Below are 144,179 nucleotides of genomic sequence, written 5' to 3' on the forward strand. Positions count from 1 at the left end.
TACTTTACAGCAGAGTGACATCCGATTACCCACTTTTTTATTTTTAATCTTTAGTTATAAAAGTTGAAAATTTTATACATTTTGAACTATTTAATAATTTGTAAATTATCAATTTGATAAATTTCGTCAACAATAGAACTTTAAATGATTATAAAAATGTGCATATGTATTTAAAATATTTTTTTTATCTAATAAAAAAAATTGTGACTGGATTTTTAATTTAATTCAAATATTATTGTAACAATATATTAAGAACCATATATTACATTTCAAGCTTTTTTACCCAACAAATAAAATTTTATTGACATTCATAGAAAATAAACTAATAAAATTGGAAACTGAAAATGTCCGTAAACAGCTAAAAACAAATCAAAATATTTTTATTGTGTATAGAAAATGCGAATATAATCAACCAGTGAAAATGTCATGAATATACGGTCATTTTTTGAGTGTTACACAAAAAACCAATTTGTCAAAAACCATTTTTGCTTAAAAATTCCCGTTTTTCTTAATTTTTATGTTTTTGAAACCTATAGTGAATTTTAAATTTTGACCTTCCGAATGCTTTAATTAGATTCACTTTCTCATCAAACATTATACTGTTGAAGAAAATCGAAGCAGCTTCATTGCCCCAAACGGTGATCACGGATACAAAAAAAAAATGAATAAAAAAAACAAAACGCATTGTAAAATGATTATATATTCATTATTCCGCTCAGAATCTAAAAGTACCTAAAAATGCAAAATTAAAATCATTAGAACCTAATCCAACATTTGTGTTAAAGAAACTATGTCTTATTGTCTTACAGTAAGCTAAAATGAATGCATCCATCTACAAATTCACATCTTTACTTATACTTATCTGTGTACAACGCATACTTATGGTTTTTTTTATTTATTTTATTTCGCGAAATATCGCTATATAAATATTGTTAGAACTAAAAACGTTGCGGCTAATATTATAGGAGCTGAGTTGGAAGTTTAAGCTTATATAATTAGGTAATATTGAAGGACACGTGATCGTGATCTCAATGACCAATTTGAGCACGGTTTTCTCGTTTTTCAGTCACAATTTTTCGCCAAAGTGGAGGGTCACTAGGGACCGTCATCACATTCATCAATTTCTGCCAAAATAAATTGAAATATTATTTTAGATATTTTTTGAAGTGTCTTTAAATCCATTATAATATACGCGCCTCACCACTCGTAGTCGCCTCGTATAGTCTCTGCATACATCAATATATTATCATAATATCAAGTAATATAATTGTAGGTACCTGCCAGTGTATTTCTTAAAGCTATTATCTGGGTTAATATTTGTTACACAGCGTAACTATGTAGGTAGGTACTGTAAAATATATAGTTCTGTAAAAGTTAAAAGATCCTAAGTCTTAAAATTATTCTTTGATTTATTATGAATATTATAAATAGATACAATATAAATATTGGATACCTACTTCCTGACCTACTGGCACTAATTCTGAACTGGCAAACATTGTACCTATTGCCTGAAAACAATTTTTTTGTGATTATTTCCAATCAAATTTAATATGTGAATAGGTTCACAATCGAACCTATTCGATATATTACATTAAATATTACAAACATCACTCTATAGTTTAGGGGTGAAATAAATTAAATTATATTAGTTACATAAAAAGTACAAAAATGTAAAAACATTGTTAATGATAATTACATATTTTACTTAATGAAAATGAAATGTTGCTAACAAACTCAAATCTATTTAATTTCCCATGAATGTATTCATCATTTCTTATTTGTCTTAATTTATTAATATTTAATTCATTCTGCACATTTGAAATTTATACAGACCACAATATTGGCCTGTACCTATTAAAATTCACATGAAATTACCTTTCTTGTAAATGAAGCAGTTGTTTCAACCCATAACTTAGGGGTAAAGTACTTAAGAACATACAGTTGAATAAACAATAAATATTGTGAATACGCTTCAACGCGAAATGCGATTATCAGATGGGCACTCTGGCATGTTGGGAAATAAACAGTTGAAATTATATTACATGATAGGATATAGAAACTATACGAAGTGTGGTGAGGCACGTATTCGTAATCATTTCGATTTGATGGATTTAGGTCAGTGGAGTAATTTAGGGCGGTGGTTGGGGTGGAAAGCTGTTCAACCCATTGTCTGATTTTAAAAGCAGGTACCTGGTTGTTTCCATTTAACAATTATTATTTATTGGTGAAAAAATACGGTAACTGGTAAAAATATGTCCAAAAAATATTTTTGGTCAAAATATCTCCGAAAATATTATATCTCCTATACAAAATACCTATTTAATTATAATAATGATAATATATTATATCACAGTCGTCATTAGACAATATTTCAAAAATATTAGAAATTTCAAATGCTAAATTGATCATCAGGCGGCGAGCCGTCGTATTGCTAGCGTATAGGTTCCTTATCGTTAAATTACACGGCGATTAAGAAAACAAAGACCCAAGCTACGTTTAATCTTTATTTTTTTTTTTTTTTTTATTATTTATTATTAAGCCACAACAACAAAGATTATTGGCTGATGTTAAATTGTACATATAAAGATAAAAAGGAGGGATACAATTAGTTATACAATTCAAGTTTGGGGCGTGCAGGCGTATTTAGATTAGGTTATATAATTTAGTTAATTTCAAAAAAGTAAGTATCTTATGGATGTTGTCCGGATCAGGGCCGAGAGCTTCGTAGAGATTATCCGCTAGTTTGAGGTTGACTCTGGCGTCGTTGTGTTCTCGACAGAAGCATATGATGTGTTTGACTGAAGGTGTTTCGCCGCAAGAGAGACAAGGTTCGGGATTCGCTTTGGACATTAGGTGTTTGTGGGTTAACCATGTGTGACCAATTCTAAGTCTGTTAAGGATTACTTCTTGACGCCTGGAAAGTGGAATGGTAGGCCATGGGAGAATGCTGGGTTTGATTTCGTTTAATTTAGTACGTAGGGTTGACCAGGTGTGTTGCCAATTTTTAAGAATGTAATCAGCAATGGAGTGGTTTGCGTCTTGTAGTGTGTGTGAGCCGATGATTAGAGAATGAGGAGATGAGATGGACTGTTTGGCATATGTATCTGCTAGCTCATTTCCAGGAATGCCGATGTGACTAGGAATCCATATCATGGAGATGGCCTGTGCGTTGGTTTGAAGATAGGATATCTGGTTCTGAATTTTTTGTGATATGCTGTTGGGTTGGAAGTGATTTTTGATGCTTGTGAGTGTGCGAAGGGAGTCGCTTAGTATGATGGATTTGTTTATTGAGTCTTGTTTTATAATATCTAGTGCATGGGAGATAGCCAGGGCCCCAGATTGAACAAAAGTCAGGGAGCTTGATCATTCGTCTGGTTTCACAAAATGTAACTGCAGCGCTTACGCCGGCATCTGTTTTGGAGAAGACAATATGGTCCTGGTATCCTGTTTAATCTTTATTACACATAGGGTACAACGATAATATACAAATTATAAGAAAAGTTATAAACGACGACTGCAGTGTGTAAAAAGCAGAAGTGAAGTGGCCTACATCAATAATGCCTCTACAATTTATTTCCAGTCAAAAAAAAACAAAAACTTATTGTCAAGTAACGGCTACCTTAATTTTTTTTATAAAAAAGGTGTGAATAAATGTATTTGTAGTTGTAGTGAGTACCAAAAATACAAATGCACCTCATGTTATACAACTAGTCAAGATGAGACTGGTACATTATAAGTTTTTTTTGATATTTTATTAGAATTATTTTTAACATTATTATTTAAGGAGAAATAATAAAAGAAGCGGTTCATACACATGCGTCAGATATTTGCAAAGTCTCAGTTAAAGAGGTTATAACAAATATAAAAACAAAAGCAAAAATAACTGAATTATCTACCAGAAATTTGATAAGTCAAGCCGTGGAAACACTTCCTATACTTATATACATATAAGTGGTCAAACTAACATGGATTCAATTTCTAAAACCATTCGAAAAATAAGGACCATCGAACAAAAACCACCAGCTAATCAAATAAGGGATATACATCGGCATTTGAATATGAATTTCCAACATTAAAGGCATTTTTTTTTTCATTTGCAACAATGTGAGTGGCGTAAAATACAAACCAGTGGTTTACAAAAGTTGTGGTAATGATGGTGGTAATGATGTTAAATTTGCTCTTCAGTACGAACGTTTTAGCATTTATTCAAATAGTCGATTTCAGATATTTGTAGATTTGACATATTTTTTTGGAAAATGAAGAGCTTTTATCTCCAACTGTAAGCTACTTTGAAGATACCTGGATTGGCCAACCAAATCGTAAAAATCAGAGACGTTCACCACAATTTTTTGATGTTTGTAGGTATTTGGAACGATTACGATTCGTCACTCGAAAATCAACCACGAACAAATAATGCAGTTTAGGGTTGGCACCATGCATTCAACGGTGCACTGGGAGCTAATTATGTTTCCATATGGAAATTTATAACATTTTTAAAAAAGGAATAATCGTTACAAGCGGTATAAAATTAATGCAAGTACCTATTTAAAAAATAATACATAATATAATATTATAATTCATAATTAATTTACTTATTTGTAGGTTAAAATGGAACAGTGTCTGTCAGGTGAAAGCAATCCAAAAAGAAGAAAAAAATATAATGCCCACGATGAACGATTACTAACAATAGTTAATCAGTATGACAATAAAAACGTCTTGAAGTCTTTAACACAGGTTAGTTGTAACTTAAAACGATTTTATTTATTTTTATTTAATATTTTACCGGCTTCGATATTTATTTATTTATCAACTCAAATTGTTTACTTTATTGAATAATTATTAGTTTTTTTTATAGAGCTCTGAACAGGTTAGTTGCAACTTAAACGATTATATTCATTGATTTTATAACTAAATGACTTCCTACTTATGAGAGATTTTTTTAAAGTATTTTCAATAATGTAATTATTATAAAATATCAGTACAAAGATACTATCAGTACAATTATAAATTGATGTTAAATTAATTCAAATCACTCGAAAAAGTATTTGTGAATGTAATTTGTGATAAGTCTTGTAATTTTAATGTAGTATTTCTAAAATATTTGTTACTCATTTGCCCCACCAACGGGTAAATTGAAATAAATTTATATATATTAAATTTAATTATTATAATAATATGTAGACTCTAGTAAAATAAAATGCACAAGGAGAGCCTCATTTTCATAATTTATAATAATTTTTGTTAATATATTTGTAATAATTTGATTCATTTTAAAAATATTAGCATGAATAGGTAAAAATTATGGGCGTCACCGTTTTTGGCCAAAATGTACCGTTCCCTTTTCGGCCAAAACTTACCGTTCCCTTTTCGGCCAAAACATACTGTTCCTTTTATAATTATAACAACTGAACTCAACAATTTTTATATTTAATTAAATATGATTGAAATCAAAAATGTGATTTTTTGATAAACATTCTTACCTAAAATTGAGTGAAAAAATAATAAAATAAAACAATTGGCAATAAAATGGCAACAAACATATTATTAACTTAGTCAAATAAACTAACAATTCATTTTTATTTAAAAAATGTTACTATTTTTATTACCTTTACTCTTCGATGTAAGTTTAATTTCAGCATAATTGGTTATATTTTACTATCATAATTATTATTATATACCTATTCTTATTACCTATATGTGTTATTAAGACTATATCAATTTTTATTCGATTAATGTAAGTAATAACATTGATTATATATACTAATATAAATATATAATATAATCAATTGTTATAATAATATGTTATAACAGTTTATTGCCAATTGTTTTATTTATTATTTTTTTCAGTTTTTTTTACAGTTATAGGTAATAATGTTAAAAAAAATCACTTTTTTGGATACAATCGTATTTAATTAAATATAAAAATTGTTAAGTTCAGTTGTTATAATTGTAAATTTTAAAGAAAACTGTAGGTACTGGCTGAAAAGGGAACGGTAAGTTTTGGCCGAAAAGGGAAGGGTACATTTTGACCGAAAAGGGGGCTGCCCAAACGTATAGATTCAAATTTAATTTTAATTTATGTATTTCTAATAGTATGGTCAATATATAAAATAGTCGAAACTATCTTCGACAGGGGCCAACGCGGTGAACCACTGACCCCAACAATGTTATCGCCGTTCTTGTTTATTAAATAGTTAAATTATACAAATTAACCATATGCCTAATTTTAGTTCGTACTCTGAGGGGCCAGAATAAATTGCCAATATTTTTCTTAATAATTGGGAAAAATAATAAAACAAATATGGATAAATTATCCAGTTGTTGATCAAATCGACTGTCTTATTTTGTTGTAATTTAAAAACGATTAACCCAAATAAATGATCATCAAATTGTATATTTATATTTTATATAGGTACGTGGTGAAATTGTCGAAGTATATATCAATGGTCGTCAATTTATTAATTATAATGTCCATAGTTTAATACACATTCCACTTACCATTTTTCGCATATTTCTGTAGATCTTTAGACAGTTAAGGTTCATTTAAAAATGAAAAATATCTCCAAATCCTAAAAAAATCTATGAAGTGTTGTAGATACCCACTTTCAGAAAATAAAATAACCGTATATGGAGGAGAAGAACTAATTTCAGATACGACTGACGGTGAAGATAATATTATAGATAAACGCAAATATTTCAAATTTTAGGACGATTAGTGCGTTATATTAGATTAGTATTGCAATAATTAAAAATATATATAAATCAAATTTGAAATAAATTCGAAAATTGATAATATTATAGTATAATTATGTGCGGTAAAAATGTGAACCGATTTATTTAAAAAACCAATGCCCAGTAGACAAGTTGGAATTTATTTGATTAATAGTAATCACTAATCATATTATATCAAGTCTTTATGAGGTGGTTACTGTGAAGTAAGTTTTTCTCTCAGATTCTTAATAATTAAGCTGTTGTTATTTTATTCCGTCACAATGTTTTATATAGTTTGTAGTTATACAATGTTTTATACTATGTTCAAATATTTAATTGTATTTAAATATGAATTATTGTATTTGTATGTAAATCATTTTTAGTTGTATTTTTAAGAGGGCTTGAAACCACAACACATTTTTTCTGATTTTGATTTCTGTTCAAAAGCAACAAATATATTTTTATTTGAAAATCCACGCCCTAAATTGCTGATAATGATTTATGATTTTAATAGTATTATTTCCACAACAAATAGTAAAAATAAAATGTTTAAATAAATATATTTACCTATAGGTAACATACAAATACATATTAGCTAACAAATGTACATGTCACTATAATTTTAATTTAGCAATGGTACTAATCAGTATAAATGGCCACAACCAATGACCATTGGGTCTGATGCATGGAACTTGCATAGGTTACATTTAAACATATTATTCTGATAATCTTTGCCATCATTTTCTTCATTACCTGTGTTCTTTTTGGAAGCCATCGCGTTCTAAAATGTTCAAAACAGACACTTAATATAGAAATTTGATAATAATAAAACAACAGGCCAAAGTAATATCTCATGGTAATTGGCGTACACAACATTGTCAACATTATAACACTATGGTTTCGATTATTTTCTATATTAACCTAAACCACTAATGCGTACATTATGTACCACATAATCAACAAAGAATGATAATTACGAGTTACGCAGTGCCGCAACAACCGGGGGTGCTAGGGGTGCAAAGAACCCCCGGGCCCCGTTAAATCATAATAATGGGTCCCGGGGCTAGTGGCCGAACTATTCGGAAGTTTTTTCTTTTAAAATATTTATTTGTTATTTAAAAATAGAAGGTTATCATATATTATTAATTAATGCCTAGTGACTAGTCGCGGGCTGAGAATGAAAAGGTTCATTTTTTTTTCAAAAATCGTTTTTTTGCATACATTTGTTTCATTTTTAACTGTGCATCTTTTTGTCCAAAAACGGTGTTTTTACATACAATACTTAGTGAGATACAGAAAATGAAAAGGTTCTATGTCATGAAAAATTACTGAATCGTGATTATAGTTGTAGTTCGGTAGAACTTTTTTATTCTGATAAGTTTACGTAAGTATGAAAAGGTTCTATCGTCATATTATTGAATGTTGGTTTTTATTAAAAGGTATTATCAATTATACAATAAAAACAATAAAAACAAAAATTACAATAATATCGTACAATATTTTGTGAAAGTAGGCATAATATAGACTTAATAATATTATTTTATTACTGAAAATTGAATTTAAAAACTATTTAGTATGTTATAAATTTCAATTGCTACCAATTTATATTTATAATTTTGTTTTAATGTTTTTTAAGACGTGTCAACGATGATGTGATAATGTGATATTACTTATTATAGTTATAGTATTAGTGGGGATATACATTATAATGCAGTCTCAATCTGCAATATAATTAAAATAATAAAATTAGGTAGGTAAATTAAGCAATTTAATTATTTACTCGCTCAAATTTTTAATAATTGTTTTCGAATAAACATTAAAATAATGTAAAAACAAATTTCATTATAAATATTGATGTTGCATGTTTCAGTAACTCTGATAAAAAGTAAAAATATTGTATGGAATTACAAAAAAAGAAAAAAGTTTTATGTATATCATTTCATTAAGTTAGAAGAATGAAAAGGTTCTATACACAGAACTTTTTATTCTTACACACTTTTTTTTCCAGTTTTTTGGGTTTTATAAAATGTGTGGATGTCTTATACTTAATATTAACAATGTATCTGACAATAATTGTATTTATTTATTCATTAAAATTATGGTTATATTCATAAGATAACCTGAAAAAAATATTGGGTTACGACGGCCTCATAATGAATAATATATATTATAATGTGATACATTAATAGACACCTCTAAATAGCGAATGTTTTTTTTTAGGCAACAAACTACAGTTTCTATAAGCTGAACCTTCTGAATAGCAGACAACATTTAAATGATCGATAGTGATCAGTGTTACATAGGTTTCCTTATATATTATGGGACAGGTAATGAAAGTTTCAAAGCCACTTAAAAAAAACATAAACTAAATGTTATCAAAACCATTACGGGACTGGCATTAAAAAAACATTTAGTTTATGGCGTCTAAGGTTATCGATGGAATGTTTGTTTTGGATTGTAATTGAAATATTTCAGAAAACCATTAAGAGGACGCTACACAGACATTTGTTGTCTCCGTCTTACAAGTGCATAACATAGCAAATTGTACGCTCAGCATATTACGTTTAGCCCCGTTGTCTTAAAAATTAGAGTGAATTGACTTCTTATAAAATGTAAAGGTAAGATTATTATCTATGGAATTTCATAGGCTTTATGTTATGTTTTAATATTAAAGTTATTTATGAGTATTTTAAGATGTACAAACGATTTAAAAGTATAGTGTTTCGACAACATAGTTGTTGTCAAGCACTAAAAAAAAGTTTAAACCACTTCATTCCAAGATGCTTTACTAAACGCAATAAGAAACCACCCGTTTTACTTTCAAATACCACCTGAAGTTGAAGATCCTGATAAATCATTTTTACTTTCATTTTTACGCCGCCCTAGTGTGATAAACGGCGAATATTCCGCAGTGTGGCCCGAATACGGATACATCAAGTAGGTATTTTACCAAAAAATTACAATTTAAAAACTGTTTTGGACTTTGTTAAAAGTATAACATTATGTCATTATCTATTAACACGTTGAGTGCCACGGTGTTTATGATGGGTGTATAGTGAGTTTCCGCGCCAAAACTAAGTCGCGCCGCCGACGATCGACTACGTGTCGACATCGGTTCCCCGCGCCCGTTAATTAAAATTGTTATTTAAAATTCAAAATTCAAATATCATTAAAATCATTGTTTTCAGTGTACATGTATATTATACTAAAATGGTTATTTTTTATAAGGGTCGTCGGTAATTTATTGCCACTCAAATTTTTTTTTAAATTTAAAAAAAAAATTATTAAATGCAATAAATACCGAATTTACATATAAAACAAAATTGTTTACGTATAACTATCATTATTAAAGAAAAAAAACAGATTTTAAAATTTTGGTAAATAAAATGAATCATTAATATATTAAATTAATAATAATAATAATAAATAAAATCCCATACTAAAAAACCATTGTTATATAATTAGAGAGGTCATTTTCAATTTTCTCAATAGTTATTTAATGCCATACGGGAAAAACCACCGACAAATTACGAAAAACCGCTAAAATGGGATTTTAATCTCTAACGATTTGTTAATCACCATAGAAACGAATAAAACATTATAATATTATAGTATTAATTCAACTTACATGATATCAAATGATATACCTAATAAATAATAACAATTTAAAATATCCAGACTGACAAACCGTCTCCGCTCAGAATAGTTTTTCTTATAGAATGATATTATTTCATTGAATTCAAGTTTAATACAATCCATTTTACATTGTCCCACTTGTAACCTTCTGTACAGCAGAGCGACATCCGCACTTACTTGCTTTTTTTTTTGACGTTCGATTGTCCTAACAGCTACCTACGTAGCAATGATGCATATTATTTAATTTTTAAGATAAATTAATGGACATAGCCGATTTCTGTCAAAAGTAGGTATACCTACCTTTTCCTTTTCCTTTTCCGACCAAACCATAAGATGCATAATTTGACGATGTCTTGCAATTTTTAAAATTTAAAGGTGAGCATTAGTATAATCATTGATTATAAATATTATACTATTACATAGGTATTTGATTATAAATAATAGTATTTATAATCAATGGTATAATGTATTGATATTAATATTATGTAATATTTTGATTAAAAACGTTTTACCTTTTTTTATAACATAATATAAATAATTTTTTTTCGACGCATTATAATAGATATAAATATTTTGATATTGTATTTTAATTTTTCTTAGATACCTACTAACATTTTTTTTACGTCCAATTATCCCAACTGCCAAACAACTACGCAGCAATGTTGTAGTTGTATGCCTGTATGTTACCCATTCATAATTTAATTTACTGAGTAACTAAATTAATAATTGAAATCTCAGTTGATACCTTATTTTGGACGCACTCGGGAATCTCCCATGTAAAAGTATGTTTGGTAAAAATTGTGTGCAAGTCTTAGTCAAGGTGAAGGTCTTAGTGAGGTCCAAACTCAGACATTATATTTTTTTAATCAATATCTACAACACCGGTCATCGTAGTCAATAACTTTTTAAAACTATGAGTATTTTATAGCTTATAATATTATATTAATATCTATACCAACCATACGGCTGTTGTTTACTTGCATCAGTCCACCCCACCGCCATCCACCCGTATTTTTTTCAAGTCACATATCCGATGACGATTGTATTATTATTATCCTCTTATATTGTCAAAAATAGATGATCAGCTATTGGATTTATTTTGGCTGAAGCTTCTTTAGTTCTTTCAAAGTTACATGATGCTGTTGGGGTATATTTGGAATCCTTATCTTAGTTATTAGTAAAGATAGGAATAGATGTAATTTAAGTTTTAGATTTTGATATTTAAGTACTAATTATTCTTAAATAATTTTAAATCCAAAATAGGCAAAAGATGGTTTTGATTCATTACGTTATTTTCAAAGTTCGAAGAACGGTTTATTTTGTGATGTTCTATGTGTTAAAAGTTTGAAAAACCTATTAGCTTATTACGTTCTTCGTGTAATTGTTCAAAGAACTTAATAGGTTATAACGTTTTTCTTGTAATTGTTTAAAGAACTTAATAAGTTATAACGTTTTTCTAGTAATTCTTTAAAGAACTTAATAGGTTATAACGTTTTTCTAGAAATTGTTCAAAGAACTTTGAAGTTTGAAGAACCTATTAGCTTATAACGTTCTTCGTGAAATTGTTCAAAGAACTTAATAGGTTATAACGTTTTTCTTGTAATTGTTTAAAGAACTTAATAAGTTATAACGTTTTTCTAGTAATTATTTAAAGAACTTAATAGGTTATAACGTTTTTCTAGAAATTGTTCAAAGAACTTTGAAGTTTGAAGAACCTATTAGCTTATTACGTTCTTCGTGAAATTGTTCAAAGAACTTAATAGGTTATGACGCTCCTCATGTCAATTCTTTAAAGAACTTTTAAGATTATAACGTTTTTCGTGAAAAAGTTCAGTAAACTTAATAGCTTATAATGTTATTTCTTTTGAAGGACCAATAAACTAAATTAAATAATTGGTTTCGTTCCATTATATTTTGGTTTATATGAACAACAATAATGTTCTTTAACCGTTTTTTTTGCGTTCCGTTTGGGAACCCTGTTATTGAACATTTCATTAAATGCCCCATTTAACATTTTATTCGTAACCCATCTACGAGAGAGTATGTATTTTTATTTATACCTACACATTTATACCTATACATTGGTATAATTTGTCTACTTGTGTTAAAGTCTTAGCAACCTCAAAGACGACTACCTCGCCACACTACGCCCACAAGGAAATCATTGCGTAACCAAACTAAAAAAAAATTTTTTTTAAACCAATGTTAGCGAAATGTACCTATTATCGTGATTATCACTGTTTAAAAGTATGCTAGTATTTTTATAGCTTATAATTTTAATATGGCTGTTCTGATGTAGGTAGGTGCACATTGTGCGTCCAAGTCCACCCTCTCCGCCACCTGTATTTTTTCTATTTTTCCGTAGTCTTAGACTCACCACCGATTACTCCACGATTACACCACGTATTAATGTAAATACAATTCATAAAATGCCCATTTAACATTTAACTCGTAACGCATACACGAGAGAGCAGTCAGCAGGTAGGTATTCATGTTTATACAGCAGTCAACTGCAGCAGTATAGGTATACTCTTTTCAATCGTGACTCACGGACGCGTATACGTCAAACGTAAGCTCGTTTTTATTTATTTTGTTGTTGTGCATATATATATAATTATTATTTTTTTTTTTACTCAGTCCACGCACCTAAATTTAATTAACGCGATGTTCATTTCACATAATAATAATTATATTTGACCCTAATACGAGCCCGTTGTATAGGTACAAAATATTATGTACACGTCCGACACGAAACTATGTATTAGCTTAATGATACTTATTCGTCTGACACCGCAGCGACGACCCTTACGCCGAGTATGAAATATTGCCTGGTGGGGGCAGTTTTCGGTTGCTTGCACGCGCCCACACATGTCATAATAATGATAATAGTAATAATATATGCTCACCGTGACGGTTACCACTCTCGGGCGAGCGAGTTGCCACGATCAGTATTGGATTACGTTCGTAAATTAAAAACAAACATTTTTGATAACGGTAAAAGTTTAATGTAATATAATAATAATAATGATAATAATAATAATAATAATAATAATAACCTTAGTATATGTAAATATTATTATGTTTAATTAAATGGCATGAAAACAATTAAATTTTTTTTTCTGTATACTTACGCGGCGCCTGGAACCGCAACGTGGTATACCTACTACAGGTATTATAATAATATTATAATAACGTTTGACATGGCTATAAATCTACTAAAGGACAGAATTCACATTATATCTATATTATTATAGTAACTGGTTATAATAATAATTAATAATAATGAAGATGAAATAAAAATACATATATAGGTACTTGTAAAAATAGGCAATATTATAAGTCGACATACGTTCATCAATAATAATAACTAAAATACAGATTTTTACAATGGTTTAGTTTTAATATAACTGGATAAAAAAATAATAAAAATTATAACATTAAAAAGAAAAATAGTTTTTTTTAAGTCCTAACAGCTAAGTTAAAAAAAAACACTTATTGCTAATCACATTTTGTTAAATTTGATTTTGAATAAGATTAAAAACTATATATGTATAAAACAAAAATAATAATAACAAATAAAAAATACGTTTTATTTAATCAGGAAAAACGAGATTTTGATTGTTTTATTACAATAAAATTATGTATATACGCATAGTCAATGTACTATATTATTATAATTATTCTAAGAGTCGACGAAAAACAAACCAAATGCAGTTAGGTATATTATGTACAATTAAATTAAGTAGTAATCCAAGTGAAATTTATTATCATTGTCGAAGCCGAGAATTTGATCATAGTGTTAATGTACAACTGACGTGTAAATGATTGTTATTTACTATGTGCTGCGAATAATTTATTTAAGTGGCTGAACTATGTCCATCTAATAACAGTGACGCAAGTTAGGTACTTACGCGCCAAAGGTAATCGAAAGACTTGAACTGCTCTTGCAATTTCATACAAATTTGTTTAGGGTGAATTTAAAAGTATTGCAAAACGAATTTGGACACTGGATAGACTACCAATAAAATATAGACATACGTGTTAAAATAAAATAACTTTTTGGACATTTTGGTAACGGCAAATTGCAAAATCAAAATTTCAGTAAGTTTTTACAACGCAATGGAAAATAGGTAAGTACTTCGGTACGCGAGTGTACATTCACTGATACTTAGCCGAATGTCTGCTTAGAGGGAAAAAAAGCAAAACTATAATGTTATTTCCAAGGAACTCGTAAATATACTGACACGATCGTTTAAGATTTTAAATGCGGTTTTCATTTCGAAACATTTCTCGTTGTTTGCTTGGAAAATTGATATAATAGTATTGGCGAATAATTGAGATAATCATTATATTATATGCTTGCGTGTCAGTGTGTGGCGTGTGCAATAGGTACATACATAATAATATTATTCATTTACTGCGTTCGATATAGTGCGAATCATCGCCGACCCGAACACATATTATTATCGTACAATCGTTATGCTGTAGTACGATATTATAAGAGCTATATATTAAATGCGATACGCCTAAAACTATCATTATACGTCTATGTACCAGGGGTGTGCTCAGGGGAAAAGGGAAGTCATGGAACCTCACCGCCTCCATTAATCAGTAACTGATGGGTAAAATGATGTAAATTACCAATTTTTAGACAAACTGTAAAGACACTATCCCTTTACAACATAAATGTGACGCTTGCACAGTGCCACCTCCCAATTATATTATATAATACAATAATGTATCCCCCCCTCTCCCCTATTGAATATTCCTGAGCACACCTCTGCTGTGTACGGTAATTTTATCGTGGTATATATAGGTATCGTAGGTGAAATACGAAGGAGAAAAAAAATTTCACCGAAGAGATCCAAAATCATCAGTGCGGGGTCTTACAATAGGGTGGCACCCCGGGTAACTCGGTTATAGTCAATGTTCAAAAGGAATAACGGAAAAAATCTCTATAAGCAACGTATAATAATATATAATATATAAAATATAGCTCTACGCTGCGGCAAGACAGAATTAGGCTTTCCGCAAGGCCGTATCCAGAAATTTTTTCGGAGGGGGGGGGGGTCCAAAACATGTGTATATTGTAATTTTATTGAATTTTAGGTTTTAATATTTGGTTGAAAATAAGACATATTGGAGACATTTTTTTGGGGAGGATTCCTCCCCCTATCAATAATCAATTCTTACATTTTTGGAGAAAAAAAATACCTATTATTACATCCAAATGGAAATCAATGTTAAAATTTTAAATGTTTATAAAATATGTTTTCTGTGCTGCGTTGTAATGTTTTCGGTCCAGATATCTACCAATGATGTTAATCTTGGGCCTAAGACATGTCAGAATTCGAAATTTAGTCGGTGTGGATAAAAACCGTTGGATTGAACGTTATTAATCGAATGGATTATGAATATACATGGGAACGAGATGGTGTGAGATTTTTATGACAAAAAATAAGAAACCGTCAAAGTCACAGGAATCAACACGAGTCTGGAGACGTCAAGGCAATATTGAACACGCGAATGTGACTGATAATAATAATATGCAACCGCGCGAGATTCGAAATGGTTTTTCGAGAACACGACAGACGGTATATAAAAAGGACACAGTGTTGCGCGAAATCATAACATTTAGTTGACGTTAATCCGGCGACGAGATCATCTGATGGTTTGTATATTATTATATACAGAGCGGTTAAAGAGAGTATACACCGTTTGGCGACGACGGTTTTTTTTTCAATCTAAAAACCGATTAGGTCTCGCTCACTGCGGAGCGTGTGAGGCATAAACCTCGTAAAACAGTTGAGGTTGGGCTCGTGGTTTTGGTAGAGGAACACCACGAAGTGTGAGTGAAACAATACAATTAAACGATTTTTGAAATATGTTATACATAAAATGTATATATACATCATAAAGTGTATTGTGTTGAGAGTGGTTTTCTTGGTTATGCGTAAGCTAATGTTTGTCGACGCGAAAAATAATTTTCTAGTTAAACATTGTTACGGACGATTTGTGATCGACAGCTTACCGATCGTCAGTATCGAAACACTGACGTTTTCCGAAAAGCCATCACGCGAGGAAAGTATACGACTTACGACGAGGGTGTCGGTTGAAGGGCGGAACGAGGAAATCCGCCACATTAGTGCTGAACTCTAAAAACGTTACTGTCCAAATCATGCAATAAAAAATCGACAAAAAAAAACGACGATCGGTGTACGTTTTCGGTTCGTCGACACGTGTCGAAGGAAACGAAATTCGGTGCGGAAAAGAACGTGCGCGGTAAGGAGATGGGTTTTCCCTCGACGAGACACCACGGACGCCGCCTGACCCTTACACAAATCTCAAAGACTTTGGACACGGACCCGTCCATGACTTTAGACTGTTATTATAAATTATCATAGACGTCGTCGTACGCGATAGTATAATAATAATATAATATATTGCAGCCGACGACACACGCGCGTCCGGATCGTATTTACATATAATCGCGGCTGTGACGTTTGAACACGTTCTACAATTATTATTATTATTATTATTATATTTAATATCATACTCACACTGGGTACTTATAATGCACTGTTTACGAGTGGGCACCGTCGTCGGACCGCCATAGACCAGCCGAGCAATAAAAGAATGATGGAAAAAAAAATGTACAAGTTCATTATGACGGTATAATAATATTATTATTATTACCACCTACGTGTAAGTAATAATACTACCTACTCTATCATACCATATTATAATACTACTACTGCTAAGTAAGAAAAGAAAGAAAAAATATAATATAATATAATAATATGTAAAACATAATAATTATTTGTATTATATAATACAATCGTTACGGCTATTATAATGTATACGCACGCGTTGTACAGGTTAGGTTATAATGGAAATTAATTATTGTTGCATGGCACGATAACGAGGAAAATCAAAAAAACGTGCGATACTACACTGGTTTTATAATACAATAGTCGTGGTAAACATAAATGTTTTTCTGTTGTCGGTAATATTTGCAAAAAAATCGATGCGCAGTTGTTTCCGATTTCAAATACGTCCGCTAGACGTTGTGTCGTTTCATGTGCAGCGACAGGTGGTCGGACCGGGAGAACGCGCGGTCGCACAGCCGGCACTTGAACGGCCGGTCGCCGGTATGCTTGCGGAAGTGCCGGGTCAGCTCGTCGGACCGAGCGAACTTCCAACCGCAACCATTCCAATAGCACTGGTACGGTTTTTCACCTGTGTGCGTGCGCAAGTGCGCCTTGAGGTGCGAGCTCTTGGTGTACGTCTTTCCGCATCCCGGGTGACCACACGAGTGGTTGGCCGACGTCTTTTTGGCGCGTTGCGGCCGCCGGTCACCGACGCCTCCCGTCCGCCTCGATGATCGTTGGCTGCCTGTGGTCGCCTTTGTGGCCACCGTCGCAACCATTTTCACATCGTCTTCGGGCGGCGACGACGGAGGCGTCATCATGGCCGCAGTGTAAGCCGCGGACACGGCGGCCGCGTTCGCTGCTGCAGTCACCGCCGTGGCCGTTTGTTTGTGTGGACGGTTGACGACGTTGGCCGCGTTGGTCATTGACAATAGCGTCGGTTTCACTATCGTCGTCGTCGTCGTCGTGACGGCCATCAGCTGGTGCGCCAAGAACGTCGATTCCGCGATCGCGTTTCCGCCGTCGCTGTCGTCCGGTGGGCTGGCCGGCGGAGATATCTGTTGCTGATGTTGTTGCTGTTGCTGCTGTTGGAGTAGCAGTTGTAGCTGTAGTTGTTGCTGCTGTAGCTGAAGGAGGTGTTGGTTGTGTTGCTGCTGGTGCTGATGCTGGTGCTGTTGCTGTTGCTGGACATCCATCAGTTGACCGGTGTCGCCGCCGGGTCCGGGTGAGTATATGTACATCACTCCGTTGTAATCGGCAGGATTGTAATCGGTCAACCTACGAACAACAACGTCACGGTATTATTGATAATTTTTTAACTTTTCTAACAAAATGGGAAAGGCTCAGGTAATAGGTATAATATGATAGTAAATAAAGTAACACAATATCAGTGGGGAGTTATTATTATGGTGCCTAACTAACTATTTTAATATTTTTCAAAAAAAATGTATACCTAATAAAAAAATCCATATTATAAAACAAATTAAATAAAGTAAAAACGTTAGCTCGTGACACACAAAACCATTAGATATCAAATGTGTGATGATTATATTGATTAATATAGGTATACTACTAAAGTTCTAATCACGACTTTTATAATAGTTTTGAACTAATATTTACACGGGATTTTTGTCTTGAAATATTTTTCTGGGGATATTGTGTGAGTCGTAATTCGTGACCGCCATACATGCAGGGTCCATGGTCAAAACCATAGCGAGCGGACACGATTGTCGACAATATTATATTATACAATGAATAATAATAGAATATAGGTACCGTACAAGTGCGGAATAGTAGTGATTGATTATAATATTACTTATTATTATAAAATGTTTATCGGCGTGTAAACGAATTACAATAACTTTCTAATAACAATATAATGTAATAATATCATGTTGAAGAACACAATATAATAATAATACATCGAGACGCAAAACGATTGTACATTGTTTGTATAGCGCACACGACAGTTATTCTGTTATTATAAGTTCCACGACTTATCGAAAAGCGTACCAATAGGTATATAACGTCGATATCATCGCATTTTCCGATTTGCATGCCGATGACGTGCCTATGTATTATACTTATAATATTGTGGTCACTGGTCTCTGATTATTATAAACTATCGTTGTGCGATTATTATGCACCTTTATACTTCTCGACACGTTTCGTCGTAAGTACATTGTGCAGTGCAACGCCGCGGCGGTTATATTATGCAAGCGCGTAGCAAGCTTCATTTGCTTATACATATACCAACACGATAATATTATTTAACTTGAACAACGATAGCTGCAGTTATCTAATTATTGCATTACTGTAGGTAGGTAGGTGCCTGTAATATATTATACGGCGCGTTCGCGAATTGGTTTTCACTTTGTCATATTCGGTGGCTGCGCCTCTGAGCGTAATGAAATAAGATATCACACGCCGAGTACCGACGTCGTACATAATATATTGTTCAATAAATTACATAGGTCGCTCGCGAGTAGCAGCTTTCGTTTTTCGCTCTCCGTCGCGTGAAAACAACCATCGAAACCCGATTTTGCAGCCACTATATCGTATTTCGCGCTGCAAACAGGGGCACGAAATCTAGGAATGACAGAAAAAAGGGGCACATAAAACGCGTGCGCTTGTCTTACAACTATTGAACTACCCACATTCAATAAATAAATTAATAAATGGTTTTCAAAACTGATAAATGTGTAAACATTGCGTTTAATGAAATGCGTGCATTACACCTTATATATATCGAGGAAGGTGTCTTAGAAATAAACAATAGAATAGTACACAAAGAAAGGGGCTGCAGTCAATGGTCAGTCCCTAGCTACGGATAAGTTTGGTTTCAGTGAAATCACTAATTTCTTTATTTGTTATTAGAAAAGAAAATGTTAATATTTTCAAAAATTGTATTTTGAAACGAAGTTTTTATACCTATGTAAGTCATAACTCATAATATATTGAAATATATTAGATATCGAGTTCCTTTATTTTTAGTGTCAAGTGCATCTGCAATCATTGTACTTGCTTGGATCTAGACCTACAGTACAGTACCTAAGTATTATAGGCCGTGTGATAAAATCACGAAAGCAATAATATTACGCATCAATCACAGCTGCAAGTACCTACCTAACTATAAGGATTCAAACAGACATATTGCATTTCCTTGTTATTAATTGCATTTTTTTACGATTACAAGCCAATAAGCAGAGAATTTAATATTCTGACGGCTAACGATAAGAATAGTGATAATATATTTATTATCTTAATACCTCAATTGTTTGTTTATAATATAGGTACCTATGTTAATATAATTGTACATTTGTTATAATGTCACTATAAACAGTATAAAGTGGTTAACGTTACAAATAAATTCAACAAACTATGTAATAGTATGATATATTACAACATTACTTATATTGCCTAAGCCTATAACATTTACGGTATACCTACCACCACTTATAAACAAATACTCGTCGGTAAGAAATTATAAATTATCTGTTAACATTTTTTTTTTTTTTAAAGCCCACCATGCTAAGATAAAACCCCTGTGCTACTTGTTATTACTTATTCTTTTATTGTGTCTGGTACCTATAAGGTTTATATAATAAAAATTCCTAAATGCTAAATATTGAGCCACTGAGAAAGTGTAACGATTAAGTCTCAGTTTTCTGTAACTTGTACAGTTTTTTTTTTAAATTTACAAAATGCGTTAAAAATTAAGAATCAAAATGGTCAGGTCATTAATTTCTTTATAAATTAGTTTTGCAGACTTTTATAAAATGTTCTTTTTTATTCAACAATGACCATTGATACCATAATAACATGCGTAACCGGGCACCGAACGCAATCAAATACATATAATCTTTCTACTTAACATATAATATACGATAATTATATAGAAACCGGTTACAATAATATATTATTATATATTCTTAAAAAACTGAAATCTGTCAGTGTATTTAGATCGCAATGTGTACATAATGTTTATTAATATAATCGAAAGCGCTTCCGCACCAACCTTAGTTTTTTCAAAATTAAAACAATACTGTGCATACAATTTCTGCAATTCTCAATAACTAATACGCACAGAGAGTTTAGGAATCTCATAGCGGAAAAATAAACCAATGAATAATTTTAAAGTATAATTTTAATATTTTTTTAGACTTAAATACCTATATACCATATTATTATATGATGTATGATATCATAACATTATTACACTGGAATAATTTTTGTTGATTATAATATATTGCGTTAAAATAATAATAATACTTAATACATTTTATTTTTTTAACACTACTCAAGCAGCAACTTATCCCCTTATATTAATATCATGTCGTTATGTTATTTGGAAGTGACTAAAATACTATTGCCGCAAACAGGTTTTTGGTCATTTAGGGCAACACGGATTTGTAATTAGTTTGGTACCTACCTATCGTCCGTATGATATTATATAGTTTAGAATCGCGCCGAAGGTTAAAATGGAATAGTAGCAAATTAATATTACAACTGATGATGTTTTAATATTACATTTAATGACGTTCGTCCATCTCTCTGTATCTCTCTCTCTCATTTTATACGGACACATTATAACACTATATATTATTTCAAATGTATTAATATTCGGCGTTATTATATTTCTTATTCGCATTAAAATTTTAAACACATTAAGAATAGTACCACGCGACATATTATATAAGAATATGAAGTATGCATTTACCATTTTTGGTCATGTGACATCATAAATCATGTACAATATAATGTTTTCATTTTTTATCGTAATAATATATGGATCTATAAGCGACATAGGTCGTATTCAAATGATCGTAAATAATAAATACTTAGAATGTGAAATTGTTAATAGCTACATATTTAAATATACATAATATACGGGGTGATTTATTTAACATAAGGCACTCATTATTTCAGAAAACATCAACATTATTCAAAACATTTCTTCAAGATACTTTGTTAAGTCGTTACAAAATAAAATGTTTTGGAAAAAAAAATTATATTTTTGATTGTTATCACTTTTAAGTAGCTTACTCTTTTACATTTCAATTTCATATTCCTAAGTGGAATTTTTTTTGTAGAATTAAAATCAAATTTTAAACAAGCAGTATATTAGTTATAACTTTCTAAGCATTTAAAGTTTAGATAAGCGGAGTAGTGGATCAAAATGTTGAGGGGTATCTTGTACCACTCATCTTAACTTTAAATACTTACAACCGCTCGTACAAAATTCTATTTTTAAATATCAAAGTACTCCAAAAATTTATGAAAATTAAAAAACACATTATTTTTATACAAATTTGATTTTTAACGTTATAAAATTAAGTAAAATAGTTATTTTTAATAACGTTAATAATTTTGGAAATTATGAGTGTCTTACGTTAAATGGATCACCCGGTAGGTATATTTATAAAAAAAAGACAATTTATCGATTATAGACAGTATTATATTATTCTTTCTATACGCGTAATATACTTACGAGTTATTATTTAACCTTGATTTATAATCAAAATGTTTCAATTAATAATTGAAAACTGTTATGGTTGTTATTTCGTTTTTTTTTCAAGTTAAAACGTTTGAAAATAAAAAAAAAACAAATTCAAAATCATTTTAGATGAGTTTTGAATGAAACGGTGTATATAACCTTCAAAGTTTAAAAAATAACGAACAGCATAAATAATTCATGTAAGTACCTACCTATACACCTACAAAATATATTGTACAGCCACTCTGTACCTATATGTATGTTCGAATGTACACAAACATATTGTTATAAAACTATAAGTATATATGTACTACCTAAAAAACAACAAGACAGGGTCGAATGATTGTTTGAGAGTAAAAACTCGAATGTGCATTTCGTTGGTCAAACATGACAATTTTTTTTTTCCCTCTGTTAGAAAGCGACTTTGAATTCGATTGACGAGGTTCGCACGGACGTCCAAACCCACTTACCCACAAAACATAATATATAACATAAGAGTATATAGCTCAGAGTAGGCACTCTCAAGGGGGACACTTTAAATCTTTGACATAACTTGATAACTACAATATATAACGTTTTAACTTTCATTTCAAAAAGGAATAACAAAAAATTAAAATTAACTTTCTAATTCAATCTTCAGTCGATCAATAATTGGTCGCTGTTGATAAAAGATTACAATCCATATTATATATAAAATTATAATAATAGTTAAATAGTATAGACTATACTCAAAACACGCGTACCTAGGTAGGTATAATATAATATAATATATTTATAATTTATATTCATATTTAAAATCGGTTTAAAAATTCTTCTCGAATGTACGGAACAATTCAAAAGGAAAAGGGAGACGCGATTCTAAAATTCGAGACGATCCTTCCTATTTGGGGGGGGGGGGGGGGTGTTTTGTAGCGCTATAATAACTATACAACTAATGCTACAGGACCGTATAAACATCTGTGCCAGATCGCAAGACACAATGATATACAATGCACACGTGTTTCGTATTCAATTTTGCTTTTCCTGCGTAGGTCCGCCACCGACCGAATGAGTACTGTGTACGATTTTAATCAGACATTATTAGATATATAATATTATTTATTATGCATTAGGTATACGAGTCGGATTCGATTAGACGATTTGCCGAGTCATTCGAAACGCCATTACTCCGGAGTGGGCCTCGAGTTGCACAAACGTATAATAATATAATAATAGCAATAGTCATAGTAACACATATTCGTATCCGTCGAAATGTATATCATAGACACACGCGCACATACACCTATTGGCTATTATATTATATTATTATTACATGCGGATACCCATATAAATATCTAATATAATACTCGATCGAGTGATACGGTTTCAACCGGTTCGGTTGTGTGACGCAACGCGACAATGATATAATAATAAGAACAACTCAATAAAAATGTGTCCTGGTCGTGACGACAATGTATGTATAAAATATAATCTGTTGCTGCTGTGGTGCGGTTTAACGCGAGATCGTAATAATAATACCATTGTGTCTGCAGCTCAAAGTTTCAAATAATAATTGTATATAATTACGATAAGTAGTACAATATGGCGGTTGGTGTACCAGGTACCTAACTCGTATCTAGGCGAAAATAGTTATTATCTCGATACTATATTTTTTTTCTCCGTAAATAATATAGAATAGGCCATCGGCCTTCCTAGCCATTGCCAAATAAAAAAAAGGTATTGTATATTAGCGCGACAAAGGCGCGCATTCACAGCTACGTCGTGTTGTGTCGATCAAATCGTATTGTGATTGGACATTATTTTTTTGGTATCTAGCCGAGATGGCGAGATTCATAGCTACGTCCTGTGCCGTGTCGAGTCGATCAAAACGTATTGTGATACTTTTTTGGTATCGTGCAATAACCAAGTTGCAACCGAGTATACCAAGAATTCACTAAGTACGGCTCAACTTTTAAACCAATATGGTAACCAGTTGTAACCGTATAGTAACCACGCACTTGCACGACACGACACACGGCGATACTGTGAATGCGCCTATAAGGCGAATGGTTACCTAATGGCTATTATTGGTAACGGTGGTATTCATGGGGTATTTACCAAAACTTCGGGAACGCTACCCGATGGGTATATATACTATCCGTTTTATATTATCTATGTTATTTCCACGCGCAAGTCCGTCCGCACGGATGCCAACTGCTCTGAATACTTCCAGATCTCCCCAGTGAATTTGTAATTTGTGTGTGTAAGCGCCATAGATATATCCAGCAACTAGATAGCCGTCTCCTTCTTGTCATCGAAGTCAGCCGCCATTTACAAAGCAGGCAATGTTTACAAAATAATATTATCACAGTACATATTATTATGTACATAAATAAATGTAAACATTGCCTGCTTTATAAATGGCGGCCGATTTCAACATTAGTCACAACTGTAGTATAAAGACGGCTGTCTAGTTGTTGTATATATCTATGGTAAGCGCACAGCGCAGCGCAGGGTTGTACCTAACACACAAAATAACGTTCGAAGTTGTTATATCGATGATAAATTATATCAAAGAAAACAAAATTGTATACGTAATCAAAAATATTATATAATTTACAATAATATATACTTGACCGTTGGCCGTTGCAGTTACATATATACTTATAAGTTATAACTTATATAGGTACAATATATAATACGCGTAATTCGTTGATCATAGGTGGTAATCGCTTAATCGTTTTGTTTTATGAAACATACGAAATGTATGTGTGAAACAATCAGGAACAATGCAGTTGGTACATTCACCACAAATACAGATTAAATTTAAAGGTAAACGAGAAGGAAAACATAATATATGTAATTAGTACTGTACAGTGAATTAAGTTGTGTATAATAAAATATTTAAGTGTAGTAGGTAAGTGATTTTCAACATACATAATATAATGTGTGGCGGCGGCGGCGGTGCAAAATGCAAAAGCGCATGTAATAATACTAAACAGCATAAACTGGAGTATTATAGGTATTGTCGGTTTGTTCCAAGGTTCAACAAAATTTGTATGTTGTGCACGATGCAGAGAGAACAATATATACAATTTTAACATTTGTATAAAATTGAATATTAATAGGTATAGTATATATAATTTAGCATCGATGTAATTTTATTTTGTTGAAACTAAAATGGAAATTCATTTTTAATTAACTTAAATATTTACTATTGTGTTCTGTTGCGGTCGTCATTTCAAAACTATGGTCAACCGTAGGTATTAATAAAAAGAAACACCACTAACAAATTGGCAATGAAAAACAAACTGAAATGATAAAAAATAAATTCGATACGAATTCACGTCGACGCTACTGTACGTAGTCCCCCTCTGGCCCTCTCACCGTCCGGGACACTTGACAGGGTGGACAGATGAACCACCGCTCACATCTTTTTTTAAATTTCGCGCTACTTACTGAGACAACAAGCTGAATCATAACATGCATTATCACTCCATAAACTCACCTCAAAAACCGAAATTATATTCTAGTTTTTCAGTGGCGTAAGCGTATAGTAATTATAAAATGAATTCAAAAATGTTGGTTAATTTAATTTAATTTAATTTGAAAAATCAATTTTTAAAACTTAGTGAACTATAGTGAAACAGGTAAGATATTATAAGTGACCTTGAATTTCCAATCTTAATATAAAATCTTAAAGACCATCGTTGTGATATAAAGTTATGTAGGTAGGTGTGTACAATTTTTGAGATTTTAAACGAATCATAGTGAACTGTAATAAATTTATAATAATATAAAGAAAATTGCTGCAAAATACACCTGCTTACGGTCTTAGAACTTAATCTCACATGTGATTTTGTTCAATAGACAAACAGAGACATTACATTAAAAAGAATTCTATCGATGTTCACAAATTTCCCTTTTTACTTTATTCCTAAATATATTTATCGCTAAAAATACTATGCTTATAGTCTTATTATTACCAGCTGTAATAATTCCTCCATTAATATAAAGCTTTATATGTATATTTTTAATATCATATTCCGAAACCAAATATAATTCGGAGTATTTCGATATATACTATTCAAATTTTATATGAGTATTTAATAAGTTATAGCTTATGTAAGTATGGGCGGAGTAGCAGACCAGCATTTTGGGAGGTACCACTTTGCCATTCCACTCAGCATGTCAGCAGAACATTAAAATACTTATAAAGAGCTCATAAACTATAGGTACTTGTTCAAAATTCAATTTTTATTCATTGAAGTACTCTAAAAAATATTCTGCTTTAAAATAAAAACGGTATGTTTTCATTCAAAAAATTAGAAAACTTAAAAATGTATAACGATAGAAATATATGTGAACGTTTTTGAAATGATGAGTGTTCTTCGATAAATGAATCACCAAGCATGTGGACATGGGTTTCCATTATAAATCTCAGTGTTATCATTATACGGTTATGTAAAACCGGAACAATCGTGCAGGTAAAAAACTACGTCTGAATAATATAATATACGTTTACATTACGAACGTAATTTTTTAATATGGATACGCGACAACACTATACAGACACGTCGCGGTCAATATATAAATAGTAATATATGCGCACACTTGTACACGTATTCGCATGTGCTTAAACGACGTCAGTCGACTACAATAACAAATAAAATAAAAAAAATCTGTTCTAGAAAACTCGTCGACGCGTAGTCGTTGACCGTCGTCCTGCAAAAGCGAAATTTCCGACTCGAACCGACGTTTTCTGCAATATGTCTACACAATATCTTCAATTAGAGAGGGAGTAAGGGACTTGGCGAGATTGTCATTGGGAGTAATGCAATTTTTTTCACCAGTTTGCACATCGTCAAAAACTTTTCTTGCATGTCAAGCCATGATATGATGTTATATACAAGAGATCTCTTACACTAGATGTTTGCGAATTTGCTAATCAAACATAATATGTTACGATAGATTTATCAAATACTATGGTAGCAGGTACATTAAAATAATTCCTAAGTACCTATATATTAAATAACGGTTTGTTCTGAATATTTTTTTTTTATTCCGTACTTGTATTTATAAAAACTTTACTCTTCCCAGAATTTGGTGCTGATTGCTGCATAATATGCGAGTGTGATGTCGGACGAACTTAACAACAAACAATAGAAAATGACGAGAGTGTAAAATATATATTGTTAGCGCGGTCTATGTCCTTATGAATTATGTAAGTATGAAAACTGATAATCATCAGATTTGTAATCGACGTTTATGTATTTGTTGTGATTTCTGAAATAATCAACATAAAACAATCGATTATTTATTTTTCTGAAATAGGTACATACAGTTAAAGTCGTTTTAACATTAAATTGTTCTGAATCAAATTGAACCACAACAAAACAGCTTTTCTGTAAAATGCATTAGTTAATTTATAAAATACTTCTGTCCTGTTCATTTATATACATGTAATCCTATATTATACACATTCCTTATTTAACTATTCGTACGCGGATTTTGTGTTTTTTTTCGCAATAAGTAAATAGGTACCTAATATATATGTACCTACACATAATATGTTTAAAGTAGAAATATATTCACTTAGCCGGTATAGGTGTATATATAATATATTATATACATAACATATATTATGTGAGTCGTGTGAATAATACGAGTCGTATAATATTTATTTCGCAACGCACGCGATTCGTATATATAATATTATAATAATATATATCGTGTACGATATTCGATTTAATTAATTTTTCCTAACACCTCTCCCCCGGCAATGGTTGTCGACGTCTAATGTCAAGGTCGGTAGGAACAAAATAAATAAATAAATAAATAAAAAATGATCTAGATCCTTATAGAACCTGTGCTACCGACAGCGGCGGCGATCTATGCGGCGTGATATTATTATGAATTTATAACATTATATTATTACGATTATTATTATTATTATTATTATTATTATTATTATTATTGTTGTTGTTGTTGTTGTTGTTACGAACTGGCGTCGGAGGATAATATATTTTATTATCATATATTATATGGTTTAACTCATATTATTCGCTGCAATATGTCAGTATATATCCTGTTGGCAAACTAAATACCTATAGGTACAACGTACCTTACTCTGTATTTACAAGCAAAAAAAAAAATTTGAAAAAAATCGAAACAGTCGTGCTCTTTAAATTTTAATAATACGGATATTTTCTTTAGCGAACAAAGAAAACCGCTGTATTTCATGTAATAATATAGTGATTTCAACGACTTGTGCGACGCAAATACCGCGAGATCGGTTAAATCATAATAATATTAACATTTATGATATCGTCTCTTACGACCATTGACATGCACGTTTTATATAATAATAATAATAATATTATCTCACCTAAGTCCTAACGCTATTTACATATCTATAATATAAGAGATAAGTATAAGAACTTATGACTTATGGCACAGAAATTAATAACAATTTACTATGACTAAAATAATATAGATAATACATTTGTTATTATAAAATTTATTTAGATAATATTTGCTTAAGCTGTCATATATAATGCGACAGTATTTTAACGCCAAATCAAGACTACACACATGCATCAGTAAATTAAGACGGTCTTCTTAAACCAATTTTGGTCCATAATGCTTAGAGAATTGCAAAAATCTTCCACGACAAAACGCTCGACAATAACAACACTGTTTTAGTCACGAATGCAACGACTAAATTTATGATAAACAATTTTGGAGAATCTCCCTGCTGAATAGAAACCGACTTCGCACAATGTGGAAAATATAAATAAATAAAAACCAAATAATGATTGTTTCGATATTTTAGCGTGCCGAATGACGAACTCTTAGTAAGAACATTATTAAAACAAACGTAATAATAATAATATTTGCTCGCGTGTCGCATGTCATCCGTTCGATAGCAAACAGCATAAACACAAACACAAAACATTATCTGCATAATATTATAGACACAGGTACATTCGTACGTTAATTAAAATGTTATTTCGACGACTGGTTTTCCGAAATCCATGCTGCGGGTGTATATTATTTTGTTATACGCGCGTGTGACGACGATGTTTTAAAATAATTACCATTTTTATTTTCAGTATCGCCCCGGGACTACGTGACGTGGGTACCCCATGAAAATTGATTTGAGATAATATAATAGCTCCACAGTCATCGAACGTCATATACATACCATACTACCGTTCCCGGTACAGCACTAACCACAATCAGTGGTATAAAGATAAGGGATGGCCTAAGTGGCTACTGGCCCCCAAATTTAAAAATTTAAATATTGAAGTTTAAATTACACAGTTTGAGGTAAGTATGTTAGTATAAATTTATATTGCTCATTAAAAAAAAAAAACATATTTCTAATAACCATTCTAAAAAAGTTCAAGTTGACTGTTTGTTCACCCAAAGTTTGAACAAGTTCAGTATTATAAATAACGCACCCTGCAGTAACCTGTGCTAGTGCACAATCTGTTTGAAGTTCCGTGATCCATGATTATTTATTAGCTATAAATTATAATAGAAATTCAAAATAATATGTTTATCAAAAACTAAACTTTGATGAATTGGTCGGTGAGTAGAATAAATTAAAGAAAAAAAAATTATTTTACAATTGTTTTCAATGTACTTTTTTTATAAATGTTATATTGATCTTCCTTGACACGTTTTGTACCAATGCCTAACCAATTGACTTTTCGACATAATTTAATGTTTCAGCCTAAAATAGTGCAGGGTTATCTTTTATTTATCGATACATTTTTATGCTACGGGCCACTGAAACCCTAGTTACGCCACTGCGGTCACAATATACATGTAATAATAATGTGTATAATATGATTATTTCTATCACGACGTTTCCTAGGCAAACGGCGGACCGAACCGTGCTGCAGCGGACACTCGTAGGAGAGTTAAAAGAGAAAAAAATGTTTTCACCGGAGGTCGTTTGTTTGTTTATATTTTTATTTATGATAGGTAGGTACCTATCCACCCCGGAATATACGTATATTATTATACACGATATGTATATTATACGCGGATACGATTTATAGCGTATACCTATATTATACATTACTTATATTGGTACGCTACCGGCCGGTCCCTGACACTTGCGTTTATAATAATATTATATATATTATGTAGACCACCACCTCCACCGCCAGCCCGTCCACCGTCGGTCTAATATATTATTCCCGCTCGTAGTGTACACACATTATAATAATATGCCTCCATATAATATATTGTATACATAATATATTAATACGCGTTATTATAATGTATAGATCGTTGAAATTTCACTGCTGATGGCGCGACCCCGTACACCGCGGGATAATGTGGCGCGCATACATATGTATGGACTGTGGACGTATAGTTTTACATAATATTATAATATTATGCCTCATAATAATAATTATAAAACGCATGCCATTAAAAAGGAATCGCGTATTACGACCGACGATTATTATAATAACGATCGATCGATCGACCGACCGACCGATATTATCTCACTGCAGCAGCAGCCGCGAAACCGGTAGCCGCGGTGCATTTTATCGGATAAGAGCAGATTTATTCATGATGTCAGGTGTGTTTGAGTTTGTGTGTGTGTAGGCACCGGATTGCAGGTAAATAGCGCTATCTCGGTGTCGCATCGTCCAATTGCGAACAACTGCGCTGTGGCTGCCAATAACCGTATAATATTATTATATAAATTAGACAGCTCGGCGACGGACGGACGACGTGTAAATATAGGTATACCTATATTATTATACCTACCTATATTTTATACGCGTATATTGAATTTCAGTGGCGTCATTTGTCATATATACACATTACACACGTTTGCGCCGTCGCGGTGTCTGGTGTTTATATTATCATAGGTTTGACAATATTCACAATCCTCTCCGGTCTGCGAGTTTTTATAATTTTTAGCGTTCTCCGGTTTTGCATCACGCGTAGTATAATGCCACCAGCGGATGTGCAAATTCCAGGATTTGCCACGGATATACACGTACATGGTCCTGATTTACGTTTAAAGTACTAAATATACCCATAATAGTGAACGACATATTTGGACACGAGTACCCGAACATTATTCATAAGCTTTTTTTTGTTTTTATCTCTGTTTAAATATTTATAATAATCTATAAAGTTATGGTGATTGTTATAAAAGTATAAATATGGAAAAAAAGGTATAGGTAGGTAATTAAAAAAGATCCCGACGAAAACAGAACATTTCTTGTATGTGGTATCTTAACCACGCATAGTCACGCAACAATGAGATTTTACTTCAAACTTCAATTGCACTTCAGACCAACCAGTCGGTGTAGTCGTGTAGTTAAAGAAATTTTGACCAATAGTGGAAAAAAATAGAATTGTATATTTTATTTTTTTTTAATATCAAACTATTTAGACGATTTAGTATAATAATAATAATGTACGAAATATGGAATTAATGTTTATATTACAACGTTACAATGTTGGATTAGGAAAAAATTAATTTTTAATCGACTAACACCTACGTTTTTATGCTCAAGTGCAGTTCCTATATAGGTGCTAAATACAGTTCGACATCATCCCTTGGAAGACAATATCACTGTTGCCACTCTATTGAGGCGTTTGAAAACCATCGCATTTTCTCATATCACCAATTTTTTCGCAGGAATAACCCCAGGAGTGACACTTAACCTGTCAGTCAGAAAAATTAATTTGCAAACAATTTGAACATTTTTGAAGAAATTGTTTTGCACAGCTGGTGGTCAAACTTTTGAACTGTTTCCCGTCGTAATCGATTATTAGAATAGAATAATAATAAATAATAACACGAATATAATATAGTAACAGCCTTAATAACATCAGCGCCGTCGTCAGGTTCACTGTTCAGAGATAAATTATTATATTATACAATCGCGAATAATATTCCATTAGTCCTGCGACCGCTCGCCCACGCACCTATATACATATAATAACCTCATCGTACACGCGCGTGGGACCCCGTCCATAGTCCACCGGCTGTGGCAGTTTGTTAGCGACGTCCGCCGCCGCACCTTGCCCACTCGACACGCCTCGAGAAACATATTATAGCGCTTAGAAAAAACGAGGTATCAAATATTATTATTATTTGTAATGTACAATATGTGACCGTTTTCGGATTTCCACATCGCCGCCACCTCCACCGCTACCGTAAATCTCTTCTGAGTAAAAAATATTGTAATCGCACAACAGATCGTATATCTATTTTCCGGTGAATATGTTTGACGATGACAATGTTTTATACAATCAGCAGGAGTGACTGAGAGAGAGAGAGAGAGAGAGAGAGAGAGAGGTTAATTTTCACGCATTAGAAATATTGTATCAAAATTATAAGAACTCGTATAATATGGTCGAACCTATATGGTATATATGGATTCTGTACTCTGACATTGCACTTAGTTCTGTAACCTTAAAAAGCGTGTGTTGTGTTTTATATAATGAAAACTCAAAGGGTGTTTTTAACATTGTACATAGCACAGTCACAGTATATCACGATGAGTAAGCTTATTATCGTTTCTACTGGCAAGAACCGATCAAGTAAAAAAAAGTTTTCGAAGACGGTCCCAGAAAAATAATGCGATGAACATCTCATATAGGTAGTTAGTGTTTTCCGTATGAAAATAAGTACGTACCATAATATATTATTATTTATTATATTATATTGTGTACACCGAAAGTACATTTAAATTATGTCATAATAATATATTACAGATAGGTAGGTAAACCCTATAATATACGTCTTGAAAACTAATAGGTATTACGATTAAAAACATTGGTAGATAAATTCTCATCAGTGCCTATATATTATATAAAGTAATGGACAACCATTATTTGTGTTCGAGTTCAGTGTTCTAGTGTTCATACTTAGTGACTGGTGTACCTACACTTTGTAGGAGCTTATTCAAAAATATATATAGGTATATGCATTCCATCGAACAAAATAAAAGAAATTGTCAACTATGTCGGAAAGAGTACAATATTATGTACGTCGTTAAGTATGTTAACTGAGGGGGAAGTACATTGTGAAAGCAGTATCACACTAGCTAGTATAGTGGTGCAGGCTCGATTAGAAAAAACATGTTGACCAAACCTGCAAGATCTTACAATATAACGATAAATATAATCTAGATTCTAGATACATAATATTATGTCTTTTTTTCATTTGGATTTATCAACTCTGTGTGTTACAGGCAGCATGACTGTTGTTTTCTTAAACGAGTGTTTTAATAATAATAATGTAATTTTATTAGGTACCTACTAAAGGTACTTTCTCAAGCATGCCTAAAGGTCTAGAGAACCAACATACGTGGAGTACTTAATCATTATTTCCTTATCACTTATACCTTTTAAAATACTAATGTCGTTTCCACGCTCGTGCCCCTACTCTACATTTATATTTTTTTTAATTATTTGTCTCCATCAATCACCGATAAGCTACAATTAAGTATAAATTAGTAGATGTTCAGGACAATTTATTCAATTTAAGTAACCTAGTCGAGTCTCAGTTATATTTATCTCGATCAACTAAATTCTAATTACTTATAATATTATCCATACGCCTATATAAGTATATAAGCTGTAGACGAGTTTTCACTTTTTAATGGTTTTAATATTATAATTTCTTTATAATAGGTTATTTATTATCATGAGTACCTGCTGTAGTACGACTTGTCCACGGCGTAGGTCGTCATCGTGGCGTCCGGAGGTACGGGGTCGTTGGTGCCGCTGTGCTGGTCGGCCACATAGTTGATCAACATGTCCAGGTCGATGAATTCTTCGGTCCCGTAGACTACAGAGTCCTGCGGTGGATGCTGGTGCTGATGGTGCTGCGCGTCGTCGAGAGGATGGTTGCCGACGTCGGGTGCCATCGGGTCGTATCGCCTGTGGCTGTCCATTGACGGGGCCAACCCGAGGACAGTGCCTGAACCGCACATGTAAACCGGCGATGCCTGTGGGCCCGTCGGGTTGCCCAGCCAGGAGATGGTATCCTGCCACACTTGCCAGTCATCCTGCGAAAAGAAAAATCGAACGGAAATCAGTTGGGTGACGGGTTGCGAGGTCGCACACTTAATATAATATGGGTAAGTTATCCTAGGAATGAAAAAATTGAGAGAGACATACCCTATGGATATAGGACACAAAATATACACTTATATGCGGATAAATTAAATACTCTACAAATTCGACGAGCCAAGGGGCGCCGATTCCATAATTGTTGGAATCGCGTACCTAATGGTTTTAATATCGACCTTAATATGACTTAAGCATTTCTCTTATTAAATTATAATAATGAATAAACGTACATATATGTCATGCTATATTGCTATTCATAACTATCCTGAGGACCTGAGATATAAAATTATTGATCAAGACCTCAATTCATGTAATCATGTATCTGATATAAGTGATTATAAACGACACAAATTGATCACCAAATATATACTTAGTTTAAGTAGTTACTTAGTTAAAGCATATGTACAGGTTTTTTTTTATAATACATACATAACATAATATAACATACATCACACAACATGGTTTTTATGATGCATCATTTCCATCACCGTCAATCGTTTTTTTTAACTTACGAATTTTAGTGAGCTCACATTTTATGCGTATTTTTATTTATAAGTTAAAATACTATTGTGAATACAACCCGAAAATAACTCACTGCACGATTTGAATATATTATATATTATTATGCGTAGGAGTACCAACACAGCACACATCAAGCACAATAATATAATAGATGGGTGTCTGAAATTATGCATAAACGATTAGGATTTTGGCACATTCGTGGTGTGAAAGTTTGTTTTTTCTTTCGAAATAATATAGTTCGTTTAGACATTTTGTTCGAATCTGTGCATGATAACTTATTATAATACGTATTATATGTTGGACAGTGTGTCTTTACACTCGCGAACGCTGGCCCTGAATATAAATCGTACTAGTATGAAATATTTTAAAGAAATTATTGTTTATTAAAATAGAGTCGAAACTAGTTATTACAGATATTCAATTTAGTACTACTAACCCGATCCGAAATTATTAGCATAATTGGCGAACAATGTATTAAATATAGTAAATCGCGACTGTGTGGGTAATAAGTATAATATTTTAAAAACGCGACGGGAAACCTCGGTTTAAATCTATATAATTTTATACTGTAAATACTATTGGTAGATACGTGCTGTAATTCTGTAGGTGCCCATTTATTGTTTTAGTTTTCAAACGTATACCTATACAGGAAATTCGTGTCAATTATCATTATACACGCTGCACTGTTACAGTATAGCAGTTAAAATACATTACATGGTTTGTAATAGTTATGAAATAAAATATAACTTATTAAGTGTCGAGAAATATTCGACGTATACCAATACGGGAATCATGTTTGATTGTGCTGCTCATAAATGGATAGCGAAACGCATTAACTAATTGAATAATTTATAGTCAAACATCAAATTAAAATATTTTATTCTGCCGACAATTTAATTACCTACTTGTTTTATTAATATTTCAGTCAATTTTCAATATACATGGCTAATATACTCTGCGTATAGTATAAAATATATATATTATAAATTTAATTTAAACGATATTATACTCTTTTCAATAAATGTCTAATGAAATCATAAGAAATCGTTAATATTTGTGTTTAAGATAACATTTTTGTGACCTGTTTGATACCTATACTATCTATTGATGGTTAATACTTCAGCAGTAATTAACAAGACTAAGGGTAAGGACTTCATGTCTTGAAACCCCTTACAATATGTACCGATGGCCCATGTATTATGCAATATAATAAAAACATAAAATATTAGCATTGAAAATGTATTATTCATCTTTACCTATTAAATTATATTAAACATTTAAACGGCAGTTTTTATTATCAACCATTTATTATGAATATTTTATTTATTTTAAACTATATACTGGCCACTCGTTTATTACGCCGACGATACAGACGGGAAATATAATGTATCTACATGCATAGAAAACGTGAAACTTTCATAAGCGTCATGTATAAAAACAAGGGTCCCCGTACCAATTTAACTAAAACTTAAGAGTTAAGGGAACTAGGGATCCGTGGCTAAGTGGCTTAATGCTAGTTGGGAACCACTGCTATAGTTTAGGTACCTACGTCTATTAGTCCTTATAATATTAGGTATCTATAATATAATGATAGAATGGGTCTTATGGGTGTTTGCCCCCTCTGTTCGTATAATAGCGTACAGATATTTTTATATTTTTATGCGTGTGTACCTACCGCAAACGTGGTCGGTTTGACGTCGAATTCCGCCGACAGCGGATCGAGATTAAAAGTCGATAGAGGTATACGATGGCAATGTTTTTTTCGGCCGTTGACCAGCATCCGACCACCGTTTTATTAATAATTTTATTTTTCAAATACGATATACCGTGCGAGTTCGTTTGATTCATGTTATTGATTCGTGAAATTCATGAGATTTGAATACACGGTAACTAACGCGTTTAAAAACGGATAAGATCGCGACGTCTGATGTTTGAAATTATAATTTTGTTATCTACCTATAACAAGGGGTTATTATGTTTGCGTTTAGATGATTGGATATTATTTCGTGTATGTTATATATAATTCGTATACGCCACGCTCGTCTTACTGCCACACACCGTGCAAAATACGTTTAGGTATAAATGTATAATTATATATCTTTATTATTAGGTATAATATGATTTAAATGGCCAATTAATAATTATCCGATTCGCATAGCTGACCGACGAATTCCAAACTAATTATGACACGAACTAATAACAGCAACTATTTTCCTCCACCGCTGTACGATATAATAAAAATAATACTACTTATTAGGTACCTATATTATATAACCTATTAAGTCCTATATACCAAGTAAATGTGCAGTTTATTCCTACACAGTGGTGCACTGGCGCTATGAATAAAACAAAACTAGGACACTATCGCCATTTTCTCGGCGATATTTTTTAGCGACATTTTCTCTTAAAATCTATAAATGTTCCAAATACCTCAGCATGTTGCCGACCATTTCAAATAAAGTGAATTATGATGTTTTAGTGAACATATTGATTGGTATCTATTTGGCCCTCTATATATCTGGCAAAGACATCTTTTAACAAGTAAATAATTGGGTAATTATTTATTGCATTTGCTCTGCACCTACATGTTTTCCTATACCTATTGTTTAATATTTTAATATATATTATAAATGTACATACACTTCATAATTCTATTCATGGGAACAATATCGATTTTCGTATTTGAGGAACTAGGAAATTGCACTTTTGTGAATCTATTAAATGTACGAGAAGAAATTCTTATTTACCAGATAAAATAATAATTATAAATTGGGACGAACATCGTGATGTCACGTTTAACGAAATACGTTATGAGTAATGTGATCAAATCGAACCGCAATTAATGCATAGCTATAAGTAATTAGTGAATCTAGATAAAAATATATTGAATCAAAATATCTATATTCTTCTTAATTTGTAGGATAATAAACCAATGGGTAAGACAAAAATATATTTCATTATAATGTCAATTAATATATTATAATAATTGTAATATATTTTATAATAACTCCAAATAAATAAGACGAACTGAGTTTAAATTAATAAAAACTTTTTCAATCCACTACTGCAATAGTCACCGATAAACTAATAGACAATTGTTATAAATTAGTAATTATTAATTACAATCAATACGCATCGCTTCTACATGGATCATGGATATTAGATAATATTAATTAATAACAGTATATCAACGTAAAGCATAAAGACATTGATAAAATTGTCGTCTCAAACAGACTTATTACATCTAGTACGGCATAATAGTTTCAAATATCAACCCCGTAAGCGTAAACCACAAATAACCAAACATATTATATTGTTCATCCCTTGAACATTTTAAACACCTAAAATATTATTGTATTAATTAATTATTTTATTAAAAATGACACGCAATATATTATTATTTATTATATACTTTATTATTATTTCAAATATATAATTTATTTATAATTATTGGCTCTTGAGCAATAATTAATAAATGCAATAACGTAATTACTTTTACATTAGATTGGAATGTATAATAAAATCGTTATTCTTTTTTAAACAGACTATTTTCTATTTCATTTAATTCTGATTTTTGTCCTATCCGTTGGGATTATTATTCATAGGATATTTTCAACCTTGCGTTGTATTTATTTGGATATTTTTCCCCAATTCTGTAATAAGTAGGTATTACATTATACTTGGCCATGATTATTATAGGTGTTGAAATAAAAATAATAATTTACTTTTCTCTACATTTTCCCCCTAAGTCCAGATTATTACCCACCTCGGATGACTTTGTACTACTTTGACAGGATTTTTATCTGGTCACTTTAGTTTAAACTGTAATAATAGATGGAACAGTTTTGAATTACAAATTGTATTTTTATATTTATGTATATTAATAACCATTGATAATAATCGTTAAGGTTACAGTCATACACTAGATCATATAGCATTGAGTCACAACAATTATAATACAATTTGCAATGTTTTTATTGAACTGTAATGCACATAAATTACAACAACTTATAAATTCAAAGAAAATATATGGACGCATGTATAAAATATGTGTTCCCTATGTAAGTACCTACTGTTTTATAATATTCGTATAATTATTTGCTTTGCGAAGACTTGTTTTGAGGCACATACTTGATTTCATAATAATATAAATGTTTTCTCCTTCCTATTTTATCTATCATATTATATGATCAAAAATATTAGATAATAAAATGGTGGCCCACAAAAAAAAAGATAATTTTAAATGAGCTCACTAGTTAATTTTTGAGTTAGAACAAATGTATTTTCATGTTTTACTGGCCAATTACATGCCATTTGAAGAAACCACCTAGCCCCCTCCCTCTCAAATTGTACAACACGGATACCTACAATGTGCAGAGGGTGAATGACGCATTCTTGCCTCGGGCGATCTGCTCGAAAACACACTCAAGCGTATTCATATATAAATAGACTTGCTGCAGCGAGTAACCAATTGAAAATGTACATGTATTCGGCTATAAAAATATGCAAATATCATTGTTTTATTATAAAAATATAAAGGAAAGGCGTATTTATGGAGGGAATGGCACAAGGGGGTCATGGAGTTATTAAATTTAGTCTATTTTATATATTACTAGCTGATCCCATGCACTTTGTTGCCCGTAAAAAATGGCAACTATAAAACAAATTATGATTGTTCAAATCCTTTTATGTGTAACTTGCTGCTGATCTATATATTAAGATCGGTTGTAATCAAGTATTTCCTGGTTATGGTTTAGAACAATATAGGTCATGACAACACATTTTTTTGGAACAAAAGTGTGTCAATAAAAAAAGTCTTGTAGAACGGCATTTAACATTCCGCCGTTGTCATTGAAAATATTATCGTAATATTGCTGGAGATTAAAGAATATTTTTCCCAATTTTTAAGCATAATGCAGTGTAAGAAAAATAATTGCAATGTTTATAAACATAGCCACATTGGTAACTATTATGTTATACTATCAAAAACATGTATGTTATTAAACAAATTGTACATTTTTAAACAGTGATTAATGATTATGACTATATATATTTGGGTTTTTTGTGCCCCTGAAGCAGTGGCATATTAGTGGGGAAGGGGTCACTGGATTAGGGTCATAGTGAAATTTCAGGTTCAACTAAGACATATGTCGTGCATATGCCTTAATTATAACCGCCTGGTCCCTAAAAAAATGTAATTGGCCTACAGTGTAAATACTTCCTATATACGCCACTGCCATACTGTCCATTTGTGATTTGAACGCGATATCGGCCGACCGAGACGGCGAGCCGATGCTATGCACAGAAAATGAAATCGGCTCTAGGACTTGGTTTTTTTTTTTTGTTATTGATAAATGATAATAAATAATAATATACCTAGATAATGCTATGATTATGATGCCTATAAATTATTATGTGTCTAATACGCAAACGGTGTGTCGGATAAAAAGAAAGCTCACACAACTGCAGTCACAATTATTGTTGTTATTATTATTATGATTATCGTGATTCGTTATTGCAGTCGGTGAAAATGACAGATCATGACATAACAACTGCGCGGAACGGCTGTCGACCCACATGGACCAGTTAGGTATGACGATCGACGTTTCATTGATTTCGCGCATTACCTTATAATATTCGTATTATTATTATCAATATTACCCGTGTTTTGTTGGCGCAAAACGACTTATGTAGACGCGTGCAAAGCCGCAAAGTTAAACCCGATCACCTGCGCTAACGAGTAATAACATTATATTATTATTGTTGTTACAGTGGTCGTGACAAATACCGATCAATTTTTTGTTATGTGTAAGTCCTGGTAATAACTAGTTATAATCGAATAACGTTTGAACCACGACGGCTTCATAAAACATAGTAATCCAGATACACTCTTCGCGTAGATTACGTGTTTATATAATATTACGAAGCCGATAAAACGGTTTGAAACTTAAGTTCCGTAAGAAATCGTGTTTACACGCAAACAGCTTAAATCGACTTAGTAGGCCTATCAAATACACTTTTGATGCCCAATGGCTAATTGACATTGTTTTAAATTTATTTATACAATTTCGATTGATTATACATAAATAAAACAATATAAATGTATTCATTTCTTAGATAGTCATGAATTATAACGAAAATACATTACAGCTATAACAGGATTGCACTGTGAATTTCAATAAAACATTTTTGATAATGTATGAAACAAACATACATATTATATTGTACAAATTACGTAACAAATAAATAACTATTATCAGTGACTTTGCCGTGTAATAAAAATTTAAAAAACGTATTCAATATCAGTTATCGTTTGTAACCCGTGTTTGTGTTTTATTTTTAAACCGGTTCGAAATAATTAAAACGATTTGAAATCTTTGTAATCATTTATAGGTACAACCTAGTAGAAAAGTTATGATTTTCAAACCGATTAGACATGACCATACTATTTGGAAACGTTTATTTGAAATCAAACCGTTTGGTTTGTTTTGCATACAAATTTCATGTTTAGTACGAAACCTCTGAAAACGATTAAAAATGTCCAGTTGTCTGGGCGTCTATGTTTCAAGCAAATATTATAACACTACCAGAAAAGCGCTGTCGATAAATTATATAAGTGAAAAAAACATAAATATAATATGACTCCCGCCGAGAGAACTGCGGGATATGCGTCGTATTAGTGTACCTGGTACTTATTACAAGTATTAAAACAGCATTTTGGCTCTATGTGATAGATCTGATTTGAGTTTACTTCCATACGAAAAATTCATTTTTACAGGGTTTATTATGCTTTACAATTTGTTTACAGTTTTAGAGGTATGTTAGAAAATCGTTTGTGGGTATAAGATTGTTAAGAAAGTTACATATTGCCACTTGCCAGGGCCGCATTAACTTTGGCGCAAAAGAAGCGTTTGCTCCAGGTGGCCAAATTTAAACTACTATATAAAAATAATAATAACTATAACTTCTTTAACTGATTCTACTTATCAAAAAAAAAATTAGATGTTACAATAATTATTATTTATAAATAATTTTTTTTCTCAATAGTTTGATTACCTATACCTATTAAGACATTTTTAAAAATAATTTATAAATGGAAATCATTTAAATTATATTTTCTCATGCGGTCTTAAAATAAGTTACATTACTATATTTTTTTGGGGGGCTATGGTTGGGGGAGGGGGAGGGGAAAGAAAGGACCGATAACAATTGTGTAGTGGCATTTGCGGCTAAATATTTTTGATTAGAAGATCTACCTATGCAGCCCGTCTAGAATTTTGACTTTAGATGCGTCCAACATTACTGGTACGCTGTGCAATGGATCGAACGGATTCCACCGATTATCGACTCCCACGATGAATCGAAAACGAAACGCATTAGTAAAATGTCATCGATTCCAAGACGAAACTATGCCATGGGCATTATTATTATTATTATATGTCTCGTGTCTTTGCCATTGCGATCATTGCGCGCGAATCCCATCACCGTGAGTTTGTTGTGATCGTGCAGGAATGTTTGTAGTTATACGTACAATAACATAATATTATGGAAGATGTATAGGTGTGATAACGAATATTGTTGTACCTAAGTGTTCGCGATTTCCCAGAAAACGATGAAAATTACTACGGACTTGCCCATTTTTGGACAAGCCGGGTACAACACGTATTGTTTTTCGTGTTATTTAGAATCGGTATATATATTTGTCTTTCCTGGTACAATCGATACACTTATTGGTTCAAGAATATTGGCGTTTTGAAAGTCATTATATTCATAGTAATAATATTGTAAGAACCGAAGTGAAAAGGAATATTTTCATGACGTGGTTTCTATATGCGCGTATACTAATATAATATACTATATTAGGATCGGATTTGAACGGGTAAAAAATTATCCAGTAGACAATTTATCGAATTATTTTTTTAATTATTAAAATATTTTATTGAGTTTTTTTTATTTGGTTTATTATATAAAAGCTACAATACATCTGAACTCTTATTATTATTCAGGTTAAACAAATTGTTCATGCATTAGAGAAAGGATATTATTGCGCATAATTGTAAATCCTATTTAAATAATTTGGAAATAATTGTTTAAATTTATGTCGTTGGATATATTATTATAAAGGTTTGTCATTATTTATGAGTTTGCAATTTAGAACAATATGAGTAAGAATTTAAATAAATTAAAGTTTTTATTCATATATTACTGCAATAATAACACTCACACGATTTTATCGTTGTTCGATTCTATACTTACTATTCATTTATTATTTCTTTCATAAATCGTGGTTTGACCCAATTTAAATATATCTTCGAATAATCGTTTTTTTTTTAATGTCTATTTACTTATACATTTTAATCGAGACATGGCTTTTATAGTAACTACCAATGAGCATCGCAGACGAATGCACACAACGTTTAATTATTTTGTATTGATTTTATCCCCATCGAAATCCTATATACAATAAGTACTTTCAAAAAAAAATGTTTCGTTCAAAAACATACGTCTTGCAAGCTCGACACAACAAACACCCGAGAAATAGATATACGACACGATGGTATTTATCGTATCTATTATTAATCATTATTATTATTATCGTCATAATATCTCGTCTCGTCTCGGACCTATCTACCGTTTATAATGACCGCCGTCTGTACGACTACCTGTGAGTATACGTCGCTTATAAGAATAATATCATCGCGTCTGGTAGAGCGTTAAATACCGCAGACTACGCGACATTTTATCGAGAGACTTGCAGAAGGTCTGTCTGATGGCATTTTAATTTGTCTGTGTTGTCGTAAAAAAAACAGTGTTCGAGGAATTACAAAATGACAAACAAACGAGTTTGGATCTATAACATTTTCAGTGAGCCGTGGGCAATAAACGACCATCGACAACACATCAGTATTAATTATTATAATGTAGTCCAATTGGCAATAATAAATATCCGTATTTCATACACGATTATCATTGAACAAACTTCGATTAAGAAAAAAACTATATATTGGTACCTAATTGAAATAAAATCGAGTGCATAAGTTAATTTCTTGTAGCTTAATTTGAGCGTTTTATAAATACGGTAATTGATTGAGATATTTCTAATAATTCTAACGCGATATAAATGTATTATTTTATTTTAAAATTAGTCAAAATCGATATTGTTATTTACTACCAAAGGTTTGAAAATGTAGTGAATATTTCACATAACGTTTTGCTGACGAGAATTACTAAACACATTGAGTGTAATTCCACAAAACTATTTTATGATGATATGTCTCTGAATTCAAATTTAATTTGGTTTTAATGGATTTCAATAAAAACATTATTGTCGATTTATACATTAATTATTTTTAATTGTTGTAGAAATACCTACTATACCTATACCTACGTATGTGGTATGTGATGCTTTTTGTCGCGGTACGAATTTCGATAATTTTCTCGCGACCTATATACCAAAATGCCCGTACCGTGGACATATTTTTCACTCGACTCGGGTTGGATGTATTTTCGCGGACCCTCGCGAATTTATGCGTCGTCGGCCGCAAACTACGGCCGGCACCCACCCGCGGACCATTGGGTTGGTTTACTTAAAAAGTAAAAACTGTATACATCGATAGAAAACGTGACGGAATTCGTACGGCGGCTGCAACACAAAGAATTCGCGTGCATATAGGTACACACATAATATTATTACACCAGCTATTATAGGTACAGTCGTGGTCGTCTATATAGTAAATAATAATAATAATATATAACTACACCCGCGGAACACGATCTGAGCACCGACCGCCGCACGCGCCGCTCCGTTTCCGGAAGTGTGCCTACATACCTGTACATAATGATATACAGCGCGTTCGCTTTGTCTTTAGCCCAGGTTCTGCATATTATGCAAACGTTTATATTATTTTTAAATTTTCGTTTTTGTTTTCGTTCAGTGCTACGACTCGATAAAACTGTGTTCATCAAATGTTCGAAAAATATTATTTTAGGTTCGCGGTTTTTTAATTTTGTATTTTGAAACCGTTGCTGCGGGATTACACTTCGAATATTGAACCGATAATGGTCAAAGCACGTAATACGAATTTATAATGCGCTAAAAAATGCTCGTAGTTTAAATTATAAAATGAAAATTATGTTTTTTTCTAAAAGCGAATAAGATAATTAGTTTCTGTCAATAACGCTATTGGAATAGGCATGAGGAATTGACATGGATCAAATCAGAATATTTAAATAAAATATTGTGCACTTGAACCGTCAAATATGTCAAATAATTTAAAACAAATTTTGATCGAACTTCATTCATTCTGCAAAAGTAATGTAATATGTTATCGTTATCTTTACATGTAGATGATATTATGCTCAACTGTTATTAGTTTTGAATAGGCATTCCGCTTTTAGTATGAGTGCGAAATAAAATGAATACCCACAGCTATACAGTTCGAAAACGGCTGCGTTTATAATAAAATATAGCTCTACGAAACGGCCGAACGAAATTTACCGGAAATCGTCACGGACATCGGCGCTGACCAATATTTGAAAAGACAATCGCTCTGTACACGCGCGTAATGGGTATCGTCGATACATATTATAGACGACCGCAGCAGAATAATATGCGCGGCACCCTCGGGTTATAAACGACGGCGGTGGTACACGGTCATTTCTATAAAGTCAATATTATATATACCTCTGATAAAGTCAATATATATATGTATAGAGTATATTATAGACAAAAGAGACCGGCCCGAGAGCTTACTCCTTATAAAAAGACGTCGTACCTGCATGTGTTGACTCGGTCTTACTAAAATGCAAGCAACATTTCGTTAGAAATACTCATAATTCGCTTAAAAATGTAAATATTGTAAAAACCGACGATATAAAACCCAGATAATGTCCTTACTCGTGTAAACGATTTCAAGACAACTTTTTTTTACAACACTGAACAAATTCTACATACACGTTTAAAAAATATATTTCTCAAAAAATGCTCTGAAACTTAACTGTATTCAAGCCTAGAGCTTTATAATACAACTTTGTTAACTGTTAATATTTTAAAAAAGTACAGTCAAAGTATTTAAACCATTCGGTGAAACACTCACATTTTCTTCTGGACGAGATTAGTCTGTTAAGTTTTCGTTTTTATTTTTATTATGTGACTTGCACTGCCACATAACTCTTTGCTATACAATTTCGTTTTCCTTTACCGCGCCCATTATTACCCCGCACTCAGTTACATTTTCAACAACAACGCCACCAAAACAGGTCACAGGGCACATGGAATTTATCAGATCGTTATCAGGCTTATTATGTTATATATTACATATTATTGGCTATAGCAATGTTTGTTTTACATTTTTATCATCAGAATATACAATAATATACAATAATCATCTTCATGGTATTAAGTTGATTATAAGCTAAACACTACAGTAAAAATTGTACACCTACACTACGGCCAATATATTATTCACATTGTAATACTATGACGTTTCAGAAGTTCCGGTCGAATGCTCATTTATTAGACTTTAAATGTTCACAACACGCCACTGATATTAATATTATATTACTATATGAAAACAGCGTATCATTGGCACCGATCGCTACTGCAGTGTATCTGAAGGTATATAATGTTATATTATTTACACCGATAAATGCATATTATATTAGTTAATACATTTACAAATTCCAACATTAAAATACATAGTGTAGCAGCGGCGGCGGCGTTCGAGTGGTAAATTATTGCGGCGGCCACGACCCCTGCATAGTTGACGCCGGCAGTGGTGTCAAGGGCGATTCCGGCGGTGGCAGTGTATTATAAAACACAATAATATAACAAAATATGTGGCGTTTAACCCGCGCAATATAGGTAATTATTATTATCATTTCGCGTGCTGATCTATTATATTATTCATAATAATAATATATATTATACACTATACATATCATGATATATACACAACACGTGCGCGCACAGACACATGTCTCGGACATTGTAGAGTATACCTGCACATATATATTATGTATATTATATAACATTATAGTTGTGCATACGTGTATAGCGTGCTCGCCCACTTTTTCTTCTTCAATAATGTAGCTGTTTAAAATCTAATTTTGTAATTTTTAAGTATACTCCAAGACCATAATTTAAGTCTTCACCTTTTTGTTACATAACTTAAGGAGATACAAACTTATGTTTATCAAATGACAAGTGACAACTTCCCTTTTCTACTGTAAATTATTTAACCTATAACTTTTTTGAAAATGTTAACGTTTTAAATTTTAAAATCATAATTCGAAAGAGTATAGAAGTTTCGAGTTGTTTAACTTTGTAAACGAAGGATATTAGGTCCATGATAATAGAATTAGAAGATAAGAGGTCTATGATGGTTATTTGAAAATTTTAGTCATATTAGGTATAACATCTATCAATATTTATCATTTATAAAAATGATTCAAATATAATAAATACTTTATCTGATAGGTATTAAATATAGTTTGTAATTTTGTAAAACCATTTTACATATTTTACTTATCCTATCTTATCTTATTAAAAAAAATATATCCACTAAATAATTTACAGTAAAAAATGGGGGTTTTGATTTGAAAAACAGAATTTTTCATCGCCACAGAACACTTCTTAGGTAGACAAGTAATAGATACAACAAGAATCAAGAATTTGGAAAAATAGTAATTTCCAAAATTTAGAATTCAAATAAATTCATTATTGCATGAAAAACGGAAGCGAGCATCACACTGTAGATAAATCGTTAAGTCAAGTGGACACTGTACAAAATAATATAACATGGAATATAAGATATATCTACAATCTACCCGTGTTCGGGTATTGGCGGTTATTATTATTATTATTATGTTATTATCGCGTCCGCCGCCGCAACAAGGTGATCTGGTTCGCGAAATATTCCGCGCGTGTACTCGCGGATATAATATATAAGTATTATTATAGATACTACATCTGTGTAATATTATTGTAATCAGCGTTTCCCTCTATGACACACCGCACCAGAAAACATCATTCACGTGCATATTATAATGAGAGGGGTGAGACCCGTTTGAACGAATTAAATAAGAAATAAAATTAATAAATACGATTTCGATCGCCCGCGTAAACGTGCACCAAAAGATAAAAAAAACCTCATATATCATTATACAATCACGAAGACGGTGCATATTATTTGTTCTCAAATACATTATAGTGACCATGCTCCAAGTCAAAGTCACCGATTGGTGAAAAATATGTAAATCCTAACTGTAAAACTATTATTTCTGACATATAAATACGCACCATAGGAAAATCTGTAGGGTAAATTGGACTAACTAAGTTAGGTTATTGAGCGTGTGTTAATTGTGAGCGTTTAGTTAGAGGTTGTAGCCTGTAGGTTTAAGGTGGTGTTTAGTTACACACGCTCAATTTCGGTACACCGGTAAGCTAACACATGATGGAATGAGTCGAAACATTTACGGATTTCCGTGAAATTAAATTAAGATACATTTGGGACCGGTGTAAAACAATTTTAGGGGCCTATTACAATGATCAAAATATTGGTAACCCATAATTAAATATATTTCAGTCATACAAAATGTATTTTTAAATATTTTTTAAAAACAAAAAATATTGTACAATAGAAGGAATTTAATGATTTTTAACAATTTATTTTATTTTTATACAAAAAAACTTTTATTTTAACAAACAATTTTTTTCTTGTTTTTTCGGAAGCAATCTTCAACTTACAATTTTGTTGGTATCAATTATTTAAGTACTTCGAAAATATCACAAAAACCGTTAAATTAGTAGTCAAACTTACCTGTGAAGTACTCAAATGTAAAACCGTTTGCGTTCGAATTGGACAACTCGAATATTTTCGTTCAAATTCGGGCTGTAAAAATATCCTTTGACTTCCCGTGAAACTTTGACTAAGATAAATCATGGGTTTCATTATTGTTTACATACAAAACGTTTCTCTGCTTTAACCCCCTTGGCCCCCTATATATAGTGGCTGCATAAAATAATTGGACCATCAAACGGGCCGCAGTTTAATGTGCGCATTTTTATCGAGTGGTCCAGACGTGCTTTGCCCTTATACAGATCACTATAGACGAGGCTAATACGTTATTAATTTAACTCTTCCCCATCTCGTTAATAATGCATAGGTTCTGCCGGATTTCTCGTTATACTTAGTGCTTTAAAAATATTTTATTCACAACAGGGCTATTTTTATTTTTTCGCTAGAAATTTGCCTCTTAATTATTTAATTTTGAATTCTAATTGTTTTTTTTACGTCAAAATATTCAATTTAAAATTTTTATATTAGGAATACGATTTATATTTAAAACTTAATATGTATTTTAAACTACTCTGAAAAAATATGATAGAAGTCCTTATGATAAAAGATTTATTATTACGGCGGCCTATTAAAAATGTTAATGTTTTTAAAAGTTTGTCACCTATTATTTATAAATATGAAATTAGTTATTCATATATAGAATAAAATAAAACTGTACTTACACCGATTGTTAATTAATATTGATGTTTTAGATTCTGAGCGGAGTGATGAATGTATTGATTTCACAACGATGTGTGTTTTTTATTTTAATTTATGTCTGTTATCAGAATATAACTAGATTTTGAAAAAAAAAACAATTACATTTTTTGTGTACCTGTATAAAAAATAAATATAGGCACTTAAATGAAATTGCCAGTACACCATACAATTTTCAAAAGATTTTATTCTTTTTGAGCTATTTGTAGGCGTAAGAAAATTTCAAATTTAATTAGTTTTTGTTTAGTTATTGTCAATAAAAAATTGTTGGTCAAAAAACTTGAAAATTGAATACAAAGTTCCTCGTAAGTTGTTAGTGGAAATTAAAAAAACAATTTTAGAAGTTTGTGGTGTCAAGTAAGACCAACAATAATTAAACGGTTAACGAGACCAATTTATTAAAATTATTGTTCGGAAATTTAAATACAGTTTGATAAACTCGTCCATTTGTGCATACAGCAATTATGCAATTTGTAACTTAAAACCGGTTTTCTCTCTCTCTAATTTCCACTTGAATGCGAAATGCCACAGTTTTGTTGAGTATACCTCTAACTATATTTACATCTAATTATTATCACGTGGTCCTTGAGCGGTTGAAACCAATAATTGAATATGTAGATCAAAACCGCCGTTTTGGTCGATTCAATTTTTTTCCTCTTATTGTTATTTATAGACGTGCATTTAATAAAATCATAACCAAAAAATGTGAAATGACCGTCGATTTATTTTTGTTAAAATACTAGGTATGTCGGGTAAAATTATAGACGTTGAATAAAGAAATCAATCCATTAATTATAACCTGGTGATTCTAGATCCACACCACAGCCACTTTGAACTGTTGAAAATTCAACCAAGTGAAATTTATATATTGAAAAGTAAAAATAGTAAAACACGTAAATCGATTAGGTAAATATTTTTAAGAGCACAATGTTGTTCTTTCGTTCTTGGTATTCTAAATTTGAAAACAAAACTTAAAAATCATTATTTTTTCTAAAAAATTATTGTATCGTGGTTAGTTATATCTGACTCATTATATTTTATTATTTACATTAGGTTTATAAATTGTTATACAATAATATAAATAGAATATAAATCAATTTTGTGTAATTGTGCGTTTAAAAGTTATTATACTAATACACAACATATAATTATGAATTTATTATTCGTTGGGAAAATATTTTGACCGAGACCCAAAACGATTACCTACGTTAGGTACAGAAAAGTTTATAAAAACCCAAAGTTCCTGATAGATTTGAGTAATTTATATAACTCTCTAAAATGTAATTCAACCAATAATGCAAAGTTTTTAATTTTTTATTCGTGTAATTAATCAGTTCTAACTGTAGGTACATAGATTTACTGTCCTTTTTTAATGTACCTAATAGTAAAATTAGTACAGGATACTAAGAGGATACCAATTCATTCAAAAGATCGTGAATACATTAACACTAAAATCAGTGGTACAGAAATTATAAACAGAGATTTTTTTTTCTCGTAAATTTGAACAGTAGGTACATATTATTATAGGTTTTAAATTGAACACGATTGCAGGACGTGTATAACACTGGTAATTTTTTTTATTTTTCCAATAGTTTTCCAAAAGATTTCGAAAATCCAACGGAAGTGAAAAGCGGTCAAGTCTTGCGACCCACCTGCAGATATCAATTACCAAGCACGATTTGATCCTGTGGTTACTGCAGAAAGGTCACTACGGAAAACGCAGTACACTATCAAACAATGTGCACTCCCCAATAACGAACACCTGAAAAAAGTATTTTCCTGGGCGAGGTGAAAAAGTGGAAGGATGAGCGAAGACAAAAATTACACAGCCACAGAGCCGTATAGGTGAACAAAGCCTCTGTTCGTATCGTTTCCGGCCGTAAAATCCAATTTCGCATTGTTCACTGCGCGAGCGGTTAATTGAACGAGCGCAGAGAGATTCGACGTACCTAATATCGTATATATAAGTATCTGTCGCAAGATTGTCGTCTCGGGTTCCTTAGAACAATATATCGTAATATTTAAACGGCAACACTATTATTATAATCGTTATTATTACAAGGTATTGTATTATGTTATATATACATATGACGGGAGGGCCCGGCTGCAGTGTAATATGTGTGCCTTATATTCGTTGTCGGGCGATTTATAAATGAAAAATATCCGGACGGTAAATAAAAAATTAAATTTTATAACAAAACCGAAACTCGTCGCGTACCCATATGATGTGTATACCACTAACCGCCTTACATATACCTATACCTAATCCGTATGCGTGTATCGCCGATCTACCGCGCGGGGGATAAGAATAACGGACGTCCTTTGTACCAGCAGAGCGTGAAACGAGGTTAAAAAGTTTCGTCCACGGTCGAACGATCGGTGTGCATATTATATTGAGCAACTGCACCGGCGTGGTGTTCGGAGTCGTATAATATGTATAATATATAATAATATTATATGGGTGCGTCGTCCGTTTCACCGGCACATATAATAATAATAATAATAATATATAGGCACGTTACAACAATTAACGTGCCTGTTATACAGGTATATACGAGTAGGTACGTCGATGTTGTTGTTTATGATTATGTTAGTTTTATGTATCTGACGGCAAATCCTAATTGATTTGTTAAAATGATCGGTTAGATGGTCCTGAATTCACTTTTTTTCAATTTATATACTATATGATAACAACTCAGTAGCTATTGTTTATAATATCTTATCTCGAATCTCGATATTATCTTTTTGGATATTATGGCCATTTTGTTTTTTTTAAGACTGTCGCCTTTTTTCTGTGATCTGCAATTGTACGCTTACCTATGCGACAACCTAAAATTCTTTAAAAATATCTACGAATCGAATCATTTTTAGACGTGTGGAATAAACATTTGTTAGAGGAACCAATTTGGAAGTTTACGTGGTATAATATACAACTGGCCATATGATATCACGTTTTTTTTTAAGTAAGGCTACCAATTAGGATAATAAAAAACGAATATAGGGACCATAAAAATATCGAATTGAAATAGGAAATCGTGTCATCGTTGTTAACATAATATTGTATAGGTACGCTATACATAACCTAGGTATATATAAATTATAATATAACACGTTCCGTCTTGTCAAACAGGGGCTTTGTGCAATTGTTTCGCACACATTTGGTATACGAAATCAATCCGTTTCATGAAAGATGTATGCAGGCTTAAAATATAAAATAAACGTAATTATTACGATACTTCAGGATTTCTCTCTTAAATATTGTATACGTTTTTGATACGAATATTACAATAATGACTATAATATATTGCAAACAAAATAAATATTTCTACTCGAGACCCCAAGAATCATCTTATTACAGTAAACCTGTGTGTGTGTGTGTGTGTGTGTGTGGAGGGGGGGGGGGGGGTTGTAGACAGTAATAAGGGTACCGAGTTACGGACACCTCCAAATGACGGCCGTTTTTTTTTGGGTCAAACTTTTTTTTACGTACAATTTATAAAAACCATCGTTGTGTAAGCTATGAATATTTTTTTCTAATAATTATCAGTAATTATTTTATATGTAATATTTATAGTAAAATATGTTGTAAGGATTAAAAATGTGTGTAGTTTATTTGTCAATATTTTAGGTTATAAAAAATTGTATGATCCTGTCTATAATTCAATAGTTTTATGATTTAAAACCAAAAATCTACCTGAAAGGTCACAAAGTCAATTTCGATACGATTTCAAATTCTAAGCTATAAGTTGTAACAATGACGTGTATTGTGTGAAAACACTTTTTATAGTAGAAAAACTGCTATGACCTTCCACTTCGAAGATTTTTTTATGGTAGTAAATAATTGCATCTAGTGGGTACTTTGAGAGGTCGAAAGTGTTTTCCATACTTTTTTAATAATCGGTAAGAACTAAAAAAAAAAAATTATAACTAAGCGATTTATATACACATTTATTGTAAAAATAAAAGTAAACAGAAATATTAAAATGATTTATATTCCCAATATAATAACATATTAGGTACATTTAAAAATGTTTTTTTTATTTATTTAATTCAGTATGTAAATCATTAATATCAATCAGTATAACATATATACTAGGTATAATTTATCGGCAAACCCGAAAAATCATGGCCATGCAATTATAATATAGTCACATTAAATTAGTTATAAACTTATAAATCATAATGATCATAGTAATAATAATACGCGTAATCACATATTGTCATTTGTCATCGGTTGAAGTCTGTATATTCAGAAATCGAAATTTAAAACAATTACGCTAGATGATAATAACAAAAAAAATTGATAGGTACGCGCGCATGTCATATTAAATATAATTTACCAATACCATAGCTATTATTATGATACAATAAATTATAATATATATTATACCGATATTTTTAGCTCAAGGATATATTTTTATATATCGTTATAATCTACTTCATTACAAATGATTAACACGATAAAGTATATTTCAATACTTCAATAAAAATCTTGAAGCTTCGGCTGCTTTGGCAATTTATTTTGCAGCGTTTAACGTATTTTACAAAACCACTTTATTTATTATTTTATAATGTGTACAGGAAAATAATTAACATATAAACCGTATTGTTTATTTTTACACGGTAAATTACAGTGTAATTACCCCAAGCAAACGACAGCTAATTTTGTATCAACAATTTAATATATTCGTGGTGGTAATCGACAAAAATGACCGACGGAAAATTTTTATTGATTATAAAAAGAATTGTCCAATTACAATAATTTTATTGCATTTTATACGTTATTAAAAAAAAAATTTTTTTTTACAATCAAATCAACTACGAAAATGCACAAATAACTTATTAAAATAATTACTATTGCTGCGGGCGTAAATAGGAGTCAGATAACTAAGATCACTCGATTTGATATTGTATAAGTTATGTAATTATTTCTGTCAAATTATTATATTATGCACCAAAATAATAATTAATAGAGTACAATATTTATAATACCTATACAACAATCGTACATTTACCTACCGCCCGCAATTGATGGATCGTTCGAGTATGAGATACCTCGATCACAAATTACATATATCTATCATTATTTATTAGGTACCTACCATCAATAGTGTTCGAACTTCGAAAGTAGTGTGCGTCATAAAGTTTAGACGTTGAGTCCTAAAATTAAGTCTCATAAAAATCATTTATCGTTTAGTCTTTCTTTTTATAAAAAGTATTTGTGAAAGGTACGAAATATATCCTATATAAAAGTAATTTGTTACAAAAATGTTTCTTACCGATATTTATTATGATAATAATTACGATGACGTATGCACTGATAGCTTAGGTTAAACAAAAATATACAAATTTAAAAAAATAACATAAAATAAAAAATGTTCTCTAATTACCTATATATATTTTATATATTATGTTCTTTTCTTATATATATTATTATTATCATCATCACGTTTTCATGTTTGGACATGTGATCGTCAAAACTAATGGATTTATATTATAAATAATCAAAAAAAAATATTGAGTGAAAACAATTCTATACCTACTTACAAGATGAACCGTTCGTGTGGGTCATTAAATAACAATCAAAATGTTTTACCTACCTATACCTGCTGTACCTACTGTACCTATACCTACTGTATTAAGTATATTATCGAAATGGAATAAGAACACATATTATTATACTTGATATATTTTTAGTGGTTAATATGTATAACCCATGGTAATATCAAAAATTGTATAAGAAACGATGACTTTTATAAGAAACGACTTTTAAACTCACGACCCAGAACCATAACATTATAATAATTACATTGTAAAAACGGAAACCGATTTCGGTCGGTCCACACACTCCACAGTGTTAGGTGTTAAGTACCTTATATTATATAAAGACTGACGATTGTTTGATTAGAAAAATCCCATTTCTATAAGGGACCTTCACGACTACGTGTTGACAACAATATTACGGTTCGACGAATCGTGTCCGAAGCGTCTTTACCCTAGGTCGAGCTGTACGCACGTCTAGACTCGCGGACGGCGATCGGACGCGTCTCGATCGAAAACTCTTTAGGTACCTACTCGACAATTAAAGAAAAAATGTGTGTCGCGTCGGACAATATTATATAGAAGTCTCGCGCGTTTGCATTAGTCTGCTTTAAAGAAGTCATCGCTAATTGGCCATGTGAAAAAAAAAAACGTAAACAAAAACAACGATTATTTTTTATTTTTCTCCAACGACAAAATCCTGCCCACACCGCACTGTCTTATATACGCACCGCATCCGACCACGACCTTGATACCAATATGGTCTAATACACTAGACGCTATCGCGAGCTTGTAACCATGCAACGGTATACATTACACGCACACGCACATACTCGCGTTTTCAAATTGAATACAAATCTGCCAATACACGGGGTTAGTAGAGGAGGTATTTTTTTTATTTTTTTTTATTATCCTTCTTCTGGATTTGTTGTTTTTTTTTTAATTTTTGCTAATCCTGTTCCGCGTGCGACCGTGCGTCGGAGAAAAATAATAACAACACTGACAGCGCAGAAGATTGCGTGTGACCAAAAACCGAGTAAAATTACAGAGGCGAAAGAAACAAAAAACTAGTTTCGTTTTACACTCCATCAAAATACACTCGGTCGTCGGTATACCTGCCTACCACACTCTGCATAATATCGATTACGCGAATTGATAATATTTTACAGCGCAGCGCAAGCCCTTCGGCTGCTCAACGTCTCAATCGAATATGCGTTACATATATTTTGTATTATAATAATAATATTATGTTCGTGTAGTATAGCGACTTGCTAAGAGTGTGTGTGTGTGGTAGGAACATTTTTCGAAGACTATCAAAAGCACCAAAATTTTTCCGGTCGTTTTCACTTTCTTATCTAATTCTCTGCGTCTTATAATATGAAAACGCCAATAAAGTTTATTACAAAGGTTGGGACCATAAAATCTGTCGGAAAATATGTTAACACAATAAACAAGCGTAGTATAAAAATAATAAATTATTCCGTTCCGATCAAAGTTCGACGGCTTGGTATGGATTTTTCCACCATGTTCTGATAGTATTAAAGATACCTGCAGACAGAGATACGCGTCTATAACAGGAAACAGATTGGCGGCATACTTGCGAATACCAGCGAAAGATGCCAATAAATATTCGACGATAAATGATCGACGATTATAATAGATACCTAATGTTCTCCGATTCCCTTCATGGTCGTTCGGCGATCGGTTACCTATCTATACCGAGAGGGTTAATACAATAAAGACAGGTCCGATATTGGTACGCGGTTTTTTTTCTCCGTGACATTGAGCCTTCCAAATTTGTCATCGTGTATTATGGATATTATGCTTTGAAAACATTTTTAAGCATTCGCTGGAGATTCGTTGCACGTTCCCAATAAGTAATAGTACCTATTTATTATATATAGTAGTATAATATAGGAGGTATTTAATTATTGTCTTATAAATCGTGTTTACTTTTAAAGTAATTAAATCGAGTTTTCAAGGGGAATTAAATTGAAGCGGGTATACGCTCTGTGCAGAAATAACATAAATTACAAATGTGATTAAATTTTTTTTATACGTTGATTTAATTTAAGTATAATAGACATTATATCTGTAGGTACCTACCTCGTATAATGTAGTTAGTACATATAAGCATTATATAATACTGCAGAAATAGTGACATTGTTAAACGAGTAAAATGCGTGCACCGCAGTAATATAGTTACAATGGTCGCACAGACAGTAGAAATTCCCCCATTCCGGGTGTCGGGCCCCATCATCAGGTGGTGGATGTGTTATTTTATGTGACTTTGTAGAACATAGCAATGTTTTTAGCTTAACACTTATATTCGTAGCACAAAGTTTGAATTATGTTACAATGAGTTCAATGTTGACACTTTTATCTTGCATTTTCATGTATATATTTTGACATTTATGATTTTTAGATAATTTTTTCATTTTTATCGCATTGTGCGATATTTTGTTTTAACAAATTATGTTTGATTAACTTTTATTTTACACATGATTTATGAATTGTTTTGTTTTTACACTGATTGTATAACTAATATGTATTAAGCTCCTACCTAAAATAAAGTAATTTAATTATTTGAGGTTTTTAAGGTGCAGTTTTTTACAGTCAGGATTATTATATTAATTTCAAAATTAATCTCATGTTATTCTAAAATCTCTTATCATGGGTCTTCCGTGGTTTTTCCTATCACTAAGAAAAAATAAGTATTAAAGTACTGAATTAATCTAGAAACAACGTTTTCAATATGGAGGCGAGTTTCGAGATGAGAGAAAGCCTATAAAAAGTCCCGAGTCTCTAGATCTTAAAGTTATTAATGGTTTTTACGTACTGGTTAAGGGTTGAAACTTATCATAAAAATTAAAAAATTCATACAAATGGCGTACAAACGAGTGAAGAGTGGGTATGATACATTTCAGAGACGTCTTACCAGCCCACCAGCCCTCTTTATTTTATTTATGACTTCGGTGACCGTACCACGGTCATACAAATGCATACAAATTGATGACTAAAGGTCACGGGTTACATATTATCTTGAAAAACCTTCAAAATTCCATATGGGGTAGACCAGTGAGACGTACGTTGATTTTTCAATGCCGGAAGACGCGATCGCAGGAAGAATAAACCAAACGCAAGACATGTATTATACGTTCCAAGCCTTAGGCGCTTATAGCTATTGAGATTTAAAAACAAAAATCATACTACATAATTGGTATTGGCGTAAGGATACTGCAGTATATAGAGAGGGTAATGTAGAAGCTGTATAGCTAGCGTACACGTACATATTATGTAGTTATCGACGGCTATAGACTTAAATCAAAATCTACACATACACAAACGATTTGACAGAACGTAAGCGATTCAGGACGTAGCTATAACATTATGATTAGATATCAACACTGACGAGATGCGCGTAGTGGATAGGGTATAGCAAACATCGCGGAGGTGGGGAAAAAATGAGTTAAAAAATTAGGAGAAACGGTCACGGTGCAGAATAATATCGTTCGACACGATTGGTATTACGGCGGCGGCGGCGGCGGCGAGTTCGTTTAAAACAGGCGAATAAAAAATAATAATAATAACGATAAAATACCAAAACAAAGAGAGCGAAAAAGACCGCTGTAAATATCGCAGTAGCCGTAACTGGTGTGTAATATTATTATTACCATTATTATAGGTCTGCCCGTCGACGAGCGATAAAAAATAATTAACTCGCGTAAGTACACGTCCGCCGCCGTGTGTGCTACCGATCGGACGAGACATGAGCCGACTATAAATCAATCTTGACGGACACCGGCCGGCAGCGATCGGCGTTGATTCTCAAACACAGAAATCGTTTACGAATTTTATTATTACAATTTTTTAATAGTTTGACTGGCAAAATAATTCCGACTCGAAAACCGCTAGCCATAGGGCTTTGGGGCACATGGACCTACCTACTGTTATATGTGATGGGCACAAGACTAAATCGCCAATCGATAAATAATGATAATATACAACACCGTAAACCGGTGTACCGAAACTCATGGAGTGCGCGGTAGAACTGTGGAACGCTCGTTCAAAATAAATAAGACACAGAACAAATGTTGACAATTTTTTGTATTTTTTTAATATTAGTTGTCCATCTTGTATAGCAATAAAACCAGCGCAACCTCGTATCAATAACTTATTATTATAGCGATATAGTATCTTTAAAAATAAAATTTTTAAAGTCGCGTACGAAATATTTAAATATTTTCACGCCGTTGAAAATGTCGCTATTGAGTTAGGTCCTACTTCTTTCTAGTGTAATTTAGTAGTAATCGCATTACATAGGTACGCTTATTGTATACGTTGTGTAGGTTATGCGTATAACTTATAAATAATAATAATAATAAAAAAAATTGGTTAAAATTAGAATCTTGTTTTTTTTTTTTTTATTAAAAATATTTTTAATTACAATCCATACAACATCTGAACAAAAAGTAATTTTGATTTGAGATATTATTTACATAGCGAGACTTACAGATAAGGGAGGGCTCCCAGTAGTGCCACCCGGTAGAATCTTGTAAAAACTAAATATTTTATTTTATCGAATGCGACAAGTGCATGCACGTGTCGAATACGCGGGCGGTGACGGGTCTTTCGCAAAGCTAATTGTTTGATACTCACACAACAGCAGTACGCGACCACTTGTTAAAATAATTGCCTATCGAATACTCCTTAGAAAATTCGCGCTCCCAATCTTCTTAATAGGACGTCACACCCGCATAACGTGTTGCTCCGTCAAGCAAACGATAGCATTGGGAATTCGTGTTCAGCAGTATGTGGTACTTATGTGTTATTTATTTTAATAAAGTGCGAATTCGCTTATCATCAAATTTAAAGATAAGAATAATATGATCTAAGCCATCTCGGAGGATTTTTATAGTCACTTAAAATTTAAAGAGAGTACCAATTATAATTGTTAAGTTGAAGCATAACGACGGTAACATTCCAGATAACAAATATACAGCGCTGGCAAGAAACGAACTTTCGTACCCAGGACCCATGAGTTCCTTATAAGGGAGCCAAATCGCACCAGAAATCGTTCTCTTTAGATCAGTTTTAACGGTGTTCAGCGACAGCTCAACCGTACTCGAATTGTTTTTATTTTCATTACATACAAGTAAAAGTTGATAACATACAAAATAAAATATTTAGACCACTCTTCCCCCCCACAAAAAATTTGAAAATACGCCACTGCAGGTAACAATTTATTTAATACATATTTTTTCTTTGTATACTAAATCCATCTACATAATATTCAATAATAATTTATCTTTTTATTTTTAATGAAACTATTACTGCTAAAATACCTAAACATAATTCATAAAGAGTAAAACGTTTCAGAGTATAATAATTTTGAAACGTCATAAGTCGCTTTAAAATTTAAATATAAACAAGATCCTACAATGCTGCACCTACCCTAGATAATAATATATTCTCGCCTTTGAATTTCACAATGGATCAACTCTGTATTAAAATTAACGACACAGAATGGCTTCTACTGAAGACAAAACTGTTATGCTTTATCGTCAGACATCAGACGGAGACAACACATGCAGGTTTGTAATAATTATATATCGTAGTATAGCAAATTTAAATATTAATATTATACAATCTCATATCTTGCTTAAAAAATAAAATATCATAAAAATCTGACGAGAAAACACGACAATGTTTTTGCCTTCGAGTTTCATGATAATAGTTTCACTCTAATATTAAATCTAACACAGAATTGGAACTGCGGAACGTAATATTTTGGTATATGTTATGCGTTAGTAAGACAGAGACGACACGGCATGCGGGTACGACACGATCTTAAAAAAAACATCGAGTTGGAACGGGCAAGACGCGTCTGTAAAGGTAGGTATAATATATTATCGATGGTTGCTGCCGTGCGCGGATGTCTGTCACTAGCAATATAATTTGATACGACGCCTAAGGGCAAATCGCATACAATTATAATATTAATATTAACATGTATACGTGAAATTTGCGTTCAAACGACGATCGGCGTATGTTATATGTATCCTTTTGCATACTTATGCAGTACAATATGTAAAACGTGCGCATAATATATACACGAATGAGACGTTTTGAATGCGATTAATAGTGGCCAACAAACGAGTTTTGATTTTAACAACAATCATATTAATGTAGACGCGATTTCATTTCGAGAAAAACGTCGTCCCGTGAACGATCATTTTTCTATTGGTAAGTACCCACGAACAGTACCTATCCGCCCTCGCCGCGTCGATGCGTGGATGTAGGTGCCAATGACAGGCAGTTAATATACAGGGTAATTCACCAAACATGCATAGTCTATTGCACCACTCTAATTTTGCTTTTAATAATTAATCTATCCAAATTCTGATTTTTGAAATTTCTAAATATAATTACTCGAATTCTTCATTTTTTTTTTGTATTGCCTATATAGGGTGTCCTGTTTTTAAAATGAGAACCCCCTTTTTTTACAGTAAGTTATTTAGTGGATATATTTTTGAAAATCTTAATGTAAGGTACCTAATTCAATATTTGAACGAGTTTCTCAGTTATTAAAATGTTAATACTAAAGATAATATTCCTTAAAAATATAAAATAGATGTAAATATGTAATACTGGATCTAATATTTAGTATGCTTGGACCATTTTCACAAATTATTAATGTTCATAAATTAATACATTAATCACTAAAATGTTCGAATCGCCATAGGGGCTATATCTTCCCAACCCATAAGCTTGGACCTATTATCCTTATAGTACACAAAGTTAAATGATGACTCACAAAATACCCGTAATAATTTTGATTTCGATAATACGTCAACATTTTCAGAAAAATTATTTTCTTTTTTGAAAAATCGAAGTTTTTATTTTCACGGAACACTTCTATTAGATATGTAGTAAATAAATCTCAAGAATTTACAAATAAATGGTATTTTTTAAAAATTCCAAAAATCTAATATTGAATTATTGAAAAAAAGTGATCATGCCCAGTGAAACACCCAATATAACTGAAACGCACAGCAGTCTTTATTATTTTTATTATTATTATTATTATTATTATTGTTTGGTCGTACGTGATATGTGGAGTCATACCATTAACGTAAATACCATTAAAACGTCACAATCGTCGAACACACGCCTGCACAGTGCACATATATTATGTATCTAATGCGTATAGGTGTAGATACGCGATCGTGGGAAATCAGTAGAAATAATCCGAGTAAAAAATTGTTCCTCTGGTATAAACGTCCGGACAAAGAATGTCCGAAAACGTGATAGACACGGTACAATCGAATCGATTATAATAATAATATATTAAATTATTTTATTTGTTTGATCTGATATTTATTGACGTAATAATATAATTTTTCATGTGGCTACTTAAAATCTATATGTTGTACCTATTCACGTAAACGTGGCTCAAAACATAATCAAGATAAATGCTTTGTTGGTCACAATACAAAATATTATCGAATAAATTTGCGGCAGTCAGCATTGTTCATTCAAAATTGGTTTTTGTAAATAACTATACAATCTGCGTATGTTTAGATTTTTTCCCTGAGTTTGGACGAGTCCCAATCATGTATGGGTGGTATTTATAAATATGAATGATAGTTGAAAATAAAAAACAAATGTTTAAACGGTTTACAGGAGGCAAATTAAGTGATAAACTAAGTTAATTTCGAAGTCTAGTATGCACAAACAAAAAACGTTTCCAAAGTCCTAAAATATTAACTAAATAATTAATGGCTATCACAAATTATCAAGTTTGTATTGGGTGCTTTTTATCAACCAGCATAAAAAAATAGGTAATTATTAAGATTTTCAAGAAGACAAATTCGAGACATCAGAGTCATGGGCACATTTTGGAGAAAGCTTGGGTGTGTTCGTATCCACAGTTTTTAAATTATCATTCTCATGATGTATACCACTTGTGGTTAATTAGTTTTTATTTTATATAAATAAATCAATACATACAGTATACAAGGTCATTATTAAATGTGTGAATAGTAAAGGGAGGGGAAGTGGGGGGTGAAGTTAATCATCAATGTTTACAAGACTAGCTGAACAAAAGGGCTACACATTTTTGTATTGAAATTATATGGTCAGAGTCCTATATAATACGAGTCAATATACCTAGGTACGTCCGATAAATATAAATTTATTCTTGAAAATCTTGGAGCTACTTCTAGTAAGCCACTTCCGGATTATGATGATAGAAACCGTCATTGTCCAGGTAACGATACGAATCGTTCGACTACGCGAATCTCTGGTCAAAGGTTCACGAGAGCAAATTATGACGTATAAAATCATCGGCTTTTCACACTGATATCGGCCAAGGGAGATAAAACCGTCGAAGGGGATGAAGGGGTTGAGAGAATAACCGACCGACCATTGTCCGATGTTTATAAATACAATAATATACCTAAAGTTAAATTTAATTTATCACTAATGTTAGTTTACGTTTTTCTACATATTTACAACTCTTATCTTTATACATATTTATAAATATATAGCACATTATTGGCGCAATCTGCATATTTCTAGGACAACATATTATCTAACTACCTTGTGGTAAACTCGAACTGAGTCTCGAAGTTACGTTTTGGACTTGCAACGATAATATTGTTGTTATTGTCTATTGGTAATCAATTTACACATAAGTTTCTTTTCCATTACGGTTTCGTCATACGAAACGCGGCGATGGCGCTAATAATATTGTCGTAATATAAATGTTATCGTGAGCCGATAAATCATAACTATACCGGTATTGTGACCGAAATGGCAATAACTAATAACATTTCATACGCAGAGATATAATTTTCCACATGCACAATTTGCATATAAACATTAAAATAACTATAGGTACAAGTACACATAAAAAAATGGAATATATGTATGAATTATTATATGTTTCACTAATAATTATTATATTTATAAGTTAACATCTGTACATAGGTGCACTCGAGACATCGGTAGGGTTAATTGAACATTTTAATATCGTTGATATTGTTATAATATTGCATTTCTATTATCAATTTTTTTTTCTCCTCTTGCACACATTATAATTGCTAGGTGCCACTAATTATAATTGTTAGTGGACCCCACTTCACGGACCACGGCAATATGTCTTTATGCACAATCAATAAAAACAACTATGAAGCAATATATAATATTTATATATTATTATGCGCATACAACAAAGGGCGGTAGGTTTTAATAATAAGGAAATCCGCCCCTCTCCGTGACCTTGAGCCTGTTATAATGCGTGGTGATTGTACGGTAAAACGTGACAATAAAAACTCGTATGTTCTTTAAATACTTATGTTTTTTTTCCATCAAGTTTGACATTTAAAAAATTAAAAATAAGCCATTATTCAACTGTGAAACGTGATTGTTGAGTGCCGGCGAATATCGCGGGATTAATCAACGGATTTGAGCTCCAATCATACCACCCCGCAGTATACCTTCGATACAATGGAATATTTGTGTTCGACGTGTGTCCTTTATAAATTGCTCTGTAAATTACCATTATCGGTGACATACCCAAGATCACACACAGAGTGTTAATTCGTTTTTACCAACACTTATAATAATATTGTTGCGCACAACTAATTAATGCACAACGCGGAAATCGATTATTATATTTTAGCCTTTAGGTATAACCTAACCTATATTTAGTACTCCTGTGTGTGACGAAATTATTCAAATGTATAACAATTATTCTGAATATAATAATATAAATAGCAATGATTATTTTACATTTGTACAGGCTAAATCATCAAAAATATGTCGACATTATTCAAAGACAATTTCACGCGTCTTAGAACATTCATTTTCTGTGTTTTGAAAAATACATTAATTTTAATGATTAAATAATATACTTACCAACTATTAGTTAGAGAGCACTCGAATATTCAAGATACCATTTATTAAATTTAGACCAACGACCAAATTTGGAAATGTAGTTATTAAAACAAGTTTGAAACTTACATTCCAAATCGGAAATTTAAGGTGTCAAATATTTTAGTCTAATCTTACTTCTTTAATTTAAAACAAATTAATTACGTTTTAATAACAATATACAAATATAGCATTTCCAATGGTTTTGATTTAAAATTTGGTTACGGTTAAACATAGCCTCATTTTTAAAAATATATTGATTCAATTAGCTAACTAGATTACAACGTAAAATTTAAAAAACGCACACTATTTAACCGGCACATTAACTGGTAGTTTAAATTATCTAATTATCTACCAGTTAAAACTGAAATGGAAAAACCGGACCATAATCATTGAAATACCATACAAATAATAATAAATAATCATGGAAGTATACATTGAAGTTAATAAAGTAATTGATATGTTTGTATTGTATTATAATATAATAACATTAGTATTATATTTAAATATAAAATGTAATGTAGCGGTACATGTGACATACTATTATAAATTACATAAAAATTGCGTACTGTCTAATAAGCATAAATATTAAGTTTTTGCCATTAAAACTAATAACTGTATCGAGTTTAATAATTTATTTAACTTTCATTATTTTTAATTTAATATTGTGTAGGTTAATATTTGTAAGGCCTCCCACAAAAAAAAATGTATCATAATATGTACCTACGTCCTACTGATCACGAGCAAACATTTCAGTCCTACCTAACTCATACTCATGTTCTGTATACGGAATAATTTAACCTCTATACTCTGGTAACAGGAAGAATTTCAGTTACCTAGCATAAACGTCAGTATACCTACACTTATTTTAAAGTTAGGTTTGGCAAGTATGAAATATTTTGGTAATTTATGATAGTGGACCGGAAATATGTTTCTCTCTACAAATCATTAATAATAATTTGAAATAAATTGGAACGTTTCATTTACAGTATAGGCGCAGTAGCGACGATATTAGAAGTACCTATTACAGCCGCATATTAACATACCACCATCACAATAATATTATACGGATCGTTGAAAAGTTTTTAAGCACTTAAAAAAGAAAGAATTATTACACCAGACGTCATTATCATCGTATACGGTGTATACAGAGTTTAAATACGATTGTGCCGATTTGCGTTTGCAAGACGAGTGTCAAACACTCATCATTCATCACTCCCTCGACACCTATCATACAGTGTATATTATGTACACCGATAGTATACAATTTTTAACTAGGTGTATCTATACGAATCGTGTTTACAGTAGGTAACTGTTTCATACGAGCAAAGTGAAATTTTCAAGTGCAATTTTATCGCATAAGATATCGAGTAACATTGTGTCAATATATGAACTGTCTGCAGTTCGCATATACAAATGTTATGTCAAAACGAAAGTCAAGCGGAGTCATATGTCACTATAAATTATCGTGCGCACGTGTATGTACTATGCACGACCGTTTAAATATATATGTGAGTATAAAACCATTTCCTAGAAATCCTCAAGGCTCGAGCTTAGCGGTAACGCGGTGCATATAAGCTTACAGTAATACATTAATCAAATTTGATTATTTAAATCGTATCTACAATAGGCTAATATGATAAAGTTAATAAAAATCGATAACAATAAAATTATAATTTAAAAAAAATCATATTATATATAACAGGTGTACCTATAATACATTATTAATACGTTTAAATCTACATAATATCATGTATAACGACTTTGTAACTCTTGATTGTGCACACATCTCCCGAATAATGAATTCCACCGCAGTGGATGGATTCTTCTTTCATACATTCCATTTACTACCCGTAGCTAATTTATAATTTATACTTATTGTAAAAAAACATATTTATAGATTGTATAGTAAATATTAAAGTTATTTTGAAATAAAAAAAAAATGTGTGTAACAGGTTAAAAGTTTAAATAAAACTGCAGTGATGATCGATTACACCGTTAATTAAATTAATTTCAAATCGGAAAATGGGCAGGTATAGGATAGGCTAATAATTACTTCATTAACTTGTATTGGTATACTCGCGGTTAGGAGTATTTACCAAATTCAGTCAATCTTTTCTCAATATCATAATATAGACATCTTGAAAAGCTGTCTAAAAAATCAGTAATGAATTTTTTGTAGTCTTCACTCTTCTATTACTAATCACGTTGCTTGTTATGCGATCTGTAAACCGCGGTCAGACCGCAGGCGGTTCAGGACGAGGAGGAAACCGACGACGACGAATCGACAACGGACGGCGCGGTTTCCAAGTGTCCTGCCGATGGGCGAGTCGAAGGAGAAAGAGTGGTCTGAGTAACAGTGCCCGCGGAGGAGACGGAAGGATAGCAAGCAGTTGGGGGGGGGGGGGGGGGGGGGGGTCAGGAAAGATATGCAGACGGTTAATGCGGTAGCAACAGCCGGATGATGAGGAGAAAGAGGAGCTGCAGGAGCTGCAGGATATTATCCGAAAATCTCAGCACGTCGAAGTGTTCTAGGCGCACCACGTTTTATTTTTCTTAACTCGTGTCGATATCTAAAATAAGTATCGAAAAGCGCTTGTTCGATATCACGCATTCACGCCCGGCTCTGCGGGTATTATATTATATAACATAACATATGGAAAAATAACTAAATCGTGCGTAGTTCCCACGCCGGCAACAGGTGCGTATAATTTACCGAAGTATATGTTATGTTAATAATATTATTTCGTCCGTGCGCGTTTCATTTTAGCGAGCGAGACACAGTCCGAGGCGTAAACGGTTTCAAAAAAAAAATAATAAAAACTTTCCAAGACGCGAGTGGTGCGCCGACGTTGCGTTGCCGATTATATTCGTAATTAAATAATTAATGCACGTGACACCGCCGCACGGGTGGCCTGCGGCGGCTGCGCGTATTATCCAATTAGAAAACGGCGAGATCGACGGAATTGTAACGAAACCGTTGCGCAACACGAAAAAAGTTGATATATAATAATAATAATTATTATTATATATTATATTGTGTGTCCGCGACACGCGTTTACTCGACGTCGTGGCGGCGGCGGTGGTCAAGCCGATAAATTTCGTCCAAAGATTCCGACGGAGACTGGTTTGATGCGGGCGGCGCGGCGTTTTGAACTGCAAACCGCACACACCAAGGCCGCGTCTAGCATCCAGATTAGTTTCGCTGACGTCGACGTATTTTACAATATTATTATCAAGTGTTGGTGTACGTTTTTCACGGCATTTATAAACAGCGTCACGAATTTTTTCAAACACTGTTTTTTTATTTTGTTATGATTGGAGGGGGGAGGGGGGGGGGGTGTTGGTGCTCTTTCGACGCAGACCGCGATTTAGACACGCTCGGGATCGAATCTAGGAATAAAAGAAAAATATCTCTATTTTTCTTCTAGCCCCCTCTAGACACAGAATTTGAATTCTTAAAACATACATATGGTTGTAAATTAAAACAAATTAATATATTTTAGTTTTAAAATGTGGAGATCACAACCAACAGAATATTTTGATATTAAGGTACTTAATGTTAAAGATGCAAGTATTAATCGCCTTTTTTTAACCACCTCATACAATATATACGAGAAAGGTATTCTCTAAACAGTTCTAAGGGGGGGAGGGGATGATGTAATTTCATATCATAATTCATAAGTACCTACTGAGCATATATTTCGCTCCATAAATTGTGCAGGATAAAAAAACTTTGGTAATGATAAAGTGTTATATTATATCGATTGCTACGAACGAGTTTAAGTAAGACAATTGAAATAAACGAGCGGGAAAATATCTATATAAATAAATAATATACCTATATAATATGTTCCGGTTTTGTTAAAGCAGTAACACTATCACTATAAAAAGTAAAAGGTTCATTCCATGACGTCTGTAATACAAGAATATTTTGAAGGTGATAATGTTTTACATAGACTAGATATTATAACATTATACAATGATATTACCTACCTCTACACATTGTTATTTTTATTTATATCTTCATACTATCATAATATGTAAGGCACCCGTAGTATAATTACGACATTATAATATACAAACACCGACTATCCGATCGATGTGTGGCTACAGCATGGGTGACACTGAGCGTATAACAAATTGTCTATTCTCACTAACTTTTATTTAACCAATAAAGAATATAGCACCGACGCAAAAATCACGAAAATACCGTTGAAACATGTACTTATTGTAACATGTACTAATATACTTATTTGACGTAACAAACAACGACCGATCGATTCGAATGATTTCAAAACAGAAATAACTTGTGCTGTATCAAGAAGATACGAGATTGTATAATATGACAATATATGACATATTATTATGGCTCGAACACGACGGTCGTTCCAACTTACGATATTATTTATATGCGAAACATAATTATCGTGCACAGAGTTCATATACAGGGTGATTCGTGAGGGCCCGTAAAAAAGGTTTTTCTCATGAATATTAATAGTCAAATGGAGTTTTTCTTTTTGGATAATTAATTTTATAATTATACCATTGTTGTATCAGCAAGCCACAATCATTAAATTATAATTCACAAAGTAGTTTTTGGTTTATTTATGTCAAAAAATTGTAATTAATTCAATCACAAACAGTCGAAATTAATTAAAATATTTAAAAGTTAAAAGTATAACAAGTATCGTAGGTACTATGAACACAACGACGAAACACTTGTGCGGAATTATAGAACACAGCAATAATTTGTCGGTTGATCATTGTTATGATAACGTACTTAATATAATATTACACAATCTGTAAACATTTATTTTTATAATTTCCATGTACCATTGTGATGGACGAGTTCTTACGTGGACGGAAATCTTGTTTGAAGGAGTTGAAACTTAAGTTAGCTAGTTTTGGCCATACTTACACTGATAAATCATGAAATTAAAACCAAATGTAGTGAGCAAACCGTCTGTCAAATTAATGTTAAAATATAATATCTCAATCAATGTGTGCAAGCGGTCGATGACAACATATCATTGCTAAAATATATCGTTTGGACTTTAATGTCTATGCCCCAAATGAGGGATTACCGAGTGCGTTGGAGGGGAGGAGGGGATTCTGCAGAGATCGCGTTGGGTATATAAAATAAGACTCGTAGCGGTTTGCACACTTTATATTATATAGGTACAAGCGGCACATAAGCGGCGTGCGACAACTACGGGTTTAATAAATAAAGAAAGAAAGAAAAAATAAACCGTAAAAATCGAGTCCGAGAGCATAATAATAACGATAATGATAATAACATGATCTAGTTACGTGATTGTCGGCCCCGCGCGTGTGATACCGGCCCGATGTCGAGTGGACCGCTTTCTACGGAGGCGCGCGCGACCGATTCCGCGCGTGTAGGGCGCGAGACCGTCGACGTCCGGCTGCAGGACACCATAACCTACCTACGCGATCGTATTACAACTGTTATTGTCATATTTTTCTCATCGTGTAACGGCCGGTCGTCGCGTGCACCGCGTGTGTCGGCACGTTGCGCAACGGATCGCTCCAGCCTCCGGATTACAGCAACGACCACCGCAAAACAATATAATAATACATGGGCAATAACGATAATAATATATATTACAGTTTATGCGAACTCGAGCCACACAATTACCGGCTGTACACCGAGTCGGGTGGCCAACTCGAAAGTTAGGTAACCATTGACCACCCGACGGAGACGGATAGGTCGACGCGGGTGCACGTCGCGTCGTGTGCGTCTGACTGCAGGGAAAAAACCGCTGTTGCAATGTGCAGCTAAAACGACGTCAACCGACAGCAAACCGATATATTTTGTTCGTCAACTCGATGAACTTCGTTACTTCGTCATTGTCTTTACGTATATTCGGATGCCAATCCGCAACACATCTGTTTTGTACAATCGTACGACATTCAACAAATGTTCCTACATTTTGGAATGACCTAATATACAGGTTAGGTGTTCCGTGAATATTTGAATTTTTTTATTCACACCAGTAATAATTATAAACAATATTATTAAAATCAATTTTTGAAAATAACATTGTCAATAAAAATATAAAACAGACATAGACCACGCCAATAATACAGACACCGTACCAGACCATCGCGGACAACATTTCGTTTATCACCGTTCATGATATTAAATGAGTAATAAAACTTGTAGCTTACATACATGACAAAAAAAAAAACAAATCAAATGAAATCAAACCCACTATTTTTGTAACAATCATTCACATAGAATAAAAGAAACTTAAGGAACGATTATCAAGAGACTGAGAATAGGTCATACTAGACTCACCCACGGATACCTGATGTCTCGTGAGGAGCCTCCACTATATGTATGACTTGCGGCGTGTCAAACATTCTGTCAAACACATACTCACCGAATGTGACACCTAGAAACATCAAGAAACATAAACAAAATATCCGATGACATATATTTGAAATTTTGAAACTCTCGGACCGGAACACCTAACTTATAGTGACTTTGCTCCAGACATCGGGACTGTATGAAGTAATTTATTAATATAATAAGCTATAGGTACTGTACATTTAACATTATTATTTATTATGTATTTAGATATTAAATGTATATTAAAAATATAAAATTTTTATGACAAATGTGCAATTTTCATTGGTCATGCTGTCGAGGGTGATTATAATAAAAAATAAATAAAAATAATTTTTATTACTCGAGGTATAGGTACTTAATATACAACTTTTTTTAAGAATGAATCGACTAGGTATAATAATAATAAAAATATGTAATTTAATGTGTTATAATATATAAATATTATAATGTGCGTCCTAGTGCTGTTTACTATATATTATATTATACAATAAACCCATAATGTTTGTTCATATTCTGTTCGATAAACAAAATATCATCGTAAATAGTCTCAAATCTTACAGCGAAACCACCATCAAGTGTTGGATATTGTTAAAAACTTTCCAGTACGGAACCAGTAAAAACTCCAATTAACAGACTAGTCATAATAAATTATTATCACCTTTTTCACAATTCGTTAAAATACTATCAAAATTAAATTAAAACACTTAATTGAATGTTAAAAAATAACAGACAACACTTAATACGCTAAAACATAATAATACATAAACCTCGATAACGGGCACCACTCAAATATAATGAAAATTCGAGATAATCTGACGGTATAGGTACATTTTTTAAAAACCAATAAATATTAACTAATTACTATTATAGTATATTGAACGTTTTTTTCCTAAAAAGTATTGATAGCAATTTGTGATTATTTCAAACGTGAGTAATGTTTACATCTGCACGACATAGCGCATACACGGATTTCACAATTTAAATATTTAAATTCACAAACTTTATTGGTACCTACTTAAAACTAAATTATTTCAAAGTTTTTAAAATGTATTATAAAACACTCGCTTTATAATATTATTTCAGTACACTGTAGTTGATTGTCAGATCACGCAGCGTTTCACAAGTCTTAAATTGTAATCAAATGTATTTTACAGTTGTAACGATGCATACATTAAAATATTATACAGATTGTATTACAACATACTAAATGTTGATAAAAACAATTAATGTTATCCTAGGTCAGGACACGCGTTACGTATAATATGGTTTTGTCGTTTGAAAATCATTATGACATTTACTTATCACCTCATAAAAAGTCACAAAAACCAGGCAGAAGTCAGTCATAATCATAAACTAAACGTATACATCTAACTATTATGATGGCTCGTAAGCGAGTTTACGACCACGCGTGAGTGACTCGATCTACCAGAGTCATAAAATTCTTGATTACCTACATGGTAATATTGTAGTTGGTAAATGTTGTTTGTACATATTATTATACATAAATAAATTATTCGTTTGTTCGATATTTAAATTTTAAATTTCATATAGGAACAATGACGTACACAGCGTGTTTGAAGAACATTGCACATTTTCGTACATGTCCATAAGCACTGCAAATATTGCACCTGCACTGTAGATGCATTTATATGTTGTATCATAATACATTATATATAGTTTAAAATCACATATTTTGTTTATATTTTGTGTTGAGGTTTGAGTTCAGCGTGAATTAAAATAGGTAGAGGTACTGCAGGGTACGTAAGCACAATCGCACTAGGAGCGAGAAGTTAAACTTGTATTATAACGAGTTTCAGTGCCTATGCGATACGTTCATTTCACGTATTTCTACACAATTGAGTTTATAACGAATGGCGCCGTCGTTGACGCGTTAATTAGAGTGTTTATGCGTATAGGCAGTTATGCAATAATTATTGAATAGTGGTCGGGAATGAAAAACGAGCCGCTGTAAATCTTTCGAATTGTCCAAAATCGCCTAACCACCGACCGACTTGTATTGTACAACGTAATGTTTTGTCAATGGCATTGTCTCACGTCAGCTACCGGTTTTTACGTCTGTCGCGCGCGTTCCCACCTTTGACCAATGCCACCCACCATAATAACATTATACGAGTGCCGAAAACCAGTGGTCACGTTATAGCGGTATATCATACTACGCACGGTAGTGTATACGTTGTCGTCGTCCACTTAATCGCTTTTGGTCGCACCACTATAATTTCCGGCTGCTAAACACTCGAAATATTATAATAATTTCAATAAGTAATAATTATATTAATTATTAATCACCCGAAACAGAATGGGACATACTTTCATCGTCGCTAAACAACCGGCCCCGACATGCGACACATGCAAGGAAAACCTTTGTGATCAATCGCATTGTGACCTACAAATGCGTGAAATACATCGAAGCACAACGACTCCTTACTATCCCAGCCTCACTCCAAAATGCACTTAACAAAGACACGAGAGCAGTATAATATTAATTTTATCTTATATAATTTAAACTTGAGTCAAAAATTATAAATAATTGTAAATAATGTTATCCAGAATGACTTTGGTACGTATGTTGTTTTTATATTCCTATATAAAGGTATATAAAATTCACAAATTTCGTATATGTACACAACATCCCTATAAGCTTATAACAATAAGTTTATAATAATGATCATTTTGTACACCCACAATAATAAATAATTATTTAAATCAAAAGGCCGGATAAGCCCGTCGAGCATTCGAGAAAATCTCGAAGGGCCTCTAATGTTTTGGGTTGGTAGGAGAAAATGATCGCAATGTCACAATACGATTTTATTAACAGCTATATTATAATTGTATAACGGACAGAAAATGTGATAAGATCATTATTATTTATTAATGTTAAAATTAAATTAAATATAAGCCACTATAAGCAAATTATGAGCCAGTAGAAAAATAGTTTACGAAGGGCCAATACTAGCCAAGCTGGCTGAGAATTAAAATCGTACTTTACTAAATGGGTTGTCGGCAATAATTATTTATGATCGGAAATGGCATATTTAATTATAATAATACAGTGGAACCACCTCGATAAGTCGAAAACTTTAATAAATAGTAAGTCGAAATAAATGCCGCTCCCTTGCCTAACCTAACCTAACCTAAAATTAGTAAGTAAAATATCTCGTTAAGTCAAATAAATGCGATTTCCCTTGAATTTCGACTTATCGAGGTTCCGTTGTATTTTATAAAATTATCAAAACAAGTGATGAATAATTAATAGAGAATTATTACTTTATTGAACAAATAACAATACATGTATAGATAATAAATAATAAATAATATTGTTTGGATTACATGAACTGATGAACTAGCAACAATAATTATCGTTTTAGTTGCAGTTTCGTTATAATAATTTCATAGATATTAATTAATACTGACTATTTATAGTTAATTTCAAATAATTGTGCATTATTTTGAAAGTGAATCCTAAAAAAGTATTCAAACAGGTAGGTATCTACGCCGCGGCCGTACGCATGTATACCTACGTTTCAAAGTTTCGGTCAATAAGCAAGCATTCGTTAACGATAAAAAAAAACACTATGGACACCCTGTATAACAATGACATAATATTCGACGGATGGTGCGAAATAAAAAAAATATGTACAGAAAACAGTTGCAACAAAAAATGACGCGTTCGGACAGGAAACGGCGTTCCGGTACCGTGGGCGGCCATCCCCGATAATAAAAAAAATATAATGTGAGCATATACTTAGGTTCCTACGTGTCAGAGTATTTTAGGCGACGGACGGTGCGCGCCCGTTTCCCGGTAAACTGCACCGCGATCGGAACAACAATAATATTATTCAACGCGTATTTTACGCGGAGGTAACCACCCACAACCACAGTCGCATTACTATTTTACATAAAGACGACGTATTATTATTATTTATTATTATTATTATTATTAAAGCCACTCGTCATGGCCGTGTAGGGGACTGATTCAAAAATGGTAAAAAGTAAACGACGAGCGTTTAAGTGAATTCGCCGGCGCATAATCCGGCATTCCTACAACTCGACACGCGTTTAGGACACGGTCAACAGCTCCACGTCGGTATTTCAGTATAAATCCCATTGAATTTTCTCACAGATCGTGTACGCAAGGTGAATCTCTCCCAGTCACTGTAATGTAGTCGTTTATTGGTGTAAATCTACATCGTGTTTGGGAAAATGTTTTTTTGTTTTTACGTATTATAATTGCATATGTTTCATTGATATATATAATATATATTATAATATACGATTTTGGAAAACGGTCATATTATTATTAGTTCCTGTATCATTGAGGTTTTTATTTATTTATTTATTATATCTAAAGTAATAAAGACGTAAAGTAGAATATTATTTCTGAGGATTTCGACGCATAAAAATCTGATTGTTTGTCCCTTAATCACACCCATCTAAACTTTAAATGCTGCAGATACCTAACTTTAATTAACTACTTCGACTTTTATACATACCTATTGAAAATCTGAGGAAAATATTTTGATCAGGAATATATAATTAAAAATATAATAATATGTTGTCATCAAGAAAGTAAAAATCTTTGAAAATTACAACTATGAAAAAAATAGCAAAAATGTGTTGTAATGTCTTCAAATTATATTATCAAACAAATATTTTGAAAAAAAAATGTACCGTTAAAATAAAATACTACATTCCTATGGCAGTAAAAGGATTGCTCTGTATACATACGTTCTTCTCCATTACGTACTCAGCTGGCGAGTACTCCCGATAAAATTATGCATCGTGCAGGTAGGTGTATTGAACACTGTATAATAGTAATAAAATATTATATATTTAAAATGTATAAGGTACCTATTAAGACCACTTGGTCTTGAACATTATCCCATTACATATACGATTTACCCGAATTTCGGTTTAAATTTTCATAATATCTGTTCTAAACTCCACACAATAAATTACAATGTGTATATATTATTCATAAAGCGCGCAGATATTTTTTAAATTTTTATTCATGTTAATCACATTGTTGGTCTTGAGATACCGGACACGAGTCACCGAAATTGTAAGAGACATATATTATATTCTTTGAGTGCACAATTGCATAAATGTATTAACGAAAATTCTACCTATAAAAAAAACCCATTTGCCTTGTCAAGTGTCACACAATATACGGTTTTTAAATAAAGTGTAGGAGTTTGGAGTATTACAATATACATAATATAATCTTGTTTAACAATAATTAATAAAAAATTATACGCCATCTCTTGTATAATCGAACAAATGAATGATATTAAAAAAAATATATTAACAACTTCCTAGTAATGAAAAACTAACCTTTAAAACCCATTTTATAAACGTTTTATAAATCATGTCTGTGACCAAACGGTTAGGGTATTATTTTTGTTGTGGGACCTTTATTGGGGAGTAGAAAAGGTGTAAAAGTTTTTATGGTCAATTAATAATTATATGTTACTTTAAAATAGTTGGTACTTAAATTAAGTCATTTTTAGATTTTTTCTTGAGTACAGAAAATTAAAATATCTTAAAAATTACTTTTATATTTGGTAAATTTCGATAAATTCAGTCTAGTACAAAAGCTGATAACACAAATATGGTTCTGTTGAACATAAATTTAAAATGTTATAAGTTGATTGGCAGACACTAGACATGCGATTAAGCCGCGTCTTCTTAAATGTAACTATAAATCAATGTCTTAACTGAACTCAGAAATTGCTTGATATGCATAATTTCTTACAGTTTATTTTTTTAAATACAATTTTAGGGTTCAAATATATTTATGAAATAATTACTAAAATATATTAACAAATTTAACCGAAATCATTTATAAGCTGTTAATTGTTTTATTTTTATATAGACTTGTTCATTTGATGATTATAGATCGTACAATGATTATTATTTATTTAACAGACCTATCGTAAAAAAGAAACACACTCTGCATAAGCTAGTGTGAGATAGATTTAAGCATTAAAATTACTTAAAACCGAACTGAATAACCGGTATTCTATTTAGTTATGTAAATATCAAACAAATACAAGAGTCAAATCACTATAAAGCAATAAAATATGCTTTATGCCCGAAATACATATTTGTGTATTTTATTTTTTACAACCTTTATCATAACATTGATTAATAATAATATAATGGCCTTCGTTGGCTATTCGACCCAGGTATAATTTAAATAATATACTTCGAGATTTCCATTACTTTAAGTAGAGATTAAAATGTTTTTTTTCTCGATCGGTTCACATTTATTTTCCTTCTGATTAAAATAATTAAAAAATGTTTATTTCCTGACACATGAAATACTTAATGTGTATTAACATTATGGCATTATAATATATGAAAATCGGTCATAATTCGTGCGTTACGATTTACATGAATAAAATAATTAATACCAAATCAATCTATTTTACGCACAATATCAAAATGAATTTAAACTTCTTAGTTCTTTTTACGTAAAAACGTGTTTGTCAACATATTAAGTTAAAAACAATAATAATTGGACACTAACCTAACATTAATATTTAATACGCCCCAACCCCTTCCCCGAACACCATCATGCACATAGAAAATTAATATTCCAAGAGTTATAAATGAAATAAATACAAGTTTAATGCGATGATAAACCGACGAATAAAAGTCGAAACATCATAATTAGTATATTTATGGCGGTCGAACTATAAATCTTCCTTATTGCATGTAACGAAACGAACTAAGAGGTTTTTTAATTAAAAATAAAAATAATATTGACATTTTGGAGCGAATAAAATGCGTAAGTCTATTATTTTGTTTTTGCTTACTGCGGTGGCCTTGCTCTTAAAATAACGACAAACAATGACTATCTGACACCACGCTGGGTGCAATTTTTATTTACAAAAAAAACTGGTTAAAGCCGCTGGTAAATGAGATACCATGTACATAAATATTCAGCAGTTTATCAAGTAAGTAATTATATAATATATATGTCTTATTCATAAAAATAAAAAATACTCTTTTAAAAAGTGATAAACATAGACAAAAAGGGTATACATTTTAGTAAAATAACGAATTTAAACTAGTCAAAAAGCTCAATATAAATAAAGTATTTATGTTATATATGTTATAAAAAAAAATATATATTATTCATTTTTTTTTAGCTTAAAATATATAAAATGATACCTAAATAATTTATGGGAGAAGGCTTCAGTACTTATAGTCTGCTATTTTTGTATCCATCTCAGTTCTTTAGGGGTAAACAGGGTATAATTTTTGGGTGGGGAGCTAGTTTAAAGTTCCTACCTATAAATACAATTGCATATTACAGTTGATCATAATAATATTACCTACAAAAATGCTTTTTTTTTTCAAGTTATTCATCTGTATTTTTTGGGCAATTATATATAAACTCCACCAGAATACTGGTTGGATAAAAAGGAATTGAAAGGATCTAATGTTATTTCGGCCAGTGTTAAGGCCTTTTCACATTAAATACGTTGGCATCCGTTGTGTATATATGTATTATAATATTTTTTTTTTTAATAATTTAGGTATAGGTACCTATATTAATTTTATGCTGGTACCTATTTTTTTCATTTAAGGAGTTTGCATGAAACCAATTTTACCTGTTTTTTCCCTGGTGGAGTATAAATATGTCCGTATTTTTCTATATGTACCGTGGTTATCAGTGGCGTTTTTCCTATGTGGTTTTTGTAAAAAAAAATAATATATATATTATACATAATTCATGCTGCAAGTGGTTTATTTAAACGAGGATTTTATTTCGGGTCAAAATATTCAACAATGTAAGATAACAGTTTAGATAATTTTGTGTTCCTTATTATTCTAGCCAGTCTGATATTATGTCTCTCCTGCATTATCCTGCCACGAATTTAAAGAGCGTTTACATCGGTTTGTACAAACAGGAAATTAATGGAACGGAAAGTAAATTACTGGTCAGCGCATAAATATAACGTTGGACACCCGGAGGGGTTATTCGATCGAATTCTGGCCCGCGATCTCGTCTGATATGTTTTCGGCTCAATAATAAAACGTGTATAGCTGCTGCCATAACGGTTTCGAAATTGTTCCGATACGATTGTCGATCGGAAAATAATAGGTACCTTCGTATTATCGACCGATGAATATTGTTTTAACGTTATCTACGTCTGTTCCGCCGGTGCATGTACAGTCATTTATGTCACGCGGTGGCGAGACGGTCATATCTATACATTTATAACGACAAATACTTAAGTGAGGTGATAGTGCATGGTACTGGTTAAAGGTACCTAATACAATTCCTACGTTCGAGACAGTCCATATGGTCATAACGATTCCGATAGGTACCACGCGTAGCTGGTAACAACAAATAATCGCATAAAATTATTTTACCTATTTATTTTTGATACATTTTTGAATAAATATTCAGCTTTAAAAAAAAATCAAGTAACAACCATAATATTTAATATATTTCAATAATATTTTTGTAATGTATATGAAGTCAAAAGGTTTACAATATAGTTTACAACCAGAAACTATAATCACTTATCTCAAGTTTTCAACGTTTATACATAATAGGTACCTATTTAAACTGGCAATTAAAGCTCTTAGAACCAAAGTCGAACAAAAATGTAAAAATAATTAAGTTACATAGATTGTGTTGCATTCATATAAGATATAACTGGGAGACTAATGAAAATAATAAATATGTATTATTGGCTATTGCACGTAATATAAAAAAGAAAACATTTTTTTGTATGTAGTGAGGTACCTACCTACATAATCAATTAAGACTGTTTCATACTAGTTACAATTTTTTTTAATCTATAGTTTAAGGAATAATAAATTATTACAAGCTCAGCAAATATATATTATATTTTTAATAGAAATAGGTAGGTAACCAAACTAATTTTCTGGTTTTGATCTGCAAGCCAAACCGTACCAATCCAACATAACTCTAAGCTTCAATTAAAATAGTACCTACCTACTAATTATGTAGTCTAAAAAAACTTTTTAGAAAAATATTAAGGTTTTTCGAAATTTAGTTTTAGGAAAATTTGATAATCACTTTCTAACACTTTGATTTCTTTTATTCATTCTATTTCATAATTTAAATCAGAATTCTTTTCAATTATTTATTTGATGCAAACGAATAGTTTTAATTATATAAATTAAAGTGTAGATTATATTATGAGTGAAGTGCCAAGGCGGGTCGTGCACGAAATTGTGGTGTACTATACTTCCTCTCGATTCTTATCTAAACGCTTAACGCCAATTAAAAAAAAATCTATTCGTTCGATTTAAAAAAAAATCATATAAAATCATAGAAAAGTGCTTCAGATTACGAAATTGCAAATAATATGTGTTTATGATGTGTTAAATTAATTTGTTGCGTTTGGACTTTTTAAAATTGTTAATATTGTGTGGAAACCTTTATTACAGGTATTCGGTGTTAATACCTCCCAACAGTGACACTAATGACGAACATTGTCTTATTGAAATCAAATTCCGATCAACTTTATGGCGATTCGGTAATGACAGCGTTCGTGGCGCTTAATCTACGTCGGTCGGACCACTCGGCACACTAGCCCAGTATCGTGCAAAACACACACACGCGAGAGCGCAGTATTTTAACGACAAAAACTATTTGTATACGACGGTAAAAGTAAAAGCGCAAAACCTACCTAGCTACATGCGTACGTATATTGTTCGGGCCAGACGTTTATAATTTACATGCAAACGGAACGAAAGATATTTAGTTCGGTAAAAGCATTTCCCTCTCACTTATTATTATTATTATTATTACTACCCGCCGACGGATCCCATTGTGTACATAACACTGCGCGTCTATACCGGCGGCACGGTGATCGATGCGAAACCGATAAACGGCGGCGATACGTTATTTTCCAACCAAATATTTAAAACAAAATGTTTGGCTCGTCTGGGATGTGAAATTCCGACAACACGAACAAGTTTTGGCCACTTCCATATTTTATGCGTCGAATCCGCCATCAGCCTATAAAGTTTTGCGTGTCTTAATCAATCGGATATTGCCATGCATGATCATGATCGTGTGCGCCTACAGGGTAATATTCAATATGAACAATCTGATGCTTTGCACATAGTTTCTAAGGTCACTTGAACTTACACCCCACATAGGAGCTAAATAATTTATTAGCAGCGTCAATTATAGGACGGATATGCATAGAATGAATTAGAGTTCCAACTAGATGTTATTCGTGTGAACTAGGGAAGCTACATAGAATATGTATCATTAATTAAATTTGAAATATTATTATTTTGTTTAATATATCTATTATAATATATTACTAGTAATAGAGTTTAAACCTATAGAGCTCTAACCTAAAAATTAAAAATATATAAGCATTTGAAATCAGATAAATCATTTTTAATCGCCCTATATATATTTCTTTTATATATGAATTATTGGGGTATTCTCGGGCCGACTTGCAGGATTACACTTTGCTATTCGATGGGTATATTAAACGAATTTCCGAATATAATATAATAGAGAATTACGGATTATGTGAGCAATAAAAAAATTACTTGCGGAACAACGAAAATGTTGCAATATTTGTTTTTAAATTAAAAAGCGTGCGGTGATATATATTTACTATATGTCCGGCTGGATCGTCGCCATACAAAAAGTTCCTTTACACTCTTATCTTACGATTTCTATTAAAACTATTATTCATCCCCGCGATTTCCTCTACAAAAGCATCGTATAACCCGTCTATCCCTGACGAATATTGTGAGGCAGGCATACAAAATTCCTCGTGCAGCCCGCGGTTTCTTTTTCTTCACCCTGACCGCGTTTTGTCGAGCTTATAATAGGTATATAGGTGCACAACAATGATCGTAATTATTTATGTAAACAGTCGCGGGCACGCGCATAAAATGCTTATAACAATAAAATATTGAATTGTAGAAACCTATTGCTATAACCTCATTGCGTAACGCACCGCGGCCACCTTTAACATAAGGGCCGTCTCTTATATTATGCGCATTTATTTATGAATGTAATATTTTTCACGATATTTTCGTGTGCAGCAAATTGTTAAAGAAATTATAGATATTATTATTGAGAGGACGTCCTTCTCACGACTGTTGTCAGAAGCGAAACCATTTTACTTTGTTATTTTTAATATTAGCTTGTAATATTGAAATTATTTTTTATCAAAGTTAAAGGTAAGAATAATAAAATCATCAAAAATATCGGGAGCACTCGGTTCCACACATTTTCACGAAATTCCCGGACCTTACTGCAATTGTAAACTTATTTATATTTTTAATAAAATTTAATTTGTACAATGAAATTTGAATCTTTCTAATTTTAAGTTTAAGTCTATATGTATGTATTTAAAATACCCTATTATTGTGTTATAGCACGTTGCTGTCAGACCAATGGCCAAGGTTGCCGCGGTGTTTATGTTTAATAAAACAGAAAAAATAATAATAATATCCAGCACACTGTTTTAACAACTAAGTTACGGTATTACAATAGATTGATAGGCAAACATTCTTTTAGGTTATCTTCATAGGTAGGTATTATTTTATTTTAAACGTTGGTATCAATATCATTGATTTTGAAAAATCCATGAATTAGGTGGGTATTTTGCTCCATTCTTCATCTATCGTTGAAGGGTAGTTTGGAATGCTTCTTTCCATGGCGAATTTCGTAAAATAAAATGCCCATATATTGCACTAGAATTGAAGTATCGTAAAAAGCCAACGTACAAACACTGATTACGTTCTTAATCGTAAGTTGTATAATAATAGGTAAATTCACTCGAATATTAGAGTCAGCCACACAAAGTTTGTTGTGTTACGCGTAGGTCAAAGAGAGTAAACAAATAGTATGCTTACATCCTAGACCGTAATCAATCTTCACTTTCTAAACGGAATAAGATTTTATGTATTTCCGAAAAATTTGGCTTAGTTAAATATTGGGTATTGACTATTGAACGACAAAAGTTTGATTATTTATAGCATTATAGACTGTGCATATGAGCTATAGAAGCGCAGAGGGGCAGAGCGTAAAGTATAAAGACTTAAATTACCCCGAAAAATTTGATTTAATTACATCTATATCTGATGTAATCATAAAGCTCATATTGGGTGCCTAGGTAGCTATAGGTTAGGTTAGGTTTCTATACATAGATATCCAATATTTACTAAAAATACCAAAGTGGCCATCTGTAGAGAGTTATGTACAACCCTACAAAATAAAACCAAGATGTAAAAAAATTAAAAACTGTATAAAGAATGGCCGGTAAAAATATCAAATAGGTAACTTAAAATCTAGGCAAATCAGTAGGCGTTGTAGGCTGCATGTATACATCCTGCAGCCGGTACCTATAACGTATGTCGGGGAAACTGAATCATATAATATTATAATTCCACACAATCGTGTACCTTCATTAATTATTCCACGAATAAAATAAATACTATTGCGATGGTTGTGAAAATAACAATAATTTATAACACTGTATACATAATCATATGTATAATCTGTTTTCGATTGTTCGGTCGGTTTATGCAATACGTAAATAATTAGTTGGTTAGGTAAAAGGGGGTTTTCAACAGCTCGCAAGGCACGAGGTCGAGTGCATAAGAAAATAAATTAACTCTTTTCATTAGTTTCATGAATAACAGTTATACATTATAGAACGTGGTTTAAACAAATATTTATCATATTATATTTAATCGAACACAAATACGCTGTATATATAGGTACCACAATCAAATTGTAATATTCAATTTTTATTTTTGACGTTAACAATTTCAAACCGAATAAAAGTAGCTGGATGAACAGACAACTGATCGGCAGGCCATTTCTTCTGGTTTGAATTGAAATGTTCACCACACATGCCAATGACGTGTAGTCAGGTAGGTACTCAAGTTTAAAATATTAACTTATAATTAACTGTCGAGTCAATAATCCAAACATATTATTATAGGTACATACTAGTAAAATTATATGAATAAAACGTTCACACACTTTAATAGTTATTAATGTGTACGAACGTTTTAAGAATCAATAATCAATTATTTAACCAACACACGAACTATATAAATGAACAAACAAATCCGCTCACCGGGAGATCATTCTCCGCAGCGAATGGTTTCAACCGCGATTATATTATATTATAACATCGTTGAGTCTGACATGCGTCTTCGCCTTCTACCCACGAATTATGTTTTTGTATTCTCATATTACTTACAGTTTATGAAAATGCGATTAACGTACAGAGAAAAACACTGTAAAAGTGTAAACAATTGGAAATCTGCAGGGAAAACATATTGGAAAACAGCGACGTTGTCTTTAAAGTAAAATTCTTAGTTCTTACTTATCAAGCTAGGTATTCCATAAATATGGATTTAAAAAACCAAAATCCAAATCCAAATTTAAGAATTTAGAGTTATCAGGTTCAAAATTATGACGAATCATTTTATTTTATTTTAACGACTTGCATACCGTATATAGGTTTACTAACTTACCTTTATTACGTATTGAAAGGGATTTATCAAATATTTTATGTGCTGATACTTTACTAAACGAATTTGTCAAAACGGATCATAGATTATTTAAGGTAATCTAATAGTTAATAATTCTTGATAAAGAATATTTTCCAAATAAGTATAAAAAAAAGTTTAACCCCGACAAAAAATAGAGGAAAGTGTATTGTTTATTGAATACAACTGACACTTAGTACCTACGCATATAATTATACTGTAATGTTTTGTTTTTAATGTTTACAACGTGTTCAACAACAATGATCTACTTAAATGTACAATGTGTGGGATCACATTATTTTTATACAAATTAGTGAGCTTCAGCGCTAGGAAAATATTCTTAGCTAGTTTCACCCATCACACAAGACTTAGGTTATGGTATAGTATCTAATATTTTGTAATGAATGATAATATAATATGCACTTGTGACCTCTGATCCGCAGTTGATTTTGTGGTTGCGGCCAAAGTGTTATTATTTTTTTACTCACACACCCGTATTACAGGTAAGCACAAGTAAGTAAGGTGCATTTTTCAATATAGTAAACGATATGTTTATCGGTTTTAATAATGGTGACGTAAATTATACGCAGCGGTGGTGTCATACTGCAATATAAATATAGAAACCGACATTATTATAGGTAGGATATACGACCTATTGTGCGACGTCGTATTCGCTTAGGTAGAATTAAGATTAATCACTTCGACCAGATTTTGGCCGTACGTCGACGGTAATGAATTGATTAGGTTACAACTATGAGTACACCAACCAATACGGTGTGTGATGTATAGTTTTCTGTACCTACCTGCCATCGGTAAATATATCTGTTCTTGAAAACTTTTTTAGATTTATTTTGACATTTTGACGTACTAATCTTTTAATTGTTCTAAAATGTAACAACATAGGTACAAAATGTTAATATGAAATTCCTAAGCAGATAGATACAAACAAATCAAATTTCGAACCTACAGCTATTATATTAGTTTAGTGCCTAGGTAGTTAATCAGTTAGGATTATGCTTAGGAATGTGATTAAAAATGCATGTTCAAAATAAAAAATTTAAAAAATATAAAAACTTAAAAATGTAAAATTGTTTTTAAATAACTTCAAATGATTTAAGATGATTATTTTCAAAAACCCATACATTTTTCGATACAATTACTGTATAGTAGTGAGATACTAAATACTCCCCTTTAACCGTTACCTACTACATATCTACTAGTTATTTTTAATTACTATGTCATGGTGACCTATAATCGGATCACTCGGAAACCGCATGTGCAACAGTAACCCAACCTAACCTAACTTACTTAAATTAGGTAAAAGTAGGTAAAAGATACCTATTTAAAAAATCATTTGTATGATGTTTTTTTTAAATGAAATATTACTTAGTTTTTAAATTATATAATATAGTTTATTTTCAATGTCAAATTTAACATTTAACATCTTTTTATTTATTATTATTATTTTTTTTCAAAAGTACGTTGACGTATTAATTATTATTGAACCAGTTGTTATTATTGTGTACCAGATTTTAAAATTTAAATACCTTTATTATGTACCCATGTGTAATTTCTGTGCACATAATTCTTAAAATGGCTATTTTATTTGATTTTATCTCTATTTGGAGTCTATCTCCAGACTGTAAAAGAACGTTATCTATATAGTTCTTTCGATATCGCAAAAACACGAAAATCTCAGTGTGGCACGCGTTAAATGGATCAAGGTTTAGGCACTGTCAAAATATTTATGGGTGACTCGAGTTTAGTCGAGTACTAAGCCGTGTGTTACCATAAAACGTTACCGGCTGACGGTTGTGTAAACTTAGGCGGCTATACGACAAATGCTTATACTGCTGCTGCACAATGTAAACAATGTGTAATGTGTATATGTATTGTATCCAGCCTGATTTTTTTTTCTAGATATGAATTGTATTAATTGGATTAATACTGTGTGGCAGTTGTGTTTATGTTTGTTCTGTTGTAAAACCAATTTCATTATATCTAAATATACAGGTATGATAACACATGCGTTACGAGTTATTGAACAGATCGTGATTTTGTGACCTATTGGTCATAGGTTTGTTCGCGGGTCAGTCTAGAATGTCGTAAGCATTATAGCTATCAATTTTTAACTTAATCGATTATATTATATAAATTCGGTGATCTGATATTATCGCACCAAGACTAAATGCATTTAAGTATTGTATTAAAAAGCTACCAAATTCATTCTAATTATATTATTATTGTACACCTGTAATTAAATATGATCCGAAAGTTCTATGATAGAACAGTTGCATGACGAACTGCAGTCCCCCAAATACTTTTGTATGTTGTGCAGTTTGAAAGTCTGAAGTAAAATATAAGTATCCAAGTTACGGGTGTAAATACTAAATACCTACTTACATTTCAGTTATTTGTATAACAATAATTTATTTAAAAACCTATTATGGTCAATGTCATGGATTGAAACATTTATGATTACACTCTCATTTGATAATATAGGTAATAATATTTGTTGTGAATGTTAAATTTTGTTGATAATAAAATTGTAAAATAATGTTGTGTTAACTGTAGGATGACATTATTATTTTTAATATTTAAATGTAGTTTTGTGATAGTAGGTACCTATAATTTCCTATATTAGACAATTTTGTTTTTATATCATTAATACCTACCAGAGGTCGATCACTTAACTAAATGAATGAGATATTAAAACTATTTTTATAACAAACTTTTATTAAGCGATGACTAAAAAAAACTAGGAGATTCGCACTGCTGTATAGAATGAGTCGAGTGTACCTCGTTATTGAGTATATAACTATACTACCTATAGGTCACTGTTGTAATAGTGTAATGGATGTGTTGAATTTGAGCTCAATGATAAATGATTGTATACAAAAAACGTTTTTTAACGGAAACGGTGTGTCAGCAGCAGCTAGCTATTTCTATAAGGATATTATTTTATAATTTATTTTTATTACTGTTGGTAATTTATTTTTCTATTGTAAGTAAATACAGTATATTCAATACCTATATTTTGAACTATTTTTTTGCCAAAAACATCGCATGTAAGTACTATAATATTATTATATCATAAATTATTATTTATTGTCATTAACTTATAATAAAGTGCAATACCGACAAAACGATATTTTTATTAATTGGTGTAATAATAACGTGATGTCACTGAATATAAAAAATGTACCTATACCCATCTCTATACCTATTATATTAAGTACCTCTTATTTTTTAAGTAAAATACTACTCATAATAATGACCGTATACGACTTAAGCAAAATAAAAATAACTAAAGTAAATAAAGGATATTGGTATAATGACTCAAATGTCGAAACTAAATTTTAATTCACATGTTTAAAGTAGGTATTATAATAGGACTTAATCAAAACTAGATTTTTAAAATTTTTTGAAACGTTTCTTTGGTACCTTCCTATATATATAATGGTAATTGTCGAAATATAATAATTGTATGTTAGAATCTTAATGAAAAAAATTAAAAATCATATATTATTGTTAATTTATATTGATGTAAAACCGGAGCAATACGAGAAAGCAAAGTACAAAAAAAAAAAAACTAAAACCCGTTGCTTGTTTGTTTCCCCGCCGCGACCGTTCCACGTCCGCGAGTTTGTTTCATTAGATTATATCACATTGTACCTACCTATATAATATTATGAAAACCGAAATCGTTTCGCTTTTCGGCGTGACCGATTTCCTGGCGGCGGTACGTACCATTATTTTCGTTGTTATTGCCGCGCTACACAATATCGGTGGCCCCCCACGAAATCACTCGTTCTCCAATGGTCGGCGCCCGCCGCTCCTGGAAAATGGCCGATTTCCCGCGCGCCGCCATTGGCCAGACGATTTTCCTTTCCGTTCCCCGCGCGCACTCCGTCCCGTCCGTTTATCGCGGTATAGCTCGTTCGCTCTTTCGGTTTTTACGTTTAGCGCGTTTCGTATTATTTTTTTTTTTCTACCTTTCGGTATTATAGATTTTATGACCACGGTCGCAAACAGCACATAAAATATGATATTATATTTTGTTTAAGTAAACCTACCTGCTGCTCGCCTATACCTACCCTACAGCCTATCTATATAGGACGTCGACGCATACCGTGCAACGACGACGACGCTCCGCATCGAGTTTAACGATAATTTACCGTCACGACGAGACACGCGTGAGCATTATTCATTAAACGAATAGATTTTCCTTTTACAAACATTAGTATATTATATTTTGTAGTCGTACACTCTGTATAGTTGTACGTAGGTACCCAATATACTATCATTGCGCGAGTGCAAAATATAAACTCGTATAATAAAATACCAATATTCCTATATGCAGACTATTGATAAAATGATTTTCAATATTAATAAGACCCTGCGTCGAGTGTCGTGCACTAATTACAATATTGAATATATATATAAATTAAAAAGTACAATACTCATAAACTACTTATTAGATATTTTAACAATGATCATTTACCTTAATTATAATAATAAATTTAAAAGAGCAATATATAGCTAATGTTTTAAGCCTTCGTTATTTTGTGTGAGTACCTATATAATAGGTATACTATGCAGTACCCTGCAGTTAGGTAATTAAAAGTAAAACATTAGTTCACATATAGCTGATATGTGTACAGTTATTCGTATGGACGTATATTGAATTAGTTAAGTTAAAGTTAAATTTTTTTATACAGTGAAACTTTTGACTTGCATATCTAAGTATTGTTGGAAAAATGAAATTTAATTTGACCGTAGGTATAAAATGCAGCACGCTAGTATTATACTATAGTGAAGATTGAAATCTACCCGATAGGGAACCTATATTCTTGATAAAGGATATCAAACTGGTCTCCAATGAACAAAAACAATTTGTAAAAATGTCAATAAATCAATGATATCAGTACCTATATATATATATTATTAATGCAAATAGTAATTAAATAATTACAATTATACGCTTTGCGAATTTCTTTTATGTCGTTACACAAAACACCTTGGGATTGTATATTATTACCTATATATCTAGGAAATGTTCAGGTATTCTATATATAGGTATAAGTATAACGATTCTAAGCATTCTATATTGAACGACTATACATTACACACGTTGCTGCTAACGTATGAAACGTACACGCTATAAGTAGATATTATGCATAGATAATATGTTTTTAAATTCATTTTTATTACTCTTTTACGCTTTTATACTTAGGAAAATTGCGTCTACCTACAAACATGCATATGCGGTATAAATATTAGCATAATATATTATGTAAAAACTAGAAAAAAGAATTACTTTAAATAGGAAGGTATGTGTCAGTCACTCAGTCACTTGTCGAAAATTATTTTAAAAATATTGTATAAGTACAACCTACAAACATATTAATATTCTGATCAAATAACATGCATGGGTTACATCACATGCAAATTCTGGAACACTATTATAGGTAGATACCTATAAGTATAACCTATCCCAAAAAATCGTAGGTACCTATACTTTCAAACGCGTAAAAAAATATATAATAAAAACAGCATTGTAAAACTGACGCAAATTAATGGCCTCCTAGCTCTCACAGAATAAGAATAATAAAAAAATGAAACGCGAAAAATGACTTGTTTGGATAGGTACACATATTTTCAAACATAACAAATCGTGTGTATACAATATATAAATATATACCTACTACCAATATATAAATATATATATATATATTAGCAGTGTATAATATATATATATTATATTGCATAATAAAATATCCGGTTTTGCCATATTATTGTGTCTACTGTTTTATCAGAATAATAAATTTATACTTTTAAACTGTAACATAATTAGTTTCCATTCACTTTTTAAAATCAGGATTTATGGTTACCATACGCGATTATTTAATGTGTCAATTATTATATTCTCTTATGTGTATAATATATATCTATAATAGATGCGTGTTATATTTCTTAGAGATTTTTTTATACGCTTTATATAGTGATTTATTTATGATGAAAAAACATAGATTTTTTTTCATATCAATTTTAATTGCTGAAATTCGTCGATTATAAAATATGTATTTATTCAATTTGAACGGCAGTTCTATTTTACAAGAAAAGAGTTAAGTAATCGTGATTGATATTTGACTATTTATAAGTTTAAAATTGTCATATACCTATAAATGTATAAATAAGTTTGGCATTTGGAAATGAGATAAGACATAATCAAGAAAGCCGTCTTTTGAAAATTTCGTAATTTATAAAAATTAAGTTTCAAGAATTGTTCTTTTAGACTTGTCACCTAATGATATTATCAAAAATCAAAACAATCCTAAACTTTGTGTATAATTGACTATATTTTAATCTAATGTAATACCTACACAATTACTAATTTAAAACTTACGTACCTATGTCCTATATACATTATTATTAAATGAATACACAGCTATTCTTAAAAATATATGGATTGAAAATAGCAGAATATATTTACGTTAATTATTTCATTTATTGTATTATCAAAATAATTAATACAGTATACGAGTCTACCTAAATTATATATATTATATACCTATAAGATATTAGGTATAATATAAGTATTATTATTATTCAACAAGAGTCACCAATGGTAATAATAATAATACTAATTAACAGATACATTTAATTGTGCTTAAAATATATTGGCCATATTTGTGATACAATTACCGCGGATTGATCATTTCATATATTTTCCTAATACATTCGTAACATGAGCCATTCTAAAATTTCACTTTCAACGTATGTTGACTGCACTAACACGAACCTGATAATACAATCGCCTCCCGAACTTAAACTTTTCGTGAGCTACCGTTGCAACTTGATATAGGTAGGCAGAATCACGTGGAATTTGCAAATGACATACAATGTTAAAAAGCAACTTAATCTTCTTGGAATTTTTTCCCATTAAAAAGTACACATATTTATTTTACTTGTTTCTGCAAGTATACCAACTAACGAGGGATTGACAGAACTGTCTGCATTCTGGGTGTCAGTCGTCGCTTATTAAAGTATGACCTCATACAAACAACAATTGAATGTTTTTGTGTGATACAAACATCTAGACGAATAAAATAACGAATTGATAGTTTTTAATAAATACTGCATACCACATGTGACATTAATATAATATAAAATGTTAATGCATATTAATAGTACCTACCTATAATAGCGAGTACAAATTATTGGCCAAATATCTTGTTAATTTGTAACCATTCACCTAATCACCTACACATTTATTTCAATACCTATTAACAATAATTGAATAGATCGACTATTATCATTTTTCATTACTTGCATAAAATTTGAAACATCGTAAAAAAGCCATCGTACAAACAATGATAATGTTCCTAACTCTATAATAATTTTAGATCAATTTGTACTCTTAATACTAAAGCTATTAACACAAGGTTTTGCTGAACTCATATTTAATATGTCGAGACAGCAAAGAAATAGTGCACTGACATCCTGTTAAGAATAAATTATAGGATTTTTTTTTTATTATTGATCTTTTAAGCCCGGCGACTATGGCCATTAGCTGATTGTGGGGTTTTTATGATTGTAGGTAGTAGGGTTTGTGGTAGTTTGTAGTAGTACGTGTGTGTTGTGTTTCGCAGAATTTCTAATGGGGCACCCGTAGGTTTCTGCCATGCCCCGGTTGGGTGATGGCGGCATCTTTCTCCAGACAGTTGCCTGTCCAGAGTTTTCTCTCCGACCCGAAACCAAGGATCGAACCATGGTAGCAACCGACGCCTTAGATCACACGGGCACTCCGTCCCCCTATTATAGGATTTATTGTAATGCATTTCTCACATATTAAAATAATAATGTGTGGTTACATTTTGGTGGGTTTTAATCAGAAAGATTAGGTAGTTGTATTTATGTTATTTTATGCAGTTTTGAATTTCATTCATTTTTCTTAAGGGTATCGGTGCTGGATTCTCCAATTTTCCGTAATTCTATACTATTTTAAAATTATAGTTACTACCTTAGTTATAAAACTTTTCCACTAATCTACTGTCCAATACTTATTCGGGGAGAGGGGAGGAGGATTAATTCGGTGTACTATATCAACAAAAATGACTTCACAGGAATAACCCCTACAGCTTGTTGATATCGGATTTTGATAATTTTTTTATATTTAAAATAAGAGAATTATTTTTAGATCAAATCAAACCCGAATTTTAGTGCTAGAAAAATACGTTTGAAAAATAAAAAATATTGTGCATTATTCAAATGCATATTTTTATAGAAACTTCTATAATTATAATTTGAACTGACTTTATTTTCAAATAAAAAAAAAAATTAACGAAATCCGACTATTCTTCAACGCGTGAGAGTTTTTCTTGTAATACATATTTTGTACTAAAAACGCACCGGCTCTGACGCGCAACGCCCTTAATAAGAATCAGTTAGGTTTTTTGTGCACTATAGGTATGGTACTATAGTTTTGCATATAAATAGGTACTTCGTACATATATGTAAACGCGTAACTTTAATAGTATAATAATGAAAATCATAATTAACAGGTATAAATGTACAATATAATTATATCATCGACAATGCGGGCGCCGAGTGAACTGATTTTCCTAAAATATTTCACTAATTTTATTAACAAAAAAAGCGTTTGTAAGATAATTTTTTCCGTTTACCATGGTAAAAATGTAATAAAAGAAAGTTTTTTTCATTATTTTACCTAAACATTACAGAAAATAAAAGCCTTCATCCTCGTCCTTGGTTTTCTAAAATATATAAGTATCTATATCTATATCCACTCCCCCTCTAGATTTTCCCCGATTCACGTCCTTGAATATATTATAGTCAATTTATAGATCACAGTAAATTGTAATACAATTAACCAACAATAATTGTAGTTCCGGAAAGTAAAAAAATAAATAAATATTGAGAACATAAAATATGTCAAATGTCACTGTTTTCATTATACCACCATCGGAAAAATGAATTAAGTATCTACCATTGTACCTAAACTTAAAAGCGATTTCTAGACGAAAAATACAGGTGTATGCTCGGCGAATTATGCAGATAAAGGAACGTGCAAGACTGTACTTAAATTGCCTACACAAACGCCTCTTATACATTAAGTAGTTGTGGGTGAACTGCTGTAGGACGCCGTCAAACGAGTAATAATACTGCATTTAAATAGAGCGAATATTAAATCTTAATCGATGCGGGAACAGGATACTATTTAAATTTCATTAATATTCATTAAAAACTGTAATATATGTATAGGAGCTATAATATAATATAAACGTAGGTTTACATAACCCTATATACGTTTTTTTTTAGTTAAATGACTAATGCATTCTGCCCTTTCGGTTTATACTAAACACAGCGTGAAGTATAATAATATTTAGAGAAAATTCATAAATTGTATACGTTTATTAAATGTAAGCACTTGTGTAGAACCAGAAGGCTATCCTAGCTGCTTCGTGGTTGTATATTTTAGTCCACCCAACCAGTATAGCAAAGTGATTTCTTTGTCATATATTATATACACGATATATTTTTTATTAAAATATCTATTTTTATATTGCCAATTATGTACTAAATATGTTATCGATATATTGTCAATCGTCGTCCAAATGTCGCGGTCGACGACAATTAATATCATTATTAACAACAATGTAATACTAGAATTTATACACACCTACACATTTTTTTTTTATTAATTTTACAGTCAACAAAATTATCGGTTTTTCGACTCGTGAAAGATATTAGGTGTACTTCGAAACGATCACCACCGCCGATCCACGAGGAATGTAGGTAGTACCTACACACAATACTAATATTGTCAACAACGGTTTTGTGTCGGAGTGTATACATAATACATATTATATACGTGGGAGTGTGCTGTGTGTAAATTCAGTATGATAAAACCTCTACAAACGTCAGTGCGGGTAAGTTATTATCGTTTTAACAGTAACAATCGACGTCGCTTGTCTGCATACACCAGTACCTATAGGTGTATAATATACTATGCATATAAGAGTCACGAGGGCAATTTTGATTTAGATCGAAAACGGGAGTTCGAATTTAAATTTCACAACATTGTTATACCGTACGACGCACGGCGAGACGTTACATAGGTACACTATAGCTGCTATGCCTGGCACCCGTAATATTATGTGTGTAGACTGTAAAGTCTGGTCTGCAGTCGGTCGGCCTGAGGCGGAATCCGATCATATTCGGCGGTTTTGAATTTTAGAGAAAACGACACACGGCACCTACCTATATCTAAACACAATGTTATAATGTACGAACCAAATTGTGTCGTAATATTGGGATAACGTTGCACGCGTACAACAAACTGGCGTATACACGATCGCGTATAGAAATGTGTACGATCTATTTTCCTCGCAGGTATGTACAAATAATGTATGTAGGTGTACATTGCATTTATGTACGGAGTAGTCAGTTAGTTTTTTATTACGTTTATATTTGGTTTTAATTGGAAAAAATATGGAAATTAAAAAAATCATTTGGTGTACCTACCTACTTTAGACGGTCTTATCTTTATTAATAATTATATATATATATCAAGTATTCTGCAAAGTAATCTGTTTTATATCGTTGTGTTGGTAATTTTTTTTAGTGGATATATTAAATAATTAAATTAAGTATTACTTATATTTACGCCGTAATAATAATATCAGTTCACCTATTCCAATAGAAATAATCAAATTGTCGATATAAAAAAAAAATTATTATTTCTATCTTAATAGGTAATAATATCAAGGGGTTTTATTTACATACATCGAGGTCACTACTATTTTTTTAACAGATTATTAAAATATTGTACACAGCGATAGTCAAATGAATAGTTTATCATACGATTGATATCAATAATACAAATTAAATAAATAAGAATATAATCTATACAGTATACACATTATATGATGGCGTTTTTAGTTTCTATTTAGAAAATTGTCTCAATACAATAGTACTTAATACATATTTCATTCGATTTTAATATTATAAAATGACAAAAACCATTTATAAATTATAGGTACCTTATAACTAATAGGTATATAATACTAAAATAGGTGTGTTTTATTTAATTGTATGTCAATATTTAATATTTAAATGTATTTCGTAAAAATTATAATTATTAAATACATTAATAATTATCATTAATGGCGGGTCTGCAAAAATGTATTTAATGAATTCCTAAATCCTAAATACTCGAAAGTTCCCTAAATATCAAATAATATTTAGAGTTTTGAGCGATTCTATAGTAATTAAACATAAGAATAATTATCAGTGCTATTATTAGAAAACGTTCAGAACTTGGCTTCAAATTTAACGTGATGTAAATTACCTACCTACCGTAACGATATTTTTAAAAGTTAAGATACCATGGATATATATGAATCTAAACGTAACATCTTTTATAGCACACAATAATAATAATATTATTCAATTTATATAATTATTAAAATAACGTTAGAATATTAATAATGATAATAACGAATCGATAATGAGACTCTGTTTATATTTAGCCAATAGTCGTAGACATAACGATTAGAAATTTCAAATTGTCAAATCCCAGAAATTGTAAGTGCTGCAGGGAGACTTTAACGCTGTCCCATCATACGCGCTAAAGACAAGATATACACATAAGGCGGTCATTCCATAGCAAAGAGTTTGTTGGCGGTGGATCAAAATAAAACCTAATAAGTCTAAGTAGGTACCGATCGGAAAGCACACGACGTGACTCGTTTTGTCCCGACTCAAGGTGTATTCTTACAAAACAATGATACAAGACGTGTGTGCGGCGTGTTCCGGTCGGGTATTGGGTTAGTGGTTAGATAAAGCCGGAGACAAAAATATAATAAATAATAATAATGATAAAAGTCGACTTGACAATTAGAACAAGTCGTCGGTCGTCGCCCGAATTCCGCAGACGGCAGTAACTGCTGGTACCTACTTAACTATACCTTTATACGTATTATAAAATATCATGGTTGTTGAACATTATATAAGCTATAGGTACGGTAAGGTTTCGGCACTCACTTCTTGTAGAATTTCCAGTGCCCCGGCCATGTGGATACTGTGAACAATTTCTCCGCTCAGTCAGTTCACGCTCTCAAGACATCGTTCCCAGGTTCAGGTCTGGGTACCACCCCGATCAGGATCAAGAGGCGCGGCGAACGTTCCGAGCACGTTCGCTATGACGAGCACAACAGAATCGTCGCAAGGACAGCGAAACGGAAAAAAATTCGTAAAAACCCAAATTGAACAGCTCGTGACGACTGCGCAAAAAATTATGGTCTCAATTTAACAAAACTTTACGCGTACAAGACAGTGGTGAGATTACCTGCGTAGGTACAATATATATTATGCGAACTATGCAAACTAGACGACCGTACGCCAGGCAGCGTGTGCGGGTACTGAACGCGTGGAAAAAAAAGTTGAATGTGCCGCACTATTGCCGCGAACCGACTGTAAGAATATTAATGTCAACGAAAAAGCGGTAAAAAGTTTAAATGAAATTTTTTTTCTGTTTATGCCAAAGTAGCAAAAAGCGACGAGGTAGAATATCGAATTAAACAAATAACAACGCGATATTATTAGGTATGTTGTGCGATATTTTTCACTCTCCCTCTGCCGCGGCGGTTCAATCCTGTCTGTCGGCGGTCGGCCACTATCGGCTGCAAGCACGCGCGTGGTTGACACGCCGGGCGCGATTTACCTACTACTGCGCACCGACGCCGCCGCCGCCGTACCTGAACGCGCGCGTGCGTGCGCCGTGCGCGTTCGCTCACTCGCGTCCGCCCACCCTCGTGCTCGCGCGCGCGTGTCGGCGAGGCCCGCGCACGCGCTCCGTTTACGCGGCGTTTATCAGCCGTCGTCGGTTTACCGCCGCCGGAGTGCCTGACGCATGCCACGCCAGGCGCCGATGACGGAGCTCCATGACCCGACCCCTCCCCGGGTGGTTTCCAAAAATATTGCACTACCCAACAATTATTTATTTTCGATTACCTAGTATATTTTGTTTATAGTAGGTAAGTACATAAAATATAATAATATGTCTCCCTTTAGTATGCAACATTTGATGCTTAAATGAGTCCTATTGTATTTATTTGTAGTTAAATTTAATAATAGATACGTATTCAATAAACAAAAAAGGCGGGCAATAGTACTCACTCTGGCTCTACGATACATTAGATGCCGTGTAAACGATAATACTGTAATCGATGTGTAAAATTACTAAAATATGAATTTAATGATAAATCATTGTCTACAAAAAACGATTCTGATCGAATACTATCAGTTAGCCTTTATTACCAAGTATATTTTATGATATTATTGTTATTAAAGTAATTTATTTTACTAATAGACATTAGGTTAAATTAATTACTACCAAAATTATTTAATTTGAAAATGTCATTATGTGTATAAACTATAAATATAATAATAGGTAATAGGTATTCGTTAAATGTTTCAAGTACCACGAATAATATTACAACAATATAAGTAAAATAGTTATTCATCGTTTTTAAATTTCATCCAACTTACTTAAAATATCTATAAAAAACGGAATTTATATTTTTTAGTTGCTGTCGTATGAACTTATATGAATTTATTGAATTTAAACATTATTACATTTTAACTATAAAATAATTTGAAAATTGGACCTTAATTGATTGTTTTTGTATTGCCACAAAATAAAATAATCGTTGGATGAGAAATCGTCAATTCACGGGTGAATCCAGTGTCATAAAAATCTGAATTTTAAACACTCCTAAAAAATTAATGTGACTTTCTAGTAAACTTTTATTTATTAGAGGTAGAAAAACTTATGAGGAATCTTGTATAAAATGTTCAAATATTGAATATAAATTTCCAACCACAAAATAATTTGCAAATTTTAGCGATTTTGATGAATTTCGTTAACAATCTAACTTCAAACGCACTTAAGAAATTATTGTGGATCTACGCACAACTTTTTTTTACACTAATAAGCAGGGATAGGATTTTTATGCAATAAAAAATGGTAAAATATGCATTTTATTTACCAAAATATGCATTTAAATTTTTATAAGATAAACACAAAAATATAGTAACAAAAAAAATATTTATTTATTGAAAAACATCAGTGATTGGCTGTTTGTCTTATTATAATATAATTGAGAAATAAAATAAAATAAAATATTTCTTTTATAATTCACATTTACTACGTGTTACATGCTACGACTACATATTTTTTTTAATTTTCGAAAATGAATGATCTTTCTCCGTCAAACTATTCAATCTTTTATCGCATACCTATTGTACATTATAAAGGATTGTATTTATATAAATAAAATTTATGTTTGACAAAAAACCAAATTTTATGAAGTATACTATAAAATATGCATTTTTTGCATTCTTATAATCGAAATATGCAATAATATTCATTTTATTCAATATATACAATAATATGCATTTTATCCAAAATATGCAAAAACATGGAAAATAAAAATACCACCATTTATCTCATCATGAGGTGATTCGTGGACATTACTGACAAAATCAATAATCAGAAGTCACTAAAAAAACATGCTGTTGCATATAAATCCTAGCCCTGCTAATAAGTAATAACAACTTACTTAATAGGTACCTTTTATTAAATTAAATTAAATTAAAAATTATTTATTCATAATATTAAAAAAAAACTTAAAATTTTACATACTAGTCAATAGTCATACTTATAAAGCTTAAAAATAGGCAAAATATTTCGAGTTACAACTAAAAACATAATCAACTTTTTTAAAAACTTGTTTTGCGTAAAAATTCTCGTTTTTCCTTAATTTTTATTTTTTTCATGGTTTTTCCCTACGATTTGGAAAAATACTAAGAATTGTTTATTTTCCAAAGTACCTACCAGTAAAAGAATCACATTCCAACCAGAAAAGATACTAAAGTAGAGAATTACTTCAATTTTTACTGCTCCAATAGGTGATAACAAACACAAAAAAAACTAATTATTGTATGCTGATTATAGGTACCACGAATTCAGTTACAGCTTTCAATAATTATGTTAATATAAACCTAATAAGTTAATAACAATAATATATTATACATAATAATATAATAATTAATAGTAAAATTATTTATATAACTATATATTAATTGGTAAGCCAGGATTAAGTAATAATTAATAAGTAAATGGTATATCCTTCCTAATAAAACCTATGTAGTGTCGATAAGTTTCTAGCCCCTATGAATATTTTTAGATTCCGAACGGAGCGATGAATGTATTGACTTTACAATGATGTGTTTTTTTATTTGTTTATTTATTTTTTTTTTGTGTGTCTGTCATCACCTTTTAGGACAGTACAAATACAAATGCTTGGATTTTCTTCAACAGTTCTGATAGGAAAGTGAATCTAGTTGGTACTTTGGGGTGGTCAAAAGTAAAAAATTACTAATAGTTTTGGGAATCGCAGGGAAAAAGAAAAGAAAAATTAAGGAATAACGGGAATTTTTGCGCAAAATCGAGTTTTGACAAAATTAATTTTGGTTTTTGGTATAAATCTAAAACAAATGACCGTAGATAAATGACATTTTCACTGGTTATTTATATAAGTATTTTCTAAACACAGAAAAAATTTCAAAAAATATTGATATGTTTTGAACTGTTTATCTACAGACATTTTCAGTTTCCAATTTTTTTAGTTTTTTATGAATGTCAATAAAAATTTATTTGTTCGGTGAAAAAGCTTGAAAATATAAAATACAAGGCTTTTAATATATTGTTACAATGACATTTAAAAATATTAAAAATCCAGTCACTTTTTTTTTTTTATAAGCATTTAAAGTTCAAATTTTGACAAAAGGCGTAAAAATCACGAAAATGTGCAAATTATTTTGAGTTAGAAATTCCTACAAATATTTCTTTTCAAATCTAAGATTTTAAAATGTGATACAAGATTCCTTATAATATTTCTTTATCAAGAAAAAAAAATGTCTATAAGAAATTAAAATTAAATTTGTATGAGCGTTTGAAGTTCATGTTTACAACATTTCACTCGATTTCTCATGTAGCGATTTTCTTATTTTATTGTAATTCAAAAACGAATAACCGTAGACACTTGAAATTTATATCATATGTTTATTTTATCAATTCCTATACTTGATAAATTTTTTTAAATATTTTGACTTGTTTTGACTTTAAATTGTTTACGGACAATTTCAAATTTCAATATTTTTAATTTATTTTCCTGTAAATATCAATAAAATTTTATTTGTTGTGCCAAAAAGCATCAAAATTTAATACAAGGCGCCTATGATTTTTTAAGAAAAAACTTATGAGGAATCCTGTGTTATATTGTGAAGCACTAGGTACTTATTGAAATTAAAAAAATGTATACATATTTTATTTCGAAATAATTTATAAATGTTCGTGATTTACAAGAATTTTCTCAACATTTAAACTTTAATAGCTTTTTAAAATAAAATTTTCCTCATATGTTTTAAATACCTATTTGTATATTATGTGTCTACAAATTACGAGGAGACTTCTTTTAAATTTTCAAGCTTTATGACCTAGCTAACATTTTTATCCACATTTATAGAAAAAAAACTAAACTATTTGACATTTTAAATGTCTACAAATAGCTTAAAGTTCGTTTAATATTTTATTCTTAAACACCCATAAAAATATAATGCGGGTAAACTATTTTAAAAATTATTCTAAGTAAAATAATGAAAAACATTACATTATTGAACTTTGGATATTAAAATTAAAATGGTTTGAATTTTCAACTAAAAAATAATAATTATAAAAAAATTGTGACTATGATTAGGTATTATTGATAATTTGTAATTGCTATACGAAGAGTTAATTTATTTATGAATATTAAACCTAACTTATTTGTAATTGTTTTTAAATATTTTTACAATTATCTTTCAATATTTTTTGATAAAATAATATCTTAAGTTTGCACGTCCGTATTATTATTGTACTATTCAGATTGTGATACACTTCATTTACCCAACAATGTGTCTGCGCTGTAATCGTGAATAGATTGAGAATAATTATTCGTCAATATTCTGCTACCTAATAAAATATAATATTAATTATTACATAAAAATACATAATTTCTATAATATTATTGTTATATATTTTTGGTAACATACGAACTAAAAAAAATAATTTCACTGAACGGCACAAATGTTATTAAAAATATTTTATTAAAGCAAATTATAGTTATTAATAGAAAATCGTCGTTTCAACTAACTCTCCCCTATCCTACAATGTTGTTATTGTGTACCGGTATGAAAATATTTCCATTTCGAGTACTGCATTGTGCTAATCATAATTAACAAATAGAACGTATCAGGGAGGACTGTGTTTGCGCTTAAATATCCAATATTTGCACCTAATTAGAAAAACCTTGATTGCGCTTAATAAAATTAAATAACGTTAAAATACTTGTTTGCACCCAGTAACATAACAAATATTTGGCTACATCTCAGTAAAACTCAAAATTCTCGTTTTACTTTTTTCAGATATCGAAATAAATCATAATTATTCTGGTGTGGTTAAAAATTAGACTTCATTGTTCTGTTGCGTCACTATTCTGGTTAGGTTATAAATATTGTTTTTCGTCATTATATCGTCAAAAATCAAGCAGTGTTAGAAATAAAACAAAGACATTAAACAATTAAGATCTACATCTATATCACCAATTAACTTTATAAAAAATACTTAGTACTTAGTGGCAAAGTTAAAGTAATAAAAATAATATATGAATAATTAATATTAAAATTTATTACAATAAAAGGTTCAATAAAAATTATATTATTTATTCATATCCCCCTCGGAGACTAAATAATGTTATACACAATACAACATGTATATAATAACATGAATATATGTGTATACTGAATATTTCTATTAAAATCTTTATATCTCCCCCCCCCCCCTCGTGAAAAATCATAGATACGCTACTGTTAGTAACTTAGTTTGTATTAAGAGTATCAAAGGATTTATATTGTACACTGGGGTCGTTGCACCCGAATAAACCACCTCGTACTCGTGTTCCGTAAAGTAGATCGTAAGTTCCTCATTAATTGTTCACACCTTCACTTCTTGTCCTCTTCATCGTAGTCGCTTTGGAAATTCTTAATGCCTATTCACTATCCCATATGGAATAGGTAAATTAAGTTGCCTATCTACCAAAAGTATGGCGTATTTATTTACAATAGATCAAATTTTGATTTTTTTTTATAATTTTATCATACAGGTCAACAGGGTAAATGTAAACATGCTATCATATATCATTGGATTTAGCAAAAATTAAGATGGTCGGGTAGTTTAACGAGCTATGATAAATCTATCAGTGGGGGGAGGGGTTAATGGGCGCAATACGATTGCGCGCGGTCCTTATCAGCGGTACCTTTTTAGGCGTACGATTGCGCGTGCTAAATTATTTTTACTTCTAAGCAACGTTGCCAATTACACAGATTATAGGTGCACGGTAAATATCCGGTTTGATTTCGGTTGTGGCGATCCGTACGTTATTTATTGCTTATTGTTGCCGATATCAGACAAACTTTCCATCACTAAGAAGTAGGTAATTATATTTTAGACCATGGGATATTGGATCTTTTATCTTAATAATTGTAAACTCCCTCACATGTACGAATATACCTAAACTATGATCACGCATTGTGTGTCTATACGTATTTACTGTCATGTCAGTTGTGTTCCTGTTCGTCTTCGTGTTTCAGCTGTCAACGTACATTTTTCGCATTTTTAATATAGTTTATATTTAATTTTTTAAAATGGAAAATGAAATTTTTATGATAACTTCAGAAAGGGGGAGTGATTTATTAGTGGTGAAGAAACACAAATTTCGACACGTCAGACAGCGGGAAGATGGAAACAACAGATGGAGGTGCTGTAAAAAACAGTGTACTTGTACAGTGTTAATGACAAATGACAATAAAAAAATTATAGAAAGTTCTGGTGAGCATAGTCACCTTGTAGATTCTACTCAAAAAATCGAAAGGCAAGTTCTAAGGGAAAATTGTAAACGTAAAGCTACAAGTTCCATAGCTACCCGGCCAATAAAAATAATTAGAAGTCAACTTATGAATAGCGTAAGTACCGAATTAGAATATAATGATATAAAATCAGTTAGAAAGGCTATTTATATTCAACGAAGAAAAAACTTTCCTCCTTACCCTTCATCTTTAGAAGATGCCATTACGCAATTGAACAAGTTACAAAATGAAGATTTTTTAATGTTTAGAGGGAAAAAATTTGTACATTTACCCAATGATTGCACTTTTATTTGCTTAACAACTGAAGAGAATCTTCATTGTTTGACAAGTTGCACAGATATATTTACGGACGGAACATTTGACTATGCTCCAAAATTTTTTTTGCAATTATACACCATTCATGGCTATAAAAACGGTGTTTACGTACCTTTGGTATACTTTTTTCTAAAGGATGAATTTAAAAACACATACATAAATGTATGGAAATATTTAATTAGTATATGTGAAAAGCAATCACTACTTTTTAAAATTGAAATATTACACATTGATTTTGAAATTGGTGCTATTGAAGCAACAAAAGAAGTTTTTCCGTATGTCAAAATTAAAACTTGCCGTTTTCACTTGGGACAAGCTTGGTGGCGCAAAGTAAGTTGAATAAATATGAATATTTTTCGAAATAATTAATCAAAATCAATTTTCAGATTAATGGCAATACAAAACTAAGAATGGCATACAACGATAAAAATAACGATTTACAATTATGGCTTAAATCATTTTTTTGACTTTCTTTCATCGCTTCAGATGATGTAGAGGATGCTTTTGTAGAACTTATAAGTACGTGTCCAAATATTGCAGATGGACAACTATTTTCTGACTATGTTTTGGAGACGTATGTTGAACCTGGTTGTTTATTTCCACCTACTTTATGTGCTGAAACACCATCACTAAATCCTAGGTATATATTTACTAATAAGTCTAAAAAAAAATATTGTTTACTATATTTATACATTTTCAGAACTACAAACGGGGCTGAAAGTTTCCATGCAACATATAACGCCCAGTTTACTAGTGCTCATCCACCGACATTTGTTGTTATAAGTACCCTTATGGAAACTCAGGCAGAAACCGTCACTAAATTATCAACCATTTTCAAAGGAAAAATCAAGCCAAAATCGAAGGAAGAACTAAAGAAAATCGAATTTATGAGTAAGCAATACGAAGAGTATCTAAAAAATAAAACGCCAGAAAATTTACTTAAGTATTTAGCCATAATTGGAAAAAGGTATCAGGGATTTAAAATTTAAATTATTTTATTTTAATGAATATTTTTTTTATTTATAATAATTATTATGTTCCTTTATGAGGTAGACTGAGTGAGAATATAAAGAATCTGTTTTATTTTGTGTTATAGATTTAACGAAATGTTATTTATCTATTCGAATATTTAATATTATTTTATTATAACGATTTTTTTTTTATGAATATTTGTTTATTTATTATAATTATTATTTGTATATAATGTGATTTTGTATCGAAATTGATGATTTTCAATCGTGTACCAATTATTATTGTTTTTTTTTTAAATTTTTTAACCTAAAAAATTGAATTTAGAAGATATTTTTGGGCTAGTCAAAAATTTTTTTTTTTTTATTTTTTATTTATTTATTTTATATTTAAATAATAATTTGGCAACGTCGCATCCAATTTCACGCGCAATCGTACGCTTTTGAATAGTCAAAATCATGTTCTTTGTTATTCCGGCACCGCGCGCAATCGTATGCCCAAAAAGGTAAAACGCGCGCAATCGTACTCCGCCGGGGTTAATAACTACACACATATAACTGATAAGGGTCCATTTCAACGCCCCCACTGATTTCGATTTTGAAATTCTGTTTGGGTAGATCGGTAGTGCATTGTTTGTGCACGAATGTGCATGAAATCCGGTCGTTTGTGCACAATTCCGGAGATATCGAAAAAATAAATTCGGGGGTTATAGAAACGAATCTATCTAATCTATCTGAGCAAATCGTTTGTGCAACATTATTCCTGAAGTAAAACCAATCTAGTTAGAGGATGAGCCATTTAACTGGTACGAGATATTCTAAGTAGATAATCAAAAAAATAACGTCAGTTACCAGAGGTTCGTGGGGTGATGAAACTCCCGCTATGATATCTATCAAGTCCAAAAAATAATAGAAATTCATATTTTTTTTATCGTACGTGTATGACCTTTTATGTATATCCATTGTCCTTAAAAATATGCAAATACTAACATACCTACCTACGATACCTATCGCAGCAGTTATTATAGGTTCTTTATAAAAAATTGTATTATTATTAATATTATGTTTTATACCAATTAATAACTAATAAGTCATTAATACTTTAATAAAATTAATTGATAAATACCTGGGTAGAAATAGCAATATAAAATACAATTTATTTATGAAAGATTAGTCATAGTTATAATATTTATGTGAAATAAATTGCCATACACATTTGTCTTACATATAAGTATATAACAATAAATAATAAAGCCACCCGACAAAATTAAATTAAATTAAATTAAAAAGTTTGTACCTATATAAAAAAAATAGTCTGCACCGGAGTACGATAAAGTATAAACCGTTATGATATCGATATCGATATCGTTTCGACATAATTTGTGCATAAACGTTTTCCATCTGAATGCAACAAAATTATCAATAAATTGGTCAAAACGGAATATCTGTCAATAAAAATGAGATAAGATAATAGTATTATAGGAATATAACAAATTATTTTTTTTTTTCAAAATGATCAGTATCGTTACGTCGTTCTTATAAATTCGTTTATGTTCGGTGTGTCGTGAAATAGTTAATAGCAATAGCAATTTCGTATTATATTATAATGAAAGTAATTATTTTACCCCCGTGAACTTGGGAGCGCAACATTAGCAGACATCGATCCAATCTATCCAACAAATTTGTAGGTGGATTGTTGGACATTGTTGGACAATTTACAAAATTTGTTCGACATTATTTTCACTAGGGGGCCAATTTCTAATTTTGCGCTGCCAAGTTAACGCCAGCAGCGCAACTGTTTGTTGGGACATACTTGTTGTGCTAGACTTGTTCGTCTCCATTTGTTGGACACTGTTGGACCACTTTTATAATTTTTCCGATGATATTTAAATTTAAAAATCTTAGCTTGAAAAGTTTATTTGGTTGATCCGTTGTTAACGTACAAACTTCTATCATATAGGTAATATATCCAGGCGCGGTTCTAGGACTAAATTTTCGTATGGGCAACAGTAGATTTAAAATTAGGTTTTAACTGCAAATAATATTCCTTATTTCCTCCTTCTTCCCCACTTTTTTTAATAAAATGATAGTAGTATTATTATTATAGTGTATAGCTTAAAATATTCATATTAATTACAATAGCTGATAGGTAATAAAGGTTTTAAATATAAAAAAAATAGAGTAATACATAGTTTTGAACAAATTATGTATAATTATGTTTATTTAAATATATTTAAATTTAACTGTCAAAAAAGTTCAGACTGTTCAAACTAATTAAAAAAAAAAAAAAAAATAGCAAGCTAAATTTGAAATTGTATCCTTCTGTTTTTCATGCTTGCAAACACTTCAAGGACAGCAGTAGGATCTTTTAATAATTTGTCTGAGTTTTCAAAATCAATCGATAAAAGTGTAAGATTACTTAATCGTGAACTCTTCATATTTGATCTTAAATATGTTTTGATACGGCGCATGGTGGAAAAACTGCGTTCTGCACTAGCTGAAGACACAGGAATGACCATGACCAATTCAATTATTTTTTTTACATGGTCAAAAGTCTCACCGTAGTTGCTTATTTGTTGATGTAGGTCAGATAATGTCAAATTATCCAAAAATAAAGATTTTCCAATCAGACACTGGTTCTTCAATACTTATATAAAGTCATTAGTTGTATATAGTTGATACATATTACATAATTTAACTAACCAATCTGAATTTAGAAATTCATTTGATTTGGGGTCACTTGCATGGATATAATTCAATATTTCATTGTTTTGGGTAAATCTATAAATCATTTCGTTATTCATGTTATCTAAAATCTGGAAAAAGACTCTTTTAAATTCATTTTCTGTATCTTTAGAGGACATGTTTTGTTTTTCTTTTCTACTAGTACTAGCACCAAGTGTTGAATAAGTTAAATAGTTATCCAGTGTTGATGAAATTCTCTGTTCTCTTGTTAGACGTAGAGTATCGTTAGGTTCAATATTCGAAGTCTGAAATACACTTACAGCTTCATTGTAAATATTGATTAATATTTTTTCTGACCTTAAATATTGATCAATTGTTCCATAGTGGATTTGATCAATTTGGCACAACGGCTATAGTCAAGTGTTGTTGTCTGTAAGTTTAATGATAGAATATTTACTAAAGACAAAATATAATCCAGACAAAAAAGTAACACAATAGTTTTTAAAGAATTCATTTGAATTAGTAAACCTTTAGCTTCAGCAGCTTCCTTAGATTTTGAACTTACATTTACACTGGTGTTTTCACAATCTGTAGAGTCATCTGTATGTACTGATGGAGATTTTGGTGTGTCTCCTTCAATTGTTTTTTCGGCCTTGTGTTTGGAAAAATGAGTTAAAAATCTCTTCATTATATTAAATTAATAAAAACAACGAAAATTCACAATGAGAAAAAAAAGTAAAAACAATACAACAGTCATATTAATATATTATATCTACCATAGACATATAATATTGTTTTATATGTCTGTGATATTTACACAATATGTAATAATTTGTTATCACGTTATGCCGGCTATTATGAAGATTGCTACCGTTCCGAACGTCTGGTTTCGTAATTTCGTTCGCTCCCGCCAATTATGAACTAAGATAGTACTATCAACGCTAAAACAGCTGCAAGCTCTAGCAGCGACATTATCACAAAGATTAGCACTATATTAGTAAGTTCGTCATAAATGTAATGATAATAATATAATTGTAAATTATCATTATAATTTAACAAATGATGAAACATCTTATTTTTGTATAAAAATAACATTTTTAAAATAATGGGTACCAGAAATTTTGGTATGGGCAGCTGCCTACCCTGCCCATACGCTAGAACCGCCACTGATTATATATCATTATTCAAAATGACTTATGTATTTTTTAAATTAAATAATACGTAGTATAAATTATATTCTAAATCGTTTTATAAACTTCTTTACGGAGGATATTAAAAAAGAAGTGACCGTTTTTTTTTATAAAAAATAAACCATAGAAACGTGTGTGTGTTTATTATAATTAACTATGGCAAAATAATAATTTTTAATATTTTAAGTTAAAACTTGTAACATCACTGAATTTTTCACGTTATCAGTTTTTTGCCATTATTATCGCGCGCTAAAATGCGTAAATGATTGCAGTGTTATGTAACAAATATATCTCGACCACCACAACCTGTAGTGTTCGGTGTCCACACGCTGTTGCACACGGCCGCCAATGCCGTCAGCGCCTCGGTCGCGCACGGCAGCATTACACCGGCAGAGCAAGCCGTCTCCGAAAATTAATTAATTGTATTGTTGTAAAATAACGACAAAAACGCCGACACTGACCCTGCCCCACCTTCCACAACAAACACGAAGCTCCGTCGCCGGGCCGAAGCCGATCTCCGTCGCCGATTTAAAAACACTTCTTTTTTCGCAACCGCTGGTGACACAATACGTTTTCGTACACCGGCACGGCACGGGATCTCTCGCTGTTACCGACACGGATATCCGACAAACCTCGTGGCCGACCGTCTAGCCGTTCTACGGCACACATCCTGGCTTTCCATCTTCTGCACGGATAATCAACACCGCCATGATGGGCTAAGCTGTCTCCCGTGGGCCGCTGGTGGCCAAGGGTACCAGACAACGGAATCTCCACAGTAGACGCATCTCAATTTGTCGGTCGTTGGTTCCATCAAATGTTGTAATGTAAATTTCCCCATGCCCCCCTCTTTAAAGCACGATTTATAGGCGTCGCAAGACGCGGGTCATTTATATTTTCTTTCCCCACGCTGTCGCAAGCTCCATGCCCCGGCGTACTTCAAAAATATATTGAAACTCATCAAAAAAGATACGATATGTGCACACCAGGTAACCCTGTGAGAGCATACCACGAGTTATGTGGCGTGCGGTCTCCCGTGGGCCTAAATTTTAATATTATATTTTATAATATGGATGTTCATTGTCCAAATTGCTATTACCAATGAACTAATATACATTATGATGTTTTGCGACAGGTTCTATATTATTATTCATTTTCCCATACCTGTCATGTGCCAAATTATTATATTATTATTCAACTCAAACTTTATTATTATTTATGATTGCCAATATTATTATAACTATTATTATTGGCCAGTAGGCATTTTCTTTAACAATAGTATATTATTATATAACTTTTAGTGCGTAGACAAATTATATAAAACTAAGTTTAGGGCATTCAAAAATCATATATTATTATAGGTGATAGGTGTTCAAACTCCAAAATAACTTAATCTCAATGAATGATAAATGAGAATGCAAGAAAAATATGCGACTTATTTTTTAATTTCAATAAATACTATTTGAGTGTTACTGTTAGGTAGCAGGAAGCTACTTAAGACTTCAAGTCATGTATATTTATTTTTGTTTTGTTCACGCTCATGCTTATTGTAACCGTTACAGATTGAATAATATATTCTAATAAATGTTTTGAAAAAATAATAAATATTATGACTTAAACTCAAAACGCTATATTATTAGATACGTAGTATTGTATTGATGATGGTATATTATTATAGTAATATACTTTAAACAAATTTGTATAAACCAAATTTCAGTTTATTATTATGAAAAACTACACTTAAAATTAAATCAATATAGCAATAATTGTATATACTTAAGGATTATAAATTAATAATAAATTAATAGCCTACTTTATACATACATTTTCATATCAAAACTTACATTGTATGATAAAGATTAACTTTAAAATGAAAAGTGTAATTTACTATATACTCATTGGCACATTAAGAGAAATTAATAATTATTAATTATACTGATTTGGGTATGACGGCTCTGATTTAAATGAAGTACATACAACTGGTGAATTTTTTATTATATCTATTTTCGGCAGCCAAATGCATTGTTTTGCCGATAGCGTTTCGGCCGTGTCCGTTTTTATCGGTCGCCGTCTAGGATTTAAATAATAATATTTGCCTACTAGCTTACATAGTATGTACAATGTTTTTATCAGACTTAAGCTGAAATTTATTCAAGATGCCCCCCCCCCCCCCCCCGTAATTATGTTCTAGATTCGCGCCTGGATCCTTAAGACATAATATTATGTTAACACACATTGTTATGTATGTAGATAATTCAATGCCCTAAAAACATAATAATTATATGCAATAAATATATGAGTAGTTGTCAATATGTCATAATGATGCTATTAAAATATATAATTATAAATTATAAAATTATTGAGCTGTACAAATAACGGCTACTATTAGGCCACGGCAAACACTTAATTACCATATATTCAGGAATGTGGATAAATTTGAAGTCACTGTCTAGTACAATCCATTGCAATAATTTAGTAAGATCCTTAGAAATGTTGTAATGCAACAAAACATACAGGATTCTTTATTGTACGATTGTAGAAACCGATATACATATAACATATATGTGAACAAATAACTGAACTGAATCATAACTGCTTGGGTTTTCGAGGTAGGCACTCTGAATTTTCACGATATTTAAATACGGTACAATTTATGCAGTGTATTAAGTTTTATATTTTTTGGTAAAGTATTTCGGGTTTAAGAGCAAATCAGCAGTTTTCCTGAACGGCGGCGCGTGATTCTACTGATCCGATAATGTGAATAAATTACTAATCTGCGTTATAACAGCTTGGGTTTTTGTGGTAGGAACTTGAAATTTCCAAGGTATTTAAATACGGTACAACTCATACCGTGTAAAAAAATTCATAATTTTCATAAGTTTTTAGGTTTGTGATATTTCTGCGACAATTAACCAGGAGGTGAAATTCGACGGGGCAACCTGGAATATGGTAGGGAGTTGTATGGGGGTATTATAATGACCCTTGTGGAGTTTCAACCCATTCGGACTTTGTTTGCCCATGGCCGCTGTGACCCCAAATCAGTAAATTAGACCGACCCTTTAATTAACAAATATATAAACTGCTTACTATCAATAGCGTCTGAATCAATTTCACAGGGTATACCTTCTACTGAAACTTGTATGGTTCTAAATAACTCGGCCTCATAATCGGATGATGGTTCATGTATGCTAAGAGCTCGTCCTCCACCAGTCACAAATAGTGCTGATTTTGGGCACCTCATTGCTTTCTTAATATTTTTGACTTTTGTACTTCATTTTTAAGCTGTTTCCATCTCTAGGCTGTACAAATAATAATGATAATATATTGTCAACAATAAAATAAACATTTTAGTTAAATACCAAAATAATGTATTCTATATAATTTATTGGTACTTACCGAACCACCAGTGTGGCTATTAAATTCTACTGCAATATCTGACCAAGTTTTCTCTTTGTCTTTCCAGGTGACAGCATTGGAAGTCTTATTTTCGACCAAATGTTAACTTACAAGTTCCTTGGTATTACTGATAAGCAGGGTTGGGATTTTATAGCATTTGCATATTTCCTGTGAGATGCTTAAAAATTAGCAGAGTAAGCTGAAAATGTGTTTCATGATACAAAAAACTCAAATTAAAAATTTTATTTTGCTTTTTTATGCATAATTTGCAGTTTTTAGTGCTTTTTGACACTTTTTTGCATTTTTACCTGTTTTTGAATCAAAATTGGTTATATTTTATTAAATTATATTTTGGTAAAAGTGTTTTTGTCAATCGAATTATTACGATAATTTCGTATTAGGTATTTGGTTCTAAATTTAGTTATCTGCTGATTTTGTGGGGTTTTTTGTCGATTTCTACTGCGATTATAAATCGCCGATTATGAACGAACGAGCGTTGAATGCGTTGTAAAGTCAATTCATTTGGATTCTAATCAGAGTGACTAAATTATTTTAAATCTTAAGTAACTACTTATAATAATTTGTAAGTGAAAAAATTATTAATTAATAAATTTCCTTTTATTTGCATATTTCGATGTTTTTATTGCATATTTAGCGATATTTAAGGTAATATTATAGCACATATTTATGCAATTTTAAGTGCTATAAAATCCTAACCCTGCTGATAAGTAAAGTCAATATTCTAACTTAATAATGACATAATAAACATACAATTCCAAAAACTGGGTTAGTGCCAAAGACTGGTGCCGTTACCCTACCGTCCCTACCTACCTAATTATTTTATTAAATTATTATACAATTATACAAACATAACGTATATTTTGATAGGTACACAGGGAAACTATTCCTAGCATATCGATGATTGAATTATTAGGAACTGAAGAGTCTGCAGAAGCTTCCCTAAATCATAGTGATATTACGATGACTCCTAAAGCAATAACACCAGCAGTAGAATCGAATGTAATAGATTGTTCTCCGGATGAGTGAGTATTTGTATACAGCGAACATGCGCATAATGTAAAATATTATGTGTACATTTCAGAGTTGAACATCTAAATTAATCAAACACTGTTTTGTTTAAGACAATTTAAGAAATCAAGTGAATATCAAAATGTTGTAAAAATATAAATCTCAAACGCTCATAAAAATTTAATTTAAGTTTCTTGTGGACATTTTTTTTTTGATAAAGGTAGACAAACTTACGAGTTAAATCTTAGATTTAAAAAGAAAAAAATTTATGAATTCTCAACTCAAAATAATTTGCTAATTTTCGTGATTTTTCCGTATTTTGTCAAAATTTTAACTTTAAATGCTTATAAATAAAAACTGTGACTAAGGATTTTTAATTTTTTTCATCTACCTTTGAAACAATAACCTAGGAGCCTTCTATTAAATTTTCAAGCTTTTTTATTCAACAGATAAAATTTTATTGACATTTATAGAAAAAAAAACTAAAAAAAATGGAAATTGACAATGTCCGTAAACAGCTCAAAATAAGTCAAAATATTTGAAAAATGTTATGGTGTATAGGAAATGCAATTATTAACATTCAGTCAAAATTTCATGTCCCTACGGTCATTTGTTTTAGAGTTACACCAAAAACCAAAATCGATTTTCTCAAAAACAGACTGCGTAAAAATTCCTGTTTTTCCTTAATTTTTCTTTTGTTTTTCATGTCGCTTTTGAAAATACTGGGAAACTTTTACTTTTGACCCCCCAAAGTACCAACTAGATTCACTTTCCTATCAGAAAAGTTACTGTTGAAGAAAATCCAAGCACTTTTACTGTCCTAAAAGTTGATGACAGACACAAAAATAAAAATAAAAATTTAAAAAAAACACACCGATTTCCGTAAACAGTTCAAAATAATTCAAAATATTTTGAAAGTGTTATATGGTGGTTTTCAGTTTTCAATTTTTTTATAACCAGGCATTTATAATTTCAAATATTGACAAAACACGTAAAAATCACGAACATTTGTAAATTATTTTGAGTTATAAAATTCATACAAAATTTTATTTTTAATCTAAGATTTTAAAATGTTATACAAGATTCCTGATAAGTTTGTTAACCTTTATCGAAAAAAAAAAAATGTCTACAAGAAAGTTAAATTAAATTTTAATAAGCGTTTAAAGTTAATATTTTTACAAAATTAAAACACAATATTAAAGTACAATATTCGCTACACTCAGAATCTATAATACAATATAATATTATATAATGTACAATAAACATCGGAATGGTAATAAAACATATATTTATTATTTAAGAATTGCACCGGATGTCGAATTGTCGATATTATGTACATTTTTGAACAAATTCAAAATAGTGAACACAAAGGAAGCTTTGGTTGCTCGTTTTTAAACATGATATTTTTATCTGAAAAGCGTTACGGATTCAGATCTGTATATATGTTTAAAGGCAAAAAGTGTAATATAAAATGTTCGATTGAATCTGAGAAAAGGGAACCAGAAAACGTTATTTCTATAAATCAAGCAATAGTAAGTGGGCAATTGCAGCTGGTAAAGGCTCTACACAACTTGCCGAAGTACTTGTTTTCGCTGACATACCATGTATGCACTGAGCAAAAAATACCTGTAATTTCAATGAAAATATAGGTTGATCCAATAAAATCATTGTTAATATACGTTCCATAAAACGATTATTGATATGAAGATGAGAATTTTGTTAAATGCACACTTTGATAAGTAACGTTGTTGATTTAACAAAATATATTATCAATATACTGTATAAAATCATAAACCGATTAAAATAAAACTTTGTTAGTATAACTAAGATCTTCATTAATTCTAATATAAATTTCATATATTTAATATACTTTTATTATTGAATTAACAAAATACTATTTATTTTAACAAACCCTAGTTATTAGACCAAAACTTTTACTAATAAATTTAACAAAAATATATTTATTTCAGTAAAACCAAATTGTTGAATTAATTAAATATTTATGGTTTTGAAAATATTATTTGTTTAATTTAAATATTATATTATAATGAATATTGCATTGAATTGAATAATACAAATTATTATATATATGATTTGCATAATTTAATTACAGTTCAAATATTCAACTTTTTATTTGAAAACATTGCATACATTATAATATAGTATACAGTTTACAAGTTCTATTTATAACTTATTATTAAATAATATGTTAACAAGTAAAATATGCTTAAACTTTTAAAAAATGTAATGTATCATAACTTATAAGACATATTTCAAATACTAGATACGTATAATGCTGTTTTATTGGTTATGAGAGAGAACATACACAATGCGGCATTGAAAGAATGCATATAGCTGGTGAAGAGGACAAAAAATGGCAATAGAAGCAGGTGAAATTGACCACGATGGAACACCAATGTGTACTGTTGTAGCCGATGGCCAATGGTCGAAACGTAGTTATAAAAAGAAATATGATGCGTTGTCTGGTGTTGTAAGTTATTATATTATACGCTGTATAACAATTAATAATCACAAATATTTTTTGTTATTTTAATTTTGGCTTCAATTATTGGATATAAATCTAAAAAAATACTATTTATTGGTATTAGGAATCGATATTGTGTGATTCGCCAAAGATTAAAAAATAAAAAAACCAAAAATTCTACCAACAATGTGTGCTTTATGAACTGGTCAAAAGGAGCAACTAGCATAGAAGCAGATGCGGTTGCTGAAGGTTTTAAAAAAAGTGTAGAAATGCATGGGTTGAAATATGATAAATTAATTGGTAAGATTATGATTAATTATTGAGGTAGTTAAGTAATAATGCACTGCTCGTGTTATTACTTAGGTGTTTATGTTAATAAATTGTACCTAATCACATTGATTACATTGATTACCTAGCTAGGTAGACCAAGAGTTGTTTTCAATTTAACTGGTTTTTCGTTCATGCCTTTTTTGGTTATTTTAGAAGATGGCGATTCTAGTGTTACGAGTAGTATAAATATGTATGTTCTGGAGCACCAAATCTGTATTAATTACTCAATATAGGCAACCCGCAACACACATAAACTCATCAAACATCACAACCGCCACCCGATCCGACACGTGACCGACATATTTTTTACGCCTTCCCCTTCAAATACTTTACCTCCCCTTTTATTTACACTTTAAATTAATATATATATAATATTCTGATGTACATTTGTATCGACTATATGATACAAACATACATACATGCTCATAATATAATATAAGGTACCTACACCATCACACATATCTAAAAATATTATACCATTTTCAGATTATAATCCCATTCAAATAAACATCTCGCTAAACTTATTATACATCGGAATGTATCTCAAAAAAACACACATTCAAATATATTATAGCATAGTAATACTATACATACTTACATATAACATATTATATCCAAACAGAGGCGCCGAGCTAGTTTAAAAATACTCTGGCAGACTAGGTAAAAAATTCAAGGCACCAAGTACCCCTAAAAAAAATCAAGCAATCTATAGATTTTACGTACAAATAATTTGCAAATATTCGTGATTTTAATGAATTTTGTTAAAGCTCTAATATGGCTTCAATATTTTTTAATTGTTATTATAACGACTTATAAAGAACTTTGTATTACATTTTCAAGCTAAAAAAAATTGAAAAGATTGAAAATTAAAAATTTCTACAGATAGTTCAAATAGAATCAAAATATTTTTTTAAAATTATAATAGATTGGGGGTAGACAAATGATATATAATATTATGGAAAAATAAAACTATAAGGTATACAATAATACTTTCTATTTCAAATGAAATTGTTACTTGTATGCACAAATATCTTGTAAAAATTGATCAATCCAAAAAGTACAAAGGTCTTTCTTTGTACTGTGGTTCATGCTCGGGACAGAATAAAAATAAAGCAATGCTAGCAATGATTTATGAAACACTATTAAATGAATTAAAATATATTAAGGAAATTAAATTAACTTTCCTTAGACCGTGTCACACTAGGGTGGTCCTTAAATTTGAAGTTCAAAAATAATTTCATCTCACCCCCTAAAACAGTGTATATACATACAAAATATAGGATCAATCGGATAAAGTTCATCCGTGCCTATTTGAACTTAAAGTTTAAACTTTTAAATTTTTTCAAAATCTTTGAAATTTTTGTTTTTTCGTTAATCATAGATCAAATTAAAATTTAGTATGGATACTAAATTTAATTAAGCTACATTTGTGATAGTTTTTGTTCTATAATTGTTTTAATATCTTCAAGTGTTGGAGATATCTGGGCTATCTGGGCTTTGCATTGAAAAAATTCCCAAGTGTCTAGAACGGCCGTCCGGCAGATAAGTATATGATTTACCGCTGGATTGCAACTAATAAAAATCATTTTTCCAGTTATAAGTCCTGGACGCCGTAATACTAAGTTGTTAACTTTTACTCCGAGTAGCCGACGTGTATACCAATCGATAGATATGCTATTTATAAAGGTGGTACAAGAATTGTATTTTTGGTGACGGTTCAAAGTGAATTTACCGTAATTCAAATGGAACAGCAATCACCGCCTCCGTACACGTGTGAATCATTGTTGCAGATGGAAATGATTGAGTCTTCAGATATTGAGTACACTAAATAAGTGTAATCTTCCACACTACCCAAGGGGTGTTACACATAAGCGCGTTTTTTTTTATCAAGGTGGTATCGCCTAGAGCCCTAGTCCACCGTTTTCATAGTTTGTCACTATTTTGGATGCTAAAAAAAAAAAAATTATAATATTCACACGAGTTCAAGTTCTTTAAGTTTTATTATATCACCTCTTTTTGTTTGTGCCTGCTCTTCGTCCACGGGTTGAAGAATTCTGATGGGCACTGCTCGCACTTATATACCGGTCTATTAGCATGTGTATTTAGATGGTATTTTAAGTTCTTTTCAGATACAAATTGTTTATTACATACATTGCAACTAAACAATGTTTGTGTACCAGAATGTTTAGTTTCTTTGTGGTGTTTAAGAGAAGTACTATGTTTAAATTGCTTTCCGCAATTCGTACATTTTAATATATTCTTGGGGTTGTGCGAGGCTATATGCCGTTTCAGTGTGTCATCAGGTTTAAATGTTTGAAAGCATATGGTGCATTTATGTAAGCAGACATCAATGTGCACGTGGAGGTGTCTCATAAGGTGTGAACGATATTTAAATTACAAATTACAATTTGGAAATAGGCAATTGTACAACCCTTTTTCATCAGGTACAATAACAGCAGCATTTAGGTTTTTGGATTTACCAAAATCTGGATATTCTAAGTAACATAAAAAATAACACAAATTAGTTAAAATCAAGAGCAAAATAATTATCAATCGTGTATGGATTATGGGAATAATTAAAATTAAAATTACTTTTAAGCACTTCTTTCAGTATCCAACTTTCTGTTAGTATATCATCGTCATCATTACTGTCATCATCATCAACGCTCAGCTCTAAAATATAGAAACAAAATGTTTTTAATTATTTATTTATTAAGATTTACACGCATTTAGTACATTACCATCTATTTTTTGGACAGCTGATTCAACATTTACCTCTGACGGTCCTGGTATTTGTACATTTTTAGCTTTATTCTTATCATTAGAGCCGTCAATCACTATAAAGTTAAAAAAAAAATAATTCATCATATATGAGGAAGAATGTAATGCAGAAACAAAAGATAAACAATAAAAATTACACAACTTAAATACAAAAATTAAAATTAATTTTATCAAAATAAATACCTAATAAGTCCTCACCATCATCATCGGATGATGAATACACATCCAGCTCTAAAATATAGTAACAAAACAGTTTTAATTATTTAGTTACTAAGACTTGCACGCCTAAGGTATATTACCATCTAATTTTTGTATATTTTGTTCTGCGACCACAAGTAGGTCTGTAATTTTGTGTGCACCACCCACATCATCTTTATCTGCTGCTTGGTGTACTACTATAAATTAAGCAACATAAATATTAAAATTGTCAAATAAAATACAATTATATTAGAAATTGCATGTAGTATTTACATTGTTTAATTGCAATGTGTATTGTATGACGTATGTACCCGGTACATTCAATACCTAACATGATCATGAAATATTTAAATTATACCCACACTGCCTTATCAATGTAATTAAAGAAATATATAAAATAATTGTTTATATCAAAATAGCAATTCAAGGTCTTAATGCCTAACAAATGTAATTAAATTAACTCCTGATTATAAATGAAATTGAACTGTTAAACTTACAATTGTCATCATCAACTTTAACACCATCATCATCACTGGAGGTGTTGTTTGATTTGATCACGTCTTCAACCACTGTATAAAATAAAAAAAATAAAATGTTATAGATATTAAATAAATCACAACAATATGTATATTATATTAATTACCACTACACCTTATGGTCATTGACTGTGGAGCACACTGCGCTCAAACATTTTGTATTTGTATCACCAAAATATTCAACGCTGTACTGCACGGTTATTTCTTGACCAGTTAAAATGTTATTGACAGCCTTCAAATATGTCTTCCCATTTTCGTGTGGTAAGAAAATGCAGTTTGGTAAGCAGTTGTGGTTCACGAACGCAATCGGTCCTAGTAGCAGGTGTGGTACCTTTTTTCTCGACTTTCCACTATTATGATGGAGAAATCATTAACACCTATAATGAAAAGTAAAAATAATTAAGTACTTTGAAAATGTCATCATATAATACACAATGTAACGTACCAGCTGTGATGAGTTTATTGTCAACAGGGAAATAATGCCCACCAACCTCAAACAGAATAGTCTCCTTCCGTATGAAGCACTTGCTTACCACCATTAAAGAATTGTATAATTCGTAGTCTGGTAGGTAGTTGCACTTACAAATTTCACTTGTGAGTCTTTGGAGACAGCCGCCTCGTACATAGTTGATGGATATATTAACCTTATAGTTTAAAAAACCGTCTATTCGACATTTTTCAATATTATAACGTATATTACAACTTGTATTATTTTCTTATTTATAACTTTGTCTTTAATTTTTTTCATATCTCCAAAAGTTGTTTTTATAAATCGAAGCAACTTATATGGGTGTACCGGTAATCGGTATTATCTGTATCGGCTCTTATCGTATTGCTAATAGTTGACGTTAATTACACAACATAAATTCTCTAGTCTATAAATTAGTTTGTGAACAGCCGTCAGTCGTCACTCGTTTTGGTACCGCAAACAATGATATAAAATTAAAAACTATGGACGTAAGTAACGATATAATAGAATTTTGTACACGACAACTACAAAAAAATCATTACAGAGATTGACTACAAAGAGTAACTAGAATTAATATTAATTTTTCTCGGAGTATGCCCATCTGCTAAAATCACTATAAAAACACCTGGTGCTATTCATCGCGCTAGGTGGATGGCAAAATCGATATACTCATTCAAAATATATTTATTTAGAGATCAGTTTCATTTAAATATAAAAGAGGAAAACGGGCTACGGGACATATGTATATTTTTGATTCGTCTACGTGAAAGCGTGGTTTGGGGCTCCACATGCTACATGCCATACCAAAATTTTAATTTTATTTAAGATGTATACAACTATTATGACATTGATGTTTCTAAAATAGTTCTGTGGACATTTATAGTGTTAGTCTGATGAAGCAATAGGTTTTTCATTTTTTGATAATAATGTATCTGCCGATTTAAAAAAAGATGGTTAAAGCTTTAACTTCAAATGGTGGCTCAGATGAAATAATGAAAAAACTATCAATTGAACCTCATAAAGTGTCATCTTTAGTTACATAGGATTTGAGTCATTTTGTAACGAAAAATATAAAAATAGTTTTTGAATATTTCGGTATTGATACAATTTTTTTACATAACGAACCGGAAGAATAGATTAACAACAATGCGTATAATGAAGGAGCAAATATTGTAGCCCATATTAATGTTGTTAATGATACGGCAGAAAGAGGAGTGAAGCTAGTTGAAGAATACAATAGCATTTTAACCAAAGATGAAGAACAGAAACAATATATACTACAAGTTGTCAAAGATTATAAAATTAAGTATCCTAAAAGTAACAAATCAACACTACAGTAATATTATGTTATTAAATATTAATAACCATAATAAAAAAAATTTTTATCAGTTTAAGCTACAATATACAATTTTTATAAAAGTATACATTTTCTTTTAGATGCAAAATGTTAACATTTTTAATTTTTAAAATGTTCATGGAAATTTTAAAAAGGACAGTTTTTATACTAAGGTACATTATCTCACCAAAAATTGAATATATTAAACAAACTATAGAACAAACCTTTTTGTAAATGTAGTTTTATTTAATTTAGTATTCATAATAAATTTCAATTCGACCAACGGTTTATGACATAAGTACAAAAACTTCAACAATTTTGAAAAATTTAAAAGTTCAAATAGGCACGGGTGAACTTTATCCGATTGATCCTATATTTTGTATGGTTAATTTTTGTAGGTATATACACTGTTTTAGGAGGTGAGATGAAAAAAAAGTTTTTGTTTTTCCATCTATAGTTAAGGACCAACCTAGGGTTACAAATTATAGATTTTTTATGTATTGATTTATTTTTATTCTCAAAATGAAAAAAGTAAGGCTGAATTAGAATTAGAATCGTTACATAAATTATTTTATAGTAAAGAATACTTTTCTATTGATTTTACTATTATTATATTATATAACAAACGGGAATATTGAGCAAAACAAAATTATTTCGTAATTTAATGGCACTTACATCATATAATTTTAATGATATTAAAAAATAAATAACACAGGTATGTTATGTTTTGTGGAGTAAGCGACCAATCATTTTTTGGTTGCTTGGTACTCATTTAATCTTTTACATTTATAGTATTTGGGTTATTAAATAATGAAAACAATACTGTATTTAATATTTTATTTAATGAACATGAATTTATATAACAAAAATTTGATAATAAAAATTGATAAAATAATTATTTTTTTTCACGAATTTTGTTTTTACTCTCCTGAACGTTTTCACAATTGTCGTTTACGCCATTTTGGCTTGGAACCGTCGATATATGCATACATATAATTGTATGATTGTAAAATAAAAGACTGATACCAATACAAATGTTTTCATTAATAATACACAATTAAATTAAGGAGCAGTGATTGATAGTGCCACATTGTGTTGCCTATCCTTTAGGCCGTGTAGACAATTTCTACTAAGGTATTGGAAGGCTGAACACGAGCCATCATATACACTCAAGAAACCATTAGGTACCTACTATAAAATGTAATGAAACATTTATAAAATCTTCATATTCTAATAATTATGAACATTCACAGAAGATAAATATTAATATTGTATGTTATAGTCCATACATTTATTGAAATAGTTTTTACTACTAACTATATCTTATAGAAAATACATTTTAGATTTGTAAAATACAAAAGCCATATTTCAATCATAAAAAATGTATTGACAATGTTGAATATTCCTCGGATTATTGGCGATAGTCTATAAATTACGAGTTTCCAAAAAAAAAACAGTGATTATGATATTGTAAGTTAAATATAAGCTTATATCGACATGTATATTGTTAAATAAGTACTAATGTATTGGCAACAATTTATATGTTATAGTCAAATGAAGTACAAGATCCATAGCAGAATACCTACTGAAAAACCAATAAAAGTATTGTAAATTCCGCGTCCACTGAATATTCTACAAATAATTACGAGTTTCCAAATAATAATAGTGATTATGTCATTGTAAGTAAAATATATGTTTATATATACACGAATATTGTTAAATAAGTAAGTAAGTATTGTAAATTCCGCATGCACTGAATATTCTACAAATAATTACAAGTTTCCACAGAATAATACTGATGATATTGTAAATTAAACTTTAACACAGATTTTTGAATTAATATTTTACTGTAATTTCATATAATGTTAGTCACAGGTGGTTCAGGAACAGTTGAATGTTGAAACTACCTACGAGTATTCCACAAAAGATGATGCGCTTCCAAAAAATAATAGTGATGGTGTTATAGTAAGTTATTAAAATATGTTGAATTCAAACTAATTACAGGTACTATAAAAACTTAAGAAGTTTAGTCCAATGATATGTTTAGTCATGAAACAGTCAAGTGAAAAAAATAAAATAAAATGAAAATATTATTATTTTTATTTTTTAGTCATGCAAAATTCAAGAACCATTAAATGTTAAAAATTCCAGCACCAATATAATAAATTCAAGTATTCAGTCTGATATTACTTATGATGAGTTATTTCATAACAATAAACCTAATATTCTAAGTAATATTTGGAATGATATTTAATTCAAAATATGTTATTAGTTACATGAAGAAGAACAATATCAATGCAATAATTTAAAACTAAACCACCGAGCAAGTCAAACCCAAACGACATCACACAAATACTTTTCAAGTTAGGTTTAGTTAAAATAATTACGTTTTACAGTTAAAAATACAATTTTCTTATCAATAATTGTTGATTGAAACCAATAAAAAAATCATATTTATAATTTCTAGTCTTATTGTAATTGTTTTAGATAGCAATAAAGAATGCTGTTGTAACACTAAAACTTTTCAGGTTAGGTTTATTTAAAATAATTACATTTTACAGTTAAAAATACAATTTTCTTATCAATAATTGTTGATTGAAACCAATACAAAAATCAAATTTATAATTTCTAGTCTTATTGTAATTGTTTTAGATAGCAATAAAGAATGCTGTTGTAACACTTTAAGACATTCAATAAAAAAAAAAGAAGAGGCAATACTTATATAACTTATATATACTTATACTAGATATTATTATGCCATACTAATCAAACCAAAAGATGTACCTATTTAGAAAATCTGGACAAAAAAATAAACAAACTTCTTGGGATGAATAATCGATCTAATTCTGCATTTCCTCAACCAAAATTACAAAATTAATTCTACTATATAGGTAGTATTATATTTTTAATAGTAAACGTAAGAAGTACATACCTAACTTCAATTAAAATTGTATTCTACATTTTTAAGTATATAAATAATAATAATTTGTATTGTTTTTATTTATTCATGTATGTACTTAAAAAGTATACTTATTTTAAACTTTATCTATTTGTTGATAAATAAATCATCTCAATAATATGTATTAATAATGTGTATAAGGTCAAACATATAGTTACCAAATTGTATTATGTTTATTGTATACATATTAAAATTTATTAATTCTACTATTGTATTATATTTTTAATAGTAAACTTAAGAGTTAAGCATTTCAATACTTTCGATACATCGATACATGTACAATATTGTGTATCTGATACATCGATATTTTTATGTCGCTATAGGACTTCAATAAATATTGACTTATCAATAAAATTCCGCTATATAATCGATATATCGCTACTTCACATATGAAAATGAATTTTTTCTTCATAAATTTGATCTCAAATTTGTCTTTAATGTAATAAATACGAATTCAACGGTAGATCATTATCAGAAAAAGTTTAGTCACCCCTGTCTGCCATAGGCCTACAATACTATCGAAAATGCATGGTTTTATGTGGTTTTAATATACGTTCTATTTATATATTATTATTATTTATTTATTGTTTATATTATTAATTTACATTGGGAATCACGGATTTGTCCTTTGTAATAATGATTAAATTTAAAACATATTCACGGCTATAGTTTTGACACTCAGCAACGAGTTGAAGATAATAGTGAACCAGTTGCTGCAAGTAAAGCTGATTTAAATAAATTATAATGTCTATTATTTTCAGTTTTTAAATTATTACACTTGTTTTAAAAGTATACAGATTTAAAATGCATTTAAATGCATGACAGCCATGCAGGTAATAATCACAATTACTTTTTTTGGAATTCAAATATAGTAAGTTTAAGTACAGATACAAGTGACATTTTACATCCTTCAGTTCCAATTAAAATACGTTATCAACCTACGATCCAGCATAGCTTTCAATATATATCATCAATGGGAGGTAACTTTAATTTAGTGCTTACATTATGATAATATGATAAGTAAGTTATCCAAGTTTTAATTGTTTTATGTTAATATCTGTAGGAAACAACAGTTCTAAAATAACAGAAGCATTACTGTATTTCTATTTCAAATGCAAAGACAGTGCACCATTTTCTACTGTTGATGGAAGTGGTTTTAAATATTTTATGAAAGTAGCTTGTTGTTTATATAAAATACCTGCCAGAAACACTGCTAAGAATAAATTAGACCTCAAATATAACTACCTAAGTGGAAAGTTTAAAAATAAATTAAAAGATAAAAACAATTTTACAATTACATCGGATATTTGGACTGACATATACAGATCAAAATTTACATCAGTATTACTATACATTTTTTACAAGACATCCAATTTATATCTGGTAACATTTTATATAAATAAAACAATTTTCCAATTACCTATTATTTTTTTTTTTTTTTTAAAGATAACCCTCGGCATCAAGGCCATCGGGAGATATATATTACAAAATTATATTACAGCAAAATAAAGAAGAAAAAAATAACAAGAAAAAAAATTGTATATAATAATGTACATGTTAGTTAAATTAATTTGAGCAATCCAGTTTGTTGGAGGAAGGCGATTATGTTGGAGACTGTCAGGTTTGGTCCGAGGCTTTTAAATATATCTTCTGATAGTTGGTTGCGGATCCTTGCATCACGGTATTTGTTACACTCGGTCATGATGTGTTTGATTGATAGATTGACACCACAGGATGGGCATATGGGGAGGGGGGTTTCTCTCGAGACATCAGGTACACCCATGGGTGAGTCTGGTGTGACCTATTCGAAATTACCTATTTTTTTGAAATATTTTATGGCATTCAGTTACATTAGGTGCAGTAATATGAACTCGACAACGTTCATACAGCAATAAATATCAATCAATCATTTGAAAATATTTTACTAGAATGGGAAATAACTAAAGATCAAATAATTGCAATAGTTACTGACATCGACTAAAGTATATATGATATAGAGGTAATTTCAATGTAGTATATACCGTAGTCAATAGACAATAATGATGCTAATTGCTAGGTACTACACCTATATCTACATCGCATTTTCTATTGCGAACGGGATTACCGATGGATCTGCGGCCGTCGATTTGTTATTTGGCACGTGAGTCACAGGTTTTCGACTATAGATTTTTATAGGTAAACTATACATTAAAGAGTACGTACCTACATATTAATTATTATCATAGGTATTAACTATTAGTTAGCACTTCGCATACTATATTATACATATGTATATATTATATATACTTTCTACGTATTATGTATATATATTTATACACTTTAGTCATCATACATATAATATCGTATACTGCATGTCGTGTTCAGTAAACATACCTATGAAATGTGTGAATGGGATCTTGACATCTTGTCGAAGTTGTTTCGGCGACGGGCATCATAAAATAGAAACGATGGCAACTATAACTATACATAATACTATTACAAACACACGGTATGTATCACACGCGGTGTGGGTTTTTCCGCCGGGAGGCCGGGAAGTTTCCCGGTGGGCCGGAGCACGGGCATGACTATACGGGCCTAAGACTGATTTTATAATCTATTTTATACTTAAATTTGTTCTTTTTTATTTTTAAAAATATTGGTTATTGATAAAAAATATTATTTGCATTATTATTTATGAGTAAAGACTAAAGATAACTCTAGTAAATTTCATGGTTATTTATTTATTCATGGTATTATCTTGGTAGCTTTATAATAGTGAAATACAAACGGCCAATCAAAATTCCGATATTAAGCAACACGGTTGTACAATGTACATTCAACCATGCGGCGTGCACGCGATGTAGCACACGGTCTGAGATTATGATGTAGCATGACAGCGGCCGTTATGATAATATTGATACGTTATGATAACATTATTATTTTTAAAATAGCATTTAGCATCGACTAAAAATCTACAATCTACATTAATATACGAAGAAGTGTAATTAATTGTAATTGGTGTGAACGTTTTTTTAAAAGTTGTTTTTGTCTGAGAAAGCAATGTCGGAGAATAAACGTAAAGGTGGAGCCCAGAAAGTTAGGGAAAAAAATAAAAACTTTTAATTTCACAAGCAATGCAATGCAGACCGATCTCGGAACTATTTTCAATCCCACTAATTCAAAAAGTGAGTGCCTTTAAAGATTTACATGATAAAGAATTACCATCTGATACACTTTTTAAATTGTCCAAAGTTCTGAAAAATTTGATGACAAATTGACTCATGCTAAATTGTTAGATGAATTGTTAAGTTTTTCATCGTCCTGGGATCAGTTAAAAAGAACTTTACCTGAATACTATTAAAAAGTAGTAAAGATGATATTGAAGAAAAAACAAGTGATAAACATGGCACAAATGTTGAAGAAGCACACTGCAAGTCTTGCATGAATTGTCCTCACTGTTGTTATAATGTACTTTTGAGGTATAATTTGTACAGTAATGCATACCATTTTTTGTTTCTTGCTTATAAGTATCTGCTTACACTTCCATGTACACAGGTAGTGACATACATTTCAAAATTCCATAATTCTTATTTTAGTACCTACTTAGTTATACGGTACATTTTAATTACTTATTTTGATTTACCAAGTAGCATGAGAATGCTCCAAGCTAAAGATAATCAAAACACGACTAAGAAATTCATTGAGTGAAGAAAAGCTAGAAGCATTTATGCTTATGAATGTGGAAAAAAGTATGTTGCATAGTATAGACTCAGAAGAAGTTATTGACATTATAAAAAATAGTAGTGATTTCTTAAATAAAAAACTGTCATATTAAGTTTTGGAATTTCTTGTATGTTCTACCCTTATTCAAGTTTGTAATTTGTATAATGTGCTACCACCGTCTATCACAATTATTGTTTATAATGTCTTATGTCAAATAACATATATACATTGGAATATAATATAATTTATTGATATATTAATATATTATATATATTTATAATACATGTATAGTTTATATAAGTAACAAATTAGGATTATTACATCATATAATGTACCATGTTTACATGCATCCATTAATTTGATTTAACTTGATTCGTATTGAATCAATTCAAATTAGAGTACAAGTATACGAGTATATGCACGTAAAACCGTATTAGTATAATACACTCCCACCAAACCAGTTTATTTTGCAACGTTTACATGCACAGTTTAAACTGATTGAGGTAAACGGAATTGATATTATACTGAATTAACAGCCGAGAGTTAACTAATTTGAATTGAGTTAAATCGGTTTTAGCTGTGCGTGTAACCGTAGTATATTACTACAATTATATTTAACCTAACTAAAATTATTATATTTTTTTAATTTTATTACATTTCCACTAAATTGTTTGCATTAATGGTGTTTTGGGCCGGTGAAACGAAATTCTCCCGGGCCGGTTAAAATTCAGAATCCGCCACTGACCACACGTGTATTACCGTGCGTCCGATGACGTAAACAAAAAAAAAAAATAAAAATATGTCGGCCGAAAAGAAATAATAATAATAAAAAAGACGAGGAAAAATCATTTCGGACGGCGTTGCACAAAAATACGTGTCCGTTACCAGCTATTTACGATGCGTTTGATTTTTTGTGCTCATAATATACTGTACCTACTCGTATTTACATAGGTGCGCCGCCTATGTTCGGGTAAGTGACGGAGAAATATCGTTAATTTTAAACGATTTACATACGTTTACTTTATTTTATAAATCGCCGAGTCGTTATCGCCTTATTATAATATTGGGATGAATATTGTATAGATCCGAAACTGTAGCGAGAATTGTAATATTAATAATAGTGTATCAACTACCTATACATAAAGACGAGGGGTGCCCTTGTAAAAAGTAAAAACCGACGCGCGTACATAATATAATAATATTATTATTGTATGGAATCGTAACGTGTCGTCACCGTCGTTGAACCATGCAGTGCGTGTGCATGTTATTATTATTACTTTTACAACCGCGCAGGACGACTGAATACGTGAGAGAAACTTTGCGAACCGTATTACCTATTATTAAGTGTATGTGTTCCGCGTATCCACACATTTACTGTACCAGTATTGTAAATCGTTCGAATAAAATATGTATTAAATAATAATATGAGTACTTATGTTCAATTCTTAAACATATTATTAGTATTTTGTAATACCTATATTTTGTTTATTCGAATGCAATTTACAATACATTTGAAATGATACTTCGAAGTACGAATTTTAAGTATGTATTTTTTCGTATTTATTAATCGTATAAAAAGTAAATTTGTTTCATTCCATATACCAAAATTGTTTTATTTAATATTTTTCGGCCAAATTCAAATAACTTCAGCATTTAATACGGTATTTTCAAAATTAATTTATAAGTATAAATATGTTTAAATAGTTTAAAAATGTACATAATAACATACTAAATATAGTATGTGTTCTTCAATTATTTTATGACATAATATCCACTATACATTTAATTTGCATAAAATTACCACGGGAAAGACATCAGAGAAATATAGGACAATTAAAAAATTTATATTATTGAACGTACAGAAAAAACTAGGAAGCTGCTCAGCTTTATAGTAGGTTCGAGGTGGTTTTTCGAACCATACCCTTACCCAGTGCCGCATTTAGGGTATCAGGTCACTTCCCCGTCTGCCATTTCCCCGTCAGACATTTCCCCGTAGCCACTTCCCCGTAAGACATTTCCCCGTCCAATACGTTTCCCCGTACGACATTTCCCCGTCCATATTATATTATTTATAAAATCTTGAAAGAATAATATAAAAATTCCGATTTCGTACTATCTATACATCACGTATACATATCGATATATCCCCGTCCATTAATCTAAATGAAATCGGCTTCAAATTGTATAGATATTTTTCGCTATCGGTGCAAACCCAAATAATACGCAGATAAACTAATAGTCAACACACATTATAGATTGTCTGTAATATTATCTACGATTTATAGGGTGACGACGAATCTGATGACGGGCCTACAGTTTAGTCGTCAATCCGCTTTTGATGTTCAATTAATTTTGTTTTACGCCGTCCGTGTTTGTCCGTTGTTTTGCTTATTGTTATAGTGCGTTATTTTAATTCACTTCATTAACAATTTTTACAATGTCTTTAAATTACGTGAAAAGTTCAAAAGGAAAAGACTTACTAGTGTACTCAGGATATATTTTTGAAAAAGATTATATAAAAAAACAAAAAACTTATTGGGAATGTATAAAATACAATACTGATAAATGCCGTGGAAGGGCACATACTAAAAATAGTGAGGTTTCTTTTCATAAAGACGATCTGCATAATCATACGCCAAATAATGAGGACATTAGTGTTAAAAAATATATTGCACAAATAAAAGAAATGTCGAATCAAATTGAGTCAACTCCACAACAAATTGTTGCTAAAATGTCATGTTCTTCTCAAGCAGTATCTGCCGCCTTACCAACAGTTAATGCAATGAAAAAAACCATTCAACGAATAAGGCATCGAAAAAATGCACCTCCAGCAAACCCGAGTATGTTATCAAAGTTAATTGTTTTTGAACCATATAATATTACCTTAGACAACGAGAAATTTCTTCTATACGATAGTGGCGTGGATGACAATAATAGATTATTATTATTTTCGACAAAAAATAATTTAAAGATTTTAGCGTCTGAGCAAAGTCATTGGTTTATAGATGGCACGTTTAAATCAGCACCACATTTGTTTACTCAAATTCTATCCATACATGCGATAAAATATAATGCGGTATTGCCATTAGTTTTTGTACTTTTACCTAACAAATCAAAAGAGAGTTATACTCGAGTTGCCCGTGAACTTTTGATTTTGGAAAAAAATTTAAGTCCGATTAGTATAATGACTGATTTTGAACATGGTCTAATTGAAGCATTTACTAATGTTTATACTGGTACACAAATGAGAGGCTGTTTTTTTCATTTTGGTCAATGTCTATGGCGAAAAATACAAAGCCTTCCAGAAATACGTAAAAAATATACGAATAATGCAGATTTTGCTTTGAAAATAAAGCAGCTAATGGCTTTAGCTTTTGTTCCTGTGTCAGATGTTGTTGAGAAATTCAACGAATTGATGTCTCAACAGTTTTTAAAACAAATGATTTTTAAATCAAATTTAACACTTACATTACAATGCCAGTGACTCAATGACAAGGGACACTCGATACCAATTGTGGAGCAGAATACTTGCCTATTTTCAGCCTTTTTAAAAATTATAGCTGTATGTACGAGACGTGTCCAGAATTTAAGTGAACTCAATTTTTGTAGGCTTCAAAAAAATGCATTAAAAAAAAAAAATACGCGGTTACATTAATATATTTGTGTGTTATTTTTCTACATAGTCACCATCTCTTTCAATGCAGGTTGTGAGACGGCAGATTAATTTTTTTATGCCTGCCTCGTAGAACTCTGCCGATACCTCCTTTGTCCACTTGTCAACCACCCCTTCACTTTCTCGTCAGTTGAAAATTTTTTTCCACCCATGGCTTCTTCAGGGAAGTGAACAAATGGTAATCTGAAGGCGCCAGGTGGGGGGTTCAAAACATCCCATCCAAATGAGTCCAACAATTGCTTCGTGACATTGGCCGTGTGGGGTCTGGCGTTGTCGTGCAGCAGTCAGACTCCGCTCGTTAACAGACCCTCTCCTTTTATTTTGAATAGCTCTCCTCAATTTTTTTAGGGTCTCACAATACCTTGCTGCGTTTATGGTCTCCCCCTGAGGTAAATATTCAATCAAAATGATGCCTTTGTGGTCCCAAAACACTGATGCCATGATTTTTTTGGCTGAAATGGTGGTTTTGAACTTTTTGGTTGAGGGTGAAGTGGTGTGACGCCACTGTTCGGACTGTCTCTTGGTTTCAGGTGTATAGTGTGCAACCCAAGTTTCATATCCATTAACAATAGACTTAAGAAAATTATCACCGTCTAGTTCATAGCGTTCCAAGAGGTAACGGATGGATATAACGGCGTGGATTTCGCACTTGGCGGCAGACTCGATCGACATGTTTAACAAGAAAAATTTGTGCGACCACAATTTTCAATGTACTAAACTCGTTCTGGTCTTGTTTTAAAGGTTAGGAGAAGATTGGGTATGTAGCCAACATAGTAAAAAAATATTCCCTATGGCCGTGAGAGCCTCAGTACACTTACTTTCTGGACACGCCTCCTAATTTATTATTATAATAGGAAAAATTAAATTGTATATAATATATAAAATACAAATCATATAGGTAGGTACAGATATTTGATAATGAATAGGTTTTATATAATGATCGGAATGAGAGCAATTCGAACATTATCTGTTTTTAACCCGAATACAATTCAAATATTGCCAATATTGAACCCGAGTGCAAATTTTACCAAAATAGGTGGAATTTGACCTTACCGATTTCGAATATATCTCGTCACTGAGCCGGTCACTGTTGTAGATGCGTTAAATTTGAATTCACTGATAAATCATTTCGCATAAAAGGCGGTGTGTCAGCCTCTATGATATTAGTTACTAATGTCAACAATTGATAGTTCAGTGTTCTATAATCTATAGACTATAAGTAGGTAGTACGGATATATTAGGATATTTAAAAATTCCATTGTGTACCAATAGAAAATTGTAATAATATACAAACCTTTATCTTATTGCCTTAGGTCCCTAAAAATATTATAATATTTTTAATTAGGTACAACATAATAATCAAAATTGTTAGAGAAATAATCGTTATTTTTCGTTTAAATATCCCAAAATTAGAATATAATATATAATATATGAAAATAAATTATGCCTATGTATTTTCGAAACCGTTAAATTACTGTAAGAACAACTCCATACTAAATTTCAAAATTTGGTGTTGCTTTAATACCCGATTTTCTGTAATTTCTTTTAATTATTTTGAAAAGAACCTGGATATTTTATTTCGACATCTAAGCACAAACTACATACAGATATCTATCAGAAACTACCGTCATATTTTTCAAATATTTTTACTGCTACTATAAATCTGACGTCAACAAACAAAAAAAAAACAATAATTGTAAAGCTAATACACTTGCTTTGCTCAGAAAAATATTCAAATACTTTTAATTTCTAAGCGGACCGAAAAAATTTATAGATTTTACAATGATGTGTGTGTTTATGAGCAACATTTAATCACAATTAATATAAATTCAAAAATATTAAAAATACATGGTTTTTTTAAATGCATTTCAACTTTAAATGTTGACAAACTTCATCAAAATTTCGATTATGTTCAAACTATTTTTCAATTAAAAATTCATAAAAGTTTTTCCTTTCATATCTAACATTAAAAATGTTGATAGAAGACTCCTCACAAATATTCCTACCTCAAACATAAAATAAAGTTTACCGAAGAGTAATATTATTTTTTATGAGTGTTTGAATTTAAAAATGTCTACGATATTATATTTTTATCTATCAATTTTTGATATTTTGTTGTAATTCAAAAATTCTAAATACTTGAAATTTTCACCAAATGTTAAAATGACTATTTTCCATACATGGTAAAATTTTCAAACTATTTTGACTATTTATTAGCTAATTTTAGCCATGAAAAAATATTTGTATTGTAAACTATTTTTCAGTTAGAAATTCATAAAAGTTTTTATTTTCATAGCTAACATTTAAAATTTTAAAAGAAGGTTCCCAACAGGTTTTACCTATTTTCAAAAAGAAAAAGTTCGCTGTTTACTATTTTGAATTTCGACAAAATACGTAAAAATCATTTGAAAATTCATTACAACAAAATTCATCATAAGTTTTAATTTACACTATATATTTATTTAATCAATTATACTTGATAACATTTTCAAAATATTTAATATTTTGACTTGTTTCTTATTGAATACGGACATTTTTATAGTTTGTTTTGTATAAATGTCAATAAAAGTTTATTCGTTGGGTCAAAATAATTGAAAATTTAATGCAAGGCTCCTCATACATTGTTACAATATCAGCTTAAAAATATTAAAAATACATAGTTAAGATTTTTTTTTATAAGCATTTTAATTTCGAATTTTGGCAAAATGTATGAAATTTAAAAATTAAAAATTATTTTGTAGTTAAAAATGTATAAAATGTTGAACTTTTATAATTTATAGCTAAGGATTGAAAATCTAAAAAATGGTTGCACGTAGTGATGTTCCCGGGAACAGGGAATATTTCCTGGAATATTCTCCAACCTCTCGGGAAATTTCTTAGGGGAATATTGAAAAAAAAAATCGAGTTGGAATAGAACGACAGTCTATACTAGTATATTTTGTTCAAAAGTATAAATTAAGAGTACTGTTTTACTTTTATTTGAAAGTGATTTAAACAAAAAGACTGAAGTCTAGTTATATTTTTATTTTATTCATTACATGTATAGATAAAAAGTTATTTAGTACCTAGTTATGTTTATTTTCACAACGTATTCAATACAATGTAGTAATTTGGATACTTTATTTATTAATTGTTTTCCTTTTTTTATCATAATACATTATTATTATAAAAGTATTAATTAAGAGTACAGTTTTGCTTTTAATTTTAAGAAGAGACTGAAGTACCTATAGTTATGTATAAATATATGTTGTTCATTATATATATAAGTAAAAGTTATTCAGTATTTCAATTTCAGTATGTTTATTTTTATTTTTTCAATATAGATAAATGAAAGTTAGATCGTTTATTTTGTAATCATTGACCATTGTAAAGATATAAAAAAATTAATTATCGTTACTTAATAACTTTTTTATAAAGAATAAATATCTAAACTGACATAACATCAATAAAGAGCTGTCATTTGGATCATTTACAATCATAAGTTTAATTTGAATCTGAAATCTATGATCAATATTTAAAAAACTTATTACATTCTCGGGTAATTCCCGGTGTTGGGAATTCTCCCGGGGAAATTCCCGAAACTATATTCCCGGAAATTTGATCATCACTAGTTACACGTAAATAGTTAGTTCTTTAACAATTTTTTTTATAGTCATTTTAAGTTAAAATTTGGACAAAATTTCATATTAAATAACCAAGAATAACTATATTAGTTATTATTTTTTAATTTTATAATATCGATTCAACCTACCGGCTACCGTATTATTAATAAGTTAAGACAATATAAATATAATATAAAATATCCTAAACAGCTCTCCGCTCAGAATTGTTTTTTCGTATACAAGATATTTTATCATTGAATTCAAATTTAATACCATCCATTACAGTGACCCACTTGTAACCTACTGTAAAGCGGAGCAACATCCATTTACCCGCTTTTTTTTAAAGCATTACTTATTCGTTTAATTCTGCCGAATGTTTTTTTGTGCTGTCCGTTCAAGTGTATCTAATAGTACCTATTCCAATTTCCAATTACAAAAAAAATATTCTTTACAAGACCGAGGTAGTCTCTCGCGGTATAGCGTTTGGTGGCCCGGCAATATAATAATATATTACACGCGGTGTGAGTCAATCCGGTTTCCGCGGAAATTACAATGAGTTGCACGATGAGAAGAAAAAGTAAAAAGTAAAAATACGCGTATGATACATCCGTTTTTCGTCACTGCCGCCGCCGCCGTTCGCCAATTAGACGCACGTATGGTCTTTATTATAATATATTATTTTAATACATCAAGGTAGACGCGAACGCGCAACAGGTCGCGCGCGTATTGCTGGGTATAATATTGTACAGCCGCTACAACCTCCTACTTTGTTCACGACACGATAAAGTGTTGTTGCTATTACGCTGGCCGTCTGCTACCTACAAGTGTATAATAAAAATATGAAGGTACGTGTGCACAATATACATATAGGTGTATACTATAATAACGTGATACAATTAATAATTATTATTTATTACGTATATATGATATACTTCGATCAGCCACGTGTTATTACTATATCCGCCTGTTAGTACTTACTACCTGTTGGTGTTATCGCAGACGTATAAAATATAATTATTGATCATTATAATATTATGCGTGTACCGGTGCAGACTCCGCGGCACGTACTTCTGAGAACTATCATTCGTAACAATTTTTTATATAATAATATATGACCGGATTGGGAATTTTTTTTTCATCGTGATACGACATAGTGCGTACTTACTGGCTACTATATAAATATAACATGTGTACATACCCATATTATCCATACGCGATTAAATATAGTTCACTATATAAATTAATAAAACCTATGTATATTGTATTACACGAACTAACAGCAGTAAAATATAGTATATAATGCGTATTATAGTGTATATAATATTATGTTATATTATATTTAGTGCGCGGCGCCGCGATAATTTATTATTCTCGTCGCGGCGACATATATGGCAATGATCGAGGCGAAATCGCTGCCGCAGATTTAGGTAGTAATATTGTATACGATAATATTTATTCGTTCTAACTTTTTTCTTTAAAAGTAATTTTCATTAACCCTGTTTAGCTGCCCGAAAAGAACATCGACACTCAATAAATGAATCAGAATTTTCAGCAATGTAATAGTGAACCGAGTGACCGAGCGATAAACGTTCGTTTCTACATCACGAGTATTTTACGAGAGACTGATAGAGCATAATATACGCTTTGATTCATTGATTGCCAAAGGTGATTGATACACTAGTAAACATATATTTAGTTAAAATTCATCTCAGCACAATGTAATTAAAATATATGTACGGATAATTTGTGTAAGTAACTAAGTAAGTACCTGGTACCCACTCTATAGTTCTTATTTTTTTCGCTCTACAACACATCGAAAGCGTTTGCGGCTGTTAGGAAACCACTCTAAAATTCACTATCTTAAATGTATTCTACCCAATTTGTTGAAGCTAGCGGCTAGTTGTTCAACTTAGTTGCTTAAAGTGTATCAGACAGCCATCTATTATAATTTTCTACTTTTAAATATGTTCAATTGTTTATTTATTTCGTACGTATAAAAACAATTACTTAAATGTGCCATTCAATATAGAATTAAGCTTTTAAACTACTTCATTACTATATATTATATTATATAAGAATCACACATTCACACACAAAATATAAACTATAATTATTGAATCATAAAAAATGCATTTATTTTTTTATTCACATTTCGTATTTACGTTTATTATTGTATGCAGTACAATTTTTATAAACTTGAATACTAGACTCGGTGCTAATTTGCAGAATTTATACAAAATAATAAGCTAAAACTAACTTGACTTATTTTTGAGTTGATCTTAAGTTGAATAGTGGAAACTTTTATCGTGTCGAAATCCTGAATAAATTTGGCACCAGGAAGCCACAGAACTGCGGTCCACTATATAGTATTTAAAAATGTAATAAATCTTAATTTAACAAATTAATATAATTTTAATTATTTAATAATTTATTCATTATTTTTAATACAATTATTTATTGACTTGACAGTTGACAGGCTAACACAAATTACTAATTTAGGTGGATACTTGTTTTCTTTCTACGCTAAAACCCATTCTAATTTTTTAAATGTTCTTTACTACTATTATATAATATGATTATGTTTAAATATAATCATGTACCTACGTAAAGCAGTTTAAGTACAAATTTATTTATGTGCGTGTGTGTAATACATGGTTAAATATAGGTACGACGGTCACGGCGGTCAACTCGTCGACGGCATGAGCAGCAGCAATGGATGACCTGTACACGCATGCACACACGCATTTATAGGCGTTTAGTGAGGGGTGGTGGCGGGGGAGGGGCTGTGTAGTGGGCCGCTCATACAGCCCCGCTCCCGTTCTCCAGAAAGACTTTAATTTCAATCACCGATAGCCATAATGTCGACAAAGGAATTCTCGAACAACCCGCAGAAGACATAAAAATAATATCGTAAATGTATAATTTTAATATAGGTGGTTAAAGTGGTCACTGAATACATAGTACAATACCGCAGGTAAGCAATGATTGGCAAGCGGTGTACCGCACTAGCGGAACGGGCTGCAGTGACGATGTAGCAACTGCAACAGCTGCACTCCGGCTGCAGTGCTTGAAACGTATTTAACGAATAGCACTCGCGTGCGCTAAATAATAATAAACAATTGCGAGGCACTCGGAGTTTAATTTTTGTTAAAGTGCAATATTTTAATTTTAACTGATCGTACGTTCGTATTTTCTACCAATATAATGTACACACTTGTATAATATTATATCATAAATCATAATACCAAGAATATTTTCATTTTATGGCGAGCAAGAAATCTTAGTCTCTCGGTGCGTACGACAAACTCGACAGGGACGCCCACGTGTCCGTTTTGTGTAAACTTTAAACCGATACCTTCGTAATAATTATATCGATTGGTGGTGGCGATGGACCTATGCCTCCTCAAATCGGCTATGTCGTAATGCGCGCGTATCGTTGAAACCGAAACGAATAAAAATAAGTACCAATATGACAAACAACAACTACAAACAGACGCATCGCTCTTGAGTTTAGGTGGTGAGAGGGGGTAATGGAGACTTTCTGGAGTGTCCCACCTGGGAACACGCACGCACACGCACTCGAGTTGCATTCTCTATCGATATGTACGGCCGTTGACGAAACAATTTAATTAGGCGACCCGCGCGCAGTGACGACGACGATACGTCATCGTCGTCACACCGAATCGTCACGAGACCTCATCGCACGGCGGCGGCGACGGCCGGTGAACGAGCAGTGATCGAGTGCGTGCATGCCAGTGCGTGCAGACGCGTGTGCCTCGTGTCTAATAATATTTATTTATTTTACTTTTCTTCTTTGCGGGCGCCGGTAGTGTAAAACGACTACTTTAGCCGCCACCACAACAACAACAACAATAATAATAATAATAATAGTGTAATCGTACTTTGACGCCGCGGCGTATAAAACGTGCGGTCCGTCGGTCGCACGCGTTCAGTCCGCATTAACGACCGTGCACGGCGGTCGCGAGCAACCGACCACGCACACCGGATCCTCCGCGAACGAATAACGCACTCTCGCCGCCCGCGCACGCAGCTATAGACGACGTATAGCCCCGGACCGCGGTCGCGTGCATCATCATCGCTTCCCGGACCGTGGTCGTATACAATAATACGACCTGTTACCCGCGAAACACAAACACCGTCCGCATCGATTATTATTGTTGTACATTTTAAGCTGATCGCATTGGCGGACGGACGGTACATCTCGACGGCGTGCTTACCGCGATCGCCTCGTAACATAAAATAATAATATTATGATGGGCAGCGCCGACGTCTGGTGGTCGCACGTGCCGGTCGTCGGCCGCGCGGTCCGATTCGCCGTGCTTTTGATCGTCCTTCGGCTTGCCGATTTCATGACGGCGGTGACGTGCGCCGACGACGACAGACACCAGCAACACCTTCAGCAGCAGCAGCACGTCCATCTCACTGAACTGGGACGTAACATAATCAAAGGGCTGAAACTGGAAAAGTTACCGGACATGACCAAGGTAGAATAATATTACTTACCTGTATTGACATGTTTTTCTCGGAGGTTTTAGTGTGACGATGGGGCGGCTTTAAAATTATGTATCGCGTAGCCGCAAAGTTTAGGTACTAAATTAATATTTCATAATGTTTCATATACTCATCATGCTACCTAATATTTACTTTTGATTTTCATGCTTATAATTGCATTGCGTTATGATGTATATATATCATATTATATGTCTTTAACTAAGAAGAGGAGGTCTGATATGAAAAATATGTCCAAAAGTATTTACAACGAACTGAACGAGGGCAGTAAATGTGCTACACTAGCAACATAATCATACATAAACTATAAATATGGCACACTGGGTACACTATTGTTACAATACTTATACATCATGATACGGATACGTGGGTATTACGTGGACGCGTATCTACATGGGTCCGCTTTTACGGGGTAAGAAGAGAGACAGTAGCCTCAGGGTGTAATATAGTCTGGTATTTAACGAATGAAAAAATAAAACAAATGTGCAATACAATTTCTTGAGTCAATTTATCATGAATCACGACTGTTTTTGTTATCATCGTGTACAAAATAATAATAATAGGCACTTAAAGTTATAATTTATAACTCTATAGTCGTAATAGGGATGCATACGATTTGTATATGGTTTGACACGGTTCTACGAACATGCCTATGGATTATGTCATGATTTTTTAAAATGACCATAGAGTATTATGTTTGATGTTGCTACAGGCCGATGCCAGCTTACTGACTTTTGGTTGTTTTTTTAAAATACATAGGTTTTATATCCATGTTACAATCCACGCAAAACGAAAGAAGATTTTTGGATTATAGGTTAAACGATAGTATAATATATAGATTTATCAGCCGGTGGTTAGCCATATTTAATGGTTGAAACGGAACTCCAGGGTGCTGTTACCACGGGTGGTTAGAATTTTATATTTATACATTTATCTTTTATAATTATATTTCTATGAGGGGAATTTTTCTTTTTTGTTTGGTACAGATTAACAAAATAATGCTTATAAACAGGAAAATTAAACATTGTATATTTACAAAGATTTTAATGAATACAGTAGGATGATCTCTGAGCGAGTCGTCTCATTGAATCATCTGAAAATGTTTTACACGTGAGCTATGGTCATGTACTTCTGTGGAATCTATATTATAGAACATGGTAGCAGTTTGGTCTATAATCGTCTCTACTTTTACTTTTTAGCCAGTCATTTGTATCAATAATTTTTTTTTTTTAATATTTGTTAATTATTATTAATTGGGCTTAAACAAATCTAAATATCACAAAAAATTATTATGATGAAAAATTTTAAATTTTATAAAATTGAATAAATATATAAATTAGTAAAATTAATTTATTAGTTCGTAGAAAGTATATCGTAATGTTAATAATAAAAATTAACATATTAACTCTTGCTTGAATTTCTTGACTAGTTAATAAGAATACGACCATTGGACGCTAGTTAGGTTATACGTATGTCGTATATATTATATACGATTTGAGATCTAAAACGTATCAGCTCACATCCGTTTTTTGTTTATTGGTATAGGTATAAATAATATAATATATATTATACAGGTATTATATAGATATAGGTATTAATGTATTAACACTATATATACGCGCGCTTCTCTTTAATAATTTTCAGTTTCAATGACTTTTAAGCGGCGGCGGCTTCGGTCATAAATTTTACGCTCCCAAATAAACTAATAAACTAATCTAGGATTAGAAATTTCAAATCGCCGCATAGCATAGACGACGTCGCATAATATACTATAAGATAATCGTTTGGTAGGCAGATGCCAGATAGGTATACTATAAAATTAGTACATTATTATATTATTAAAATCCGTGGCCGATATAATATAGTCGATGTTAATCAGTAATCACGTATTTCTCGTTTTACTGTATTATAATATATTACATTTTAAATACGCGTCCACGTGCACTCATGTTTGACACACGCGAGTAAGGGGACATCTTATATATAGATATATATCATAGAATAGGTATACTCACAAGCGTTCCGCCTTGGCTCTCGGCATATTAGTAGGTATATAATATTATAAAGGTGCCTCTTATATGTACAGACTATACGGTGAACAGTAATGAAACAATGATTGCACACGGCGATCTGACGATTGGAAAGTATATATAGGTAAGATAAATATATTTAAAATGAATAATAATATTCTGTTTCGCAATCAATGGTTATATTATGTGGGTGTCTTTTTATACATTGTATAATTTTTGACATTTTAAATGACACTGGTTACACACAGGGACCATTATATGATTTGTTCGACTTAGATTCCAATTGGGTTATTTAAAAAGAAAAATTGGGTACCGATTTATCGGTTTCGCTTCTTAAAACTACAGAATAATGTTTCCGGTTCAGGTAAATATCGGTAGAGGTATATTTTTTTCCAAAATGTAAAAAAAAAAGATTAGGTTAGTAAGCAAAAATGTGATTTCTCAAATGATAAGATCTAATAATAGTTGTCAAAAGGGTTGAAGAAACTGAGGTTTACTATTTTGGTTATAAAAAAATTCCAACTATAATAAATAATAATTAATAGTTACGTAAATACTAATGTACTATTAAAATTACTTATATTTGACCAATGACCATTACATACGTAGAGTTTTTATAATATTATGTAAAACATGTATAAATTGATAATGATTAGACAAGTGATCTTAAAGCGCCACATTGCTCACGATGTATTTAGTATATATTATACTAAACAGCCATAACTCACAACACTGACAGAAAAGCTGTTATGTCAACAGTCAACAGTGTGTTACAGTATATTACAGTATTATTAGTAATAAGTGATGTTGATATTATACGTGCTATAATATGCTATTTTATTTTTATAAGAAACTATTCATAAGTTATTAAGCACATACTATATTGTATAATATAATGTAATATGTCAGTTTAAATAAATAGGTGCTTATAATGTTATATATTTATATACATTATAATTTGATAACAATTTATACGGGGGTGCGTATTTAATATTTATGACAGTTTTAACAATAATTTTATTAGTGATCAACGTCATCAGACGTTGTCGTCTAAAACTATAGTCATGATACGATGGGTTATAACTAACGGAAGGGCGAATGACAAAAATACAATATACATGTACCTATATATTTACAGCATCAACCATATTCAATGAACCAATTATTATTATCCACATAAATAAAACTGGAACCGAAAAAAAACCGAAAATCCTCTACCATTACATGTTATTACAATATTATTATACAATATGCATGCTATTAACCCATTGAACAAGCACTAAAATATTTATATAAAATATAATACGTAAATTTTTTTTAGATTCTAAGCGGAGCGACCTGACAAACCGTCTCCGCTCAAATCGGTTTTTGTAGGTATACTGCAGTATACTACAATTATTTATTATCTTATTCAAATTTAACATATTATGCGTTACTACGTAAACTAGCAGAGTAACTTCCCTAGTTTTTTTTTGGTAACTTATTAAGCGAAACTATGTAGGTACCTATTGAGAAGAGTTTCCATAATGAATATACATGAGCATTATAATCCATTCGATTTTAAAGGAAACGAAAATGTTACTTTATCTTTTGTCCGCAATACCATGACTACAACTATCGGCAGCTAGGTATGTTTGATATTCGCAGTCCTACGTTGAAGTTGGGTGATTTACTGCAAAAAGTCAAAATTATTTCCTAAGTACACTTTTTTTAAATTCATTTAATAATTTATTAAATTTTCTTTATTTTTGAATATAATATTATAGGTACCTACGTTTAATAAATAGCTTGAAACTATTTTGTGTAACTAGCAAGTGTATGAGTATAATTTA

General features: G+C 31.2%; 2 protein-coding genes across 3 annotated transcripts in view; one reads left to right on the forward strand and one right to left on the reverse strand.

The window, feature by feature from the left end:
* Positions 1-13,343: 13,343 nt before the first annotated feature.
* On the reverse strand, positions 13,344-97,820 carry LOC132935595 (Krueppel-like factor 6). Of its 2 annotated transcripts, XM_061002191.1 has the most exons (4): positions 97,457-97,820; positions 97,153-97,391; positions 34,177-34,532; positions 13,344-18,275 (listed from the first exon to the last, which is right to left on the reverse strand). In XM_061002191.1, the coding sequence occupies exons 2-4, from the start codon at positions 97,180-97,182 to the stop codon at positions 17,408-17,410; spliced, it is 1,254 nt and encodes a 417-aa protein (XP_060858174.1). In that variant the 5' UTR covers positions 97,183-97,391; positions 97,457-97,820; the 3' UTR covers positions 13,344-17,407. The 2 variants fall into 2 exon arrangements, with proteins under 2 accessions (XP_060858174.1, XP_060858173.1); XM_061002190.1 differs by having other exon boundaries at positions 97,153-97,820.
* Positions 97,821-139,185: 41,365 nt separating this feature from the next.
* LOC132936694 (bone morphogenetic protein 3) overlaps positions 139,186-144,179 on the forward strand; it is a 16,739-nt gene continuing 11,745 nt past the window's right edge. Inside the window, exon 1 of the mRNA XM_061003459.1 lies at positions 139,186-140,292. Coding sequence (XP_060859442.1) covers positions 140,059-140,292 — 234 coding nt within the window. The 5' untranslated portion in view covers positions 139,186-140,058. The remainder of the gene's footprint in view (positions 140,293-144,179) is intronic.

Source organism: Metopolophium dirhodum, chromosome 1 (assembly GCF_019925205.1).
Source record: "Metopolophium dirhodum isolate CAU chromosome 1, ASM1992520v1, whole genome shotgun sequence".
NCBI lineage: Eukaryota > Metazoa > Arthropoda > Insecta > Hemiptera > Aphididae > Metopolophium > Metopolophium dirhodum.

Bases quoted from the DNA above. Each gene is read 5' to 3' on its own strand.
- LOC132935595 (XM_061002191.1), bottom strand. From the start codon at position 97,182: ATGGCCGGGGCACTGGAAATTCTACAAGAA. The intron at 34,533-97,152 runs GTGAGTGCCGAA...TTCTTTTCGCAG, and splicing joins CACTGGAAATTCTACAAGAA to GATGACTGGCAAGTGTGGCA. The intron at 18,276-34,176 runs GTACTCATGATA...TGTTGTTCGTAG, and splicing joins GACAAGTCGTACTACAGCAG to GTTGACCGATTACAATCCTG.